The sequence below is a fragment of the Sprattus sprattus genome, assembly GCF_963457725.1.
Source record: "Sprattus sprattus genome assembly, chromosome: 15".
NCBI classification, from domain to species: Eukaryota; Metazoa; Chordata; class Actinopteri; order Clupeiformes; family Clupeidae; genus Sprattus; species Sprattus sprattus.
The window spans coordinates 23,602,385-23,746,563 of NC_137913.1; the positions used below are offsets into that span (position 1 = coordinate 23,602,385).

At 42.9% G+C, this 144,179-nt stretch overlaps 7 protein-coding genes across 12 annotated transcripts; 3 read left to right on the forward strand and 4 right to left on the reverse strand.

Moving 5' to 3' along the window:
* Window positions 1-7,908: 7,908 nt before the first annotated feature.
* elovl7a (ELOVL fatty acid elongase 7a) lies at window positions 7,909-11,480 on the reverse strand (the record flags this gene model as incomplete). The annotated part of the gene is made up of 7 exons (XM_080852648.1): window positions 11,401-11,480; window positions 11,138-11,328; window positions 10,682-10,762; window positions 9,050-9,106; window positions 8,821-8,926; window positions 8,583-8,719; window positions 7,909-8,142 (listed from the first exon to the last, which is right to left on the reverse strand). The coding sequence occupies exons 1-7, from the start codon at window positions 11,462-11,464 to the stop codon at window positions 7,909-7,911; spliced, it is 870 nt and encodes a 289-aa protein (XP_080708774.1). The 5' UTR covers window positions 11,465-11,480.
* A 3,046-nt stretch (window positions 11,481-14,526) lies between these two features.
* On the reverse strand, window positions 14,527-25,042 carry ercc8 (excision repair cross-complementation group 8). The gene is made up of 12 exons (XM_080852039.1): window positions 24,669-25,042; window positions 24,356-24,451; window positions 22,261-22,362; window positions 22,022-22,145; window positions 21,264-21,345; window positions 19,315-19,383; window positions 18,932-18,998; window positions 18,219-18,322; window positions 17,303-17,427; window positions 16,751-16,948; window positions 15,751-15,846; window positions 14,527-15,250 (listed from the first exon to the last, which is right to left on the reverse strand). The coding sequence occupies exons 1-12, from the start codon at window positions 24,743-24,745 to the stop codon at window positions 15,188-15,190; spliced, it is 1,203 nt and encodes a 400-aa protein (XP_080708165.1). The 5' UTR covers window positions 24,746-25,042; the 3' UTR covers window positions 14,527-15,187.
* A 293-nt stretch (window positions 25,043-25,335) lies between these two features.
* rsrc2 (arginine/serine-rich coiled-coil 2) lies at window positions 25,336-31,713 on the forward strand. Its single transcript, XM_080853120.1, has 10 exons — window positions 25,336-25,447; window positions 26,141-26,297; window positions 26,552-26,592; window positions 27,967-28,142; window positions 28,433-28,558; window positions 29,131-29,247; window positions 29,620-29,732; window positions 30,403-30,695; window positions 30,890-30,982; window positions 31,077-31,713. Exons 1-10 carry the CDS (start codon window positions 25,445-25,447, stop codon window positions 31,263-31,265), a joined length of 1,308 nt encoding a protein of 435 aa, XP_080709246.1. The 5' UTR covers window positions 25,336-25,444; the 3' UTR covers window positions 31,266-31,713.
* Window positions 31,714-32,199: 486 nt separating this feature from the next.
* Window positions 32,200-33,802, reverse strand: LOC308376354 (uncharacterized protein; the record flags this gene model as incomplete). The annotated part of the gene is made up of 4 exons (XM_080852649.1): window positions 33,567-33,802; window positions 33,323-33,452; window positions 33,104-33,237; window positions 32,200-33,006 (listed from the first exon to the last, which is right to left on the reverse strand). Exons 1-4 carry the CDS (start codon window positions 33,681-33,683, stop codon window positions 32,200-32,202), a joined length of 1,188 nt encoding a protein of 395 aa, XP_080708775.1. The 5' UTR covers window positions 33,684-33,802.
* A 256-nt stretch (window positions 33,803-34,058) lies between these two features.
* On the forward strand, window positions 34,059-39,280 carry zcchc8 (zinc finger, CCHC domain containing 8; the record flags this gene model as incomplete). Its single annotated transcript, XM_080853055.1, has 14 exons — window positions 34,059-34,230; window positions 34,635-34,677; window positions 34,773-34,847; window positions 34,941-35,040; window positions 35,138-35,215; window positions 35,318-35,421; window positions 35,640-35,705; window positions 35,814-35,874; window positions 36,077-36,207; window positions 36,373-36,515; window positions 36,600-36,715; window positions 36,824-36,910; window positions 36,997-37,111; window positions 37,328-39,280. 14 exons carry the CDS (start codon window positions 34,059-34,061, stop codon window positions 38,317-38,319), a joined length of 2,283 nt encoding a protein of 760 aa, XP_080709181.1. The 3' UTR covers window positions 38,320-39,280.
* Window positions 39,281-42,803: 3,523 nt separating this feature from the next.
* Window positions 42,804-82,397, forward strand: clip1a (CAP-GLY domain containing linker protein 1a). 4 transcript variants are annotated; one of them, XM_080852409.1, is made up of 25 exons: window positions 42,804-42,928; window positions 53,465-53,755; window positions 54,643-55,157; window positions 56,606-56,730; window positions 57,431-57,650; window positions 58,307-58,504; window positions 58,876-58,979; window positions 59,249-59,309; window positions 63,823-64,737; window positions 65,065-65,160; window positions 65,821-65,878; window positions 66,065-66,148; window positions 66,307-66,463; window positions 66,704-66,869; window positions 67,095-67,310; window positions 68,184-70,889; window positions 72,169-72,306; window positions 73,656-73,762; window positions 75,194-75,317; window positions 75,444-75,496; window positions 76,223-76,340; window positions 76,507-76,669; window positions 76,907-76,959; window positions 80,517-80,644; window positions 81,040-82,397. In XM_080852409.1, exons 2-25 carry the CDS (start codon window positions 53,656-53,658, stop codon window positions 81,266-81,268), a joined length of 6,834 nt encoding a protein of 2,277 aa, XP_080708535.1. In that variant the 5' UTR covers window positions 42,804-42,928; window positions 53,465-53,655; the 3' UTR covers window positions 81,269-82,397. The 4 variants fall into 4 exon arrangements, with proteins under 4 accessions (XP_080708535.1, XP_080708537.1, XP_080708538.1 ...); XM_080852411.1 differs by having other exon boundaries at window positions 54,646-55,157; XM_080852410.1 differs by lacking the exon at window positions 42,804-42,928 and adding an exon at window positions 43,303-43,404.
* An 11,415-nt stretch (window positions 82,398-93,812) lies between these two features.
* On the reverse strand, window positions 93,813-118,348 carry LOC308376751 (disabled homolog 2). 3 transcript variants are annotated; one of them, XM_080853209.1, is made up of 14 exons: window positions 118,217-118,348; window positions 108,459-108,708; window positions 103,736-103,884; window positions 103,280-103,378; window positions 102,988-103,119; window positions 102,594-102,677; window positions 101,857-101,880; window positions 101,697-101,741; window positions 99,853-99,915; window positions 97,729-98,424; window positions 97,035-97,179; window positions 96,348-96,872; window positions 95,864-95,949; window positions 93,813-95,138 (listed from the first exon to the last, which is right to left on the reverse strand). In XM_080853209.1, exons 2-14 carry the CDS (start codon window positions 108,547-108,549, stop codon window positions 95,076-95,078), a joined length of 2,202 nt encoding a protein of 733 aa, XP_080709335.1. In that variant the 5' UTR covers window positions 108,550-108,708; window positions 118,217-118,348; the 3' UTR covers window positions 93,813-95,075. The 3 variants fall into 3 exon arrangements, with proteins under 3 accessions (XP_080709335.1, XP_080709336.1, XP_080709334.1); XM_080853210.1 differs by lacking the exon at window positions 93,813-95,138 and adding an exon at window positions 95,419-95,502 and having other exon boundaries at window positions 101,866-101,880; XM_080853208.1 differs by lacking the exon at window positions 93,813-95,138 and adding an exon at window positions 95,419-95,502.
* Between the last annotated feature and the right edge of the window lie 25,831 nt (window positions 118,349-144,179).

The following is a 144,179-nucleotide window of genomic DNA, read 5'->3' on the forward strand; positions in this document are numbered from 1 at the left end:
GTGACAAGTTTACAGAGGAGAGTGATGACAGCAAAGAAAGTCACCTTGCTTCTACTACTCCCCCCCACACACACACCAAAACACACACACACACACACACACACACACACACACACACACACACACACACACACACACACCAAAACACACACACAAACACACACACATACTCACTTTCCCTGTCTATTCACCTTTCCACAGCACATAACCTGTAAGTCACTGACAAACACAGAGAGATGCCCACTCAAAGCTCAAGGGCTAACTGTACCATCCTGTTGTTTCCGAAACATTAACTTTTTCCCAAAAAAGAGCAACGCCTGACATAGCGCTACAACAACACTGAGCAAGCGGTGCTACAGACCAGGACAGACACACAGCAGAGGAAGGAGGACGAAAGGGGAGAAGAAAGGCCAAATAGTAACTTACTCTTCTCCTGGGAGAGGGAGAGCCACAGTGGAGATTCACCCGCGCCAATGGCTGCACTGTCACTTTGGTATTCTCCTCCCCACGTACTGACACACACACACACACACACACACACACATACACACACACGCACAATCCTAATATAAAAACAATGAAGCCCCTAAAAGCAAACAGGAAGGACTGTGGCCTCTGCGTTTCCTGTGCCAGTGAGGCTCACGCTGATGCTCCCTGGCTTAAGGATGGAACTACAGCAGAGTTCCCAGTCTGCCTCAGCCAATCACATCACTGCCTTTCCTTTCCTCCTCCTCCCCTCAAAGTTTCCCAGCCTGTGGTGGCGGCTCCAATGACGGAGGGAGCGCGGTTCTGCAGCAGCAGCAGCAGCAGCAGCAGCAGCAGCAGCAGCAACAGAGGCAGATCACTCATGCTGTTTTAACCTCCCCTGCCTATAGAATGCCTTACTGTCAAAGTTTATGTCATCAACTTACATAGAGAAGAGAGGCAGAGATGTGTGCATCTGCATATGACGTACTAGGTCAGACCAGCGTGATGCACTGTAAAGCAGTATCTCACATCAAATATAATTGTCCCTGAATGCCTTGAGTGGGAGCATATCGCAGCCTAAGAGGCAAATCTGAAAGGCTGGAACAATCGTGGTGGAATGACTTATTTGGTGGGGGCTGGGGGAGCAACGAGGATGGAAGGGACACTTGGATGTGCAGTCGCCCCAGGAGACAGAGCCTGGCCATGTGGACTTCCTGTCACTCACATGGCAGTCATGTGTAATGCTTTGCCTCTGACTCACCGGTGAGCCTTATTTCTGAAATAAACAAATGATATGGAATGCACAGGTGCCTCAAAGCACGAAATGAATCATGACAGATGCAGCGATGTCCATGGAAGAACGTTTAATTTGAGAAGAATTACACTGTGGCCTGTGAGCTTTTATTAGCATTGCAATGCATTGCATTACAACTCAAGCGTGAGTAACATCTGAAAAAGAACAGAGCATAACTATGCCATGGTAACATGAATACTTGCTCTGCAGTCATTTTTTTGGTTTTAAAACATTATGCTTTTCATACTTCTTTCCAGTCTGTAGCCAATAGAAATAGAGATTAAGGGCTTCATTGCAGTGCTACACCAACCGTCATTGGCTACAGACTGGAAAGAAGTATGAAAAGCATAATGTTTTAAAACCAAAAAAATTACTGCAGAGCAAGTATTCATGTTACCATGGCATAGTTATGCTCTGTTCTTTTTCAGATGTTACTCACGCTTGAGTTGTAATGCAATGCATCATTCAGCATTCCATTAAACCACTTCCATCTGATGGATGATTTGTTTGAAGCAGATGTATTTGGACTGAAGTCTGAGAGAGTTGATTGTCCTCCTCATTGGATGACTGCTTTCTTCCTGTCTTTTGCATATACCCTGCCGTGCACCACGTCCTTGGTATGATGTCAAGGACCCTGCGCACATCTGTCTGTGCATACTGCGTAGTCAGCAGTGGTCTTAGTGAATACTGTATGATACATACCTCTCTCACTACATATGGAGCATTAGTTAATCAATCTCAATACATCTTATAATACCTTCACTATTCTACAGCAACTGAGTTATCAATGGTCAGGGACTTGGACCTGTTAACTTTTCCATTTGGGAAAATCTCTTTAAAAGTTATAAGACTAAATACATGACTGAACACTAAGTCAAGGTCAGTAATTGAAAATGATCATTAACAAGAGAAAACCCTTTTACTCTTTTAGTTTAGGTGTTATGTCTGGCCAACTGTGTGATGTCTGGTCTGAACAACTTCTCCTGTGGCTCACGTCCCTTGGAAACCATTATTTAAAATTATAAACAGCTTGGTGTTTGTCTGCAGTGGATCAGGAATGATGGGTTAACCTTTAAAAGTAATACTCTGATAATTTGGGAATTCCAGCTCTGTCACTACTCAGACCTTGCTCTGTGGTGTGGCGAACACGGCTAATATGGTGTCAGCCGGCCTTTCTTGATTGGTTCAGATGCTGCATTTTCCAGAGATTGATGTATTTGTCGTGCTAATCTATTGAGCTCCGTTTAGCTGCCTCAGTTAACTAGGCTCCAGAGCAATGGCTAATTAGATCCCCCAGACATGCAATATATAACTGAGAGGATGCACAGACTTCTTTTTATAACTAACTGCTTTAAACGTCAGATATTCACTTGTAAGGTTATGTGAGGATGATTTAGAAGAAAACCTAATGGAACAGAAAGCACGTCAAGATTAAGATTAAGATGAACTTTATAGTCCCACAGTGTGGGAAATTTGGGTTGGGCTTCATCCTGATCATCCTGCACATCATAGCAGGAATGTAATTTTATACGTGGTTTTTTGATGGCATGCGATTAAACTCCTCCGATGGACTGGTACTGTGGTGTATGTGACACTAGTGTCATTCTAAACTGTTTGAGCAGAACACTGGAAGGGCACACGGCAGAACTTATGAAATACCGGAGTATTATTTATGTACAACACTATAACAACAGTATAGCTATCCAGACAGAGTGTTGCACTAAGAGAGCGCCCTAGCGGCGATTCAGCCCTTACATACCTATTACAACAACCAATAGAGGACCCTGACCCTATTCAGTACTAATCACATTAAACTTCATTAAATGTCATTATCAATCTTCTGTGTGTTTGAAAAACCACAGCTACCTATTAGTATATATATAATACATACTGTATATATCATTTAAAGCAGAGTGATGTGAATCTCAATATATAGTCAGTCAGTATGAACTGACTGAATTTCACTGAACTGAATTTAATTTGAGGGGACAGCATACAAATACAAACATACATGTGTGCGTGCATGCCCGCACGCGCACACACACACACACACACACACACACGCACACACACACACACGCACACACACAATGACTTTATAAAAAGTGTATTGATGCAGCAGGGCAAATAACAGCTTGCCTTGCCATGCAGGCACCTCCAAAGAACCAATTATGTTCTCAAAGAATAGACTGAAAATGCAGTGTTCTTGATACTCATATAACACTTCTCCCTCCCCTTGTCCAATCTGTGTGGGATCTGCTTACGAGTCCAGCATCTCTAACTATGATTCCAAGCCAACATACGAATATCAGTATTAATAAACTACATGGCACCCATTCAACCAACTAGTATTCTATGAAGCCCCTTGACAGTGGGTTAGGGTGAGCATCAAGATGGCGCTTTTTAGTAAGCAGAAGGATAATGAAACGTGAGTTATCCTGATTGAAGACTGGGAGTCTAGCAGTGATCTGGCACGGGTCTCTTTCAGAGACAAAGGCTCTGTTGGTAACTGCAAACAATGAAATGGCAGAAGAAAACCAATTGGACACAGAGAAAGAATCTGGAGTTAAGGGTGTAACCGTCACTAAAAAATATTAAAATACATATAAGCGGATATTAGAATGCAGATGTCATTCTAGCAAGACAGGCACCTGTCAGGAATGCAACAGCAAAGCTAAGCGAAGTGGCACAGTTAGTCAAAGCTGTTAAGATGTCTTAAATGAAAGAGTAAAGGAATGAGCATGAGAGAGATAGAGAGAGAGAGAGAGAGATGAAAGATGGCAGGAAGATGACTGGTCCCTCTCTCATGAACAGATGCTAAATCTTTTGCCACTGAATTTTCACACATTTTGTGCCATGACCTACTTTATATATTATCAAGACCAAATAGCCCACAGAGGCGGAGTGAAACACACTCAGAGGGAAAACACTGCCACAACACATTACTTTAGAAGGAGGGCAAGTTCATCAGGAAATGCCGGTGAATTCACCCAGAAAGAGAGAGAGAGAGAGAAAGCGAGAGAAGGGAAGTGGGGAAATGTATAACAAAAAAGACAGCGGGACATTTTGGAAGGATGTTCCTTAAAGTTGTTACAATGCTTATGTAATATATTCACATATTTAGCCTTACTCAATCTTTGGACATTAACTATATTAAGAAGATCTCCCTTGTCCACTTATGGCTTGGTTGAGATCAACAGTGACCTGAGGCAATGCAAATTAATACTGTGAAATAAATGGATGCCATTTGCTTAATCCATCCAGACAAGACCAATAGTTTCACAGAACTGTATCTGTGTACAGAGTGTGTTTGTATACGTATGTCTTTGTGTTTTCCTAACCAATGCTGATGAATAAATGAGAATGAGTCTTATATTCTGATGTAATGCTGATTTATCAGTGCAGAAAGAATTAATGATTCAGTCAGGTTATATTCTACTATAAACTACTAGACTTAATTTCCTACCCAAATATAAATGAGCTCCATTTTGAATTCAGGTTGTGCAAGCGGTCACACACTTACACAATCTGGTTTCCCCCTCACTAGTAAATGTTGCTTCTAAAAAGGTCACTTCTCACCAAAAATCGGTAATTGGTATTACCAAAATATGGTAAATAAAACGTAAGCCCTGCCACATCCTGTCTGAGGTATCTGATGTGAATTATGCATTTTCTATAAGGCATCTCAAAAAGAGAAAATCCATGGGTTATATCTAAAATAGCTTTAGTGTATGATCACAGATGGCTATAGAAAATGCCAATTCAAGGTAACACCACAGCACTAGTGTTATTGAAGTACCATATCAGTGCCGTAGTGTTCTGACAAGACCTATTAACAGTTTTTTTTCTTTCTCCAACCACAGCTGCTATGCTGCATTGGTCCAGAGGAGGGAGCATGGAAACGTTGTACTCGTACTGACTGATTGAAAATTTGGGTGTGGTTTCACCTCAACCATTTTAAAACAAATGATTGTTTTGAAGAATAGACTGGAAGCTGTGAAACCTGAGAAGGTCGACATTGCATAACCACTTGATCCTCCCCAGCTACATCAACAAACCACCTTTTTCTTACAGCCTCCATTGCCTACATCACAACGATGAATGTTGTTTTCAAAGAGACTCACACATATAACAGTGATTACAGCATTTATTTGGACTTTAAAAATATACATAAAACTTTTGTTTTGACATTCAATTCATTTTATATGGATGTGTGTATATATACAGCCGCGGAAAAAATTAAGAGACCACTTCAAAATTATCAGTTTCTCTGGTTTTACTATTTATTGGTATGTGTTAAAGTAAAATGTACATTTTAGTTTTATTCTATAACCTACTGGCAACATTCCTACCAAATTTCAAATAAAAATATTGTCATTTAGATCATTTATTTGCAGAAAAATGACAATTGGTCAAAATAGCAAAAATGATGCAGTGTCTTCAGATCTCGAATAATGCAAAGAAAACAAGCTCATATTCATTTTTAAACTACACAATACTAATGCTTACACTTAGGAAGAGTTCAGATATCAATATTTGGTGGAATAACCTTGATTTAAAATCACAACTTTCATGTGTCTTGGCATGCTCTCCACCAGTCTTTCACATTGCCGTTGGGTGACTTTATGCTACTCCTGGCGCAAGAATTCAAGCAGCTCGGCTTCTTTTCATGGCTTGTGACTATCCATCTTCCTCTTGATCACATTTCAGAGGTTTTTTATGGGATTCAGGTCTCGAAAATTGGGCTGGCCATGACAGGGTCCTGATCTGGTGGTACTCCATCCACACCTTTACTGGCCTGGCTGTGTGGCATGGAGCATTGCCCTGCTGGAAAAAACACTTCTCAGAGTTGGGGAACATTGTCAGAGCAAAAGGAAGCAAGTTTTTCTTCCGGGACAACGTTGTACTTTGCCTGGCTAAGGTTTGTAAAAGACCATAAGGATTGAAAAAGCGGACTGGATGTTCTTCTAAGTTTGTCTTCTCTGATGAGTCCGATTTCACAGTAGGTGCAAGACTCTCTGGCTTGTAGGCCTCTCCAGGTCTCCGTCTAACCATCAGACGACCATGTGTTGGGCAAAGCTGAAAATTGGACTCATCAGAGAAGACGAACTAGAAGACCCTCCAGTCCGCTTTTTTCAACCCTTATGGTCTTTTACAAACCTCAGCCAGGCAAAGTACAACGTTGTCCCGGAAGAAAAACTTGCTTCCTTTAGCTCTGACAATGTTCCCCAACTCTGAGAAGTGTTTTTTCCAGCAGGGCAATGCTCCATGCCACACAGCCAGGCCAGTAAAGGTGTGGATGGAGTACCACCAGATCAGGACCCTGTCATGGCCAGCCCAATTTCGAGACCTGAATCCCATAAAAAACCTCTGAAATGTGATCAAGAGGAAGATGGATGGTCACAAGCCATGAAAAGAAGCCGAGCTGCTTGAATTCTTGCGCCAGGAGTAGCATAAAGTCACCCAACGGCAATGTGAAAGACTGGTGGAGAGCATGCCAAGACACATGAAAGTTGTGATTTTAAATCAAGGTTATTCCACCAAATATTGATTTCTGAACTCTTCCTAAGTGTAAGCATTAGTATTGTGTAGTTTTAAAATGAATATGAGCTTGTTTTCTTTGCATTATTCGAGATCTGAAGACACTGCATCTTTTTTGCTATTTTGACCAATTGTCATTTTTCTGCAAATAAATAATCTAAATGACAATATTTTTATTTGAAATTTGGTAGGAATGTTGCCAGTAGGTTATAGAATAAAACAAAAATGTACATTTTACTTTAACACATACCAATAAATAGTAAAACCAGAGAAACTGATAATTTTGAAGTGGTCTCTTAATTTTTTCCGCGGCTGTATATATATATATTTATAATGAAAAAGGACCCATCCAGTGAGGTGGAGAAAACTACTCAAAATAAAGAAAACAAAAACCTCACGCTCTCCAATCATTCAACTTGGCATAAGGCACCGAGTAAACATGTCATGGGACTGGACTAAGGACAAGGACATTATGGTCCTTAAGGTCACGACTGGTACAACACTGGAGCCTTGGCTGGACTGGACAGCTGCACTAGCTCCTGTGAAAATAGGCTAAAAATGTTGACCCTCCTTACTCTTGACACATCACCACATCTGTGGAGACACCAGAAACCTTGTCAAATGAAGGTTTTCTTGAATATTGATAGACAAGAAAAGGTCTAGTTAGCCTCACCCCTATGTGACTCAGTTCAGAGAGCAGTGGGGATGATTCTACATTGAGCAAAGAGTGTGTATGAGTCGATCCAAAGACAGAGGAAATTAAATAGCAGTAGAACCGTTAAAACATTAGCTTTTTTTTTAAAGCATCATTCTGTGTCAGTGGGTTTAAGATGCTAAATTGCTTAACTCGCTGCCAGCTAGGATATACAAAAAGAGTTTACAACAAAATATACAAAACATTAAAATATCTTACATATAAAAAATGTGTTGGAGAAGAAAGGGGTGTAGAACGCTACCATCATGGCAGAAGTCCCTTTACAAGATTTACAAGCAGCATTGCATGTACACTTATAAACCTCAGTTCTTCACTTAAATGTGCAGTGCAACCAAAAGCCTTGGGGGATTCAAAAGATTGTCAGTGTGAAGATGCCATGGTGTTCCTGCCTCTACTCGTTTTTGTCATGGTGCACCCCATTTCCATTGCGGTCGGGCCCCTTGGCCCTCAGCACCTTGGGGAGCCTCTTGCCCTTGCTGTAGGCGTGGTACCAGAAGTTGAGGAAGAGTAGCAGAAACATCACACCGTAGGTGCCGATAATGTACACGAAGATGGGGAACTGGTAGGCACAGTCCTTCAGGAAGAAATACTGACCAATGTGGCAGGTGACCATAACGAACTGGATCTGGGAACATGCAAAGGGAATCAAATATGCTGATGGACCAGTTACCATGAACTCCTAGTGATTTACATCCATCCTTTATTGTAGCTTAATCACATATGTAATGTTTTTCTTCGGCTTCAAAGGGTTTAATGGAAAAGCACGGCCAATTGCTGGGGACAGACAATTGAGTAATACTTTTCAAAACACTACACAAGGAACCTATGATGCAATTTGGCCTGCAATAGGAGTCCCCTGTCTAAACAGGCTGCTTGTTTATCTTCCATTGTGTTCGTATCAGTTACCTGAAACTATATCACGTTTTTTCCCTGCTATTATTTTCAATCTGGCCTCTGCATCGAAACAAAGGCCAAACTGAACTGTCAATCTTTTTCTGTTCTATTATATTTTGTTGCATTTGTCTTCCACCAAGACACAAAATATAAAAATGATAATGAACCCACCAGCTGGAGTAAAGTAAGATGCTTCTTCCACCAAAGGAACTTTTGGTATGCTGGCCCAAGGGCTGACAGGCCATAGTAGGTGTACATGATGACATGGACGATGCAGTTTAGAAGGGCGTGGAAGGTTCCAAGTCCGCCTAGAGCAGTCAACAAAACAGGGCAGCATGACATTTGCATGCCATCATTTGAGGTCAAACGGACCCGCGTCCTTTAGGAGGCAAGATATGCAAAACCTTACCTCCAGCAAATTTCACACCAAACCACCAGGTGAAAGGCATAATGGCATGATGATAAATATGGAGGAAGGTGAGCTGGCTGTTCTTTTTACGCAAAATAAAGAAAATCTGTGGAATAAAGATGTAGCGTTAGCCACTTTGTCACTTTGTGCTCTGCAGCAAAAATCACAAAATACAATGGTGACTTTCTGGCAAGAACAAGAGACAAAATAGTACTCCAGATACACATACTGTGTCCAGCAGCTCAAAGAACTTTGAGAAGTAGTACAGCCAGCAGGTTCGCACCATCTGGGAATAAACAGGGGAAAAAATCCATGTTTAGTCAGAGCTTTAACCTGCCAATAAATAGGGTGCCATTTCCAGGCACATTAACTTCAAAGATTACAATCAAATAAAATTCCCCATATCCTCTTCTATATACTATCCACAATGTTACCTTTCACATGCAAACTGCCTCAAAACTTTGCATGCTGGTCTCTATCTCCACGAGAAATCAAGTAAAGAGGAAAAGAACATCCTACATGTGTGCTTCTCAGAATTGCAAGGTCACTAGAGAAGCACAGGTCATGCAGAGGTCACCCCTGCAGCATTTTGTTAAAAGGCTGTATGAATACTGTGCAGAAACCAGATTACATCCTCTTCAGCAGGTCCCGTCTCATTCCTTATACACACACAGAGAGAAATAGAGGGATCATTTCTGAACCCAAAGGTACAGTTGATAGAAATGTACCCTGTAAGATACAAAAATGGTCCTTACGGTGACAATGTGATAGTGTGGTATGTTCATTATGTTTGCAGAAAATAAAGAAAATATACATGCACTAACAGATGGACATTATAAGCTAAGAAAATGTTGATTTGATATAATTCACTAACTTTGTTTTAGAGGATCACCGTCACACTCACACTTTCATTTTCCACCACACAAACTAACCACAACCTAAGAGCTACGGTCTAGACATGGCCTCCAAGTGTACAAACAGGTTTTGTTTAGTAGACTATCAGGGATAGGAGGGTGTGTGTGTAAATAGAACACCCACGGTTCCACTGAAAATGATAATGTCTGCCCATCAGCAGGAAAGGACACTTCTGCCCCTGAGTTCAACATCCAGATCATGACTCATACATGACCTTCCTACCTGGTCCAACCTTGGTCTTTAAAGATGTAAAAAAAAAAATATTAAAAAATGGGTAAAATCTTTTAAAAATGACACAATGTCATTGGCTCCCACACCAAATGGCCATTTGTATTGCAGTTTTTGGTGGAAAGATTAGAAATTGAAACAGCTACAAGCCGTATGTGTGGTGATGACCGTGAAACAGATAAAAGGATGGTCATCATGAGGCCAGGCTGATGAGGGCCTACAAATCCACAAGCAGTGGATGTCAGGTCGCAGCACAAAAAGTACTACTCATTGTCATTGTTTGGATGAATTTAAAGTTGTCCTCCACCCCCAAATTAGATGATGTGAACTTTTACACAGCAATTTTATAAAAAGGACTATGGGAAGTGATGTCACTGGAAAATAAAAAGCAAACAATTTTTTTTTGTTAAAATATGTAAACTAATTGTTAGTTCTTTAAATAAATGTAGGTGAATAATTGTAAATGTTTTTGTCTCATAAAAGTCCAAAATGGCATGTCGCACAAGCTGTACCTGTACCAAGTTGATACCAGGACATAAAAGGTAAATTTTTGTCACTAGGGGTGCAGAAATGTTCTTTTTTGGTACAGTCAAAAGTAAAAACATACCTATGATAAAGGTACAGTGCTCGTACCCTGGTAGGGTACAGCTGGAGCGACAATACACGTGTACCTTTTTAGGTCCATTTCTGTACCTTGATTTCTAGGTGTGTATCTTACCCTTAAAGCCTGTGGAGAATGGGAATAGTCCACCAGGTCACATTGGAAGCTGTAGCCTGTGCCCCATCCGGCCATGACAAACTGCAAAAAAGGTGTGTGTAAACAAATTGTTAAAATAAATAATTGGCTCAAATCAATTGTATCAATGGTTGATTCTGCAGATGCTTAAAACAAAGCTACCCTGGGGTTAAGACTTTTGTAGTGACCACCACGCAAGTTTTCCTCTCCCAACATGCAAATCAGTAGAGATATTTGCATTTGTAAACAACCACTGTATAAACATAAAGCTTAGACTGTGGGCCATTGTAGTGATCATCAGGTCATACACATTTTAGTAGCTTGACAAGTACAGTACACCTGAAAAGGGAAATATGCCCCAAAGAAAACACTTTATAAGCCCAATAACCCATCTTTTCCACAGGCCACTATGAGAGCACAGACGTCTTGTCTGCTTACCTCGAAACACATGTAAAGGGACAGTGCCACGGAGCTGAAGTTGTAGACGATGAGGATGGGCCGCAGGGTAAAGGCCTTACGGTTCTCCATCAGCCTGGGCCCCAGTGACGTGACGAAGACGATATAGGAAATGAGGACGACTGTTTGCGGCAGCGGGGAGTCCATGAGAAACCAGCCATCCACTCTGGAGTCTGAGTAGAGAAAATCCTGTTAGTTCAAAGTCAAGTAAGAAGGATGAGTGATAAGAGGAAAGAGGTACTGACCGCCTTTTTTGAGGAACTCGTCATACAGATGCACTGCTCTAGAAGTGAACTCGTTGAATGCCATTTCGCCCAGGGATGTAAGTCTGGAAAAAAGGAGGTAATGAATGCATGACTTCTAGCAAAAGCTGACTGGACTGACAAATACAAATAGCAGGACACATCTCACAGTCTATGATAAGGCAATAAGCAAATGTGTAATGTGTCTGATTTGGTTTAATTTGCAAAACTAAAGCAAATAAAGATTTCCTTTGGATAACATTTACGCCAAAAACTCTCAAAGAAACACTACCCATTCATACTTCCAGTGCATTCCTTCATTCCACTAAGCCTAAAGGTTATATCACAACAATGCGGCCCATGTAAGAAGTCTTCATTTACGCACATGAAAGACGCCATTGAGATGAGGCAGAGAGCAACATCAGCAATCCTGCCATTCTACATTCTCTCCAGCAAGCTCAGGGAGAAACAAGTGCTCAAGTGTTGAGGAACAATAGCACACAGTGAGTTTATGTTAAGCATGCCGTGGTCACAGCCACACTAATATTCTTGAGAGTGGTAGTGAAAAGAAAGACAACAAAGATTGTAAAAGGACAAGTTCTGTACTGTCATTTTCTTTATGCATCTTACTGTACTGACTTACACTCATGGATTTGAAAGTAGTGAATGTCCAAGTAAGATGATGAAGCTGGTCACCAAAATCCATAGCATTTAGCGTGCCATTTCAAAGCAGCTCACAACAGTTAGAATAGACTGACTGCAAGTCGAGTTAGAATGACGCTCTCATAACTTGGGCCCATTTTCGAATTACTGTTGATTTTAGGGCACAACAGCTAAGACTTCTAATTTAAACACTGATACACTGTAAGGCCATCTTTTCGATAACGGTTGATGAAGATAACTGGTTGACTGTATCTCAGAAAGCTTCAGTAATAATAATAATACTAATAAACTTTATTTGAATAGCACCTTTCATGCAAAACAATGCAGCTCAAAGTGCTTAACAGCAAATAAATTATGTGCACAAAGAAATGACATGCACAGTGATCCACATAAAAATAGACATCAGATAAACCTAAAACATAAAAACTAGGATAGACTGCAAAACATTAGAATTCTAAGTAAGTAAGTAATGGCAAACAGACATAGTTTTTTTTTTTAAATAATAAAAAATAGGTTTTTGGAAGAGCTGAGATTATTTCAAACTTCCCCCAATTATCTAAATATGACTTCAGAGATACTCATTGGACATTAAATCAATTTATGGTTAAGAAAATATTTTAGACAATACACAATTTAAGACAATATTGTAGGCCTACCTATTGCGTATTAAGCTATGTGATTAGATCATAACATATTATTTTATATCTTTGGTTACTAGAAAATAAAACATTTAATTTGCCAAGATTTTTCAACCATCACATAGAAAATGCAGCGCTCAACACAGGCTTGACATGCCAGGGTTACTTATAACAAGTGATACAACTTGTGTGGTAATTACACACACCTGTCTCAAAGGTGCGTCTATCCTGACCACTCCCACGCTCGAGTTCCAACAATACAGAGGGAGAATGAAGTTCAATGAAAAGCTCCCCAATGCAGGAGAGAGACATCGTAACCCAGGGCTAAATGCACAACAAAGCACAACGGGAAAAATAAACATGCAAACAACTATAGGCTAATTATTAAGACCTGCCTTCTGCGGATAGGATAGTGCGCTTAATTGCAAAGAGAATTGCGCAATGCTATGGAACTTCCTTGTTCGGGTCAAGAGGCGCAACAGGTTCAATAGGCATCGTTAAATACAAACCCAAACACGCATTACGCATTTCGTAACAGACATTAATGGAGTGTTTGTAGAAACGTGCATTTTCACTATGGCAAAATATGGAATTCAGTCACATCGCAAGGATTTCACATAGAGCAGTTTAAAACTTTAACTAAAACAGTTTAAACATAAACTATAGGAGTTGAATACATTTCATAATGAGAAACACAGAATATTTTTTAAACAATTAAACATATTAAACAACTGGTCATTGATAAGGCCCTAACGCTACACACCTTCAAATTGGGCTACATAATGAGTCTCCTCAATGCTTCAGCGAAAAAAACCTAACCGTTTGTAAATTAAGTCTTATCCGTTCTATTCAAAGGCTAACACATTCATGACCACACGCAACCAGCTGAACTGAACTTATATTTCAACTGTTCTGACTTGGAACAACAAAGAAAATATCGAACAGCGACTACGTTAACTGTAACTACAACAACATTCCGAGGTTCCTGCTTTCTGTATTTCCAACCACTTAACCTGACTAAAGGCGTAATTCAGTACTGATCACACACCTGTCCGAGCCTCCGGCTCCTGTTGTCTCTCCACGCGCCGAGGTCTGTTTGACGTTGAAAGCAATTTGAAAGGGGTGTGTTCAAGGTTTCTTGTCTAGCATCCCTCTGCGAAGCAAGGCGGAGACTTCCTGATGCATGGCGTTCATCATCAATTACGCTATCATTCCTCATTGGTCAACACTAGGTTGTCCAGACAGGTGTCCTGCACCCCAGACAGATGATGCACCCCTCTCATAAAGTTGCGAGGATATTACAGTTTTTGATTAATAAAAGCAAGTTGACAAAGTAGACTGTATTGAAAACAGAATTGAATGTACAATATTTCGTAGTATTTAGTATTATTTGTGTTTGCAGTCCTCTTTAAGTAGTTAAAGTAAGTTTAGCTAACATGGTAGCATACCTCGAACTTCCGTTTTGATAAAAGCTATTTTACAAATTAGACTAAATCTAGCCTGGGGTACAACAACAACATTCATATGTTTGCACAGTGTAACCTAATACCATTTGGTGGGGGTGCATTCCATGGCGGGGGTGCAGAACGCGGCACTACACCGGGGTGATTGCGGTCATAGTGGAATGGTTTGACAATACAAATCCTAAGGCCCATATCCAAGATCCGTTTAAACATGCATCATAGTCAATTGCATAAAATAAACCGCTTAAAACTGTTAATAATTGCTTGTGGTTTGAGGTATTTGATTGTAGATAAACAAAATGTCATTATTTATGTGTACGCAACAATCAGCAGTAATAGAGTAACATGTTTATTATAGGGGAAAAAAATGACAGTCATGCTTGATCCTGAATCCTGCTCAAGACTGAGTGATGCATGTCCCCGATATGCATTCACAGAAGCTACACAATTTACTGTTAAGAGAAGGAAAATGCATGATCTGATTCACATTGTGATTGACACTGATCATGATCAAATTTTGTTGACACAAAGCCAACATATTCCTCTGTGCAAACAAACTGGCAACTCACTCACAAAATAATGTATGGCATGATATTATTAGTAAACATATATCAGACTTAATGCACTTTTTAAGGTTTACACCACTAATAGCATAGACATATAAAATGCAAAGGAAGGTTTTCTAAAATGGTTTCATCGTAGCTCATTTATCATGATTTACACCAACACCATTTTCTATCTATACATTCATCACATTTCCCAACATGCAGTATAAACCCTGTTCATGACTGACTTTAACATATACCAGCAGTACGGGGATAAAAAAAAAAATGTGTTTAACATCCACAAACAAAGACACTAGTGGTGTTAAAATACACCTTAAAAGTGCTCTGTTTTCCATTATCTGACTGACAGTTATTACATGGTTGCTGTAGAGGAAGCTCGGAAGGTTTTGCAAACAGAAATTCATTCAAAGTCATGGAGTTGCATTGCGCAACTTTCTTCTTCTTCTGTCTTTGGAATCTTTCAGTCCTCATCGCTGCTCCAGGCATCTACAAAAACAGGATTCACTGCAGACTGTTGCTCACCCTGTAATCAAACAATACAATATTTTACCAAGGAAATTAATGAAAGCCAAACATTCTTTACAGATTTTTGCAATAAGATGAGAAAAGTCATAAAAGCTATCTAGGCTTGTTAAGCATACACTGTATCAATCTGAGAAAAGAGGGAGGCAGGCCTGTGCAATTATGTCCAAATTTAATTCTCAGACATATATTTACTGTTTTAAAAAATACATATATTTGCTCCTTATTTAGCTAGCTATAGATCCACACCATAAACTAGTTAAACAGGACAGTTTGGTTAGCTGATCAGAATGTTTCTCAACTCTTTCGTAATGAGTCGGGAGAAAAATATGTGTGGACTGGTGTGAACTGTGACTGCCTGAATGGTGGCACAGGAGCTCTTTGTTAAGTGACACCAGTGTCCGGATGTAAACCCACTCAGACTCTGCTAATAGCCAGGACATGTTCTGTGTCTTTGGAAAAGCACGGCCAGAGAAATGTGCCAAGGCTTTTTCATCCTACCTTGGCAGTGGCAGTCTCTTCATCTTCAATGTCAGGATGCCTCAACACAGGAACCCAGGCTAGGATGTTGCAGTCTTTGCCTCCGCTATACAGTTCCTGCAACCACAAAGGAATGTTGAAGTATACGGACCAATGCAAATTGTTTCCGACACAATCTGTGGGCTAAGTACACATGCAACACAATGCTATCAATTCTTACATAGAAATGAGAAAACGGACGACTGACTGATAGAAAGGGAGGTGACTGGCCCACGTTTCTGTTTTGCAGCCTTGGGTTTTCACTTTATCTGCAATTATGTTACCTACGTGCCCTAGAGAGATCCTTATGATACAGACAGAAGATAAACAGATACAAAACGTATTACCTCATCCATTTAAAACCTAGCATGGTAGACTATATTCATGTTTCGCCTGTTGTCGACTCAAAGCAGAATGCCTCCCTTCGATAATCGACTAAAGGCACTGAGTGCTGTGCCACATCAGAGACCGGAAGATCAAAATAGACAAAACACTGACTGTACATTCCTTTTCTACAGTTTCTTTACAGTTATTGAGGTAAACAGGTGCAGGTGTATCTCTTTACGGATCCTTTACATGTTGTCAGACCCTTATAATGAAATGTATTAGCTTATAAGTGGCAAAAACAAGCGTGCTGGCTTGCCATCATAGAATTCTATTGTATAACCGCTTTTTCGGTTGCCTGTTTTAGCGTTCTAATTTAATGCTGGACCGATCATTAAGTAATAGTAAAGCACTAGTAAAAATGTGGACCCAAAAAGATATAAAAGTAGGGCCCAGGTTTGAAAATCCTGAAGTTTCCCTTTAACTTTAGAATAAAAAGACACAAATCACACAAGATTGACATACCATGTTAGTGTGACACTATTATTACCTTTGCATGATCCAAACTCTGGCAAAGCTTCATGCTCAATACCACTAGCTTTTCAAGTGTGAAGTTTGTTTTGTGCACAGGGCAAACGTTGTTGCCTGGCCAACTTACCTGATAGTCGGGGTGAAACTGGCAGCAGTCTACGTTGTTATAGTGACCCCGCAGCATAGTGACCAGCTCACCCGTGTGCAGTGAGTAGACCGCCACCGAACTGCTGCACGGCACAAATACAAACTCTGGGCTGCAGCCACGCGACACTGTTAGCCTTAGACAAGTGCGGCTGGCGTTGGCCACCTTTCCGTAGTTCACCTGTGGAGGACAAACACAAACAGGACAGCCATGGTCCTGTGACTATGAAGGAAACTCACACAGCTTGATGTCTGAATGACAGGACTTTATCTAGACCATCAACTTTTGTTTCCTTATATCAACATCCTTCTCTTGCCTTGGTCAAGGGGGTAAATAAGAGGATTACTGAGACTTGAAAATGTACCGGAGAGGAGCTATAGTAAAATGGGCTTGGTTACTGTGACCCTCTGCCTCACAGGGTAAAACCCATGGGCATCTGGAGGAAGATCACGGAAAACCCCTTGAGGTTGTATTATCACCTCTATCTTTTTTGTTTCTTTCTTGCATGAACTTTGTCTTTCTCTATCCACCTACCAGGGTGTTCTCTCCTGTGGCGCTGTTCCACAGCCTCATGCGGTCATCAGTCCCTGTGGTGAGCAAGTACAGGCCATCGGCTGTGAAGCACAGGCCGTTCACACGTCCGTTGTGGGCCGTGTTGACTGTAAACACAGAGAGCCAAAGCATCACAGACAGACTTTTTTTTTTCTACGACCACCTAGCCGCACACTACCAGCTATGCGTTTGCTCACCTCCCCCCTTCACTGCCTCTGTTGTCATGGTGACAGGCAGATACCTGAGAGCACAGGTGATCACCTGGGTGCTCAGTAAATATCCACACAGCGTTTGGCGTGCGGTTGTGGGTGAGGGATAAGTGAGTCTGTGATAAGCACTCTGTTCTACCTGCTGTCCTGGTTTAACAACAATTTCAAGAGATACATTCGCTCAAAATTAACATGGCCACAGGCCATTTCCATAGCACATGAAAGTGCAAGTTCACCAATAAAAAGTATGTAAAAAAAAAAAAGAAGAAAGTGCAAGTTCACCCTCAGCTTTAAGGCTAACTCCACCCACTGCATACTTTTGAAAAATACTAAAAACGGGGCAAGGTGCTGAGATGGGGGTTGTGAACTCCTGTGAATAAGGAGTTTCAATCATCAAATAAAAATGAGACTCACACTCACAGGCGGGGGATGGGTGTGGTAGGCTGCCCATTTCATGACGTGGGTATATACCAAATGGCTGTACACATATCAACATCTGCCTTGCAAGTTTCAGGATGATTTATAGTTATAGTTATTTAATGTAATGCAGTCATTTAATTGATTTTATAGCTCAAAATTGTTTAAATAATGCTTTATAACATTTTGATCACTGTCACTCCAGTCACTCAGACTTTAAGCTGTATACAGACACACCATGAGTGGGAAGATCTAGGCATAGGTGGACCTACCTGCTTCTGTGGCGGCTTTGGACTTGTCCCCGTTATGCTGGTCGAGGGTGAAAAGACTCCCAGAGGCCCGGCGCACATCCCACACTCTTACCGTGCTATCAGAACTAAAGGCAAAATTATATAGCATTAACTACCATTCCCATAATTCTCTACTTCTGGACAGAGAGGAGTGGCTCTCTGCAATAAAATACTGCTGACCACAATGAAAAAACTATTAAAGGCAGAGAAGCTTTGAGTAGAAGTGTCAGAAATAACAAGCTGTTGAAATATCTTTTGTTCCAAAATTGTGTTACTTAGTGTATTTAGTATTTTAATGTGGTTAGTTTAGCTTCACAGGTTTTGGGACAGGCACCACAGATCTGCGACAGTCTGCTATGGCAATGTATAAGACTACAGTTTGGATGGTTTTTACTGAAATAACCTCTACAATTAAATGTAAGTTTCTAGATCTCTGATATGATCATAGTTGAGGCACCCTGCTTTGTTGTTATCTTAAATGGGCCTATTTGGACGGCTTTGGCGTCCCACTGGATTAATTAACTGATTTAATTAGCTGGGAGCCAGATGAGCAAATTTCACATTGGGTTACTGCACAAATAAACCCCCTCCCGTGCTCTGCGAACACTTCAACCCGGAGCGAGTAGCAGATGTGTTGTTTGTCTGTGCAGACTTGTCAAGGCATCCTCAGGAGAGAGAGAGACGGCTCTGCTTACCTGGCCGTGGCTAAGATGTGCTCGTATCGCGGGGACCATTTGACTGAGAGAACCTCCCCTCTGTGACCTGCAGTGGGCACAGACACCATGAGTAGTGCTGTAGTGTCAGCCAGAGCGGCCTCTTTCTAAGGCCTGAATAATGATTACATTTATTTTTACCCCACCTCTCTTTCCAACAGGTGGCAGCATTAAACATGAGAACTAGGAATTCCATTATACTCCACATAAATGGAAGATGATTTGGCCAGAATGGCTACAAGCATAAAAAAAATATTCATGATCAGGGAGAGAGTGACCAGCTCCCTCTAAACCTACTTAATGGGATTTGGATGATTTTTTTTAAAGGCTTTACTAGTGACCACAGTCTCTTTGAGATTACTCACCCTGAAGGACATGGATGCATGACCCCGACTTCAAATCACACAGCTGTACTTTAGGTTCTTTGGTACCAACTGAGGACAAAGAGAGTACAAAGGGACTGATTGAGCAGTCTTCATGTACATGTGTGTGTGTGTGGCACACTTGTGTGAGTGTGTTTTTGTGTGTGTGTGTGTATTTCCTAGTCTGTGTGTGTGTGTGTGTGTGTGTGTGTGTGTGTGTGTGTGTGTGTATTTGAGTGCATTCACATCACAGTGGTTTGTTAGTTTGGGAGATAACAAAACGGATCTTCCGTGAACTACAGGAAAGCTATATTTATGTGTCTCTTATTTTTGCCAAACTATAACTGACTTACGCTTAACTCTACAAAACATTTCTTCTATGACCATATAACTACTTCTGTTAATTAAGTGACTATTTGCCCAGGCCTAAGTAAAATAATAAACTTCTATATAACTACAAGCTGGATAAATAATCAAATGGAAGGACGGAAAGCATTGGACCTGAGTGGTGATAGCTGCTCAACTGCTTAGAGTCTTAAATCCCAGGCTCTGCACTGTATAATTTCAGGAGGAGTTTTTAATAATAGTCTGTGTATTGTAACTAAGATTAATGCCAGAGTTCCAAGTGAAGAACAGTATTACTTCATGTAAGTAGAAATGTAACAGTTTTACAAGCAAATAATTGTACAGATGGAGCTGATGTATTGTAATGTACCATCTACCTATTGTATACAATGGCTATATTTACACTTTGTTTAGACTTACGTATCTATTCCTAAATATTTTGGACATTTTGGCTATTTGGAAACATAAACTCTGTGAGTGATACTACTAAATGAAAAAGCTACTAATAAAGGAAATATTAGCCCCCTCAAGAGCAACTGCACTATAGTGGGCTACAAGATATAACAGTAGTTTTTTTAGGAGGGCTACAGTTCCATACTCTCCTCGAAGAACAGAAACAGGGCGGGCACACCTCTAGACTGTAACCGATAAAAAACAGGCCTTAGAACAGTCAGCAGTTGGTCAAATAGTGGTGTTTACCAGCATCTGTTCCATAGAAGTGAATTGAACTTGAGACATCTGAATAACTAGAATGTTTGAATAAACCGTTCAGATGACTTATGACCAAAGTATTTTTGTAAATGCTATCTCATGATCCTAAAGATATCACACAAAGAGCAAGAGAGTACATCCAAGGGTTCTCTCTACATTTCCAGAGACTCAACAGTTTAACAAATCCAAAATAAACAAACAAAAAACAACCACTTTAACTCTACCTGCAACAGCTTTTGCCTAACATGAGGTCAGCCAAAAATATTCAAATTCATCTCTCAACATCTGAAAAGGGTAAAAGCAGATAGATGTTTTGGGTCTGGATCGGGAAACAGACTCGATAACCTGTCCATCCTGCTCTGGAAGTAGTGGGGGCGGGGGCAAATGGCAGAATCGCATCTGTGAGAGAAATTCCAAACGTGATTTGTCTTTGGCACACCTCCTCTTCCTTCAAGCATATCCCACGACACATTTATGACAAAGGTGCCATTTGGTGGGGGGTTTGAACTTTCACCCACTAGCAGCAAAACCAGATGAACTGGTATGAGGAGGATATTAAAGCTATATAGTCAGAGGAGCTCTAGTGTGTTTGTGTCTGTGTAAGCCCTAATGAGCGAAATAGCAGTGGAAAGTGACCACTCAACCCATTAGGCCTTGAAGCAAAACTCTAAGTCCTTAGCCTGTTTACACAGGGTGGATTAAAAATACCTCCAGAACATCTCACACCATGAAAAAAACACATGGGGACAGTGAGCAAAAACAGCAATGGGAAAAATGTTTTTGAATGCCTCAGACAGGGTGTGTCGATAGTAAGCATTCATATTTGGGAACCAGCCCGAGCAGACATGGAGAAATGAAGAAGAAACAAATAAAGAAAGAAACTATGCTGAATGTACCTGCAATGAGCGTGTGCTTCCTGGCTACAGGGGACATGTGGTGGCAGTAGACATTTCCTTCAAAATGGAACACTTCAGCAGGCTAAAATGAGGAGAAAATAAAATAGATTACACTGGACTATAAGGACATAATTGTGAATTATTACAAAGTCCATTACGACAGAAAATAGATTAGAACATGTAAGGGTATAATTGGATTTTTAAATGTAATGAGCCACAAAGCCTGTTTAATCTGAAGCAACTATCATAGAGACAGATTTTGGAAATGCAATGGCTCCTGACAGCAGTACCTTATTAAGTACCTAACAAGAGTATGCATAAAACCAGCTGTCTTTTAAACCTTCAGATTCAGTCACTTTATAAGTGGTTACATAGCTGTGCTGGGACCTGTGACCTTAGCAACCAAAATGAAAATCCAACCACACTGTGTGTAAACAGAGTTAGAAGGAAACTCATTTTATTAACAGTTTTTACATGTTTGTTATGCCACTGGGATTACGGGACAAAACTACTGAGCTATAGATACTGCTATCCTTATCTTACCTTACTCACTCCACTGTGTGTTTATGTCTACACTTGGCGTGAAATACAATATTGACCTATTGCTTGAATGGCGTCCATTGTTAGTTCCTCAACAGAAAATACACATTGGATAGGAAGATTAACAACAGCCAGTCAGAGCTCAGGTGGGCATGTTGAATCTGGAAGAGAAAGTGTTGGAGACATGGAATTGGGAAATGTACGGGAAATGGGCAGACCTTCAACGTCTCTGTGTCCCACACTTTCATGGTCTTGTCAAAAGAGCTGGATATGAACATGCCTGTGTCGTGTGGATACCACTGAACGGTTTCCACACTGAACTTGTGCACATGGCGGCTGGACCTAAAGAAGACAAACACAGTGCTACACTGTCAGACCCTGTATTGACTAGGATTGAGTAAGACAATGCTGCCACCTAGTGAATACTCCAAAAATGTCTTTTGTTTAATGTGCTTACCTTCCAACTGTACACACTGCTTTGCAGGTGAACTGTGGTTTCTTGTTTTTATTCTCAAGGTCATAGACCACTATAACTCCATCTGCACCTCCGGACAACATACTAGGAGACAAACAATTTCAGGACATATTCAAAACCAAAAAATTACTTCATGTAGGGGTGTGCGCAAATATAGCTCTAACAATGAATCGTTTCAAAATTTGTCTAATTCCATATCGATCTGTACAATTTCTGAATTGATCTTTTAGGCTACCATGCATTTATTTATAGCTGCATTTATCTATCACCGCATAGCAGTTTGATACATGACCACCGCAAACCTTTAGAGAAAGAGCACAAATTAAGTGAAATAACAAGATAGTTCTGGTTGCAAGAAAAGTGTGTTACCCTTAATTGTTACGTTTCTGGAAACAATGGACTGAAAAGTTTGTTGCGTATCTTATTCTAGGTAAAAAAATGATTAGGAACTATTGATTGGGATGTGATGGCTGTACACTGATAGGGTGTGAAGTAATACCTATGAGTTACGTTCTGCGGTTTTGTGACCTACCTAGCTAATATGAGGATGGGTGTGACTTCATAACAGATTTATTCTTGTGCCGAATATGAGCATTTTTGAAATGTGCATGTATACATAAGAAACAATATGAGCTTCATTGTATAACTGTACTTGGCATTTATTTACAAAGTTGGGAAAAATATGTGTGTATATATAAAAGGATGGCTTATTTAATAAAGACAAGAATAAGTTAGAAAAACATGCTACATATAGGCTACAATTTCCGACATTTATAACAGGACAGAGGTATGCACTATTACAATAATAAGTCTAAATGTATTCCGAAACAGCACTCATCTGGGTCCAAGCAGTATTTGCAAACTGCCTCAATGACTAAGTCCATAGCAGTTCTGCACTTATCTAAACAACACATGCAGGGTGTCAAATGTTGTGACATTTTGTGAATCTTTACATCACAAGATACTGGCTAGTGAAGTGCCAAATGTTGTCTTTGAATGTTATTCACTGAGTGGCTTTACTTCACAAATGAATCGCAATGAGCTAAGGTAATGTGTCTCCTAGAAGCCAGCTTGCCATTAAAATGTCATACTTTTTGGCAAAACTACTTCAAACTATTGCCCAAAAAGTGTTTTGACGCTGCCCCACTTCAGGGGATGCTAGCACCAAGGTAAACACACAGCTACTCTCTACTCCGTATCAGCCAGGTGGGGCTACAACCATACTAAGTTTCATGCATACTGGCAAAGTCTTAGCAAATGGCTGACCAACAAATAGTGAGATAAAGGTAGGAGAAAAAAAAAAAAAACCTCGACAAACACTATGACCACCTGCCGCAGTGGTCTCAATTATTACCAGACCTCCATATTAGATGTTGCTCTCTCGTTCAACTTGTACCATCAACTTTTTACCCATTTGTGGGTAAAATAATTTGGTACACACCTTGGCCTAGTCTTTCATGGTTTTCACAATTTGTTTCCAGTGACTCTCAATTTGCAAATGTGTGTTCTATTTAGAGTAGGGTGACCAGATGTCCTGTTTTAATTTTTGAAATGAAATTGAATTGAAATTCTAAGTCTTATTCTACTATAAAAAACATTGTTTTGTCCCACATCTCTTTGCTTGAACTTTAAAAATGGGGTTAAAAGCAATAGGATAAGGGTTATGGGAACACATATTTATTCATATTTATTCATGGAAACATAATTTAGCGATGATTGACAAGACAGGTACCACGCAGGTTGTCTGGTCACCTTACTTTAGAGCTTTTTTAAATATCTGTAAATATGCAAAGCTGCCAAGCAATAGGCCTTTAGTATTTCATATCTCATTCTTTTAGATATTGAATTGAATTAAACCAAGTCGTTAGCTTGTGAATCAGAATATAAACAAATAGGGCCTCTGTGCCAATAACCAGCCCGAGCTACACGACATCCCCATACAGAAAAATATATCCCATGTCAACGAGATTTAGGGGTGAAAGGTAGGTACGATGCTGACTGTATTGACAACAAAGACTTAAAGGACATTCTGATTATGAATACATTTTGCATTACACAGTAAAAGTTAAACACTTACTATCTGCCATCAATGACTTCAATGTCTATTGTATTGACCCCATTTCCATGGATTCGATCCACATCCCGATCAGGATTCAGCTCCAGACTAAGAACCCTTCAGAGAAAAGCAACACAACACGCTTCTACATTGGCTTGAGAGGTAAAATTGTAAATTAAATTCTAGTGACAGGCCTACTTCTTATTTGTAGATATGTTCATAATACACAGACTAATTTTAAAACCCGATGTGCAGCCACTGATATTAAAACACTGACCAAGAAACAGTAGAAGAATTGTAAAAGCAACACAGATGCTTTAAAACAAATCATTACCTCCTTGTCGATTCAGCTCGTCTCAGTCGGAGTGGGTCGTCGACTCCAGTCCGTCTTGCCGTTAAGAAACTCAACATATTTTTAAAGTGTTTTTTTTTTTTGTGGAGAATTTATGAAATCCGATGAAGTTTGCTTGGTATTCTTTCATACCCAGTTGAATCAATAGTGAATTGAGTAACCACAGGGTCTTGAAAAATATTACCCTCTATGATAACTAGAATGGCGCTTCCTATGTCTATGAAATCGTCGTGAACTTGGTTTTGCAATGTTCATCATAGTCACTCAACGGGACAAAGTGAGAATCATAAACAACACGTTATTGTTATTTATGAGTACATATAATTATCTCAAATAACACAGGATCGCTACAGGAGTCCATGATGTTTCGGGAAGTTACGTAGCTCCTGTGACCACCCTGAAATGAGCGCAATCCAGAAACCAATTTCACAAAATGTAAAAATAAAAACCTCTTTTTGTGTTTGCAAGCAAGAATATTAAAACTAAAAATATAATCCATGTTGATAAAAATGTAGCGTTGGTTTGCAATGCCATTCTTTTTTACTGTTCGACCTTTTTTTCCGGATAAACCTTACTCTTGTTTTGATACTTTTTTTTTTTTTTACAGCCCATGGATTACGTGGTTGTTGCCGCCGTCTTCAAGATAAGTGAGTTCGCCAAGCGTAGCCTGAAAACGGTCGCAGTTTGCTGTTGTATGATTCCAGGGCAGAGTACTTACAAAAATAGCTCAGTCGCTAAAGCTTTTTCGCAAAGCAAAGATGGTAAGTTGCTTTGAAACAGAATTAACTCTTTGTTCGATGTTTGTATTAGTTTATCTATTTGAAACAAGCAATGTTCATCGTAATTTCAGTTATCCAAGATGGCGCCCCCTGACTGCCTTGCTCAGAAAAGGATTGTCATTCAGTAACTTGTCGTCGTTAACTCTCATTAAATGTTTTGTGATTTGACACGGGCTTGTTTCTGTTAACGTTACATCGATACTTCGTGTGTACATCCCTAGCTGCTACGTCCCTCACATAATCGCGAATCAACCGTTCAGCTAACGTTCTGTTGTTGAGAGGTTGGTAGCTAGCTAATTACTTAGCTCGCTGCCTCATCACAGCTGCGCCTGAATGCCATCCCAGATTGCCAGCGAACTATCCTAGCAGAGCTAACCTAGCCAGTTAGCTCTCATTTACATTCTCCAGACAAATTATGGCGTACCTCGTATTGTTTTCCACCAATTTATAGGTGACGTTGAGAAACTTTTACTTTACGCAGTGAAATTAGGTGGATCAATACCAGGGGGTCCGTTTATTGAGGTTATTCATTTAAATGTAGCTTGTTTGCAGAGTTGACCATCCCCAAACATCGAAAAATCTCATCTCAAAATAATTTCAAATTTGATTGGACTACCGATTGTCAAAACTGATTTATGTTTGTTTGTTTCCTTCCTCACGTAAATTCGTGTGTAGGCGAGTGACGCCGACATGAACGAAATGCTTCCGAGATCATCTTCCCCTGACAGAGATAAAAGGAGACCGAGTGTTGAGACTCTCAGATCACCTAGAAACTCAAAACACCACAACTCAAGATCCAGGTCACGTTCAAGGGAACGGAAACACAAGTCGAGTAAGTTATTATTGTCTTTACTTTGTTATGGACACGGGTTGGTTTGTTCTCTGTTGAAGCTATGTATAGAAATCTAAATTGGGCTTTGTGAGCCTTACAGGGGGACTAGATAATTCCCCTGATATCCCCTAGCAGCTGCTACAGCTAATGTACCGATGGTCTTTGCATCTTACTGACCGCTGTTAGCTATTGGGTTCAGATCTGCCTCAAACTACAATTGCAAAGTGTGGTGATATTTTTTCTTTTACTTTTAGGTGATAAAAAGCACAGAAGAAGCCGGAGTAGGAGCAAAGAGGTAACTAACATTAGTTTATCATGGTCATTTCATGGCTAAACTGAGCAGCTCACATACAGGTAGATAGCCTTTTGCTTATCAGTTGTACTTGTAGAACATGGTAAGTATGAATGGGTCATTAGATAGTCAATCCGTACAATGAATGTTTTTTTTTTAGTTTTTCTTTGGTTTTTTTAACGCCCACTTTCACTTAGTCACATATCGTTTGGACTAGCTATTGGGTGTCTGTAAAATGCCATGACGTGGTGAAGAATGCTTGTGTGGGAGCACTTTTTTTCTTTATTTTTTTGTTAACACTTGTGTTTAGATCACATGATAACATTTCTATAATAAATTACACTCAGCGTGCTAATGCACGAAGAGACACTCTGAACTGAAGACGCTGCTGACAGATAGCAAAATTATATGCCTTCTTCCTGGACAGGTAATTATCAGCCACTCAAACTCATACTTGCCTACATAGACCAAAAAATTAACTTTAACCTTTTTCACATGGTTGTAGCTTCCTGATTCATAAGTATTTTGAGAGTTCACAAAAGGTGGGTGGGTGGTTTAAGTGAGACTGTGGATAGAAACTAATAAGGGCTGTCTCGCATGCCAACAGAATGAACAATACAATAGTTTAACAGAGCAAAACGCAACAAGCGGAAGGAGTCTATTGTTTGGGTAGTTGGGCTTCTTAATACTTTAGAATAAATGAAGAAGGCTCCATTGTATTAGTGAAATAATATCTGACAAAAAGGCATTTGGTAAGTTAATCAGCTTGTTTTAAAGACACAGGTGCAAAACGCGGGAGATTAGTATTTCACTAATGCTAATACTCAATGGGTTTTATGGACAGGTAGCCCTTTCATTGCAATGTAGCACTGGAAATAATATGAAAATTAGCCTGAAAATAAGGCTGTACTAACTCCATGGATGAGAGTGAATATGACTGTTAAGCACATGCCCACCCAAGGCTATGATTTACTTATGGTTTTAAGCTGGAACAGTGTTCCTTAACATTGTAGCAGCTGGCCTGTGCTAGCCAATCGTGGACATGCAGAATCAAATAAACTAGTAAAACTGGTTTTGCTGCACATTTAACCTGCTGTGAAAACCTTCAGTAAATCTAGCTGCTATCTATCAGGTATGGGTATCATTGAGTACATGCTTTGCTTCCCTGTTTTGGTGTGCTCAGGGTCCCAAGTTGTTGAGATCTATTGATTTATTTGTTGTTGATTTGCTTGATGTGATTGTTGTGTGGAAAGGATTTTTAAGAGGTGACCTATAGTTTCTTGTCAACATGACTTGGCAAACGGTGTTTACAATCCACCATACTAACGCTCTTTGTTGCACTATTTTTCTGAAAGAGACCACTTCTTCTTAAAACAGGCTCGGAGGAGGGACTCGGCAAAGGCGTCCAAGTCGCAGAGCCGACTGGAGGAGGCCCAGCAGGATGAGCGAGGCCGAGAGAGGCTGTCAGATGAGAATGGCGAAGAACGCCACCGCCGCAAAGACAAGAAAGCATCCAGAGGCAAAAGCTACTCCAGGTCAAGATCACGGGAGAGGTAAGGCAGAATACCGGCATGTTTGAGCACTTAACTATTATTAGGGAGGCCATCACAAGATACCTTTGTGGACATCAGTGTTTAAGTACAAACAAACAATTTGACAGCATTCACGATGGCAGTGCTTGAGCTTTTGGCCTAATGGATTTAAAGAAGCTGCCAGCAGAGGTCGCATATCCAATATGTTTGGGACTACTTGTGCTCAAGAAGATGTATGATCTGGGACTAAGTACGTTATGCCATTGATTTATTGTAACATAAATAACAGTTATTTTATGTTATGTCTCCAGGCGTCACCGCAGCAGAAGTCGGGACAAAAAGCGCTCTCGCAGTCGAGACCGCAGGTCAAAGAGCCGGGAGAAGAAAAGTTCCAGGTCCAAACATAGACACCGCAGCAGGAGTCGCAGTAAGAGCAGGTGGGCTGGCCATGTGTGATTCTGAATGTCAGTATTTAGCTGGTGGTTGTGGGGCGGTGTTTGCGTCACTGACACTGCTGGGTGTTATTGAAAGAACGTGGTTAAGTGACAAACCTTTCGAAGTTAAGTCAGAGTAAGTGATAAACCTATGGCTTTGTTTTGCTAGGAGAATGAAGCCGCCTTCTATTAGGGGGTTTACTACTTGTTCCGAGTTAACTTAGCAAGGTTTGTCACTAAACCAAGTTCTTGGAATAACCTCCAGGTTTTAGTTGACGGTGTTCATGGTTGCCCAAGTAAACAGAACATCAACTTTAGGTTGTGTGGTACTTAATGGTATTAAAAATCAAACATAATTGAAGTTTTATAGAAATTCATACGAGTATGTAAAGAAAGAAAAAAAACTTTATATTTATATATATGTTATATGCCAAATACACATTTAGTGCTTGCATATTTTTATTTGGCAATCACAACCAACTGACAAGTAGTTTGCGATTTAATACTTTCTCTGCCAAAGTTGCTGGGATGGTCAAATGGAGAGTGACATTAAGTGGTTCTTTCACCCACCCCAGAGAAAAGAAAAAACGGACTGAGAAGAATCGGCGAAAGAGCCGGAGCCGCACTGCGAGTCCCCCTGCCTTCCGTGGCCGAAATACAGCCATGGACGCTCAGGAGGCATTAGCCAGAAGGTCAGAATCACTGCTGAGGCAACACAATTCTCATATAACCCTAGACAGAGTTTATTTTCATAGAACTCTATCTTAAAAATAGAGATGTAAACTTTGGCATGCTTCCTGCCCTCTTCTTTTCTATAACCATATTTTGAGGTAAGCCATGCTTGCCACCTAGAATTTGTAAATGTTTGCTTTAGTTCTTTTTGGTATTTGTAGTGGTGTGTGCATTATATATTAAGTCATCTGCCTGTTGGCAGTACTTTTGAATATGCTGTTTTGTAAGTTATGAAGGGAGGACAACTGTTTGTGTGCCTCTTGTCCTCTGTGGACTGCACTATTTGCCTTAATTCTGCTGGTAACACTCTTAAATTTCTTCTTCGCCTCTAGGTTAGAAAGGGCTAAGAAGCTTCAAGAGCAGAAAGAGAAAGAGTTGATGGAGAACCAGCAGAATCAGCAGCAGGAAGAGACTGTTGCTGGTAAGGAACAGACACCAGTGGAAGGTAATCATCTTTAGTCGAACTCGGGGGCAAAGAGAGCTGGGTTTTTCCTCACTGTCTGTAATTTGGGTCTGCTCTGTTCTTTTTTTGTTTTGTTTTTCCTGCCGAGAGAGATGTCACTGATAATTGCCAGAAGGCCGTGCTGTAAAGACACAAAGTAGTTAGACACAATATAGTGAAATTGTACTGGACTGTCAAGCCAGGTTCTAAGACAATGAAAACCCAGCTCTACGCTACTCTGAATTACCCTTTACTATTCATTCTAGCACTTTTCTTATTGGTCGATAGAGATCAGTAATAAGAGTGTAGTATCATGGTAGCAACTCATACAAACCACAAATTGCTGAATAATGTGTGGGTTTTAATAAATTAATGTATGGTACAATATTTAACTAGCAATTCTAAGTTCATTTCAACATTCCGATTTCCGAAATATAGTTACTTGTAATTACTAGTCACCTACGAGTCTAGTCTAACTTGCTCCTTAGGCTAATGATGTGTCGTGTGTGTGTGTATATAAATACCTATTTCTCTGCATGCATTTATTTCAATCTCATCACCTCCTGGCACAACTTAAGCCAGTCATCATGTGAATGCAATGCTTCGGTGTACTTGTGCATAGTACTTGCCACCCAAAAGCTGCAGCAGTAACGTATTTCCTGTGCATCCTCAGCTGCCACAGCCTCTGCTCCCCTCCTGAGTGATGCTGTGGCTGCAGCAGCATCAGCGGCTGCCGTGGCCGCTGCTTCCAACCCCGTGCTGAATGTGGCCGCATTACTGGCCTCAGGCACACAGGTCACGCCACAGTTTGCCATGGCTGCACAGATGGCGGCTTTGCAAGCTAGGACGTTAGCAGAGACTGGCATCGCTGTGCCCAGCTACTACAACCCCTCGGCAGTCAACCCCATGAAGTTTGCTGAGCAGGAGAAGAAGAGGAAGTTGCTCTGGACGGGAAAGAAAGAAGGGGTAGGGAAAAACCTGCTAAACGGTGTTCCCTATGAAATAAAGTATTAATTGAGAGCCTTAATCATAGTGTTTTGTTTGTTAGTTTAACCCTGAGAATATCCATTGATTTAAGCCTTCAAATAATTAAATGCAAAAAGCCATATTGATGAACCATTAACATGCTTAACATAGGACCTTCTTCTTGTGTCTTGAAGCACTCAAAAAATATGACTGCTGAGCTTTGGGAGAAGCTGAATTTTGGCAACAATGACCAGAATACCAAATTCCGCAAACTCATGGGTATCAAGGTGAGTAGACAAAGCCTGGAATTTCAGTTGTGTTAATGTAAGCATGTGTTCCCTTGGACTTGTGTTTAGTGTTTCTTCTTCCATCTCTACACAGGATGAAGAGGAGGCTGGAGCATCTCGGTCATTAGACGACGATGGCCTGAAGACTCTACAGCATCAGGAAGAGATGTTCCGTAACCTAGACGTTCAGTACGAAATGGCCCGCTCACAGACGCACACCCAGAGAGGCATGGGACTGGGCTTCGGTTCCGCGTTCTCATCTCGGGGGATGGACGCCCTCTGACCTCCTCGATCTTGTGACCTCCACAGCTTGTTGCTCTCCCTTCTGTTTACCAGCTTTGTCACTGATCGATTTGGTGTCTGTTCATTTGAAGCTGGAAGCATGGATGTTAACTTGCATGGATGTTGGTTGCGTCGGATCTGTAATTTATGTAGGAACAAATCCCATATCGTGGAACATTCACATGTAAATACAGCTTTGGAGGCTATGTCTTGATTGTTCTCCAGAATTATGCAGTGGTGCAATAAAACCTTTGGGAGGGATTTAGGCATCTGTTAGAAAATGTGACGGCTTGATAACTGATTTTGTATTCCACTTGTATATATTTCAGATGGTTTGAAGGAAAGGAACATCAAAGTAGATAACGAGAGGCATTCTGTTGTTTGCATTCATTGACTACTCAGATACTACATAAATCATGGGAGCAAATGTTTCCCCTGACGATAATAGTTACTGCTCAATTCAGAGTGCAACACACATGTCCTTAAAATAAAAGGTATTGTATTAATCCAGTTTGTGTTTCAGTAATGGTCAATCAGAGCATGGTTTATAAAAAATACATTTATTGAGTATGAAAATTGGTTCATGTTCAGTCACAGTTGTTCACATTCACAAAGAGGTGCAAGAAAAGTTAGAAAAACAAGAGGCATTTTCACCATGATTCCCCAGGAGCTCCCATAGATGCACTCATTCATATTACCATGTATATGGGTGTATCACACTCATGGGTTTGAGAAAATGGACAACATGGTCCTGTCATAACCAAGGTAATACAATCTTAAATTACATTAAGGGACCATGAGGTGAGGATCTCCAGTGACAAGTATGAGGCAGGGAGATTTAAAGTTGGAATGAACTGGCAGCAGAGTTGTTCCTTCAGCTTCACAAAGCCTTATTCCTATAATCTCAGTAATTGGGTATTCTTTGACTGAAGCCTCTACTTGCAAATAAGGCTAGAGTACAGTACATGGGCCACGCCGGTGATGAGGTTGTGGTTAGCAAACTCCAAGATGAGCAGCAGGATGGGAAACTCGCTGTGCCTCTTCCACTGGGCAGTCTCCTCGCTAAGACCCATCCAGTTCACAAGCAGCGTCCGCATGGCTTCGGGGAACAACTCGGCCGCTAGCTCCTCAGCCGGAGGAAGGTCGCTAATGTGCTCAATGTGCCGCACCTTGAAGCTCTCCACCTGCTGGCTAATGCAGCCGTTGGCAGTGTGGAAGCAACGGCCCAGCCAGCCCGCTACAGCCTGGAGCAACGGGCTGCAGTAGATGGATAGGGAGCTTGGTGTCTGGAGCTGGAGGAGGGACAGTACAGCTTTTGCCAAATTCCCCTCATCCAATACCCCACCAGCAGTGAAGTGCTCTGCCAGTCTCAGAAAGGAAAGGAGGATGTGCTTCTGTTCGTGTCTAATGCTTTGGACTGACTGAAGCTGGCTTTCCAAGATTTTGAGTGTTTGAGAAACCTGACAGGGTTGGCTGGGGATTTCACTGATAGTTGCTTTTACAGGCGAACAGTAGTCATGGTCCTCTGAAGGCGTGTCTTCAGTCAGGTCCTGATGTGCAATTTCAAATGGTTCTGCGACCTGAAGGGAACAAGCACATTGACTTGGTGTGTTCTCAGAGGCCTGTCTACTGTCTGGATCTGTTGACCCCAAGGTGTTCTGGGGCAGTGGACTGTCAAGTCTCCCAGTGAGCTGGTAGGTCATTTTTAATAGGTCATCATTTAGCCGTGATTTCCACAAGTCCTGTAAGATAATAATGTAATAATAATTTCAAACAGAGGTTCAATTACTAAGGTAATAGTATTGAAAATAAATGGATGATGTTTCAGAGGTAGACTACCTGAAACGACTCCAGGATGGACAGTTGCTGCTGTTTGCTGTAAAGTTCAAAGGCCACACGAAAGATGCCCTGAATGCTGTAGAACCACAAACTGTTCATTCCACAAGGAACACGTAAACCATGGAACCGGTACTCTGTAAAGATAGTATTCAATCTCACATACCGCAACACACTTGAGCAAAACTAGTTAACACATACATACAGTAATGATGGACTCACCAGATGAAAAGACAAGCTTTGTTGCCAATCCTTTTTTAGCAAACTTAGCATGGTACCTAGGATGGTTCTCAATGCGAATATCTGTATCAGAATAAAGATCAGCTCCAAGAAACAGGGGAATGAGCCGCTTCTGTAAGAAAACAGCATAATATATATATGTATTATTATTTTATTTAGCTGACATCTCCGACTTAATTCCACAAGCTCAAAATCGCCCAACTATTCAGCTCTACTTTTTTCTTACCTCCCCAGGACCGTTCTTTGTCACTGAAAAAGAATTTCCATCTCCAAGATAAAGATAGCGGATTTTCCGATTACCATTATCCCACAGTGACAAGTTGATCAGAGATGCCTTTGACATATTTAAAAGAAACTATCCAAATAGCTCAGTCGTAGCTAACACGTTGAGTTGAACTTTATCTAACTGACACCATCATAGCTGTTCTGCAATCGCTAATGACACCTTATTATCTATGTCTTATAAACAGTTGGTCGACTACGATGTAAAAACATTAAAACCTCATACGTATTCGTATGATTTTCTGTGAATTAAAAAAAACTGTCTTTAACTCTAAATGTGACTTCCCCACTACCTCCTTTGCTACTACCGAGTACTCCCATAGACATAAATCTATGAGGATTCCCACATCCACCGGAAGACAGATTGTGTCGGCCAATCAGAACATTTGCGTGGCTACGTCTTACCCTCTGAACTCCCCGTTAGCCACAAACCAAGATGGCTGAGGTGGATTTTGGAGACAGCGAGCTGTTTCAGCAACTCGACGAGGAAAGGCCTGTAGCAACCCACATAAGGTTTGAGTCAGGTGATGAAGCTCCAGAAGAAATTCAAGAGCTTCGAGAGAGGTTGGAAGAGTGTGAAGAGACGATAAGCCGCCTAAACGCAGAGAATATCCTTTCATAACAATGGGAAGTACTAGCTACGACTGCGTTTCTGAGCCATGGCCTCTGAGCACTTTACGCAGAAAAATCAAATCTCCCCGCTCAAAAAGTCATTGGTCGGAATGTTGACGCATTTTTCTTTCTGTCACAATGTTGTTGTGGAATTTTTTCACGTGTAACGTCTACAGAATTTATTTTGTGATGTATATTAGTGCCATTTTCAAATGTGTTTGTAGTTTCCGTTTCGACGCTCATAACCATGTTAGCGCTTACACTATCAACAGCGGTGAAGAAAAGTGTCACGAGCAAGTGTCAGTGTTCGACTGTAACGTTATCGGTGGGCAGCCCATAGATTTTTTTTAAATGGCTTGTCATGTTTTGATTCGCAAGATTGCCTTAACAGCCTATTCACATGAAGAACTGAGGAAGAAATTGAAAACCCTGACGCGACCGAGGTAGGGCTACACATTTCAACACTTGGTAATGGTTCAACAAGTCTAATATATGTGCGTACCCCTATATCTAACACATGACCATACTCCACCAACAGTGGTTTAAAAGTGGACAACACAAGAATTGATGGACCACTCCTTCATGTCTTGTATGGAAACAATAATATATCCAAGTAAGTGGTTGTTCATTCCCAACTGCAAATAAATAATTGTCCACCTTAAGAATTAATCAAGGTCCCTTTTCATTTTTTGGGGAATATTTTCAGGGAGTGTCGCCAGGAGATTGAAGACAGCATCTGCAGTCTTATTCAGAAACACCAGCAGCAGAACACTGGCCAGCCAGCCTCCTCTTATGTGCCGCCTCAGGTTAGTAGCAAATGTTTTAGAAATTGTAAATGGTATCAAGATCTGTGTATTGCAATTTTGTGTGGTATATTTTAATTTGTCTCTCTCCTTTTTGTAGACATCAAGTTTTTTTCTGGAGGATGACCAGAGGGAAAAAACCTCAGACACAATCAAAAAAATTAAGGAAGCCTTCAGTGTGAGTTATTTTGTGCGAGCTGAAACGATTGAGTTTTACAAGAATATTTGGATTAATTTACCCTCTGTGATTATGCTGATATGCCTTCTGCTGTCTTTTCAGGTGGTTGGGAGTGTGCTGTATTTCACAAGCTTCTGTCTGGACAAACTTGGCCAGCCTCTACTTAATGAAAACCCTCAGTTGACGGATGGATGGGAGGTTCCAAAGTATCCTCAAGGCAGCACACCTTTCTTTGAGATTGCCATTGTTTTAGGTGTTCTCTGTTTGCTTATTTACTCATGGACTACCTTCAGAGGCTGCAGTGGTGAGATGTTGCAAGTTTCAGGGGTGCTTTCTACAGTTTTTACTGTGTACTTTTCATCCCTTCTGTTGTCTCATACACAAACTACATAAAAGGGGCTTCCTGAATTTGATTTTGCGAAAGATACCCACAGGTCTTCAGCAACGTCATAACACTAGACGGACAGGGAGTTCAAGTTAAGGAAAAAAGGTGAAGCGGAAGAAGAAAATTACTATCCTCTCTCCCATGTCATATTTATTCAAGGTTCCCTTTCTCTCACATGTGCCAAAGTAATGACCAGTGTTGTATTTTCATCAGGCCCAAGCCTTGTTGTTTTAACTGTGGAGAAGAGGACCATCAGCTAAGAGACTGTCCAAAGGTATTGGACGGACTATTAACATGTAATTGCATGGAGATGCATTCAGTGGAATAATGTTACTGCCACCTGGTTATTGGTCTAGGTTAGTGGCTAGATCTTGTCATAACATGCCAGTCATGGCTTCCTCTGCAGACCTAGACTGATGATGACTCAACCTTGTACACAAATGATTACATTCTCACGTGGTTATGTCCTGCTACAGCCCAAGGATAACGCTCGCATTAATGAGAAGAGGAAAGAATTCTCTCAGGGCAACAATAATGTGAGCAGTCAACGTTATCACTTTGAGGAAGTGGAAGAACGCTTTAACAAATACAAAGCGGGTGTAGTCAGGTAAGACTATTAAATCCCAAACTCAATCTTGCAATTGCTATTTAAAAGAAAAAAGAGGAGGATTGGTTACACTTTTGCTCACATAATGTGTCACTGTTTGTATCAGAGCTATTGATAATGGCCCTATTATCTTTACTGTCTTCCATCCCATTATCTCTGAAACAGCCAGGAGCTCTCAGATGCCCTTGGAGTATCGTTAAACAAGGTACCACCTTTCATATATCGTATGAGAGAGTTGGGTTACCCCCCGGGCTGGCTCAAGGAAGCTGAAGATGAGAATTCTGGACTCACGCTCTATGATGGCAATGGTATATTACCCTTTGACACAATGACTTGTGGATATTATATGGTCCTGTTCTTGCTACATTTGCCCCTCTGCATTTTTCTAACAGCGACTGGTGAAGTTCCGGAGGAAGAAAATGGCCACAGCATAAAACTTTCGTATGACCTCTCCAAGCTGGTTGATTTCCCAGGCTTTAATGTGGGCCTGCCACCCCATGTAAAGGATGTAAGGACTTAAGAACTTTTTTCAAAGAACAAAGCACTTAATGGCGGCATTTGAAGTGTTTTCTGGGGCGGGGGAATATCCTGTAATTGTGAATCCTTTATTTTTTAGGAATACAGGGCATATGGCTCCATCCCAATGCAGTATCAGCACCTGAAGCAAAATTTTGCAGCCTATCTGTCCACCAATTATCCAACGGTAAAGACTCTTTCACCATTGACCATTCCAATTTCGTGTTCTTTTTTTTAACATAATGACCATACCAGATGTTTTTGTAATGGCAGTCTGGATCCAGTAATATTAAGAGGCCCCATGAGTCTGAATCAACTCCACGGCAACCAAAGAAACGCCGGTCCAATCCTGACTCCTCCAGGTGTTCAGATATGGACCTTGATTCAGGTAAAGTTTAAGCTTTCTATGTTTTTTTTTTTAATTTTTTTTATTTGTTAATGCAACATTGAAGTGAGTTCTGTAAGTATTTATTACCCCTGAAGGGAGATCTCAAGACTTGTTTTTGAGCATGTGTACACTCAAACAAAGCAAAACTCCAGAAGATATGCCTGGAATAATGTGTAGACCTAAGTGGGTAACGCTCGCTAGTGTGTTTCTCTATAGACCAGGGTTCACCTCGCCCTTCTTGGACTCCTGATGGATTCAAGTTCCAGCCACCGCTGCCTCCCAACTCCCCCTCTTTTGGTAGCCCGCCACCATTGCCCCCTGGCACTCCCCCAGTCACTCCCACACAGCCACCCCTGCCCAAAGGCACTCCACCCACTAATGGCTCGCCTGCGATAGAAAGGGAGGAGTCTGAGGACGGGCTGACTCTTGAGGAGCTGGAGGAACAGCAGCGTCTTCTCTGGGCTGCTCTTGAGAAGGCAGACACAGCCACCAACAGTGACTCTGAAACGGCAGCCACAGGGACCCCTGTACCCAGCTCCCCCAGTGTCTCCACCCCAGCAAGGCCAGATGCTGAGATGGAGGACGAGGAGGGGGAGGTGCTGGAGGCTGTGGAGATTTCCAGCCGGAACGGGGAAGACGTCGCCGCCTCCCCTAACAAAGTTCAGGTCACCGAAGCAGATGAAGAGCCCCGTGCGGAAGTGGTCCCTGTTGTTGATAAAGATGTAGACGATGTTGAAATGGTGGATGACTGTGGTGGTGATGAAGGTGAAGAGGAAGCACCTCAGAGAGCAGAGCAGGCTACCCCTCAGTCACCCACTGATGAAGGGGTAGGTGAAGAGGAAGCACCCCAGAGGGCAGAGCAGGCTACCCCTCAGTCACCCACTGATGAAGGGGTAGGTGAAGAGGAAGCACCCCAGAGGGCAGAGCAGGCTACCCCTCAGTCACCCACTGATGAAGGGGTAGGTGAAGAGGAAGCACCCCAGAGGGCAGAGCAGGCTACCCCTCAGTCACCAACTGATGAAGCCACTGATGAGCCTGAGTTTAAGAAGGTGATGGCTGTGCCACATCGCAGCAATTTTGCTTCTAACATCGTCCCCTTTGAGGACACGCCTGAGTATAAAGATGTCGCAGAAGCTACAGGGACCTATCTGAAGATACGGGACTTGCTTAAATGTTCACCTCGTAATCAGGCTAAGAACAAGAAGTGAACCCCCACTTTGGTGTTGCCCTATCAAGTGAACTCAACTTGAATGTTCATTTTCAGTTGAGCTCAACCTCTCCAAGCTCGAATGATGTGGAAGAAACTTCCCGCTCTTAGCAACTCTAATTCATTTTTGAATTAATTGTGTTTTTTAGTTCACAGGGACCAGCTAGTCAATGTTTGAAGTTCACAACAGGGGCATTGTGATATTTACTTTCACTCTTCACGTTTTGAACCGTCTGTCGTTAATTTTAAGGTGTTTGAGTGTTTCAGAGGTGTCTTCTGACATCCTCCTTTTATTCAACACACAGATCAATTGAATTAGCCTTTCTTTTTTTGGCTAAATGTCAGGTTTTCAGTTTCCTGTAATCTGGCATGTGTTTCAGGTGTTTTACTTGGCCTACATTTTTTGGGGGGGAATATCTTTGCTCCATCAGCACTAAATGTCTAATAGAAGGCATAGGGATGGAAACATTTCTGTTCCTTATTTTAGGTCTTTTAGATTTTATATATTGTCTTTTCATACGTCTGGAGTTAAGTGGTCTCATCTCAGACAGCAGTGACTGTACATAGTAATGCTGAACAGTGGAAGAGGGCCAGAAATGTGTGTTCTGTTTGGGAAATGTATGTAAAATCGTAACCATGTAAGATATTTTTTTAATTGGTTCTTTAGATTATTCCCTTTTACAGGTTTTATGAACTTCCACAAACTGATAATGAACACATAAAAAGCAGCTTTTGTATTTTGTTTCTGCACACCGGGTCACACATCTCCTCCTCCCCTCACACACACACACACACAGTGAATAGAGTTGCTTATATGAAAGAATGAACTTTGGTCTGAGTGTTTAATAGGCAGACTCTTCAGCCAAGTCATAACACTGCTTTGACCAAGATCTCAGGGCAGCACCTATTTGCCCATCACTAATCCACGACTCCTTGGCTCATTATATCAATTTGAAAATAAAACCTGGAAACTACCAATCACTACGGGCGTACAGTTTTAATAATGTATTTGTCTTAAATGAGGGAGGCATTTTTGAAGCCATTATATTGGAGTATTTGGCCTCCACAATGACTTATATGAAAATCTCATTTGGTACTTCATGCTCCTGAGTTAGACATCCTTAAAAACTGTAGAACCAAGTTCTGCAATTGTATCCATCATCAGGCATTATTAAAATGAATTGTCTGAAAGGTTGTCTTGTACTTGTAGGGCTTATTTCATTGTGGCCACTCTCTAAGTGTTATTAGTTAAACTCATTTTTTAAGAGCCTGCCTCAGAGATCAACATGTAATCATAAATGTTGGTATACAAGAAAAAGCTTCATTTGATTTAATATTAAAACTGGGGCCTTGGTTTGCTTATAGGCAGGCATAGGGTAATCCTTTCACTGAATAGTACTTCCTCTGTACTGCCTGATTGATTTGCTGTTCTCCTTCAATATCAAACAGCCAGTGGTGAAAAGAGAGACATCCCCAATGATGTTTTAAAGGTGGTAGATTCCCCAAGCTTCAGCATGGAAACCTCATCCTTTGGAATGAATGTTGTAAGTGTCCACAGATTGCAATGTGGCAGTTATGTTCCGTGACTGGATTGGGTGGGAAAATGCTATTTGAATTCATCATATCAAAATCGTTCATGTGTAGTACCACAGAGCTTTTGGCTGATTCCCAATACAGCTTCATCTCATGAGACAATATTTTACCGCCTCTTGGTCTAAAGACTATCCAGTGGTAAAATCACAAATAATACTTAACTTATCTTTATTTGATTTGTATATTATTCATGTTCTGACTACATTGACTATGTCTAAGCACAGTCTGGATCTATCTGTGATAAGAAATACAGTGATTCTACAGTCAATCCCTGGCATATAGAATCATGGAGATTCGACAGAGACCGTTGGAGTCCACGTGTAGACCTTGACCCGGGTATTGTCCTCACAGTGAACTTCTACACCAGTGGACTACAAAGGTATTTTTCCTGGCATAATCGCTGGGATATTCTTCACTAGATTCATTGCCATTTATACCATTCTTTCCATCCGCAAAACGTTGCTTACATCTGCACAGTTAAAGAAGGTTCTAAAAGAAGTGTGTCAGGTGTCTACATGTTTTTTTATACAAAAAAGATTTACGTTGTCATGGTCCTCACCTAACAACAATCAGACATTGGCCTTCCCTCTAGTAGAAAAGCCACTCTAGCAATCATCTGTTAATATTAACTTTTAAGGGTTATGGTACTTAATTCCATACATTGGTTTGTTTGAGTCCCTTGGATTAAACACTGTTGGTTTTCACACCAATTCTTCTTCCCCAGCTTTTGGTAAGGAGGTTTGGGAGCAGACTGGTCTCAGTCAAACTCTCAAAGTCAATCCACCTCCAAGGCTTGTATGCATCTCAACTGGTCCACATAAAGGATGTAAGTTTGGCCATACTGTTACATTGAAAAAGGTTCAGTCCTGTATAAGGACTATTTGCTTACTTCCAAGATTATTTTCTACCTCAGTGTGCATCCAGCTGCCAGAAGCAGCATTTATATTTCAAATCAACACCTCAAGATTCAAATGCACCAGGATCTCACACTGACAAAACTCGCAACTCAGATATGGACCTTGGCACAGGTATCACAGTTACACTTGAAGTTGGTTTTGAAATGTACCAGTCACAGTGTCTTCACTTAAATATTGTGATGTTGTGTGTAGACGAATGATATCATGCTATTAGTTTATTGGATTCCTTTCTTAGAAGTCATTGGATATTGAGTTGGTAAGATAATTATGAAACAGCAACACCACTGCTGTTGTCATCTTTAGTCTTCAGTGTGTCTCTGCAGACCAAGGGAAACCTTGCCAGTCATGGACACCTGATGATATCCAGTTCCAGCCACCACTCCCTCCAGATTTGCCCACTTCCAGGAGCCCACCACCTCTGCCCCCTGGCACACCCCCAGTCATTCCTGCTACACAGCTTGAGGGCACCTTACCTGGTAATCATTAACCTGAAGATGGGATGGGGGGATCTGAGGATAAATTGACTCTTGAGGAGCATGAACAGCAGCAGCACCTCCTCTGGGCAGCTTTGGAGTGGATTGAGAGTGGGTCGCCTGTGTCCAAACCCCTCAGAGTACCCCCAGCCCAGCAACAGTGGATGATGAGATGGAAGACTTGGAGGACCAGCAGCAATGAATTTGGACTGCTCTGGAGAGTGAGATGCCTAAGCACCATCTCCAAAATAACCGCCAGCCCAGCTACGATGGATTCTGATGCGGATGATCTGGAGCAGCAGTGCTTCATCTGGGCTGCACTGGAGATGTGGCCTAAGATGGAGAAGGCTGTGGAAGTGGAGGAGATCTGCAGTCAAAATGGAATGTAACTGACAAGGTTGTCCAGCAAAGCATCATTTATACCAAGAGACCTGAGAGATTTTGTGTTGACATGTGCACTAATCCCACACTGGCATTGATTATTTCTTATTCAGCACTGCTTATTTTGTGATATCTAGACATGCTGTGCATGCTAATTGGATTTACCTGAAGTAGCCAGTAGGTGTCATACAATCCCTGTTTTGAGACCATGTTCAGCCCTCATCTTTTTTTATATGTAGAAATGAATCTACCAGTACTTAATTCTGTGTATTATACTATAAAATTGGCATTATAATGAATACCATACTAGAACTAAAAGCCATTGCATGATGTTTGCCTGCCTCATCAGCATAAACGGAGTTGTTGGAACACATGTAATAGGAATGAATCTCAGTTAATCACAGTGACCATGTAAGGAGTCAGATAAAGACAGTCTGTGCTTGCAGCACATTCTGGATGAGAGGAGATAGTCCTGAGTGGCCTATAGCCTACTTGCGAATGTAATGAGGTCCATCCCCTACTGTTTATGTAAATACTATCATTTTGATTTGGTTGAGTTACAGAAATGCCTATGTCCAAAAGTCATGTTTGGCACCTTTTTACTCTCCAAACCGTGAGTGGCCATACAGAATATAGCTATTTACTGAGTTTGTCCTTCATATATTGTACAAAGCTTTCGAAATTGTTATCCAAGATGTATACTGATATAGCACGCTGACATCAACATTGCAGGCCTACATATTTGGGATGATGGCGAAAGGGAATACAATTGGCAAATTTGAATGGGAGAGGAGCGAGGTAAGTGTTGCTACAAATACACGTTTCACGTGTTATTTGCCAGCTGCTTTCTGAACGTGTGACATTGTTATGGCCCACACACACCATTTACCATGAGCATCTTGACCATAGGCTTTGCAATCTGCTTCACCTGTAACAAAGCCAGTGGCCACTCTCTAGGCTACAGTTATATAATTCCCACCCTGTTATCAGAGGCCAGAGGCGGGAAGGCTGATAATGCACAACTGCAGATACAGACAAAAAATAGATTATGAAACGTATTGAAAATCTTTGCCGAAAGTAATGGAGAGGATGTGATCAGTGACGTCAGCGCGCAATTCGTAGTGGAACGTGTGAACGCCCGGTTACAGGCTCAATCTGTAGTGGCATAGGAAGAAGTAGGGATCTGCACCGGTATTGTACCCAGTTTTCGCGAGACAACGTGGAGTGTGTACCGTAGGATCTACAGGTATGGGACACAACGTTTACATTCAATTTCCAGCTTTGACAAGCTCAGGATCACACTTGAGTAAATTGACAGTTGGGGCTCCGTGAAGGTGTAGGATAACGTAGACGAGCTATCTAACACTCTGAGTTGGTCTTCACAATTTCCTCTGCCGCAAAAGGTTCACTGCATAGGGCCTTATCCACTGTCCTTATATAGAATCGTTTTACTTTTGTGAATTGGCGCCTTAACCAAGTATACACATAGCGTTGTTTTCCTGTCCTTTGACTTGTTCCCCCAAGGTGACTCGCACCGCCAAACTTGTTTCTCAGTAAGCTAATTAACGTGAACGTTACCGCTAGCTACCCAGCTAGTTTTAGGTTAGGCGGCGAGGTTAGCTCAGACTGCCAGTCCTGACATTGCGGAACCTCGTCACTTCAGACCTGTGGAATTCCCTCTCTTGTTTTCGAAAAGGACTTCAGGGTGATACTCTGATTCTTGTAAGTTACCGTTAGAGATGATGGAAACTGACATTCGCATACTTTCACCTAATGTTACCCAGTGGGGATAAAGACATTTTGAAATCTGATAATCTGATTTGTGCAGATGCAACGTGAACGTTATCGTAACTTGTTTGACATGCGACAAAGCTAGCTTGGAGTGGACTTTACCTAGGCTAGTAAGTCAATGTTACTTTCTTTCAGACACCTGGTAAACGGCTTTTGAGATGATACACCACCGACATAACATCATGTTGCTGCGCTAACGGTAGTCAATGGGTGTGGATTAATTAACGTCGATTTTTATGAATCGTTGTTATACAGATATTCAGATGTTGCGCTGTGATCGTATGTAGACTTTATATATAGTAGTTACTTGCAAGTTTGCATACTATGAATAGGAAACATGGGTAAAAGCGGTCATAACGTCCAAAACACTAAAGGTAACCTAACGTAGTAATTTGAGATGGCGACATAAATGTATTTAGTTAAGCGAACCTAAAAGTTAACAGTAGCTAAGCTATCCTAGCTCATTTTTTTTTTTTACCAAGGCTTACGATAGTATAGAATGACATCCAGATGTGCCACCTCACCAACGGCATTGCGCCATATGTTTAAAACAAATTGTGGATGCTGAATAGCTTCTTGTTTTCCTTTTACGGGAGGCAAAAGTTCCTGTGTGTAAGTAGACTACTTTAACACTTTTTGTTTGGGTTGAAACTGGCTTTGTTGTCATTCCTTGTTTTTACGTTGAAATGAGTAACTTAGGTCGCTAACCAGCTACGGGAAGGTAGCTATCGACCTAGCATAACTGACTTCATGCCAAACAGCTTCAATGGCTTTAGCGTCTTAACCTGCTTTGGACATGAATGTGTTGTTTGCACCTGACCTGTAGGATTGAAATTAGCTTGCATGGCCTTGAAATTTGTCAGTCAATGTATGGACCCTTGACAGAACTAAAGTACCTAGGAAATAACATCCCCAACCTTAAAGTTTGACAATAACAAACATGGTTATTCAAAGGGATTAGAGATAACATTTACTTCGCTCAGTATTAGTTATGTCCTACTTGTCAGCTCAGCTTCTGCAGTGATTAGTTTGGAATGAGAGTAAGAGGAAATGCTGTGAGTCCAAGGTAAGGGCATGCCAAATCCAGAGTGAGTCAACAGAAAATGACATGGAGCAGGATGACATTCATGTGCCAGTATATGACTACAGCATGGTTTACCCTGTCTGGTATTTATGTCCTCCCTTTTTGCGTTTCTCTACGCATGAGAAAGTGAGTGAGTAAGCCAGTCAGCTCGCCAGAGTAAGTCTGAGTAATTAAATATTCCTCACACTTTACTGTGACATATGTGCTTCACTTGGTCTTTCAAACAGATATGTATTGTTACAGTGAGGAACTGTGGATTTCTGGGTTCACATACTGAATTGGGAAGATGCCTACTTCCCCCCCACACACTTTTCTTCCCAGCCTTCTGTGACAGTTTTGACTCAAAGGGCAGAATGCCCTTTTGCCTACCTTTCTTCCCCCCACCAGGAATCAGACACATAATTTCACAGATTTCATATATCATAATAACCCAAGGGTGGTTTCACTGTGTGGGGAGCCAGGTGACTGTGTGTACTTGTGTTTGCAGCAGTCTTCCTTGTTAGAGCTTTGCCAGTTGATAGGTCATGTCTGATGGCACTAACCCATTTGCCTCGCCCCTTCATTTCAAACGTCATAGTATACCTGTCAACACGAACACGCTTACATGTAAACACTTGCTTGTGTCTGTCATGTCTGTCCATTACATCCAGTGAAATTAAACAAATGCATAGAAGCAGTCTTGCACTATCGCACTGTTCGGTATAGGAGTGCGTCCTTATTACATCACGTCACATCCATGTTGTTCTCACGTCACGCTGTTGGCGCAACAGTGCTGGAATGTAGGGCTGGAGTGGAATGTACTGGATGTTGCTGCCGGGCTTTTGTGTGTTGGTCACCATTGAATAATTCAGGGAAGCCTTCTCTGTCTACGCTAAATGAGCTGCTACTACTGAGGAGTGGGTTACTGTGCCATCTTCTCAAGTTACCCAGTGTCATTTGTTGTTCTTTTCAGACTATTTTAGCTGTCAGTGAAGTTGACTAGGGTGCATTCTGTCCCTGAAGAATGGTCCTTTGATTGTTGTGCTCCCACTTCCAGATAGTCTACAGCTGTTTGTCTGATACACGGACACACACTCAGGCTTAATCTCCAAATGAGCTGTTTGGCCCTCTGAACAGTTGTTATATCTCCCCCCATTTCAGCAGAGAAGCATCTGCCTCTGTTCTTGATCAGCTGCTAATTGCGAATAGAGCCAGATTGCAGTGATGATAAAATAGTGGTTTAACTCAAGGCCAACGAGATTAATGTTTGTTAGAATATTATGTGATGTGCCTGTTTTTAAAAGCAGTCTTACACAGAATTACAGTGTAGCCCTGCTTAATAGCCCACATTATCCAGGCCATAAAGCTTGAGGCAGAGAAATATGGTGTGATCTAGAAACAGAATCTCTGTAAAGTACCTCATGCATCATTTTAATATCTGTTCTATAGATCTGCATGCACACTTTGTACTTTTTGACGTGTTACCAATTGTGAGTTAGCATAAAAGATGTTCTGTTTCCAGAACAAATGTCTTTTTGTCAGTGTTTTTAATATGACAGGCTTGAAGAGAAACCCTTTGGTCTATTTTTAACAAGTGACAGTCAGAAAAAGTCAGTACACTGCATCTGTGTCAACAAAATACTAAAAAAAGAAAGTAGATTTGAAAATGATTATTTTGTAACGAGTTTATTGTGGAATTGTGGAGTGTTTTTTTTTTTTAGTCGGCTGCTATTGTGCTGTTAAAGTCTTTGTGTCTTTGCATGTCCCGCTGGGGTAAAGTATGCCATTGTGAGGCAGGGAAGAATGACCTTTTTCTGGTGCTCTTTGACCTGCCATTCTATTAGCAGTCAGCAACTAGCCTGCTAGCTCCCTCGGCTCTGTATTGAAGGCTGCACCAGCTGGCTCTGTTAAATCATTTCCCAGAGGGAAGGCAAGCGCCGGGCTCGTTCCCAGTAACCGTAGGTTCCTGTGGTGTGACTAATAGCACCAGGCCTCAGAGGTGCTTGTTCCCAAAGGCTTTGGCACCACTCCGGCCTCCTCTCGCTCTGCTACTGGGTACAGACACATCTTATTTACAAACCTTGGCCTGCCAGGGTTCTAACCAGCAATTCACACCTTTTGGCTTGTCTGTGAAACACTTCAGCAGAAATATGAAGTTATTTTCTGATGAAGTTACGCTTCAGTATCTGTAAGTTGATGTCGTGCTGGTGCCAAGGTGGAAAAATATGTCATTTTGAGAGTTTCACTCCCAAACGAGTGAAAATTCATAAACACATTACGTAGGAAGTGCTTATCCTTAACTGTCCTCATCGTTGGTGGATCTAATGTCCAACTAACAGAGAAGGAAAGGACGTTTGACAAACAGTAAGTGTCAGCAGATTCAGTGGTAATCTACACACAGCAGTTTTGGCTGTCACTTTTCACCACTTCACCACACTGCTGACGCGAACTGTGCAAGCTCTTTTCCCCCTTCTTTTCTACTTCCCATGTGCTGTTGCCCTAGATTAAGATTCATCTGATAACTGGTCTGAGCCTCAGAAACAGTCCAATGCTGTGTAAGTCTCTGTAGTTGAGACTAGGGTTTTTCTGTTTAAAAAATTGCAAATTGATCCAAGTTTAATTTGCAAAAGAGGTGTTATGTAAGTTTTGCTGACCACTGGTCTCTGTGTGTTTGTGTGTGTGTGTTTGTATGTGTGTGTGTCGGAGCACCAATTTACTGTACGTTAATCAGCTTTTCCCCTGCTGAGTTGTGCTGGGCTGATGTCCCCCTGGTCAATCCTGGAGACCTTTTCACCTTAGCCTTCGCTCCGTATGAGAGGGACTCGCTTGTCCTTGTTTTGAAATGTGGGCTGACTAATGGCACCCGTAGCCCTGAATTTGTCCAAGGCTGCACTGACCTTCACATTCAGTAAGCATTTCTTCTTGCTCAGGATTTGTTTACAGCTGACATATTTGCTAAATCACTTACAACATGTGATGTAATCAGTAACTCTGTCACTACTGACTTTCTCCATAAAACATAGCTTCTGTAGGAGACATAATGAACACTGCTGTAACGTCATTGATTAAAACTAGGCCTAAGCTCAAACACTGAGCCAACTCTTGTTGAACAGCACCTTAAATGACAGGGTATGGAGATTTTTCCCAGGAGCTGCTGTGCTTTGAATCCCTTTGTTATTGCGTGACCTCTGCTGTGATGCACAGGAGCTGGTACTGGCAGATCTTACTCATGTCTGACTGATGATTGAGAGGTTTAGTCCCCTGCTCCTCTTTTAGTGACTCTTGCATCTCAGCAGTTTGTGTGTTTGTGTGTGTGTGTGTGTGTGTGTGTGTGTGTGTGTGTGTGTGTGTGTGTGTGTGTGTGTGTGTGTGTGTGTGTGTGTGTGTGTGTGCGCGGCTAAGCCAGATATTCTGGGGATAAGCATAGGCTAAAAGATGTTGAACATGGAAGGAGGATTTCCCTTTTTAAACCAGAATGTTCTGCTTCCTCTCTGTGCTTGCACAGTGGACAGTGGCTGGCAAACTTCACAAGGAGTAGAAAGGCTTTTCTTCCACTGAGCTGCAAGACCAGCAGGGGAGATACGAGATTCTCAATCATCAGGATACTTCCTCCCCAGAATTCCTCGCAAGTTCAAGTGTCAGTACCTGACCACGTTTGAAGGTACAGCAGATTATGACACCGAATGATGGGGACAGTGAGTGCGAGGAATATTACAGGCTTTCAGTAAGTGTAATGGCAATGACTGTAATGCTAGAATCTGTCTGGCACCAACATTTCCTGTGAGATTTGACCCCCACATGACCTGACTTGGTTTAATACCCTCTGAGACATATTGAATTGATGCTAAGATGAACCTGTGTTGGTCCTTTCTTTCTCTTTTTATGGAGTTGGGAGATGTGGTAGGTCCTTCTTTTCCTTTTTATCAGTCTCAGAGAATTTCTTTGGTCCTCAAGGCAAGTTACTGCCATTTTATTGTCAATATAGCCTACACTACTATCAGCCAAGACCTTAGCAATGTTTTCTTTCTCTCAACATTAACAGACCTCCTAATATGACACTGTTTGGCAGAGGCTGATGATTACACATAGAAGTGAAATGAAGATTAAGGAAGAACTGCCCTGAGCAGGAATATTAGCTGCTCTGAAAGGCCTCAAAGAAAGCCAGGCTGCAAAAGTGATTAATTAGCCTGAAGCAAAATGTGATATGTGGTGGGTGAGAGACTGTTTTGGTGAGGAAGGCAGATGGCTGTCATAGTCAGGGAGAGCCAGGAATTTTCAGCTGACTACAGTCTAAGGTCAGGCAAGTGCAGGTAGACTATTGGTCACCCTGACGGAGAGAGCGTGGAAAAAGAAATGTGTGCGCTGAATGGAAGAGTTCCCCTTCTACAAGATCTGAGATCTGATCCTTAGGCTATGTCCACATTTCAGAGGGGAGTAGAATTGAATAGGTCTCTCAGTCCAGATTCTTGATTTATTTAACTGATTTATGTCAAACAGTAGCAGTTATTCAGTTATGGGGTCAAATTGTGTCTCTCTCCTCTCTGCTGTGCGGCTTTGCGAGTGGTCTGATGTGCTTGGGTCCTTAGTTTGAGGGATATGAGTAGACAGCTGTGGCTACAGAGATTGTGGCAATCTGATACCAGAAATCACCTTGCTCTCAAAGCCTGGAAGTGCTAAGCCTGTAGCAATGCTGCAGAGCACGTCACGAGGTGTCCGGTTCTTTCGGTCCCAACCTCACCTCTCAAGCATGCTAGAAAGCTGAACACGCTCATAGCCAATCAGAAATGAGTTGGTGGTGAGGTACATGAAATTGAGACTCCAACATACTCTGATATTACATGGGCTTCGGCAAACATATCAGAAATATTTCACAAAGAATGTCTGTAAATATAACGTAATAGTCCTTATTTCTAAAACATTTCTCAAATCCAGTTCAGATCAAAGAGACATTAAAATAATGTATTAATAATAATACATAACAAATACATCAGAGAGATACATAATAATACTACTAATAATGAAAAAACACAATGACCGGAATTACAGAGTCGCTAAAATTTCTTTTCCATCCCATGTGAATGTGGCATTCCTGTTGTCATCAGAGAGATCAAAGAGCTGGTGTGTACAGTGGAGGGATCTTGCCTCTGGCTGCAGGAGTTCTTGCGTGTCCCTGTGTGTGTGTGTGGTGTGCTGGAGTGGGATCAGTCATCATCATTGGTACCTATTGTTCTCCGAGGCCTGGTTTGCATGAGCGATCCTCCCTCGTTCTATGGGGCCTTTTCCGTTTGCACTCCGTGAAAAGACACAGCGGAGTGGAATAACACGAGAGGGCTTTATTGGGAAAAGTGGGTCAAAGATCCTGGCCTCTTCAGACATACCCTTCCTACTGCCGTGTGTGTGTGTGTGTTCCATGAGCCCACAAGGGTTTACTTCAGGTGTGGGTTTGTTTGAGTTAGCCCCTCTTCGAAGGTAGCCATGGAATGTGTGGCATGTAGGGGTTGTAGCATTGATCTGCTTCCTTTCCTCTGCCCGATGTGGGCCTCCCTGCTGTGCCAGTGCTTGTTGCCCTGGAGATCACGAGGTCTGTGAGAAATTAAATCAGAAGGGTGCGTGTATCTTCGTCGACGGCATGTCTGATGTATCTTGTTTACAAGGAACTCATGGCTGCTTCTGGCTTCATTGGCGTTGAATTCAGTTACTTCGTGCTCTGCTAGCATGCATGGCCCTGATTCGCCTCTGGCCAAAGCGTCCACAGACAAGACTCGTCACCCACTGGCTAATGTTGTTATTCCTGGAACGGAACTCGGAATGGATTATGTAATAAGCTCACCAATATCGAGTCAAAAAATGCCATGCAGTTTGAAGCAAGAGCATTGCTACTTTTACAACGTGTTTATTTTTGTGAGAAGACCTAGTGGTATTTCTGCAAGTGTTCCGAGTAGTCTCATGACTGCATTGTATTTTCATCTTGGGTTCACTGCAGACTGCTTTGCTTGTGTGCTGCCTGTTATGATTACAAACAATGATTGACCTTACTGTTCCACCTGTTCCTATGATCCTGATTGATAAGGATGTAACTGATCCCCTTCCATTCGCCTCCATGATTAAAGGGTAGATCAGTGTGCGAGCGGTTCTGTGTAAAGCCTGAGCTCACTGTTTGCTCTCTCTGGGACATGAGTGGGGAAGCTATTATTAAACTCGGCAGACTTCATCCCCAGACGGTGGGCACCCGTGCAGGCCTCCTGAAAATAGAGCAGAGGCGTCAGCTCTAGTGGTGCCACGGCAACGCTGCTTATTGTTTGTTTGTTTTTGTGTTTGTTTGTCTGTGTCCTAAACACCCGTGGCAGCCACTGAGGGCCTAGAAGAGAAAGGCCAGGAGCCTCAGTCACTGACAGGCCAACTCTCTCTCTTTTGGCCATGCAGCACCCTTCCTCCTTACTACTCACCCTCCAGGCTCACCCACCCAACACTGTAGTTACTGAATGAGAGAAATGGGGCCAGTGAATGAAAAGATGAAGGCTCCCAGAGCAAGACGCCTGTGATGAACTCAGCCCAGTGGGTCACACTTCATAGGCCACTGGCTCGTGACTCATTCGATCTACTCCTAGATTAGAGGACAGTAGATGATTTGATAGGCAGTCATGTAGATGTGGGGAAGGGTCAAATGTAGGACCGCACTAGACGTCATGCAAGGGGAGAGCAAGGGAACCACACGCTACACTTGGGAAATGCTGGGAAGCCAAGTAATTTGATCCCAGTTGCAAAACAAATATGTCCACTGAAATGGCCACCATATCAGATAAGCACTAGGGGCTCTAAAATAAGGTTGAGACCTGAGTTCTCATGCTAAGGGGATACCGGGGAAACCAGGGCCAAGTCCTCAGTGAACTGCTTCCTGTCACAAAGTGGCTAAATGTCACTTGAGGTGGTTAAAATGTCTAATCTGTCTGCCAACACTCAAGGAGAAATCCAGAGTTCTCATTGGGGCCCCCACTGCCAGAGCACATCATATAAGAGTTTATTGGCTTAAGAAAAGGAGGGTTTTTAACATGCTTATTATCTTTTTTTCCCCCTAGTTCTTCACATGCAATTTTTGCACAGACCTACATACCATGTGTAACCCTCTCCTAAGGCTTAGCGTTCCAAATCCACTGGACTCTCTGTTTTCATCTTCATCAGGCCAGAAATCAGGCTTTGAAGTCACATGAATCTCAGAGGCTGACAGGCCCCCCCTTTAACCTCATAGTCTTTTAGGGTTTTGTGTGACTTCACAAAGCCTGCTGCTTGTGTCAAAATCTATGGCCTTAGCAGTTTTGTGTGTTGCTGCTTATCTAAAAAGATGGTTGCATGCCAAAACTTGTATAGCTGGGGTAGATTGTTTTGAAGTAGGAGATGGGAGAGAGAGAAACTTGCTAGGCGAGTGAAGAGATGGAAATTATAGATCTCTGTTTAAAGTTGCTTAATTGCATGGAAGTATAAAGGTTGACTGGTTAAATTAAAAATTAAAGGCTCAGCAAGCAGACTGGTTTGGCAGCATTTTTTAACCATTCACCCATTGTCACCTGGCATAAGGCATTAAAAAGCATTCTAAAACATTCTAAAACAACTTCCAGAGGGTTCTCTGAAAACCTCTGAAAATGGCAGCCCGTTCACTAAAATCTGTACTTCTCAGCCTCTGTAGCAAATAGAAACATGTTGGAAAACACCTGTTATGGCGTTGCATCGTAAGGCAGGTCAGTCTTTACCCCCGGCTTGCGGGGATACTCACTATGATAGTTCTCCGTTTTCCAGTCATCTTGAAACCTGACACATTTGCAGAAGTCCCCCTCCTCCTCAAACGTGTCTCTCATCCACTGAGCCTTGACTAACGGGTCAGCAGTAACATCATAATCTGGGTTTGAAGTGGATTTTGAAATCTTCTAAATCATTTTTCTCGCCCTCAAAGTAAATTTAGTACTTTGCTCCTCTCACTCAGATGCACCCTGTCTTAATGGGTTAAATTGTCATGCTCTAGTCTAGAAGCTTCCCAATAAAATCGCGTCTGCAAATACCAGGGGATGAGTACTTGCATGTTTTGGGCCCAATTGCCCTTAAAGCCACTTTTGAGAATGTTTGAATTCACACCCATGTTTTGATACAAGAAGCCTCCTTCGTATGACTTGGCGTCTGTTTGCCTTTTTAACTTGAAGTTGTTTTCCTCTGCATGGAGGTTTGTGTTGTTCCAGTCAGTAAATTAAATCAAGGCTGTTTTTTTTTATATGGGATGAGATAAGCCATGACTATTTGTGTCTTGTTGTAGTTTAGCCAGCCAGTGAACAACATCTCTTTATATGTCTGGGTCTTCCATGCTCTCCTGTCTTTTCTTCCTTACATTCATTCACATGCTCCCAGTACATAGGAACAATAGGTGGCACATTTAGCAACAGACACTCTTTGTGTGGTTTGTATGTTGCTATTGTCACTGTTAGCAGTCTATCTAGAACTAGGAGACAGACCCCAAGCAGGCTTGGGTCCATTTACAACCGATCTTATTGTTCTGGGCTCAGCAGTAGCAGGAGAATGGCAGTGGAGAGAAAAACTCACTTAATTCAGACTAAAATCTTTTAAGTCATGGAACATCAGCATCACTCAGCATCACTGCCATATCACAGCTTTTCCCCCCTTATCTGAGAGTGCTGACATCCTAATGTAGCTTGTGGTTTGGTCTGTGGTCAACACGTATCCAGATATGTTTTCTATCAGTTTTGGAAAGGAAGACATCCACAGACGTTTTTTTTTCTCACCCAGACCTCTGCACTGAGCATTTAGAAAGCGCATCACGTCATTGTAACCTTCTGGTTGACTTGCTAGGAAAACACAAATTAAATATGGAAATGTTAAAAATAAGTCTCTCACACTGTCTTTATGTCTTTCTTCTGCTCCTAACAGAATATCGGTTCAAGGAGTACTTTTTTTCTCCCCCCCTTTCCTTCCTTTTTATTTTCCATTTTTTTATTTTTGTTGGTGAACACAGCCTGTGCCTGTGAGAAGCCCTGCAGAAGACCCAGCGGTCGTGGTAGAGTTGAGTCAATGAGTGGTAGACGCTGCCGGAGCGCTACTGAGACACACACAGCACAGCCATGAGCAAGCCCAGCGGCCTCAAGGCCCCAAGCCTCAAGGCCCCCAGCAAGATTGGCAGGCCGCCTGCCGGCGGGACAGCTAAGACCTCCGCCACCACAGGTGAGGGCTGACCACCTATGTTTCCTGTCTCTCATAGCCCACTCAGACTCACATCACACAGAGGGAGTGTGTGTGTGTGTGTGTGTGTGTGTGTCTGTGTGTGTGTCCGTGTGTGTGTGTTTGTGTGTGTGTGGAACAATAATCAGGTCTCTGTCTCATCTGACTGGTCTGTGAAATGAAATGCCACCGCTACAGTATTTGTGTCTCCCTGCAGCTCACTTCTGTAGTGGGTTATATAAACAATAAGTAGATGATCAGCTTCATGATGAGCACAAACTCGTGTTGTGAAACCACCACAAATTAAGTGAAAAGTGATGCCAGACAACATTGCTGTGCTTCAACATGAGGAACGGTCATGCAGAGTTAGTCATAATTAGCCTTATGCAACTTCACAGCAGTCACCGTGGGCGTAATTAGTGGCACAGTTCCGCCAGTAATTAGGAAACGGGGTCAAGAAGGTTAAATAGCTTGTGCATGGCCCTTGAGTGAGAGTATTTGCTACATCCCATCTTCATATTGTGTTTGCCATTTCATATATGAGAGTAATACTGTGTAAATACTCTGCAGCTGCGTTGTGGAAAATCCACTCATTAATGAACAAGTGAGATCTGACAGCTGTGTTCCTAGAAACATGCAGAGGTGTACTCCCCCGAGCACTTGGCAAATACCTCAGTGAACTGTTTTTCCATTTTTCTATTCAAAATATCAGAACATGCTTCTTTTGTATGAGAAAAGAAAAAAATGCACCCATAAAAAAATATATTTCAATAATTAGAGATGGTCTTCATCAGCTATGCAGTTTTTTAAAAACTGCCCTCCATCGCCTGTCATTCTGTAGTGTAAATCAACTTGTCCAGTGAAATCATTTCTTCCTCTCTCTGTCACAGCAGCTGCCAAACCTGCCGCGGCATCGGAGGCGCAGGATGCGGCCGATGGTGGGGAAGTGTTCCAGGTTGGTGACAGCGTGTGGGTGAACGGAAACAAGCCGGGCGTGGTGCGGTTCCTGGGCGAGACGCAGTTTGCACCAGGCCAGTGGGCTGGCATCGTGCTGGACGAGCCCATAGGTAAGAACGACGGCTCGGTGGCAGGCGTGCGCTACTTCCAGTGTGATGCTCAGCGCGGCATCTTCACGCGGCCCTCCAAGCTGTCGAGCACCGAGGGCGAGGCCAACGGTACCCAGACCGCCCCGCCGTCCCGGGCCTCATCACCAACTCCATCACAGACCGGATCCTCCATTGCCACCCCGGTGGCCAAGAAGTCCCCAACAGGAGCCTACGCCGCAGGAGGGTCGATGACGCCCTCCAACCTGACGCGCACCAACAGCGAGTCGGTGTCCAACCTGTCGGACACGGGCTCGGTGAAGAAGGGCGAACGTGAGCTCAAAATGGGAGACCGTGTGTTGGTGAGTCACTCATGCTGTTAATAATGTGTAACCAAGTTGAGCTGAAAACATCATAAACCCTTTTAAAACATCCTCCTCTTAGGCTGTAGAATAAATTGCCACTTATACCAAGAACAACTAGTTTTTCCTGGGCCCCAAAGGTTGATAATCATATTTTAAGATCAAATATAGCAAAAGCATATGCTAATTGCCATTTTATATTGCCTTAGATAAATCCCTGTCAAAATCTAAGTGGTGTATACAGAAGCCCTCTGTCACAGCAGAGTTTTGGTCCTAAATGGCACAGCTGAAAGTCTGTTTAAGAGTGCAGAAGTGAGGGGGTAGTTGTGTTAAACACACGCTGCTTTCAAAACCATGTGTGTGCTCCAGATGTCTGCTGGATCGTGGAAAAAGAACAAGAGGCTTTTGTGAGGTAACTTTGGCAGATATCTGCTCCGTATATTGTTTAAAAGCCCAGTCAACTGCTCCTCTCCCGTCATCTGTAATCCAGTGTTAACGAGAGACGTCTGTTCCCTCCTCATTAAGTTCACACATTGGACTGATGAAGTCATTTATCCCTTGTTGACACCTCAGTCTGCCTTGCATCTTGGGTTTAGGGGATGCAGCTCCTGTTTAGGGCTGGTTAGCTCATCCAGGATGAGGGCTCAGGTGAAATGGGAAGCTGATACAATGGAGATTTCCCAGCTGTGTGTGGCATGCTGCTTGCTCTCTCCCCCTTAATGTGCCCAGCAGGCTGAGAGCAACAAGACACACCCCACTCTACACACACACACACACACACACACACACACCCTCCGGCCCCGTTCTGGGCTGTAAATACAGACTGACCTCACAGTCACAAGATTCATACACTCACACAACCACACACACTATTACACACACACACATACACACACTATTACACACACACACACACACACACACACACACACTCTTACACACACATATACAAAACGAGCGAGAGAGTGTAAGGCCAGCCCTGAGGTAGTTGCGTAAGCAGAAGCCCCTGTCGTATGTACAGGAAGAGTGTTGGTGTGAGGGAAGTTTGGGGATTTCCTGTCCCAGGGGAGACTGGAGTGCTGACACGTTTATGGCCTGCTTTTATTGTTTTATACCCACTGTTACAAAAAAAAAAGAGTTCCAGTCGCAGCTTCCTCTCATTCTAAACAGTTCCCGTTTTAAACTACTGACTGTTGAACAATCACAAATGTCAAGTATTTAATTACGTATGAAATTGAAATGGTGTGTTTATACAAAATAGAGAAAGGGTTTTGCGGAAGTAATGCCAGGTACTTTGTTGTCATTTCCTCTCCCTAGACATTGAACCCGTTGCCATGGCAACTTTCAGCTCTACTTTCATTTTAACATGCAAGTACTTTCTGAAGGAAGCCATAAGGGTTAGATCATCATATCTCTGCATTTATGTCATGTCTGCACTTTGTCCTCAGGTGGGAGGGACCAAAGCAGGGGTGGTGCGCTTCCTGGGCGAGACAGACTTTGCCAAGGGCGAGTGGTGTGGGGTGGAGCTGGACGAGCCCCTGGGGAAGAACGATGGAGCTGTGGCTGGAACCAGGTAAACTATAGGATCCACACGCACCGTCAGCACTCTCACAGGCCAATGGGAGATGATGAGTAACGGATGAGAACAGAACAGAAAACATCCAGGTTGGCAGAACTGTGTTACTTTCATCAATGTTCTTGGATTACTTTTTTCCCCAAGTTGAAGAGCTACAATTTTGCTGTTTGGTAAACTGCATCTGTAAATCTAAGCCATTTTAGTAATTTGCATCGTCACTGATGTTATCTGTTTGTGGAATAGCAAAGCGATGCGTTGCTCAAAGTGACTAAAACCTTCCGCCATGATTTAGATTAGCAAAAGAGCATATTCTAGTCAACAATGCAGATTTCCTTAAAGGGATAGCAGATGACCTACATGACATCCTCTGGCATCCTCTCAATACACAGTTTCACACCAAAATGTTGGTAACCATGGCAACTGTGCCAAAGACCCTCTTGCTACTTTAATAGCTGCAGTGTGTAGCTGCTGGGGAGCTGGATTCACTGTCTTACACCTTTTTCTTTTTTCCTACCTTTGATTATTTTCTCTATGATGAATGCATACAGATACATATATTTGGGTGCGTGTACGTTGGTTGGCTTGATATATGCTCACAAGCTGGGCAAAATAGTGATCTACGTTGGGGAAAAGTCAGAAATCAATTTCGTGAGTAAGTGGTGTGTAGAAGGTGATGGCCGTCCCCTTTTAATTCCAGGTACTTCCAGTGCCAGCCCAGGTACGGGCTGTTTGCGCCTGTGCACAAGGTGACGCGCATCGGTTTCCCGTCCACCACGCCGGCCAAGGCCAAGACCACGGCGGCGCGGAAGGTGGTTACCACGCCCTCTGGCCTGAAGCGGAGTCCCAGCGCCTCCTCCATCAGCTCCATGAGCTCCGTGGCCTCGTCAGTCAGCGGCAAGCCAAGCCGCACCGGCCTGGTGAGCGATGAATCCAGATTCATCCACAATTGATACACACACTCACACACTCACACACTCACACACAAAGATGCTATACAATGGATGCACAGTGCCAAGCATTATGCAACTACATGTAGTCAACCAACCTACACATAGCCACACTCCATGTGGTCCTTAGTACTTTGTACTGATTTCTTGCCTTTCACTAATACTTAGCTTATTGCAGCCTTTTAAATCAGACACAGAAACACTGAGACAAACACACACAAACCATCAGCTTCATGTGACTAATCCCCCCGAACAAGTTTTCTGGGATATACTTGCATACAAGCACACAAAGCTAACTTTTCCTGGTAATCCAAGATCAGACCCCTAGTTAAAATGGTAGCTTTGTTCTATCTCCCCTCCAGCTGTTTGAAGCTTACAATAAGACCCCACTGGTCTGAAATATGTTTCTTATGGATTAACTGTAATGCTTTAACTTTGTGTTAAATAGCACAGTCTGCACTAACATGCAAAGAATAGAAACCATGGTTACTTAAACCCCGCACAGAATAGTTGAATTAAATGTAGGTACATTGGTTGCATTCATTTGATTCATAATTACTAAACATTACTGTTATTGTCCTAGGTTGATTCCTTTTTCTCTTTTGTCCCTTCCCCATCTCCTGTAGCTGACCGAGACGTCGTCGCGGTACTCGCGTAAGATCTCTGGCACGACGGCAGTGCAGGAGGCCCTGAAGGAGAAGCAGCAGCACATTGAGCAACTCATGGCCGAGAGGGACTTGGAGCGTGCCGAGGTCGCCAAGGCTACCAGCCACGTGGGCGAGGTGGAGCAGGAGCTGTCAATGCTCAGGGAAGGTCAGGAGCAGGTGAGGCCCGTTCTGACGACCAGAGACATCAGACACCTCAAACACAGACATGACATGTCTATGTCTAAACAAACACAGTCACAAACCCCGTCATCTTAAACTATTTCATGTTTGACTGTTTGTGATTCACATGTGACTGTTCTCAAATTGTGAACAGTGAACATCTTATAACTGCGTTTTCAGCTGTTTATGTAATTCAGATGTTAGTGTTGTCAAAGTACACCAAACTCACTTGAGATGACATCTGAAAGAATGTGATGCTGATTTGATAAGAACTGTTCCCAGTTGCCTCCTGCTGAGTGAGCTGTTAGAGGCTTTAATGCTTGAGTGTTTCCCATTGCCCCATCACATGTTAAACTGCTCTTCTGCAGTATGTCCTGGAGATGGAGGCCAAGATGGACAATCTGCATACGCTGGTGGTGGCCGCGGACAAAAATAAGGTGGAGCTGCTGAATCAGCTGGAGGAGGAGAAGAGGTAAAAGAGGGGGAGAGCAGAGAGGTTAAGGGGGAAAGTAAGGATTTAGGAAGAGGGGGAAATGGAGGCTCATTGGAGAAGGAAAAGAGTCTCACTGAAGACTACAGATGTACTCTAATATCCAGAATATAATGTCTGCACACTTATGTTTCAATGATCAATTATATTCAAATTATTATCAATTTTATTGAACTCATACAAAGTAACTTATAATTTGATTGATAGTGTATTCTAGGATTGCTGACTGACTGACTTTTGAATAAAAACAGGAGGGTGGAGGACCTGCAGTTTCGTGTGGAAGAGGCTTGCATCACCAAGGGAGACCTGGAGGTAAATTTTAAACAAATGAGACACACATTCATAAAAACATAATCAGATTTGTTTTGCGTACAGCTGGAGGCTCGACACATGTAGACTCACAAGAAGTGAGAAGTGGAATCGGATGTCAATGGCAGTGGAAGGCATTTTGGGTTGTTCGAGTTCGGGTTGAAGCACTTACCTAATTAAAATTCTGAGGTGTAGAACTTGACAGGACGGCCCCCTTTTTGTGCTTACTCTCTACAAACCGACCTTATCTACACTTCAAAGCCAGGAGCACTCTTACTCCGCTGATAGTCACTGCCAAACTCTCGTTTCGCTGATGAGAGAAAAGGGAAGCAGCCTTCAGCACAGAGAATGGGCCTTAAGTAGGTCCTGACCTCGATCCTTTCCCATTCCGTTTTCGTACTGCATTGAGATGAATGTTAATTCATCGAGGGGCGAAGAGAAGCAGTTTATCTTTGAGTGAAGGTCTTAATGCGAGTGCCGCCTCTTTGTCCTTGTCCCTGGCTCACACGCCACACTGCTTACTGTGTGTGTGAGTGAGAGCTGTCCCTGCCACCGCAGCCAACAGCACTGCTGATTTATGCAGGTTTATCTGCAGTGTCTCTGCATTAAGCAGGGGGGGAGGAGGAATTAGGCTATTGACCATCGACCACAGTTAGATCTCTGCCTTATTATACATTCAGGGCAAAATGAGATTCAGAGATCTGTCACCTAATTTGTTGTGTTGAAAGAAAGGTCAAGGCTAAAAGGTCAGCCTCCTTAACCTGGGAAGGCTAAATGAGTGACCTTTGTCAGTTGCTGTTTATCGATCTACAGCCTAAAGGTATATGGACATTCTGTTAAAACTAGCTGGCTGACTGGTGGGTAAATCTGGAATGGTTAAAGCCCCACACGGCTGATATAGGGTTTGTGTCCCTAGGTGTGTTTCCCTTGGTGCTAGCGCCCCCTAAAGTGGGGTATGGTCAAAATACTTTTTGAGTAATAACTTAAACAGTTCACAATGAATACATGCCGTTATAAATAGCCAATCATGATAAAGTGTTGTTGGCTCATTCATAATGGCACATGGGAAAACATTTCCCCAATTAAATAACAAATCTGTGATGATGTCACTACAACAAGCTACATTATGTGTTCCTTTCACATGGTTTGGTCTTTCTTCAAAATTAATTTAGTCTGTAAATTCTTACGTAAGATTTACAACATTCGAATCGCCTCTTACACCTGTTGGAGCTGTCAAATCATTCAACCCTTTGTGACTTGGGGCTGTTTTCAGCTTCTGCCTGGACCCCGATGACCGCTGCTTATGACTATATTTAAACTTATTATTATGATTGAGTGCATACCCCTGTCTTGTTATAAATACACTTGTAGGCCAATAGGTAGCATTTTCTCTACATGTAGTATTTTATTCAAACATATTCTTGCCTTCAACTATTAATCTTACATTTTGTATACATTCATGTTTTCCAAAACTTTGTAAACAAATGTCAAGTACAGTTATACAATGCTCATATTGTTGCTTATAATACATTTTTTGAAAACAAATTTAGCACAAGAATATATGTTGTGAAGTCACACTGATCCTCATATTCCCTAGACAGGTCTCAAAACTGCAGAACACAACTCGCAAATACTGCCTCACCCTATCAGTGTAAAGCCGCCACATCCACAAGCTACAGGTCCTTCAATTTCCAGTCAGAACAAGATCTACAACTTTAAGTCTATTATTGCCAGTGGTCACTTGATTCTTAATTATTCTTCTCGTTCAGATAATTAATGCAGCGGTCATATTACATACGGCTGTGCTGTAAATCTAGTTTTCAGTTGTCTTACTTAACAGAGCAAGCCCATCACTTACAGACTTGATGTATAATGTGTGTTTGTGTGTGTTTGTATGTGCATGCTGTGGCTTTCTTAAACAAACAACAAAAACAATTGAGCCAGGAGCTCAACACTATTTAACTACTGCAATGAACTGAATGACTGATGCTATGCTTATCATGACCTGCTTCATAACCCTTCTGAAAATGGAGACTTGATTGGACCTGTTTCTCGCATTTCTTCTCCTTTTCCCCTGTCTTCCATGTGTCATAGCATGAACATGTCCCCTCCTTTACATCATCACTCATTCTCACTCCCATATATCTCCATCTTGGTTCATTCTCATCACCAGGATAGTAAGTGCTCGTACCCCTTTCGTATTGATCACACCTCAGAGTGTTGAGCTGTGTAGAATGAAAATGTCCTTCCCTGATGTGGCTGTGTACAGCTCCTGCACAGAGGTCTGACCATACTATTTTGATCTGTGTGTAATGGTAAATATGTCATTATAACATTTTATGAGTGCATAAGGAATGTCTTACAACAGTCCCTCTTTACATTGATGGTTTAGGAACCAGGGAGAGAGACCGAGAGAGAGAGAGAGAGAGAGGATATGTTGACAGGGCCAGTGACACAAGACAGATTTTCCTCTGGAGTGTCCTCCTCAGTTTCTCTCTTTCTCTCATGTTGAGGGCAATGTGCAAGGTTTCTATTTTGCGTCACACAAATGCTGTTATTCATTCATTACCTTCACTCACCTCCATACCAGTACTCACCCAGCTCATTTATTTACACAGACAACCACACACCCACTGCCTTCTTTGTGCTCCAGTCTCCTCTCTTCTTGTGACTCTCTGCATGGCCTCTTGGACACAACATAATCATCAGCATTGACAGATTTCTCTCACCCCTCAGCCACACACACCCACCCACCCTACCAAACTCAACTCCATCCCAACAGGTCCCTGGTCCCCAGCATGCATGAGCCAAACTCCAGTCCTTCCCTTCCACTTCCTGGACCTGACCTTCCTCTCCACTCACACTGCATTCCATAACCCTTCACCCCCACCCCCACCCCCACCCCACCTCACACCAACAACAACCCCTCAACCCCCCTCTCCCCCTGTGCATTGGGCTGGCATGTGATGGTGGCACTGGTTTGTGTTCTCTTCCTCTCCCCTTCTTGTTACTAACAGACGCAGACCAGGCTGGAGCATGCCCTTCTTAAGGAGCTAGAGCAGAGTCTGCTCTTTGAAAAGGCCAAAGCTGACAAACTCCAGAGGGAGTTAGAAGACTCTAGGGTAATGAACCTGCGCCCTTGACAGAAAGGGGACAAGAGGCGGGGGATATTTTGGGGGGTAAATAACTGTAGTTGGGGTGGGGTGGGGGGAGCTTTTGGGGGGATGGATCTGGGCTTCGCAGACAACGTTTCCTCTGGGTTGGACCTTAACCACAAAATGGGAGCTCTGGATCTACATTACAAGGATTTGTTTTTTGGGTGGAAGGGCAGGTGCGTCCGCAATGTGGTTCTTCAAGAGGTAATACCTGAAAAAGCTGCCTCCTAAAAGCTTCTGCTTGTACTAAACATGCACTGTAGCTGCTGCATTTCACAAACACTATAGTGACCCAGGCAAGTGTCTAATAACAGCTGCATTATACTCTTAGCCTCATTGGTCTTACTGCTCTGCTTGTTTGTTAGACATGGCGCAGGAATCTATAGATAAACCATCATTACATTTGTATTTGTTCAGAAGTAGCTCTGATTTCAAAGGTTACCACAAAACGTCTATAATTGTGCATTGTCTGCATCTAGACACATGCCTCTCAGCCTCGATCAATGATCAGTTGGAGTCTGAAATGTTATGCTCGCTTGATAAAAGGTCCACAGGCCATTTCAGGGCAGAGTTCTAAACAGTGTGTTTCTGTTCAAACTTCTCAACCAGAGGCAAATCCTAGACCTGTTCTCTATATGCCTTCTCTATACACCTCGCATTCCTACTGGATCTTACCAAACGGTTGCCATCAAGGTGTCAGCCCACCATCTGTTGATTGTTTGTCCGGTGTTGCCCCTTGCTCCTGACGGTGACGTCTGCTTTATCCCAACCACAACCCAGTTCCATCAGTTTTAGGTCTTGGGATAGTTCCTACCTGTGTGTCTGTGTGTGCCCTTTGTAATTCAATAACCAACCATAAGTGTAAGAATCATTTAGCCCTCTACAATTTAAAAACCCACCCCAGTGGTTGGAAAATTATAGTTATATTTCCTGTTAAAACTGTAATATATCAGCATCATAGTATGCTCTCTGGACACAAATTACATTTGAATCAGCTGGTGAGGGTTTAAACTTTTGTTGTCTTTTTTCATAGAATAGGGCCTGTTAGAATTTCACTCTAGCCCTGAAATGTCCCTGTAGGATTTAGATCATGACCCAACCCCATCCCCCATGTAGAAAACAGGTACACATACACACACACCCCCTCACACTGGAACACTTCATCCGTCCTATATATATATATATATATACACACATCTCATTTACAAATACAAAGATTACATTTTTTTTTTGTTCCTTACTTCACTTAATCACTCACACACACACACACACACACACACACACACACACCTTTCAAACCTCTATCGCAAACTGTGTGTGTGTGGGCTGGTGTGAGCCTTTGTGCTGTGACTCCTCCCCAGGTGGCCACCGTGTCTGAGCGGTCACGGATTATGGAACTGGAGAGGGATCTCGCCCTACGGGACAAAGAGGTGGCCGCCCTGCGCCAGCACCTCGAGTCCGCCTCGGGCGAGGGCTCTGGTACCGACCCAGCAGCAGCGGTACTCCTTGAGGAAGTTGCCTCCCTCCGCGCCCAGCTGTCCTCTCAGGGCGCCGGGCACCAAGCAGCGCTGCAGGACCTCCGCGACCGGCTGGAGGCGGCAGAGCGGGCGCACGGCGAGGCCCTGGCCCAGCTGCAGGCATCCTCCAGCCGCCTGAGCAAGGACAACGAGCAACTGCGGGCACGCCTGGCCCAGGCGGAGCAGGAGAACGCTGACGTCATCGAGCTGTGGCGCTCCAAGCTCACCTCCGCCATGGCCTCCCACCAGCAGGCCATGGAGGAGCTGCGGGTCACCTCGGAGAAGGGGGCCGGCGGGGCCCAGGCGGGCGAGCGGGTGGAGCTGCGTGGGGCCTTGGAGAGGCTGAAGGTAGAGCACAAGCTGGCGCTGGAGGAGGCCATCGCCCAGCGAGAGGCGGAGGCCGCGGTGCAGACCCGGCAGGGCGACGAGCTGAAGGCGCAGCTGCTGAGCTTGGCTGAGGAGAAGGAGCGTCTGGAAGACTCGCTGCGCACCAGCGTGGAGCGCGCCGAGGAGCAGCACCTGGTGGAGATGGAGGAGCAGCTGGGCAAGCTGCACGCAGCAGAGCTCAGGGTAAAGGAGCTGGAGGAGGGGGGCGCAGAGTTAGGGCAGCAGGCAGAGGTGAAGGCCAAGGAGGCCCAAGAGCTAGCAGCCAGTCTCGAGTCGCTGCGCTCTCAGCAGACACAAGGTAACGAGGACATGCAGGGCCTCAGAGCCCGACTGGAGGAAGCCGAGGGCAAGGCACGTTCTCATGAGGGCAAGGTGGGTGCTCCCTTTCTTTTTGTTCATGCCCCTCAGCCCTGTCAGTTACATCTGTGTTTTTGCACATTTGAGTTTCCATCTTCGCACTGTTTACCCTGCATTACATGACTGCAAAACTGAGTGTTTTTTTTAATGGTCCTGTTCAAACCACCCTACCCCTTGGTCTATGGATGCTAAAGCACTTTGAAGCAGGAAGTGTTTTTACCCGGTCATATTTTTGTATTTTTATTTTAATTCTCCATTTGTGTGTGTGTGTGTGTGTGCATCTGCCCCTCTCCCTCCTCATGTTCATAATGTGCACCCCAACCCCCCTGGGCGTGACCCTAGATGAGTGAGCTGAGCTCTCAGCTGGAAGGCCGGCAGCAGGAGCTGGCGAGTCTGCAGCAGGAGAAGGGCTCCCTGGAGCAAGAGCTCAGCAGCATGGTGAGTAGCGGGCGGGGTGGTAGGGCAGGGGTAAGGAAGGAAGCTGGAGAGGGCTATAAGGAAGCTGGAGGCGGCTGGCGCTAGAAGGGGTAAAGGCCAGGTTGTCATGAAAATCCCGGAACAGCAGGATCCTGGAATGTGCTTTACTATTCAGTTTTGTGCATTGTTTATTTTTGTTTATTTATTTATTAAAACCATCCCAAAATGTTGTTGTAAGCCTGGGATACCACGCTAAATAGGTTCAGTATAGTTATTAAAATTGGATTTTGTCGGAATATTTCAGTGAGTTTATAGTAAGTTATAACCTAGATGGCCAATTGTGTAAAGAGAGCCTTTAAATGTTGATGTGGCATGTCTATGAGTCCTGCTGATGTACAGGTCAGTTTATATCAGCCTCTGCAAAATACTCTTAATTCCAGTTTGTATTTGATATGACATTGGTAAGGTGTGTACAAAAGAAACATGCCACTAGATGGAACTCTATCCTTTTTCACCAGCTCAACGCAGATAACTAGTGCCTTATTCCAGGCATCAGCTGTAATGAAAGCTTGCCAGGGAATTAATTAACTACAGTTCACGGGCTAAAGACTCATGTGTGTGATACTTCTGTGTTTTGCCTAACATCTTTTTTTCATTCTTTTTTTGGCTTTTTCTTCTCAGAAAAAGAAGCTTGTGGAAACTTGTGGCGAACAGGCTGAATCAGCACAAACTATGCAAGGTAAGTTGCATAGTTATTCAGGGCTGCAGCGCCTCATGAGGTGAAGGACTTTTTGTTTTACAGGGTTCTACTCATATGTGCCAACACCTAGATATAAAAATATTCCTCTCCTATGACCCAAGCTTAATTGCACATCTGGGTGTGGAGCTTTCATTGTTGACTTCTCTCTGTGTTGTTCCTTTGCAGAGTTACAGGATCAACTGAGCAGTAAAGAGGAGCTGTGCACATCTCTCTCCACTGAGTCAGAAGCACTTAAATCCCAAGTTGCTGGTCAGTGCTATATTTCGATCCAAACACAAACCTCTATTGCATTTAGCAGGGCCTTAATGTATGAAAGTGCAGGTCATTAGTTGCAAACTATTTGCATACACAGGATTGCTTAGTGTTTTTAGTGTCGAAGCATATTAAGGGTATTTGTATACATGCAGGGCTGGAGAGGAAGCTGAAGGCTGACGAGGAGAAGCTGGACCAGCTGAACAAGGGCAAGGCAAAACTGGAAAATGACTTCAGTGACATGATAAAATCATCTGGGGACAGTTCTGTCCAGCTGACAAAAATGAATGAGGATCTCAATCAGAAGGAGAGGTAGGTTTGAAGAACCAGACATACAAGCCCGCCTTTATGTTTGACCTCTCAATGCTGTACTACACATATCAGTCCTGTGAATCGCTCTCAATCAATTTTTATACTGAACATAAACTTGTTGAAATAGTGTTTGAAAAATGCATTTTGCCCAGAGTTTCTTGTTACCTTCTAAGTGCAGAAGGTGCAAATGTGCTACACTCAGGAGTACCTAGATTTTAACATTAATTTTGCACCTGTAAGGCGTCTGGAGGAGTTGCAGACCCAGCTGGCGGAGCAGAGGGAGCGTGTGGCCCGGTCTGAGGAGAGCAGGAGACAGGAGCAGAATAGAGCCGAGCAGGAGCTCACAGACACCAAGGAGAAGGTCCAGGGAGAGGTGTCCAGCCTTCAGGAAAAAATCGCTCAGCTGGTGAGATGACCGAACACAGAACACTACCTGGAAGAGATGAGACATAACATTTTACCTGGCTGTTAATTTGGAAATTGTTGTTAAGAAGACATTTGAAAGTGACTTTTGGTTTTAATGGCAGAAGAGTCTGTTTCTTGTGAACCATAAACACCATAATGACACTGAAAAACTTGGAAGGAACTTGTGTACATTAAAGCTCACTCTCTGATGCCTGGTGGTTTTCAGGAGAAGAAAGTGCAGAAAGCTCAATCCAAGGCCCAAGGGGCTAAGGCCTCTGGAGAAGAGGCTCTGTCTAAGGCCTCTGAGCTCCATGCTAAGGAGCTGGAAGAGCTGCGTGCCCAGGTGGAGGTCACAAAGATAGACCTCAGTGACTCCGCCAATAAGAGCAAACAGCTGGAGGAGCAGGTGACGGAGCTGCTAGTCTACAAGGACCAGGCACAGGTAAGTGCCATTTTGTTTTATATACCTGATCAGGTTTAGTGTAGGTTTTAAACAGTTGTTTGTCAATTTGTAGAAGATGAATTAATATGAAGTGGATGATGGGACAGTTAAATAAATATGACGGTAAGGTCTGAAGAAGATAGACATAGACACTCTGCAATGCACTAGGAGACAGATATCAGTCAATACCAGGCTTTTTGAATAATAAGTGGTGTTAATCTTGTGCTCTGATGCGCAAGCAAGGTATTTTTATTGTCATGCTCACATGAAGATGACACAGGATCAGTTTGAATGCAAGTAACCAGAATGTAGTGCTATGCTATTGATTGAATCATCATCATAAACAGTATGATTTATTCAACATTCATGATGATAACATTCTCATATTCATACAAAGCCATAACCTCATTTGTGATGTTTTCTTTGGATCAGTTAATGGCAGGTGGACACCAATTTGATTTTAAAATCAAAGGAATAGACAGCAGTGTCTTTATTTATTTATTTATTTATTCATTTATGTATTTGTTCTTGGGAAAGTCAGTCATGTTTCTCTGAGAGCTATGAAATATTCACACTCATGTCACTGGAGCTCTACAAGCTTAGCTACATCTTCTCCTATTGCTCAGCAGCCCAATTCCAAATTCTTTGTTGGTGTACCTCTATTTGTCTCATTTTCAGTTTTTAAACCTAAAGGTTGATTGCCCTGCCATTCTCTCCTGGCTTTTTTGCTTGCAAAATGCCAACCATTACCAACTGGTGGCGTATTTATTTATTTATTTTTGCTTGAATTCAGTTTTTTAATTCACGTAACCTTTCCCCCTTCCCTCCCCTTCCCTTCTCTACCCCTTGTGTTTTCCACCTCATTTCCTCCAGTCTCTCAATGCTGACTTGACCTCCTCCAATCAGGAGGCTGAACGGCTCTCTGCAGAGCTTGTAAATATCAAGGCTGCGTCTGAGCGCCTAACAACGGAGGGTAATGATTTGCAGGTTCAAAGAGAAGCCGTAAAGAAACAGTTATCCGATTCCCTGGAGAAAGTCTCATCTTTGGAGGCATCTCACAAACAGCTTTCTGTAAAGTATGATGACCTGGAGACACTAAAAGAAAAGCTCCTCATCGAGAACAAAGATCTGCTGTCTAGCAAAACCTCCCTGGACAAGGAAAAGTTGTCAATCACTGCAGAAAAAGACAAGTTTTCGCAACAGCTGCAAGAACTTGGCATCACCTTGGAGAAGCTAAAGGATGAGAACACCAGTTTCAAGGCCTTGGAAGTGAAGCATCTAGCTGAAATTGCAGAACTCCAGAATGTAAAAGCTGAGAAGCAGGAAGTTCTTCAGAAGTACCAGGAGGAGATGAAACAGCAGGATGCCAACAAGAAGCAGCTGTCCAATGATCTTGAGAAGGCCTCTAGTGACCTGGATAAAATCAAAGGGGAGCTTGCCAAAAGCCATGAAGACCTGAAGTCGTTAAAGGAAACTTTAGGGAAAGAACAAAACACATTTGGAAAAGAAAAGAAGGCCCTAGATGCAGAGAATACAGAACTAAAGTCTATGGTTCAGTCCCTTACTTCTGAAAAGGAAGACCTTTGTGTCAATAATGCCCAGTTGCAGGTTGAAAAAGAGAACCTGAATAAAGAGCATAACAAAGTATCCACACAGTTGAATGCTGCTGTGTTGGAGAAAGAGGCCCTTGTTGCTGACAAAGTAGAATTGCAGAATAAGTTAAACACTACAAACAAGGATCTTGAGAAGGCTCTTCGCGACATTACAGAGTTGGAAGCTTCCAAAAGCAGCCAGATTAAAATGCTGGAGGATATCAAGATGAGCAGTGAGGTAACTGACTCTGAGAAACTAAAGTTATTGCAGGAAAAGGAAGACTTACTTTCCACATGTAGAAAGGTGTGCTCTGAGAAGGAGGAGCTTGCAAAAGAAAAGCTGGAGCTTGAAGAGAAGCTACACCAAACTGCAGATGAGGTCAAAACTGCAAATGAGAAGATCCAACAGGAAACCACAGCCTTTGCTCAAGAAAAGGGTACTCTGTGTTTGAAGGTCTCTGAAATGGAGAAGTCTCTGAAGTCCCTTCAAAAGAAGAAAACCAGCTTGGAATCCGCCTTAGGGAAGCAGAAGGCTGAGAAGGAGCATTTAGAAAAGGAGAAAGATGAGTTGGTTGAGAAGCATGAAAGGGAAGCCTCTGAGAAGTCATCTATTACTGCAGAAAAAAATCAACTTTCAGAAGAGTTAAGCAAAACAAAGGATCATGTTGATAGATACTCCAGGGAATGTGCTGACTTGGTGAAGGAAAAGGCCAATCTTGTTGCTGAGTTAGAGGAAACAAAACAAAAGAAACTTGAAGTTGAAGGTCAGAAAACTAATTTATTCCAAGATAAAGTAAACTTAGAAGCACAGTTGCTGAAACTCAGTTCTGAGATCGATTCACTTAGGAAAGCCAAAGAACAGTTAACTGATGAGCTTAGTAAAGTGAATGTTAACAAAGATCACTTGCAAGAAGAACATGACCATCAGAGGGAGGCTCTGTCAAAGGAACGAGATATTCTTCTTTCCCAGAAAGCAGATCTTACTAAGAGTCTAGAGCAGCTTCAGAAGGACAAAGAGAGCCTGAACAAACAAATTCAAGAGCTTTCCTCTGAGAAAAAGTCTCTCTCAGAATCAAAACACCTTCTCGAGGCTCAGCAGCAGACCTTGAACACAGAAAATAATGAACTCTGTACTACCAAGAATAACCTTGACAAAAAGGTTGGGGATCTTGAAAAACAGTTAGCCAGTTTATCTCAAGAGAAAAACACCCTGCATGAGTCAGAATCTAAACTAAAGGTTGAAATATCTTCTTCCCAAGCTGAATTTAAAGCACTAACAAAAGAAAAACAGAATCTAATGAGTCAGTTTGAGCAGCTAAAAATCGCTCATGAAAAGGTGCTTGCTGAGAAGCTGAACTTGCATGATGAAAAGGCTGAATTTGAGGCTAAACTACAGGAATTTAACGATCAAGCCATGTCTGGTGCTCAGACTGTGGATGAAATGTCTGTCAATCTCAAGAAAGCAAAAGAAGAGAAAAATGCTTTGGCTAAAGAGGTGAAAAACCTTAAGGCTCAGCAAAAACAAAGTGATCAGGTGAGATCAGACATGGCAGTGGAGAAAGAACTCCTCTCTGGTAAATTGGAAGACCTTCAAAGAGAAGCCATTGCCCTGTCCAAGGAGAGAGCTGACATACAGTCTTCTCGCAACAACTTGGAAAAGGAAGTCTTGTCCCTGCGCCAGACCCAGGCAACCAGTGAGAAGGAACGCTTGGAGCTCCTGGGTAGATTGGAGGACCTGAAGGTCTCACACGCCCAGCTTGAGGCAGACACCCAGACCCTCCGTGCATCAGTGGCCATGTTAGAACAGAAGCAGCGAGCGTCTTCGGAGGAGGCTGCTTCATCGTCCAAGACCCAGGCCGAGGCGGCATCCTCCCTTGCCAAGGTGCAGGCAGAGAAGGAGATCTTACTCAAGGAAAAAGAGGAGGCCAACCACAAAATTGCTCAGCTTGAAGCACAATGCAAAAACACACTTGCAAAGCAGCTTGAGGTACTTCGCCACTAGCAACCTTCACCCAAATAACCAACACTGCACCTGCTTGGGTCATGTGGCACCTCTTACTGCATGCTTACACTCCACTGCATGCTTACACTCCACTGCATGCTTACACTCCACTGCCTTGGCTTTTTCTCATTTCAACCTCTAATCCTGTTCATTTCTTCCACTGGATTTACAAAAAGCACTAACCTTTCTCTCAGTCTGTCGTAGATAGATGTCATACTGACATTCCTGTGGGCTTAGAATGGGACCTGTTCCACTGTGATCTACTGCCATTGCAGGACTATCACAAAGGGTGACAATTTGATAGTGGAGTTCAAGGCAATTTTTCATTTGGAATCCACTGTGGTATTGAGAATTGAACATACTTACTGGTACAATTGGACAATTGAATCATATTTTGTTTTTTTTAAGCCTTTTAAGACTCCACTCATTAGAATTTAGATTGATTCACTCTAGCACCAGATTAATTGCACTGTACATAACCATTCTCTGACCACAGGACCCAACTTGTTATAGTTGATAGTTAGCAACCCAACTAGCAATGCAGAGGAATCAAGGTGTCAAAAAAGAAATGCAAACAGGCCTGGTTTTCATTAATCAGAATGAACAATGATATGGAAGAAGTAATTGAAGCAATCCCGCAATTGGCTGTAGCATGAAAGTAATATTGCATGACCAAAGCAATATTGCATAGACCGAAACCATAATGCCGACAAACCTGCTTGAACAAGGTCTGAAAATGGTTTTGCAGTGAGGAAACAGATTTATGGTTAATGGTTCAGACCAGGTATTAGAGAGTGGCCCCTATACTATACTAACAGGGCTTAACATCTCATACATACCATTTACTAAATGTATTAATGCTCATCATCCACTCACTCACATTTTTGTAAAGTTTTCTACACATTATCACTCATCAAAACCCATGTAATTAATCTAACGGGGTATATAATGGTTCTGTTAGTGTTAACCCTCCCTCAGATCTTGTGCTTCAGATTTGTATGGCATGATAATTTGGTAAGCATCTACCGGTAATTCGGTGTACGATGTATAAATACAAAATAAGAAAAGCTTTATTTGCCTTAGCCTGGAGCACCTTCAGGCACCTGACCCCAAACCAGGACACATGTCATACCACATGTCATGGCATCGGCAGTGTGACTTGTGTCCTAGGGGCCAGGTTTGAGCCTGTCTGAAATCCTGGTTTTAAAGCATGTGTTCTATAGCATGTGTTCTAAGGTGTCTGTGTTCGGCCCTTGGTGCCTAGGCTGCAGAGAGCGCTGGGCAGACGGCTGAGGCAGTGGAGCGGCTGACCCAGGAAAAGGGCAGTCTGCAGCAGGAGAAAAGCGAGGCCCAGGCCCTAGTAGAGGAGCTCAAGGTTGCCCAGCAGAAGCTGCAGAGTCAGGTGAGTGGGAGCAGAAGGAGCTTGGAGGATGTTTTTCTTCATCCACTGATTTTATAAAGGTAGTCTGTCCTCGTGACAGTTTTAGACAGTTGAAACAAAGCAGATTAGACGCAAAACTAGAACATATTGATATGTGAATAATAATCCTATTTGGGGGAGTGGCAAGATGACAAGTTGCAGTGTGAGACATGACACCAGAAAATATAGAGCGTCATTCCCCATGACTAAAAAGAGCTGGAGCAGGCAGACTCCTCAGCCACTGTGTTCTTATAATAATAATAACACAAGACCAAACAGTGGCAATGTGATAATGGTGATCAAGAGGTTGACAAAGAAAAGGGATGGGAAGGAGATAAGAGTTTAGGGGGAAATTGAGACAGGGGTGGGACAGGGAGACGTTTTACATAATCCAGCAGCATCTCAAACTTAGCTAGTGACTCTAAGCTTGTACTCTTAAAAGAACAAGCCATGGAGCACTCTCTCCTGCGTTGATGTTGGCTCATGTATTATTGATAGATTTATTTGTGTACCAGCTGAGGGACCAAAAGAGAGGGTAGAACAAGGGAACAGTTTGGATCTACAGGGGTAAGAAGTGGAAGGTAGTTTTAGACATGCAGGTGTGGAGCTATAGAAATGTACTAATGCCTCAGGAAAGAGGCTACAGCCTCAACTCCTCCTGTGCTCAGGTACTGTGTCTGTGTTTTTATTTATATGTTGCATATATGTGGCTTTAATCAGTGACGTTCTCTGTCTACAATGAAAGATGTTACCTATACCCAAAATGTTGGACGTTTTGCTGTCGTTCGAAATATAGATCCAGGAGAGAGCTGTGATGCTGCTGTGCTGTTTTTAGATGGTGACTTTGGTGAATAGAGCCGTTGTTGGTGTAGTGTACAGCAGACACAGACACACAGAGGAAACTGCCAGATTAACCAATAGAGAATCATTATGGGGAGTGAGATAGGTTGTTGTGTGTGATGTATGGAAATGAAATCCCTCATCATGCAGTGTAACTTCTTAAGTAAAAAAAGAAAAAAAATTGCCTACAGGGTCTTCATAAATATTTTGGCTTTATTGTCTTTACCTAAGCTGTTAACAGTGCGCAGTGTTTGCCTTAAGGCCAGGTGATATGGCGGTTAACCTATGGATTCATAGATATCTGGTTGTCTACCACTCTTGTGTGTGATCCAGTACCACTCTTGTCTGTGATCCAGTACCACTCTTGTCTCTGATCCAGTACCACTCTTGTCTTTGATCTAGTACCACTCTTGTCTCTGATCCAGTACCACTCTTGTCTCTGATCCAGTACCACTCTTGTCTCTGATCCAGTACCACTCTTGTCTGTTTAGCTGGAGGCAGCGACGAAGCAGAGCTCTTCCCACCAGGAGGAGCTGACCAGGTCAAAAAAGCAGCTGAGCACCGAGAGCAAAAAGATCAGCAGCCTGTCCAAAGAGATGTGAGTATGACGGCACTGAAATAATAATAACACGTGTATAAAAGAGATAGGCACACCCAATACTATTTGTCAGAATTTAAACCTTTGCTGCAAACAATACAAGTCTGATTACAAACCCCCTGTGTCCAGGTTCATCTACCACCTCTAAAACTGTATTTATAATTATTTAGGTTGGGGGATAGATGTCCGATATACATCTCTGTACATTCTGAGACCAAGACTGGTTCATATTGTTTTAGGATGATCTTCTGAAGCTCTTGTAGTGTTATATAACTGATGATTTAGGAACAGATATCAAAATCACATAACAAGCACACTTCCCATGACGAGTAAGGGAAATGAATAAGTAAGGAATGTCGCATTTAGTAGACTTTTCTTGAGTAACTTGGTGTGACTTGCTGTAACAAATAGCAAGTAGTACGCCATCAGCACTGCACTTTAACTCAGAAATTGAATATCAGGAGAACTTTTGGAAAAACTCAACCAGTTGTATATAATGCACAATTGCACTTTAAGACTGTACTGTTTGTGGCCCATTATTTATACATTGCTGCAAATATAAAGTGCAACTCTAATACACTAATATGCAGTTATACCAAAAGCCAGTTGCAGTGGTAATACTGTATTTCTGTGAGCATTATCTGTCTTTGGCACAGCGTGAGTACCACCCTGCCATCGCTAGAGGGCGTGTTCATCAGCACTCATGTCCTCATTTTACTGGCGTAGAGGGCAGGCTAAAGCCTCTCCACTGGCACTGCAGAGTCTCCATGCTGTGCTCCTGCAGTAGTGCTGGTGAAATGACTGATGTAGACATGTCCATCTATTAGCCTCTAACTGACTTGCTATTATAGACTCTGGCGTCATTACTTCCTGCTCCCCAACAGAACTGTATTTTCAACAGAGGCTTTCTGCTTAATTAAAGCACTATTACAAATTGATGAAATCTTGATGTGACCGGTTATAGCCTGCCCCTCTTAGCCTGTCTAACATTTATTTAAAGTGTCACTTTAAATACACTTAAGACCTGCCCGAGTATGCTGAAAAAAGTGGAACGCAAAGGCATTTACAAATTAGCTGCCTGTTTGTTTAAATAACCAAATGCTTTTGGACTGAGGAGTGTGCAAGTATAGGGCTCAGATACAGATATTCAAACATAGTCTTGGTATTTATAATTGATTTTGGATGGAAGTGTCTGCTATTTAGACAAGGTGAGGCATCATTCATTCCGAGTTGTATCGGCATGAGTCACATGAAAGTTAAGTAGTTTGGTGCCAAATGTTCAGCTGAGTTACATTGCGATTCTAGACTAAATCTGTTTCTGAGCAAATGGTCAGTTGGCCAGGTTCGTGTTTCACTTCACTACATTTGGATACCATCATTTGGCTAAGGGTTCGTCCTGGTAATGTTTTGTTTGTTTCCTGTGTCATGTAGTGAAGCGCTGAAGACGTCCGCCTCTGAGCAGGCTGGTCGGCTGGAGGCTCTGGAGAAGGAGAAGGCCTCCCTTTCTGAGGAGCTGGCCAGCAAACAGCAGGACAACAGCAGCCAAGGGAAGAAGGTACCAGAGTGTTCCTCACCTGGCTGCAACAATACTGCACCACACACTGTCCAGATAAACACTCACCTCTAATGCAACAACAGCAACTGCCCCATAAAATGTATTTATTTGTTTTGTCCCCGGCAGCTTGAAGAGCAGTGTGCCACTCTCAGCAAGCAAGTCAAGGAGATGAAGAAGAGGTAAGGAACCGCAGTGATCCAGAGAAGCCTCTTGGCTCTGAAGGCATGTGGACTATGAGTCATTGTCTGTCTTTTGATTGGCAACTTGAAGTATGCTTCCTCTTAGCCAACATGCTGCTTCCCCATGCTATGTTTATGCGTGCGAGGCTGCTTTGTGTCGCAGGGTGGCGTTTGGCCAGTTGTCTCTGCTGCTTGAATCCCTCCTAATGTTTTTCTGTTGCTTGCTTCTTTCTTGTCTTTGGTGCAAAAGCTTTCCTGGTAATGGGTACAGGTATTTATGTCGCTCCTGCTTACCTCATTTCATGCTGAGAGCACTGTGGCTATTGGACGCAGCCAGTTTCATCATTTTTGTAAAAGCCTCCCTAAGGTTTTAGTCATGTCCCATAATCTCTCAGCCCATTTGTCCATTTTCACAACCTCCATGCATATTATGCGCTCTTTTCTTTTTTTTCTTTTTGTGTCTGTGTTTGATGAGTACTTTGATATTTAAGTAAAGATATATAAGTTTGCATACCCCCCCTCTCACTATGTAGATACTTCTTTGACAATCATTTGATTGACACGACATATGAAACCCCAACACCAAGGACTAGACTATGTTCGAAATGTTTGGCACATTTTGGTTCATCCTTTGACTCTATTCATAGACTCCCGACCCTGAGTAAGCGCTCCCATCTCTCTGTCTGTGCGTCTGTCTGACCCCGTTGTTCTCTCTGTTGTGAACAGGGAGGGTGCACAGAAGAAGCAATCCGAGGAGGAGAAGGCCTCGCTCCAACAATCAGTCCAAAAAAGCAGTGCCTTGATCACAGAGCGGGACAAGGAGCTGGTGAAACTGAGAGACGAGGTGAAGCACCACACACTGAATACGAAATAATACGGCTTTTCAGTTTTTTGTCAGTTGTGACATTTGCCTTTGTGTTTACTCATGTGTAGGACATAATCATTTTCTGTCCATGCATATGTGTTTTGTGTCTGTTCGTCCATCCTAATGTCTCCCCCCCTATGAGCAGGTCTCAGAACTGCAAAGGGAGAGTGCGGCAGCAAAGTCGCTGCAGGTGGCTGTCCAGATGCTGGAGGCTGAGAAGTCTCGCCTGCAGGAGCGCATCTCCAGCCTGGAGAGCAGCCGGACAACAGCGCCGGCCAACGCAGCCGTAACCACGGCCACCAGCCCAGGTAAAGACCAACCTCCTTCAGAAGAGCTCTAAAACACTAGCTCTGTCATGTATGGATTTGGAGTTCTTGCAGTCCAGGCGTACATTTTTACTGTGAATTGTAACCTACATAAGCCAGTGTATCGTTAAAAGTAAATATTTATAATTAACAGCAGTACCCACTCACCTATGGCAAGATATTTTTGGTGGGTAAGAATGTTTCCATTAATGTACCTTATGATGTGACTGTTCTCTACAGGAGACTCTGCTATGGACCAGCTCAGAGAGGAGAAGGAAATGTCCGAGAGTCAGGTACACAAAATTCTTCCCAATGTCGCAATAGTGATCGGTCATTAGGTAGAGGTACAGTCCCGCCCACAATTATTGGCACCCCTAGTGAATATGAGCAAACAGGCTATGAGAAAATATGTCTTTGCTGTTTATCCTCTTGGTCTTCCACTCAAAATATTCATAAAAATCTTACCTTTTCGTTGAGGTAAAATAATTGAAAGAAAAAAAAAATTTGACATTAAAAAAATATTATTCTTCAAATCATGTGTGCCACAGTTATTGGCACCCCTTAATTAAATGTTGTGTGCAGCCTCCCTTTACCAAGATAACAGCTCTGAGTCTTCTCCTATAATGCGTGATGAGGTTTGTGAACAAATGGCACGGATTCTGAGACCATTCCTACATACAGTATCTCTCCAGATCCTTCAGATTCTGAGGTCAACGCTTGTAGACTCGGCTTCAGCTCATCCCACAGATTTTCTATGGGGTTTAGGTCAGGGGACTGTGATGGCCATGGCAAAACCTTTATTCTGCGGTTGGTGAACCATTTTTGTGTTGATATGGAGGTAAGCTTCGGATCATTTTCCTGCTAGAAGCTCCAACCACGGCCCATTTTAAGCTAACTGGAGGGGGCTGTTAGGTTTTCATTTAATATCTGCTGGTATTTGATGGAGTCCATGATACCATTTATCCTAACAAGATGTCCAGGGCCTTTGGAAGAAAAACATCAAAGATCCACCACCATACTTCACAGTGGGTATGAGGTGCTTTTCTGTATGGCTATCTTTCTGTCTACTCCAAACCCACCTTTGTTGTTTGTTGCCAAAAAGCTTTATTTTGGTCCCATCTGACCATATAACTCCGTCCCATTGAAAGTCTGACTTACATTTGGCAAACTGTAGGCACTTTAGTTTGTTGTTGATTGACAGCAGAGGCTTTTTTCTGGCAACCCTCCAAAACAACCTGTGGTGATGTGGGTGGCGTCTGATGGTAGTTTTGGGGACTTTCTGACCCCAAGACTCAACTAATGTCTGCAATTCTCCAGCGTTGATCCTTGGAGATTATTTTGCCAGTCGAACCATCCTCCTCACAGTGCGTGGGGTCAATTTACAGACAGATCCTTTTCCAGTCTGATTCCTTACATCTCCTGTCGCTTTAAACTTCTTTATTATTTCCATGATAGTGTATATGGGTATTTTCAACTGTTTAGAGATTTGTTTGTGTCCATTTCTTGATTTGTGCACCTCAACAACTTTTCATGGCACATTTTCACTGTGTTCTTGGGTCTTTCCCATAGTGATGAATGACTAATGGAATTTGGCCTGTGTCACCTCATATTTGTATGCCAGTGGAACAGGAAGTCATGGTTGACCTCTTAAGAGTTCCCAATCAAACAGGTGAACTTAATAATGCAAAACATGACTGGAAATATATTTAATTTAGATTTAAATTATAGATTTTTCTAGGGGTGCCAATAATTGTGGCACACATTTTTTGGGGAAAAATATTTATTTTTTTTCTTTCAAAAATGTTACTTCAATGAAAAGGTAAGATTTTTGTGAATATTTTGAGTGAAAGACCAAGAGGATAAACAGCATAGACATATTTTTTCATAGCCTGTTTGCTCATATTCACTAAGGGTGCCAATAATTGTGGGCGGGACTGTATATGTTACTTAAATGACTTAGAGTTGTACGTGTCTTGTATCCAGTTGTACTTTTTTTTTCTCTGTCTGTTACACATCATAGTAAGTGTAGCTTCATAAAGGATCAATATGGTTCATTATGTGCACTTCCTGAGTACTTGTCAAACATACTTCTGTGACTCTAAAAATTAATCTGCTTTGCTTGACTTGCAATTAATCCTTATGAAGCTACACTTAAATATAAGCCAAGACCCAGACATCTTTGTGCACATATTTCTGTCAAACCATACCATACAAAAGCTAGGCATAGACCCATTCCAGATGCTGCCAATCAGTATGTTTGTTAGAACGTGATGTAGGTTCTCCCAAAGCCCAGTATCATGGGTATAACAGTCAACCTTTGACTGATATCGTGTGGCCTACTGAACTTACCTACGTAATTGACTTAATTGCCCAAAGATGAGACAAAAGTGAAAAAAATAATGTTTGTAGATCACTTCCCCTAAACCTGTGTGACCTGATGTGTTTGTAGACTGCATACACTTAAAATTAGACATTAACGCCTGAAAAGTATTTGAAAGCTTGTAAGTGGATGTGACTTATTTGGCATGTGCATATTACTCAAGTTTTCTGTCAGTTATGCTCAGATCTTACACCGATCGGCCTGACCTGGCACTCAGGTGAATCAGACCACACATATTTAAATGTGGAGGTCCTTAAGCCTTCTTCTTACTCAAAAAGGTGTCAAACTCGTTCTCCAATAAATATCTGAAATGATCACATAAGAGGACAGTCTAATTCACAGTCTTTTCACAGTCAAATCTAAAGGTACTTTATTTTGTAAAGTGTTTTTGACATTGTTGGAATGGATGCAGTGGATTAGGTGGGGGGCTTTCCTAATTTAGTTGAACTGCTCTTTGCTACCCCCTGCTGGTTTAAAGCTGGCCTTGCCCTCTTAGGCCCTCTCAAATTGCCACTTCCCGCATCTGTCTTGTGCATTTTGATCTTGCCAGAGGTGGGCCTTGAATTTGTTTTAACGTCTGTCTTTTTGTCTCCCCCTGTTCTCCCTCTCTCTCTCCTGTCTCTCTCTGTCTCTTACTCTGATGTTGACAATGCTACCTTCTCTCTAAGCAGGCAGCGGTTGGTTACTGTTCTCATCTTCTTCATTCGTTCATGCATGTTTTTGTTCAGTTTTCGTTCTGAGTTCATGTTCACTGGTTCTGGGTCTGTTCTGTGTTATTCCATGTTGTTTGTCCATGTTTGTGGACACCAGTAAAAGAACACAGACTTTTCAATATCCGTTTTCCTGTTTACAACTGGGCTCCTCTGTCATAAGTCTAATATCCTTGTCAGACATTTCTCTGTCCTATTACTGTGCCACATGCTACCCACATGACTGGCTTCCCTATCAAATTGAAAAGTCATTGGGAACTGTGAAAATTAAGTTTGTAGAGTTTGCTGACTAAAAACTCTGTAATTACTGAAGTTAGTCAAACCATCATGTTGTACTTATGCACTGATTCAGTTCTTCTAAGTCATTAGCTTTGCCTCCTGATTGAAGTTCTATTCTAATAAGTGACTCCACTCATTTTTGACCTTTTGAATGTCATACCAAAGAGAAGGCAGAAAGTGATTGTTCTTTTACTGGTTTTGTTCTGTAGAGGAATGTCTCATACCGTACATGTTCTGTACATCATGCTGTTTTGACTTTGGGATACGTAAAGGAATGCAGGTGTTGCTTTCATACAGGAACTGAGGTGGGGCACGTGGGTGATGCCCTTGTTTGTACTAATGGCAGCTGTGAGGCTTTACACTTGTGTAGAATGGAAACTGTCCGAGAACCTGGTGTTGTTTGTCACGTCAATTTTAATCCAAATAGTTTGTGTGTATATATGTGGCCTTGTCCCTTATTTGTGTTTGCGTGTGCGGGCAGATTGAGTTCCTGAACTCGGTGATTGTGGACCTGCAGCGCAAGAACCAGGATCTTAAGTCTCAAATGGAGATCATGGCTGAGGCAGCGCTGAATGGGAACAATGCCAACGAGCTGGACAACTACGACAGGTATGTGCTCATCTCAGCCTGTCCCGTCCTGAATGCTCTTTAATCTCAAACTGATCTCAGACTTTTCACGATGGACACCAAATTCAATTTAATTTTATTTATATAGCGCCAAAGCAATAGAATTGTCTCAAGGCACTTTACAGAGCGCAGTGCCTGGACCTACTTAGAGCACAATGGCGACAGGGGCAAAAGATCAAAAGAAACGTTAAGTAGAACCGCGGCACATATGTGGGGACCCATCTGCTTGAGGTCGGCTGAGGAGAGATAGAAAGGGGGCGATCATGTAAATAACTGCTGTATTTTATACAGTCGCACTATGCCATGTTATGTTGGAAGCAACTGTTTAGTCTTTGTCAGACTCCCCCTCACCCCTGTCTTCCTCCTGCTCTGTGCAGTCGGGCTGAGGGGCCTGTGAAGAAGAAGCTCCCGCCGCGGCTCTTCTGCGACATCTGCGACTGCTTTGACATGCACGACACCGAAGACTGCCCCACACAGGCGCAGATGCCCCCCTCGCCGCCGCACACCACCTACCATGGGACCAGCGAGGATGAGCGCCCCTACTGTGACATTTGCGAGGCGTTCGGCCACTGGACAGAGTCTTGCAACGATGACCAGACCTTCTAGAAGCTTCTTTGCAGACTCTCTAGAGGCTTCTGTTTGCCTGCTGCTCCCTCTATATCTCTCTCTGCACAAAGCAGCCTGCAATACCCACAAAAACATGCCTCTCATCACACCTCGCGCAAGAGTGTTGTGTGTCTATACTCTGTGACTATGAACACTGTGTGTTTGTGTGTGTGTGTCTGTGTGTACATGTACACGTGCACAGTGAATGAATGTGTTGCATAAGTCCACTCTTTCATGCACACAAAGCCCCAAAGCGCTCTTACTGGGAGATCTCTCAAGAATTAAGGCAGTCAACTTAATCTGGTCACCCGTTACACACGTTGCACAGACTGTTCTTACAAGGCAGATGAAGGTGAAGGCAAATGGTATTCTATATCACCACAAAAAAAAAAGCTTTCTTTTGGACTAGTACTTGATATGAAAGAAATAAGAAAAAGAAAATGTACAATTATTTGAATGGGTCTGACTTTTCATTCTTTCTTTGATACTCTTGTGTATGGACTGGCACATGGTGTGCGCTTGCGTGTGCGTGTGCGTGTGCGTGTGCGTGCGCACTCAAGGGTAGAGGTTACCTCAACGGTTGTGGCTGAATATAGTAGAGGGTGGCTTGCTTTAGGGGAGTATGGGGGGGGTCCAGTCTTTATGGGCTTAACAGTATCCTCATACTGAAGGGGGCACAGCGAGGGAGATGCCATTTATATCCTAACGCACTGCACACTTTACCCCCCTCTTTGTGCCCTTGTGTGTAAAGACCCTTTGTTCCCTTTCTGAAATTGCCTTTCTGAGATCAAAGAAATTAACATGATCATTACTATGAGGATAAACTATTTGAGAAAGGACTGCATTTGTGCTGTCCCATTTTATGTAAGCTTTTCTTTGTCCTTTTAAATGTTGTACATCTGTACAAATCTAATAAAATAAAAAACATATGTTTCAATGAAGGTATCTCCTGGATTGTCTGTAAAGATTTTTAAGAAGTTTTGACATGTGACTAATTACCACATTTCTTTAGTGAGGAAAAGAGCTTTTGACACCACAACGTTTTTACTGTTGAATGTGTATGTATGGGAAGAATGCCTGTGTAAGTATTGCAACTTTTTGAAGCATTTTTGGCACAGACATTTGAATCCTTAATAAATGCAGGTGGTGTTTGGTAAATTGTATTTGTATATCTGTGTATAATTATAAAAGATAAAGGACTTTTTGAGGTATCTTTTGTGACTGAGTGTGCTACACTTGAATCGTGTGGATAGCGAATATACATCCACGTGTATAACCCTGGCGCTACATAGCCGGGTGTGGAGGAGTTCGAGCATAGGTACCCACATCTCCACGTTTGTGTTGGGGCATTTATGGCCTGTATTTAGGACAGATGATAAGGAAAATGATTGGGTGAGTGGAGAATAAGATTGAGAAATGACCTGGGCCAGACTCATCCCTCATTGGCACTCTGACCTGGGCCAGACTCATCCCTCATTGGCACTCTGACCTGGACCAGACTCAACCCTCATGGGCACTCTGACCTGGGCCAGACTTCACCTTCATGGGCACTCTGACCTGGGCCAGACTCAACCCTCATGGGCACTCTGACCTGGGCCAGACTCAACCCTCATGGGCACTCTGACCTGGGCCAGACTCAACCCTCATGGGCACTCTGACCTGGGCCAGACTCAATCCTCATTGGCACTCTGACCTGGGCCAGACTCAATCCTCATTGGCACTCTGACCTGGGCCAGACTTCACCTTCATGGGCACTCTGACCTGGGCCAGACTTCACCTTCATGGGCACTCTGACCTGGGCCAGACTCATCCCTCATTGGCACTCTGACCTGGGCCAGACTTCACCTTCATGGGCACTCTGACCTGGGCCAGACTTCACCTTCATGGGGCTCTGACCTGGGTCAGACTTCACCTTCATGGGGCTCTGACCTGGGTCACACTTCACCTTCACGGGGCTCTGACATGGGCCAGACTTCACCCTCATGGGCACTCTGCTTTTTTCAACACGCTGGAAAGCTTCGAAGGTTTATGAAACTTAATTTCGCCATCACAAAGAGGCTCTTGCACCTCCGGAGCTACCCACCAAAATCAAGCATCGCATGTGTGTTATCATACAGAGCACTATGGACCAGGAATATTGTTACGTTGTAAAGGGAACAACCCCAGTCAACGTAATCTGCCTTTATAAAATAACTTCAGACTTCTTCGAGTCTTACCTTGAAGAGTTAAAAAAGAGAATTTACCGAAGGTCTGCCATGCTAAACGTCTAGCTGAAATGACAAACATGTGCTTTCACAGCTTTTTATTATCTATCGAAAGTTGCAAATACAATGTTTAAGTATCGAAATACTATTAGAAAAAATGAACACATGTATCAAGACTTCTCTCGACCTCGAAAAACGTTGTGGTGTCAGAATATCTACAAAAACGTCCTACTACTGCATGTCAACGGTTTTACTTTTACATAGACTAAAGCTATATCTAATTCATTTGGACTTGCCATCTTGTTGTCTTGTCGTGATCTCCTGAATAAAAGACTGCGCTTTTCTCCATTCAAAAAACGAGAGGGAGCGAATTACCGTAAATATTGTAATGTTCTGGTGCCAAGTCTTAAATGTAGACTGAACATATACATATAACATTTACGTTTACATTTAACATTTAGATATACATTTAACATTTACGTTTACATTTATTATTCATATTTTACATTTACATTTAACACTTATATTTAACATTTATATATAACATTAAACATTTACGTTTATATTTAATATTTACGTTTACATTTATCATTTATATATATATATATATATATATATAACATTTACATATAACATTTAACATTAACATTTAGATGAAAGATTTATATTATTAAACAACTTATTAAACAACAATTTCTCTCTAAATGTTTGAAAAAGTGAAATGTGAATATTGTTGTCCTTTTTTACCCCCTATTATAATGCTAAATGTGCCAAAATTGAGCAGGATTTTAGAACGTGCAACATTTTACAAACGGCGCCCCATAGAATAATGGCACGTATGTCAGGCACATATTGTTGCGCATTGGTGGTGATGTGCAGAACTCAAACGCTCGACTCAGAACACAGCAGTAGATTGAAGGATAAACGTTTTACTTAGCAGTTTCGGTACACAGGTAGGCAGTCCAAACATAAAGCAAACATATCCAAATAGGGCACAGGCAGGAGAATAGTCATTGTACAGTCCAAGGTCGGAAACACGAGAAACTTAATAAACAATATTAAGAAATATTAATGAAATATTTACGATCGCTAGGATAACTGGGAAAATACAAGGAACAAAAACACGCAACATGACGAGAACCCAACGGGTAACAAGAATACACAGATATCATGGATAACGGGGAGAGGTGAAAACAATCAAGGCGGGGCAGATAATCAAATGCAGGGCGTGAGGTGTCATACACGAGGAGACAAAGGTAAAAAATAAACACAGGAACACAGAACACGTGACAACACAAGGTAGACAAACTAAGAAACAGGACAGAGCACAGACCTGACCCACATGTTCATACAATAATAATATGCCCCAACTTAAAAAAAAAACTGTTGACCCAGTATCTGATTTTCTAAAATGATATGTAATGAGATATGCCATGGTGGTGACGTTAGCACCCCTATGCACAATATTAGACCACTCATCAGACCATGGGCCTCATTTATAAAACGTTGCGTAGGAACCATCCTACATTTTGTCTAAGACATTTCCTGAAATGAGCGTAAGTGAGATCCACAGTAAACAGACGTACACACAAAAAACACGTGTACGCCAATCCTTCAGTTATAAATCACAAATGGTCGTGAAAATGTGGGCAACTGAATCTCCGCCCTCAAAACGCCCCTATTTAATCTAATCAGCATATTATCAATGCACAAACAGAGCGCATCCTCAATGCACAAACTCTCTGTGACGGTGGCAAGCAAGAAAGAAACATGTAAACAGAAGAATTAAAGTGAGGCTGGCATTGACGTTCTGCTGACGGAACAGCAGATGCGGGCCAAAACATCGTTATAAAGCCTGTCTGGTGGCGTAGCCTAATGGCAAAAGCAAAGTATTTGACATGTAGTAGACACGTCTCTGAAGCACCAGCACCTGCGAGGCACAGGAGTGTGCGAAATATGGATGAGAATACATTGGGAAACCTGTTTTACGCAGGAAATCTTCTTTCACATTTTGCTGGGCAGTGTATGGAAATATAATAAATTGCGGGCATATGGGATAGTATACTGCGAAGAACATCGGGCAAAATTCTGCTTAATGATGACGGGGATTGCTCGACTGGTCCCATCGGAACGGTATCGTTAGCCAGGAATCCAAGAACGGACAATACCTGAACGTGTATGGCCTGGCTGCCTCTGGTGCGCCTCTCTAGACGAGAGGCCATTTGGGCACATCCAGTGGTGTAGTGGTCCCTGGAGAAGTGGGTAAACTCTTTATTTATTTTTAAGCAGCCCATACAGCACATGATAAACGCCCTGTTTTGAGAAGTGGTTAATCCAATGCTGACTGAAAAATAAGTGGGTATCCGTATACCTGCGTATACCCTGGACTACACCACTGTGCACAACGCTCTCGGCAAGCGGTAGCCACCTATCAGACATACATCATCCTGTGTCAAAAAGTCTGCACGATCACAACAAAAACCCTCTCTCTCCTTATTGCGCAGTTGGCAATATCCTCTAACAACGCCAATGCAGCCATATCTCCTAGCTACTGAAAACTAAGCCACTTTTAGTATTTTTATAGGCTATAAGTTTGAGCGAAATGTTTTACAAGTGCGAAATTAAAACGGAATACCTATAAGATGGGAATATCATTCATGTGTAAATTATTCTAATAGTTTATTTGATTTTATTGAGCGAAACATTAATTTGGCCTTTCACCATTAGCCCAAATGGTGACGTTGATGAAACTGCGTGTCGGCCGTCGGTGCTCGGAGAGTCCCGAATTCCTGCAGTACTCCAGTATTGCCGCAAGGAAATGTACTTACACGAACTGAAACCAGACGTAGAGATACGTCCTTTTCTACGTCTAAGACGGTTTTTATAAATCTGTACTTAGACGTGGATTTGATCGCACGCACAGTCTAAGATCAGTTCTGTGCGTAAGTAGCCTACGTTTTATAAATGAGGCCCCATGTCCTGGCTAGTGGCTACACACATTTGTTATTGAGAGAATCCAGTCGATGTTTAGACACTGTTAAAGTTGTTGTAGTACGACACGAATCATTAACTATATTATTAAATAGCAATGCATAAAGTTCATATTTTTTATGTACTTTTGACCGGGTGTTTTGGTCTAAATAATACCCCATCATGTAGGACTGTTTAGCTGCTTTTTATTCAGGCCCAACAAAGACTTAACCGCGGCCTCGGTGAGAGCTAGAGGGCACAACCTCTTTTTCACTCTCGTGATGCTGTGACAGCTCCCAGGTGATCATGTCCACCGACCTCATAATCTTTAGAGGCAAGGACTGAACCTCTTCGCTTCACAGACACGCATCAGGGCACGCAGCAACCTCAGACGGTAAATTCTCTTTTTTAACTCTTCAAGGTTGGACAAGTTTACAAGTTTACAATCACCCACGTTCAACTTTAGCAAGACAGCTTCAACCTCAGCCATACGGTCTGCTAGCCGGTTGAATGCTACTTCATTGTTAAGATTGTCTATCTTCACATTTAGTTCTGTTAACGTCGACTCAATGATATCCAGGCGGTCTGATATCTGTGTAAATGCAGAAAGAACGGCATCTGAGGTCGCAGCAGACCAACCAGCACAATGTTCCACTACCAATGCTGACCTGTAAGCCGATTGTGATTGTCCGACGTCAACTGTTTGCCCCGTGTTTACTGTCGGTGAAGCTAAACCTGAATCGGGTGAGTCAACAACGTCCGTGTCAAATGAGGCCTTGTCCCACAAAGAGATCTCTGTGGCTATCCATTCAGTTAGATAGTCCTGTAGCGGGTCTTGTCTCAACACATTGCTGCCAGTGGAGTCCTCTGCTATCTGGTTGTCTGAAATTAACACAAAACAATGTTAGCATCTCCATTCCACACCGTTTCTTATACACGATTCCATCCATCCATCCATTGATTCAAAATGTTGGGGGACAATGTATTTTCCTTTAAGGATTAGCAAAAGGTTGCTCTTCCCTATACCTCTCAAAGTGGTCATTAAAACTGAAACCATGTCTTTAAACCTATTAGACTGAATGTTTAACTGACTTTTCTACTTTGTCTTGACATTGAGATCCCACTGGAATGAACTCCTGATTACATATTTATTATATAGTTATTACTTCTTTATTACCAGCATGTTTCATGCTATTGATATTCCAATCAGACCAAACTTTTTTGGTCCCAGTGGGACTCAATAGACTGGGATATAAAACGGCATTTGATAGAGAAGGAGGCCACCAGGAGTGACAACGGCAACAACACCAGGCTACATTAATGGGGTTTCGCATTCAGACATATTTTAATTAGAGTGCATGAAATGCCATGTCTTGTTTTTCCTAGGCTTCTTATTACAGTGCATGAAATGCCCTGTATTGTTAATCCTAGACTTCTTAATACAGTGCATAAAATGCCCTGTATTGTTATTTCTAGTTTTCTTATTATTCCAACTTCTTATTATTCTGTTTTATTCTATGTCTCTCAGACAAATTGGATCTGATTGTAACCCTGCAATTCTTGGAGTGGCGTCCAGAAAGTCAGTAAAATGACTATAGATAACTTAATATGATACAAATGCGGTATACGGATCTTTTAATATGTTTTTAGTCTCACCAAAGTACAACTTATCACTCTGAATGCAGTCTATAACAGACAACTAGAAGTGTTCAATGAGAGCGTTTGCCAAACCCACCCCCAACAAACATTGACAATACAAGAATTGAGAAAATATGAGGGGTTAAATACATAGGGAAATTAACCAGGGAAAGAGGTAATTGGATGGAATCAAAGAGGGGCATGTGAAACTAATAAAGACAAAGAACAAGATTAACCGAAACTGGTGGAACCAATGATACAATAAACTAAGAAACCAGGAAGAAACCAAACGGGGCGTGAACAGCAACAAGAAAGAACAAAGGCACATGGCTAACAGGAAACGCAGGAAATAACCAAAGAAGCAGACTAAAGGGCTACGGTAGGATAGTCCATCCTATCATCTTTTCCTAACCATTTTTCCTTGACCTCAATGTAAAATGTCAAGACATTAAGGGAAGATGTGATGTAGAATTTAGGGATCCACCCAAATTCTTACGTATAGTTGTACCAAACCTGTACTGTTAAAGCAAAGGTGAGGAAATCCGTGTTAAGCATGGGGGGCAATGTGGCCTGTGCCACAGACATTTATACAAGCTGGGGGGTTCAGACAGTTCATAAAACATAGTTTAGTTAAAATAAAAATGATGAAAAAAAGAGATGAAAAATATAGTATGAGTATGTGGAAATATTTTTCACAATAAATTGTATGCTAAAAAAAAAATATCAGAATCATGTTTATTGGCCAAGTACATTTCCAAATACGGGGATTTTTTTTCTGGGTTTAGTTGCTCTAAATGTATTTAAACTGATAATTTGATGCATTACCAATGAATATTAGATTAGAAAATACAGCATGTGCCTGATTAACATGACTTCCGATATAAGCCACGACACTTTGGGTTTTCTATTAAAAGACAGATTATTTTGTTGATTTAACAGATACAGATACGGATAACGACGCCAGTATGCACATCTAGTGATAGCATAGTAGCGTACTGTTGGAATTGGCCTGTTTTACAGCCCTTCCCCTACTGGAGGGATGTCTGCTGGTAACATAGTTCCACACGCCTCTGATTGTCAGTTTGTACCTGCTGAAGATACTCAAACGGGTCCTTTTTTTCCATTCTCAAACTTCCCATTTTCTCTGGAGTGAAGAAAAACACAAAACCTTAATGGATCCTTGTAGAATGCCGTCCCAGCTTGTTCTTTCTTCTTGCGTCCTTGTCTGAGGAAGCGCCGCCCTCCTTAGCATAGCCAGTCTACTCTTGATGAAATAGCTAACAGCATCACATGTTTCTCCTTTATGAATGGAAGGATTGTTCCATGTGGCGTAGCCTACTGTACTGCCTGGACTGTTCTACGGGCGATCTTACATTTTGTGCATTGTATGGGCTTTCTCTTCTCAACTGTCTCTGTCATGAGGCACCTAGTTTTTTACCCCAGGGTATATATATGATATGATATAAATGAATAATGTAGAAAAATGCAATGGTTGTAATACAGTGGTGTGGTGGACATGGAGCAAAAACCTACCGATACGTTGTAAACAGGGTCTTAGAAACATACACAAGGACACACACCTGCTGAAAAGCATAGTGACAGAAATGTTAGCAGTAAATGCACTGATTTTCGACAGAGATGCTCCATGGACCACTACTCAAATTGGCTGGAAGTCTGTATGAATAAATAAACTTCAGTTCATTGCATTCGGTCGTCTGCCTCTCATTGAAGTAGCAACTTAAAAATTTGAAGAATTAGTTAGCTACAACAATAAAAATGTAAAGACTATGTCAGTTTTTTTTACATTCTATAAATACTCTGAACGATCATCGATAAAAGCATACTGAGGCCTAAAATATCATATTTGATCAATTGTTAATATGGACTTAAAGGTGCAGTATGAAGGATTTAGGGGGATCTATCAGCAGAAATGGAATATAGTATTCATAATTATGTTTTTACTAATGTATATCACCTGTAACTACAAATCGTTGTGTTTTGTTAGCTTAGAATGAGCCCTTCATACCTACTTAAGAGTGGGTCGTCTTCCATGAAAGTGGCGACTTGAATTTGGCGTCCGTTGGAAGGAGAATTAGATGAAAGAAGAGGAATCTGTGGTACTTGATTCCTCGTTGTCAAAGAAGCGAAAACATGAAGCAAAACCAAGATGAAACAGGCTACAGCATTGTGTGCCTTTTCTAGAGTGATGCCGAAGTTGCCTGTTTTCTGCTGGACAGGTAATTTAGTCTACCAATCTAAATGCAATGTCTTGGTTGATAGCTTTAACAATGACATCATTTTGGAAGTAGCTACTGGCACTTGAACCGGGGTCTACAGGTACCAAACCTGCACCCTGACCACAATGCCAAACATACTGATCCGTAGTGACAGTCACACAGGCATCCCTCACGCATCCTCCAACCGTACTTCTCCCATCCAAGGGTGCCCCACACACTAGAGCTTCACCCTTCCCAGGGTGCCCCACACACTAGTGCTTCACCCTTCCTAGGGTGCACCACACTCTAGTGCTTCACCCATCCCATGGTGCCCCACACACTAGTGCTTTACCCTTTCCAGGGTGCACCACACACTAGTGCTTCACCCATCCCAGGGTGCCCCACATAGCAGTCATGCTCTTTGGCATTGCCGTCAGGGTGCAGGTTTGGTACCATGTAGACCCAGGTTAGACCGATATTTAAACATTATAACCATATAACATAATGTACTGGAGATGCAGTATAGTTCAAATTGAATAGTTCTGAATGATGCACAACTGATATGTATAGTTCATCTAACAGAATATTTAAACTTAACTTATACATTATACATGTTCCAAAATAACACACCCAAGTTGAACTTAAATATATTTCAACAACACTTAAATATAAGTCAGTATACTGTTTTCATACTTTAAATGCACCTCGAAAAAGTATGCAAATGCCTTCAATTGAAGGGTTTACAGTAACCATAGTTTCATTTACATTTAGATACTGGGTGGTATTTCCTGTTTGTGCGAGGGTTCCCAAATTATATTTGACACATATATACATCAAAATACTGATTTTCTCTTCGGTTTCTCAGCAAATGTACAGTGCCCTCCACAAATATTTGCACCCCTAGTGAATATGAGCTAAACAGGCTATAAAAAAATATGTCTTTGCTGTTAATCCACTTGGTTTTTCACTCAAAATATTCACAAAAATCTTACCTTTTCATTGAAGTAAAATTGTTGAAAGAAAAAAAAAAACTGTATAAATATTTTTTCCCCAAAACATGTGTGCCACAATTATTGGCACCCCTACAAAAATCTTTAACTAAAATCTAATTGAAGTATATTTCCAGTAATATTTTACATTTCTAAGTTCACCTGTTTGATAAAGAACTCTTATGAGGTCAACCATGACTTCAAGTTCCACTGGCGTACAAATATGAGGTGACACAGGCCAAATTCCATTAGTCATTTATCACTATGGGAAAGACCCAAATAACACAGTGACGATGTGCGACGAAAAGTTGTTGAGCTGCACAAATCAAGAAATGGACACAAGAAAATCTCTAAACAGTTGAAAATACCCATTTCAACTATCATGGAAATAATTAAGAAGTTTAAAGCGACAGGAGATGTTAAGAATCAGCCTGGAAGAGGACGTGTCTATACATTAACCCCACGCACCGTGAGGGGGATGGTTCTACTGGCAAAATAATCTCCAAGGATCACAGCTGGAGAATTGTAGAGGTTAGTTGAGTCTTGGGGTCAGAAAGTCTCCAAAACTACCATCAGACGCCACCTACATCACCACAAGTTGTTTTGGAGGGTTTCCAGAAAAAAGCCCTTTGCTGTCAATCAACAACAAACTAAAGCGCCTACAGTTTGCCAAATGTAAGTCAGACTTTCAATGGGACCGAGTTATATGGTCAGATGAGACCAAAATAAAGCTTTTTGGCAACAAACATCAAAGATGGGTTTGGCTTAGACAGAAAGATAGCCATATAGAAAAGCACCCCATACCCAATGTGAAGTATGGTGGCGGATCTTTGATGTTGTGGGGATGTTTTTCTTCCAAAGGCCCTGGACATCTTGTTAGGATACATGGTATCATGGACTCCATCAAATAATTATTTAATTAATAATATTAAACGAAAACCTAACAGCCCCCTCCAGTAAGCCTTAAAATGGGCCGTGGTTGGACATTCCAGCAGGACAATGATCCTAGGCACACCTCAAAATCAACACAAAAGTGGTTCACCGACCACAGAATAAAGGTTTTGCCATGGCCATCACAGTCCCCTGACCTACACCCCATAGAATATCTGTGGGATGAGCTGTAGCCAAGTCTACAAACGTTGACCTCAGATTCTGAAGGATCTGAAGAGATACAGCATGTAGGAATGGTCTCAGATCCCGTGCCATGTGTTCACTAACCTCATCACGCATTATAGGAGAAGACTTAGAGCTATTATCTTGGCAAATGGAGGCTGCACAAAACATTACATTAAGGGGTGCCAATAATTGTGGCACACATGTTTTGGGGGAAAATATTTATTTAATGTCAATGTTTTTTTTTCTTTTAATAATTTTACTTCAATGAAAAGGTAAGATTTTTGTGAATATTTTGTGTGAAAAACCGAGAGGATTAACAGCAGACATATTTCTTTATAGCCTGTTTAGCTCATATTCACTAGGGGTGCCATTATTTGTGGAGGGCACTGTATTTACCAAAGTTGACTTGAATCATTCTTCTAGTTAATCTGCAACTACCATCCAACCCTAGACTTTAGACGAGTTTGGATAAAATGTAGTCCCTAAACAGTGAACTCTGAAACATGGCGTTAGCAGCTAACAGTTAGCTGTCTGTGTCTGAATTCAATGCCTGTTGATGTGTTACACTACGTTTCCATCCATAACTGCTCAACAGGAAACAAGCACTACAATGATTTAACATTAAAAGGTTTGGTCTTCGATTTGAATCTTTTTTTGTTACATTCAGAGAATTGCTCCTAACTGTCTGTTAAGTGTGTGCGGTCCAAAAAAACAAGAAATGCATCGCCATACTGAAAGTAGGGGTGTCATTTGTTTGGCTGTTGAGCTCAAATTTCATCAACCTTTTAGCAGAATCGTTGGCTGTACATTTAAGTTTAAATATCTGCTGACATATCAGTTCCTATTAGTAGTAGTTGTGCTAACAGTAACTACAATTCTACTAGATACAATGCTGTATGCTAATCAGTTTTTTGGTTTTGTTTGATCCCGTCTTTCTATTTTTTGTTTTGTTTGTTTGTCTTCACCCTATGTAAAGCGTCTTGGTGTATCTAGTAAAAGCGATATATAAAAATAAATAAGTATTATTATTATCATTTATAATATTATCAATAGTGTTAGTGCTGACCCATTTTGATGCAGTGCAAAACACTAGTTGCTACAGTGATGTCTCCTGATACGTACAATGCTAGTAGTTACAATACTGTCCAGCAGATGTCACTGTTGAAGTAAAACATATGTCTACAAAATCTTGGTAATCAGTTCCATACTACTAAAAATGCTCATCTTATGTAAACTAAAGCCATGGTAGGGAATACAAATTATTTTTCACCAAAGCCATAGAGTACTCCACTGTTGAAGGCAAAGCGAATAATACATTTAATGAAATCCATTACAGATCAAAAAGGTCAAATTCATAGTCCATTCAACTAACTACAATTCCAGTTTATTGCAAGGACTATAGGACTTGATTCTCTTCAGTTACACAGCATCCAAAATAAATGGTAGTGCACAACAGAGTAAATATATATTTATATATATATATTTATATATATATAATATATACACACACACACACACACACACACACATACACACCGACAGACACACAAGCATAAAAACATCTTCACTTACAAAATTAACTGTGAGAGATACTACTTCATTTGTCAGTCAAGGCATTCATTTTCTATTTTTCTTTTTTTCGTATGCAACACCACGGTGACCACTGCTCCCTCTCGCTCTTACACACCTCTTTACAATGGAAAATATGCAACATGGTAGCACAAGAGAGAGATACATGTCCAGCCTGCCTCTGCTCTCAATGAACCAATCTCTTTGAGACCAACAGATTTATCTCTACAGAATATATATATATATATGGAATACAGCGAGTGGGATCACTTAAGACTTAAGATTCCCACTCTGTGACACCACTGATTGATGTGATGTCAAATAAGTGAATGTGACAAATGAGTGTGGTCAAATAAGACTGTGAATGATGCGGAGGTGCTGAGGCAAGAGAGGCTCACAAGGCTGATGTAGACGGCCCTTGCTCACGCCAATCGCCATCTCCATAGGAGTGATAACACCAGGCCCTTCCACTCTTTGAAACCATGAGCACCTGGGTAAACATAGGTATGCGCCTTGTGTTGTGTTGTCATGGTGTTCCTCACGCAGACACGCACAGACACAGACTTGCGATGTTACTCAAGAAATTTCAGGAATCACTCAAAGGCTTAAGCTAGAGATACACATCATTGATAGAAGACTTGCTGAGAAAAACAAGTACAAATAATACTGCATTTCAAAAGTTATTTTAGAAAACAAAAACAAACAAACAAATACATTGAATACTGGAACATGATTTTACACAAGTTTTTTTTTTTTTTTTCTGCTCTCGTGAACAAAGATTTTCCCATCTCCATCTTGGGTTTGTGCTTCATTCTATGGCTAGTGGCAGTTGAATTCCATACCCGAAAAGTTCCTTTGATAGCGATCACGGTCTCAGGTCCTGCGCTTCTTTTTTTGTTTGTAGTTGTCCAGTCTCAAGTCAGGAATTTAAAGCAGTTTACCGGAGCTCTTTTGGCTGCACTCTCCCCAGGCACTGTGCAAGTCCCCCAGCTCTTTGTGAATGCATGCTGAAGCCACTGGAGCCACACAGGGTGGGGGCGTGGGGGATGTGTTGGGTGCAGGGAAGGAGAAGGCTGATGGGGTGGGGGGGGGGGGGTGGTGGACATCAAAAACCTGCCTTGAGGCAGGGGTGCATGTCATGGGTGAACACTGGACCTCCAGAGGGCACCTACAGGAACCATAGACATAAAAATAGCAGCACTGTCAACACTTCTGTAGCGAGCCATGGAGGCTTTCTGCATTTGTGTGTAAGGAAGACTTGGACCATGCTAAAGACAAACATATTCCATTAGATGTATTAGCAGCAGTAGCAGCAGCAGCAGATGAGCAAGAGATGCATGTTATTGTATTGATGCAGTGTGCCGATGTTCATGTATGCTATATCTACACATGCTAGGCTTAAGGACAGTTCCCTGACTATACTTACAGTACTTGGACTCAGTTGACCTGAGTGCAGGTGCTGGTCATGCAAAGGGGTTTCCGAATGGGTCTCTAAAAGGGTCTGGCCCTCCAGACTTGATGGCAGTTGCACTCTAACAATATCAGAGGGGAAGATATTACTCACTAAGTGATGGGGGAACCCAGTGAGCCATAGCATGGCATTCGACATTCCTCTGTGGACTGGTAAACTTGCCGAGTCGCACTGTTTCGATTTTTATCTGCCTTGGATTAATTCCCTTCTCTAAATATTTACTATATATTTACAAACCAAACTACATGAATTAAGATTTCTTTGATTTTTCAGCAGTTGTGATGTCTCAACACTGAACCATAATGTTATAAAACTTAGACACATAAAAATGTACATATGACGACAAGAGAGAGAGAGAGAGAGATAGAGAGAGAGAGAAAGAGAGAGAGAGAGAGAGAGAGATAACACGGTTCTGCACTCACAGTCATGGGTGCAGATGATCCAAAGACACCAGCTCCAAAGGGATTGTCAAAAGGGGCCTGACCCATAGTCTGGGGTTTTACTGGTTCTGTTAAAGAAAGAAGGAATCAAATGAAAGATTCTGTCACATCAGATTCAAAAATGTGTTCTTGTGAAACAAACACGTTCAAGGTGTATTTGAATTGACCTAAAACTTCTGGAATTTCAGTCAGTTTAGCAGAGGATTAAAATAAAGAATTTGTATTTAATTTAGTAAACGTCCAGAAAAAAATGGTGCTACTTCATAATGTACATAATGAATGAACCTTTACATTTACCACAATTAAAGTGATTACATTGAAGTTAACAATTTAATTTAGGAATGAATTCATTGATTACAAGAAAGGTTTGTGCTCCCTCATCAATGTTACAGTCACGGTGTGGTGAGGGCACCTGATACCGGCCCATTCTGCAGCATAAGTATTGATCTTAAAAGCTGCCCCTTACCCTTCCTAGCAGGAACCGCTGGAGGCTTGGCCATCTGGAAGTCCTTGAACATGTCCTTCACGGCCACATCTCTGATGTTCTTGTCCCCGAGAGGGTCCAGGTCCAGGAAGGCGTCGCTCTCCACCTTGGGTGCTGCCCGCGGGGGCACCTCTGGGGGTGGGGGGCTGGAGGCGGGCTGCCCCCCACCCAGTCCCCCTAGACCCAAGGAAGGCATGGGGAACACGCCACAGGCCTGGAAAGGGTTCACCACTGGGGCAGGCTGGGCCCAAGTCCCATTGGAGACAGGGGGGTTAGGCTGAACCCAGGTTGGAGGGCTGCTTGCGGGGGGGTAGGCCAAGCCAAAGGCTGTCGGGGCGCCCCCCCAGGTGGGTGCAAGTGCAGTGGGGAAGGCGGCAGGCTGGGAGAAAGGGCTGCTGGACAGCTGGGAGACAGTGGAGATGGCAGGAGGGAAGATGGAGGATAGAGGCTGGCTCCAGGGAGCTGAGCTAGGGGCTGGAGCTGTGGGAGGACCCAGAGTCAACCCTCCTGTGAAGGAGAAAACAAGACAAACAAAAAGTCAAAGTTTTGCCACAGTCATATAAACATTACGAGATCAACCTATTGGCCTTGCCCTGGTTTCAATGAAGTGACAACTCTTATGACTTTTGTAATTACAGTGGGGTCCTTATGGTGTCTTATGGGCCTTACCGAGAGCAGCCATAGTATCCGAGGTGCTCACTGGACTTTTGCTGAAGAGATTAGCAGGGATCATTTCTGGCTGAGGCGGAGATGGTGTCTCTGTGTGACTGGGCGATGTAAATGGGTCGGTACCAGATTTGTCATTTGTAGGAGACTGCCCATGAAACAAACAAACAAACAAACAAACAAACAAACAAAAACAAATATATGAAGATTGAAGGATGAATATAAACTAGCAGAGTTGTCACAGCTAGCATATTCTTAACATTTTAAAAAGAAGAATTTAATTACATTATTTCCCTGATACAGTGAGAGAGAGAGAGAGCTAGGGCAGTGAAGCAGTCGAGCAGAGCTCCTGTCAAACCAAGCCTTACCTTTAGGAGATAAATCACTGAAGCAGTAAAGTGAAAGACAAAATGCATTAGCAAAGCATGACAGAGCACAGTGATTTCAAAAAGAAGAATGTTTGGGGACACTGACCAAAGATGAAGGCCAACTTCACTTCAGCAGACTTCAATAATGCAATCATCTTACATACATTCTCAACATATTTAGAGAAGCTCTTTCGAAGCAACCAAGAGAACAGTCATCCAGCACAAACTACGCTTACAGACTGCTGCTGTATATACATAACACACATGGCTCTGAACTGCAGAGACTCAGGTACGCTCACGGTTCCTTTCTCTCTCTCTCACTCTCTCACCTTCACACTCCTCCTCCCCCGCCCACCCTTGGCATTCAATGGAGGAGGGCTGATGATGACCGAGTCCTTGGCCTGGGCGGTGAAGGCGGTGGCGGCGGGCTCGGCATTGACTCCGTTCTGCATGGGCTGACCTCCGACGGCCGCCTCCAGGAAGGGGTTAGGGATGGCCTTCCCGTGGTGGCCGTTCTGCTCATGCACCGGAACGGGGATGGGGACCGGGGCGCTTGCCGTGGGGTTCCAGGCACCAGCCTCCGTCCCCGCCCTGGCGTCCAGTGGCCATTGCCCGTTGCTCAGGGCCTGGACGGCCGTCCGGTTGGAGATCTGGTCGAACTGCTGGGCCAGGTAGTCCGAGTCGCCGTTCTTACCGCCGGTGCCGTTGAAAAAGGCAACTGATGAGGGGCTCTCGTGGCTGGAGGGGCGCAGGGCGGTGGAGGAGGAGGACGACGACGAAGAGGAGGAGGAGGATGAGGAGACGGCGCGCTCGCCGTTCTTGGAGAAGGGGTCGTCGCTGAAGGGGTCCGGGCTGGGGGTGGGGAAAAAGCTGAGCTGAGAGGAGAAGGGGTTCTCAGGCGAGAGGCTGGGCTGGGGCCTGAGGACAGAGGAAGAGGAGGAGGCGGTGAAGGGGTTGCCCTTCACGCAGTTCTGGTTGCTGTCGATCTCAGTGGACAGATCCATCAGCAGGATGTCCTGGGGCTCCTGCAGTGGGTAACAGTGAGAGACAGATGGAAGAGAACGAGAGAGAAAAGAAAGGGATGAATGAAGAGGGAAGTTAAAGAATGAGAGCGTGCATGGGGAGTGAAGGAGAAAAGAAAGTACAACAGAAATAAGACAGAGAGGAAAAAGACAGTTAAATGGTGAAAAGAAGGAAGCAGCGAGAAAGGAAAAACAACAAAGAGAGGAAGGAAGGGAATCAAGGATGAGGAAAAAGTGAAAGAAAAATTAGTTGGATTCTCTCCCTCCCCCTATTGACTAACTATGATGCCAAGTAATGGTATGTTCCATGCAATGACATCACAAAGCCCCTGTGAATATTATGTCTTTAGCATGACACATGTAGTTTGCTAATGAGTGATGGGTCCACAGCAGTCCAAATACAGTATGCAGTCATGGCTTTGATTTGAACAGATGATTTGCCCACAGTACACGCACTGATGGATGATTGCACTTGTTTGTTAGTTAGTTTACCTGGACGTTATTGCTCAGCAGGGGAAAGGTAGAATAACATTATTTCAAAACCATTTCAACACGACAAAATTAGACATCTATCCATTTACAAACAATGCTGTACATTGTGGTTTTGATGAAGAACTTGGCTCACTGGATATGGACAAAAACAAAATCAGCACAATACAAATATTGACAATGATTACATTATTCATTTTAACTTCATCCTTTTGCGATATTGCGAAATCTGGCATGAGTGCAGGCAAAAACCTCTAGAAGGTAATTCCAGCATAAGGCAACAGAACCTGTTTTGAAATGCAATTTTTTTCAGTGAGTGGAAAGCAGGATATTCTGACTACACAGTGCCTCTGCAATACCTCTTAAGAATCAGTCCTTATTAGACTAGAAAGTTTCAGCTGAGGGGAGGGATTCTCACTTGTCTCCACCAGCCTCAGCTGAATGTTGCCTCACAGAAACAACACAGACGGTTTTTGTTTGTTGGCATACGCCCAACTCTGTTACTCCCTTAGACCTCATTTCCTTGAGCCGGGCCTGAACTGGATGGCTTTGGCTCGGGCGCAGACACAACAAATGCCCAGACACACACACACACACACACACGTTAACAGACTTTCCTTCGCTGACGTCAAACCCCCCCCCCGCCATACGTACAACCGTCTCTCTGGTTCCATCAACAGCATGTTAGCTGCAGTGGTTGGTTTAGCGTGACCCTGGTTAGCGGAAGCATTAATAATCACACTGCCACGCAGATCTCAAGAATGTTATGGGTCAGATAAGGACACTTAAACAGCAGTAGTGTTTCGTCACGCTGACCTGAGCTGAGACCAGTTGTGAAACCTACATTAATCTGGATCAGACTAGCATAAACAGACTGCAGAGAGTTCTGTTTGAGTATGTCTTCAGACTCTGTGTGCGCTTCTACTTTGTTGTAGGACTCACCGACGGAGAATGCAAATCTGGTGGGGTCGACATGTCTCCAAACAAGTCCAGTTGTTCCATGCCCTGAGAGACAGACATAGAGAGAGAGAGAGAGAGAGAGAGAGAGAGAGAGAGAGAGAGAGAGAGATAAAGAGAGAGAGAAGGATGACAAACCTTTAAAGTATAATGATTTTTTTAAGCTCTACAGACCCCCAAAACCCCAAAAGAATAATGGGATGGGATGTGTTTCACATGAGTTTTGTGATCACATATTCTGTATTCTCCCTGTTTTCAATCTGACACCGGAAGAGAGAGAGAAGAAAGAGAAGAGAGAAGAGAGAGCTCTATGCTGGTGTCCAGCAGTAGGATAGAGTCCGCAGGGGGCTTGGCTGTAGTGCTCTGGAGCGGTGACATGGCCGGTGTCTGCAGACGGTATGCGGCTCGTCTCGCGCACTTCCTGTCTGCTAACCCAATTCCTTAACTCTCAGGGTGGGGGTGGGGTGGAGTTGCGGACACAGCATGGGCCAAAATCACTGTGGGTCAAGACCAACGGGGCCCCAAATCTACCCCATGGACATGGTCCTCCTGCACACACCCATGTTGTGATATAAAAACTGTGTGTGTAGGCAGTTAAATGTGTGTGTAGGCAGTTAAACTAGGTCACACAATTTCTAAAAACACTCAAAGAGCAAAACACCACACGTAATCTGTAAAACTATTAGATCATTCTCAGCCCTTTCAATTAGATAAAACCCTTTTTGCAAGACAGAGCAGATGTGTAGCTGTGGCAATACCCAACTGGGAGGCCGAGTATGCTCACATACTTAATGCATCGTGTACAAAAAAACATACTACATACAACTTACATACTACACAATATTGTATATGATTTTTTTTTCCTTTACTGAACACTTTGAAATACTGTTTTGGAAATGAAGTCTAAAAAGTCCTTCGCCAACATGAACTTTATTTAATGATACAAATTTGTATTTCCTGTATCATGTACATTTTGTACTGTACTTGTATATTTATACATTCAGTCTTTTGTAACCATTTTCATAAGAGCGTTTTAGATTTATGACACTAGTATCTATTTAGTGATCCAAAAAGTCTAACCAAATACATAGCTGTGCTTGCCTTTTGATGCAATTGAAAATTGATTATTCATTTTTGAGTGCAGTGTTTAATTTTGAGATATTGGGGGGGAGGGGGGGGGGGTGGGGTTCTGCATTTTGTGTACACAATTATCTGAATTGTGTGTAGAGTTTTGAAAAAAAGAAAGTTTCAGAAAACGTGTTTAAGCAGTTGTAAAAAACTGTAACGCTAAGCATTTGGCAAATAACCTCAAATGCAAAACTCACCACCCAACACCAGAGGGCACTATAGGGCACAACACAACCAGTGCTCAAGATCCCTCCACAGCTGAACCCAAAGGGCATCGACACATTGAAACTGTGTTGGTGAGGGGATACGTGGGAACACAGTGTTTGCAGTGCCACCTGATTTGTAGGTGGCGTCACAAATGTTGAATCACTGACACTGTGAGAGATTTGGAAGTTGGCAGTTGGAAGTTTGGAACATTCTGTCCATCCACCTGCATTGTGTAACATGACGTGACCGGAGACAGAGGCCAATAAAGACTGATCTCCCACACTAGACTTTCACAGAACTGAATCTTAAATGGTGTGGAGCAGAGACTGTTGATACACAGTTGCACAAACGGTAGAGAGAAACTGTATGTTCATCATACATTACTAATGTTTCTTTTTCTGGTTTGTTGAAGTTGTCAATTATACACACAGCATAGCGCTTCTAGACGTTATGATGTTCTCTCATACATGCAGTGTGAGCTGTGAGACACCTACCTTCAATTTGTCACCTTGGTTGCCATTAGTTGATTCAGTGCCATTCTGAGAAAGATACAAGGTAGTATATCTATTTAGTCAACCACTTCACACATTTTATGTCTACAGACTAATGATGTATTTATTTTTTGAACTGACTGAGCACAGGATTTATACAAACCTCCACTACCTTATTTGTTTCATCCTGTAAATGAAAGAAAACTAAATATTAAAACATGAAATGTTTTGATTATGGAGGCCGAGATCCTGAGTGAGCCGTTTCACCTGGATCACTGAAAAAACAAACACACACTACGTCTCGGTTTCATGGAAAGTGGTGTGACGCTAGTAGAGCTATACTCGGAATTAAGGTGTGTATGTTTGTGTGTGTGTTTGACATAATGGCACATTAACAGACACTGGAGCCCAGCTGAGTCTGCTCACCTCTGGTGACAGTGTTTATAAGTTCTAATTATAGTGCATTACAAGCCCAGCAAATAACCACCCTGGAGAGGGATCTCATCCAGGGCCTAGTGAGGGGGGAGGGGGGCGCTCAAAATGATAATTAACTAAACCTGATGAGAGCTGTTGCCTCCGACACACCCATTAATCAGGTGCACATGAAACATAGCACTTTGATTCAGCCCAGACACAGGCACAAATACAGTCTTTCACACAGATTTACAGACACACACAAACACACACACACACACACACACACACATCTCAACAAAGCAATATCATTTTTCTTCTCAAATACTGAAACAAAATGGGGTTTTGTTGAAGTTTAGTGATGTGTAGCTGGGAGTTGCTCTTGTACACAGCGCATACACACACACACACACACACACACATTCCCCACAGCTCTCTGCAGGAGGCCTCTCTCACTGTGGCTGTGCTTTCACTGAGATACCTCACCTTCTTTGAGCCTTCCGCTTCCTTTTTCTTCATATTGAAAATTAACTGGAAGAGGTCCTTCAAGTCAATAACGAGAGGTTCCGCCTGGAGGAAGCACAGCAACCATCAGGGCACTTGTCAGGGAGTGGCACAGAGAGCATTCACTGACATGGCAATTCAGTCAATTAAGAAGGGAACACGGACAGAGAGACTTAAAACCTCATAAATAGGCAACATTTACAGTCGAGCCGGCAAACTAATGAAACCAAATGAAAAACGAGCAGGTGAAGCAACATGTCCAGTTCTTGCATGATTTTTACTCATGTCTCCTTTTTGGACAGGAAATGACAAGAGTGCGAGTTGCCTAGCGTTCTTGAAAAATCAAACACTCCAACAGCAGCAGCAGCATCCTAACCTGCTGAGCCGTTTTGAGGGCGAAGAACTGATGCTGGCCTTCGGCGCCGCACACGTAGCCAAAGGCCCGGTTGTCGGTCACGTCCCTTGCGATGAAGGAGATCTTGTTGACCGCGTGCTCTAGCACAGCCGCCTGAGGAGGAGACACACACACACACACACACACACACACACACACACACACCACACACACACGAACATACACTCAGCATTACGCCATTGGACAAGTGACACTCTCGGCCCTATATAAAAAAGTGATGCTGCAGAAAGAGGAAGGCGGTGAGCTTCCTTACCCCGGTCTTCTCATCAGTGATGGTGATGCCCGACAGAGAGATGTTGACCCACACTCGTTGCTTGTGTTTGCCCTGGGAGCGAGCCGCCGCTGCCTTACCCTGTCCACAGGAGACGAGCACACAGACAAAAATCACTCTACGCTTCACACATACACGTGCGATAGCATTGAAAGGGACCGGGACAATAATTATTTAATCTGTCTGTGAAAAATGCTCTTTTCTCCGAGGATATTAATTCCCCTAACAGAGTACCAGGCCAGTACGTGGGATTCTAGACCTTTTAGTGTGTTGTTTGTGACACAAAACTTCATGGAAAACAGAGAACAGGGCAGCAGACAGAAACATTGAAAGTAGGCATGTAATGGACATACAATCTACCTTTTCACTTTCCACACCATAAGTCCTCCTTCACAAAACAGGTACTCACAGAAGTCTCAGTCATACCCTTTGACCTACCTTCAGTTTCATCATGGAGTCCTGACTCATTTTGTCCCCCCTGGCTTCGGGTACATCGTCCACTCCAATCAGCTTGGCCTTGTACCGCACGCCGTCTCCTTTGAACCTGGCGAGCAGGTACTCATCCGTCTTCTCTGGGCTGGCTACACCTGGAGAAACAGAGCCATGAGAGAGAAGGAGCGGGGGAACAAGAAAGAAAGGTGAAAAAAAGAGGGAAGAAGTGAGAGAGTGAAAGAGAGAGAGAGAGATGAAGAACACAAACACTAGGTTTCTGAAAAGAACACTTCACTTGGCAGTTGTCAGTCTTCCTCCAACCACGCAACATTAAACATCCCACACACATAACACACATTGCCAGGACAACTCTTTCCACATCCCAGTTACTTCTAATTTGCCAAACTACCTATGACTCATAAAGGCAGCCAGCCCAATGTACTGCTACATGTTTTATGAATTCACCATTTCAAACACTGTCGGAAAGAAGTCCAACATGGATGACAGACTGTCCATTATGGTGGATAAACAGGAAATATGTGGAATATGACGAGTGAAATCCACTGGGTGAAACAGGAAAGCTGGATTTAAACCCATTCTTTTGACATTTTGACGCTGAATGCATTCTTCTTACGGCTAAGCTTTAGTCCAGACCGGCTCTTGGAAAAGCTGTTCTGTTAGTTGAGTATTCAGGGTGGCCATGAAGGTGTAAATTCCGAGGCTGACCGTTAAACTTAATGTTCCGCACCACAGCCTCTCCTGTTCGTTTCTATAGCAACAACCGAGATGAGTATTGGATGCTGGATTTTTTCAGAGGATAAAAAAGCAACCTGACTGTGTCCAAAGCACAAGTCCATTACCATCTCTGTTCTTGCCGTTTTTGTGTTGATGTGCATACCTACCATGGCACGCACACAGACAAATAAACATAGCACTTGTAACACTCCCAGAAATCATGAACAGAACTCCCTCTGAGGGGAAGCTCGTAAACACAGCCAGGGATGTTGGAGAAGAGCAGTACAGGCTTGAGTCTCAGAAAATATTTAAATAAAAAAAAGAGGCCAACTCTTGCCATGGAGCAGGCAGGGGTGGCTTTACCTCCCTTCATCTCCATGGGTATTAGCCCCCCCACCCAACTCCAAGCACATGGTGTTTAGTTCAGGGAGAAATTACCCAATGACTGAAAATGTCACGGAGTTACACCATCCGGCAGTTTGGGTTGTGGGGGGGGGGGGGGGGGGGGGGGAGTGGTCTCTTAGTGACGCACAAGAGAAAATGAACCCACTCCACCCCCATGCGAATAAACAGTCATGAACGTTAAGGCCCCAGATTGAAGTAGCTGGGAGTCAAGCCATTGCCCTTCTTCAACTCTCCGGCTCTTAATCTATTCCAAAACTTCTATTTCCAAATATAACCCTTTTTCTTTGCCTTCTCTATCTCTTCCTCGATCACTCCGTATTTATTCTCTCTACGTATACATTTTCACTCCCCCGTGTCTGTCTCTTTCTTGCTTTCCCTTCTTGCTCCTCGTCTCCTTCACTGTCTCCCTCACCCACCCTCCGACACTGGCCCCTTCACTCGCTCTCTGTCTGTCTCTCCTATTCTGGCGCTCACTCTTCTATGTCATTCTACACTCGGCACCAGGAGGCTGGCAGCAGCCATGCTCAGCTGACCGTGTGGCAAGGCTTCCTGCACGGACACAGGCCCAGTGATCCCCTGGGCCTGGGCTGGATGGAGGAGGAGGAGGAAGAGAAGGGTGGTGGTGAGGGGCTGGCAGAAGCTCAGGGCTACAGGCCTGCTCTGGCTGAGGGACACCATTTACATTCCCAGCATGCACAAGTCCGAACAGACCCCCCCCCCCCCCCCCCGCCCCCCACACTCCCTTTGAGCACCAGCAGACAACTGCAACCTCGCTGACACTTCAAAACACATCACCACAACCCTCCACCCTCCTTTCCACGTTACCTCCCCAACTCTCCCCACAACAACCAACCAAACAAACAAACCAACCAGCACAGGCGCCTCACACAATTATGACTTGTGGACACCCTTAGCGGAGACCAAATTAACTGACTTTGTTAGGAAGTGTTAATGTCTCTGACTGCTGGAACAGAGGACAGTGTGTAGTGTGTGTTTTCTGCCCTGGAATGTGGGAGAGGTGGTGTGTGACTTTCGGGCAGAACTCGGCCGCCTGCAAAAATATTGGACTTGTTTTTAACTAATTGGACCATCAGAGGACAATTTGTGCGTGTGGACTATTAAAATAGAGTTGGCCTCTGCGGGAACGGGATCATAAACCAATCAGTGCCAAGCTTTGACTGCATGACCTCACCCAGCATGTCCTTAACAGCTTGACCCCTGACCTCTCAACTACTTTAGGAGGGCCTTATTCTGGGGCCATCTCAGCACTCTGGGAAACGTATGATATGAGGTGTGCCGTGACACTGAGCACTGACATTTAAAAGAGCCAATCAGGTGCAAATGTCCCTCCAGCGATAAAAGTTAGAGATACTAATTCTTATCCACGGAGTAACCGGAGACGTCCTTCGAGATTAACTTTAGATTAGCTAGAGACGTTAGTGCCAATAAAACATATAGACAGAGTGGACTGTTACCCCATGCACCCCATACAGCGAGCCCTTTTTTTCCCTCTTTTCTCTTTCTTTAAGGTTCAGTGGTTGCCTTGATGTATTGTGCACGGCATGTCCGGTGAGAATGCAATGCCTCTGTTAGTGCTATGCCGGCTACAAGACTATAACAACATATTCTCACACAGGCTTTTTCCCCCCACAGCTTGGTGCTTTGCAGACGGCCAACCCCAGATGCACTTTGTCAGCAGAGACTCAGTTGGGCTCAGAGAATGCATGAGAGCCAGCACCTTTTGTTTTTCCTTGCCAGCAAGAGGCGGGAATGATAAACAGGGTGTCTTGGGCCCAGCTGGGAAGACACTGCGGAAACAGCATAAGAGCCGTAATGGAATCCCAGCGCTGAGGCAGCGCGCTGGTACGGAGAGAGCCGCAGCAAGACAAACAATACCACTGTGCGCTGGGCTCAGCTTAACATAATAAATCCAGAGAAGTATTGGGTCAAGGAGGCCCCCTGAATCCTGGATACGGCCCGTTTCCCTGCCTGTTCGGGGGGGAAAGTGTGACCTACTTTCGGGCAGACGTCAAATGGCGTAGCGAGAAGTTGAAAGAAAAAAACCTACAAAAAAAGTCTGCATGACCCGAGCTCATACATCAAGATCTCCAACCTCCCCCATTCTCCTAACTCCACCTCACCCAACCCAAGCCCCAAAAACATACCCAAGCTCTGTCTCACATCAGCCACTTACTGGAATATTTCAATAGCAGGAACAGGCCACAGTTGCGTCTCGAAAAGAGAAAGAAAAACATTCTCTACTAGCCGTGTTCATTTTTGTTTCTCCAGCGGAGCTTAATTTGAATTCTTTACAGGACTCTGGAGTGCCTCAGAGGCAGTTACTCAGTTCTGACAAAAAAAAAAAAAAAAATGAATTCTTGACTTTCCCCAGGTAGACCCTCTGTAGTTTTAACTGCCATACTATATTTTTCTCCCCTCTCCAAATTACCCTCTGATTAAAGCTCTCACAGCCTTGGTAAACTGGAGGCCGCCTTTAGACTACAACAAAGTTTGGCTTTGCCAAAATGGACGTAGAGCAGCAGCGTATGCACGCACACACACAGTTAAAGTCACTCATCTCTGCTCTTTTCGCACACTTTTCAACTGGCTGACTGGTGCATCTGTTAAACACACAAGCACTTTGATATGCACCCTCCCAAGGGGAATGTACGTACAAGGGCAAATGAAGAAGTGTCATAGACCTAGTTGCACACATTTTACAGCCTCCTCTAATGCCCAACAACAGTATCCCAATCATATTAATATTTACCGTAACTGCTAAGTGATCTTTTGAACCCAGGCAAAGGATGTTAGAAATAGATATGATCAATAAACCAAATCACCCACCCTAAACATGGATGAGGTAAGGATTCCCTCATGGAGAATAAAAAACAAAAGTAAAACAAATTAATTAAATAAATAAGTTAATTTCTATGCAGAGCACTAAAACAATGCGGTCTTTCATGTGAAGGACTGCAGTGGATAAGGGGAAGAATCTGGAATAATATACTGACGGTGGAAATCTGAATTCAATTATCCTCAGCGGAAACATCTAGTACGGCTCCAATGTGTTCTTTTTTTTTCTTTTTTGTGGCCTGGCGGTGCTTCCCGGCATAGCTGGGGACGTGGACTCTGGGCCCGTCTCCCAGTGCGGCCGGGATCTCCTCGCTCTGCTCACCTCCACCCAGCCCCTCCACGTTTACCTCCCCACTAATGACACACTGACTCGACTCCACGCTCAAGCTCTCCTGACAATAACTACAGATGCGCTGAAATTCCTTACCGCACTGAAATAAGTGTCAGTGTCAAACAGCCCAAACGCTCCCTGTTACCTCTGCACTGAGCTGAGGGACAGTGCCATGAACACGCACGCACGCACACACACACACACACACGCACACACGCACAAACACGCGCACACACGTGCACACACACACACGCGCACACACACACGCGCAAGTATACAGTATACACATGTACGAGAACTCTCCCATATTAGGTGACTACAGACACAATCATGTAACCACACAAACATGTAGCCACACACAGATCATTCTCTGCTACAAACACAACAGTTGCACACACACACCCTTCTTCTTCTCCTTCTTGGAGGGCGTCTTGATGGGCGGCTGCTGCTCCGTTGGGGACGGGCCGCTGCTGCTCTCCACGTCAGCGGACATGACGACCAGGGGCCAGCCTCACGCAACACAGGATGAGGAGGACTGGGAGGGAGGAGGAGGAGGAGGAGGAGGAGGAAGAGAGATGGAGCACCAGGGAATCTCTGCTCACTGATGGCCTTCCACAGCCACACTCAGCACTGATACATAGCCCAACGGCACCTGCAGTAAAGAGAGAGAGAGAGGCCACAGAGCAAGGTGACGATGGAAAGTGGTAGGAGGACAGAATGAAGAAGAGAGATAGAGAGATGCGAGGGAAGTGTGGTGACACCCAGAGAGAGAGAGAGAGAGAGTCCATGAATAGAGAAAGTGTAGGTGGAAGTAGGCAGAAAGAAAAAAGTAATATGAATGAAAAGAATGCAAAAATGGATGATGGGTGTTTGAGAAAAATGTAATGGATGAAATAAGCAATAGAAGAATGGGAGAAAAATAAACAAATTGACAATGAAAATCAATAAAGAAACTGCAACAAAACAGTAGATTCAGTTTAGGAATGTAGACATTCATTTAAGGGCCATGATAGGATTGATGTACATTATTGGAAAAAGATACACCCACTCTGTTCCATGTCATTTGCCACTACTTCATCATCATCAGTAAATAATACATAGCCATCATCACCTAAGGTCAAATGTCCCCTCATACTTAAAGCTAAGAAAGCACCCAGCCTTTCACAGGCATTTGCATGTTGACCCTGTTTAAGGCCCTATCTCTGATTTCCAGTGATTACGCTTCTAGCTGGTTAAATGTCAAGGCTCTCGCTGAGAAGTCAGAGGAGAATATCTCTTCTGTTATCTGTTATGTCAGCCATGTTGTTGAGACTACAAAAGCCTTTACCGACATCTGTCTACATGAAGATAAGGCTTTTGATGTACATATGTACAAATGACACGTTAAATAAATAAATAACATCTCTCCCAGAACTGAAATCCTTCAAAACAAGAGCATGGGCGTATTACTCTCATATATCACTGCCATTTCTTCTGTGCTGGGACTTCCATATTCCCCAACCCACTCCATGTTACATCAGGACGGGGCAAATGAGTCAACAGCGCTAACAGGAATCAAACGGGGCACTGCTAAAAACAGAAGCTGTATAAACATCCTGCCCAGGCTTCAAGTTAGTGGACTGCATTGTGAAGGGCTACACAAAACATGTTCAATGCAGACGTGTAGACATGTTTTGAAACATCCATCTGGCCTGGACAAGCCTAGTGGACTTTGGCCTGGATTTGGGGTGTGTGTGGTAAGCGTGGCTCACATCTGAAGTGTCTAAACCAATATTTTTCGCCCTGTAAAGCAGCTGTGCCGATAACAGCTATGGGAAGACGTGCTTGTGCTTGTGATGTGGGCAGGCTTTTGAAGTGAACTCTGCTTTGTTTATTCATGATTTGAAGTGGACCCTGCTTCGTTGACTGATGATTTAAAGGGAACCCCGCTTCGTTTACTGATGATTTGAAGTGAACCCCACTTTGTTTACTGATGTAGGTACAGTCCAGTACCAAATTTAAACATGCTGTCCTCAAGCATGTGTTCTGCCCCCGTGAGACCAGTAGAGCCTGCAAAGCCAGCACCGTGATCTGTTTTTCCCCCTTTGTTTGTTTTCAATCTGGGGAAGTGAAGCAACTTGGAGCATGTCCCAAAGACAAATATTTGGGATGTTTGCTCCACAGTACACATGCCAAAACTTTTCCAAGAGCTGGAATTTGTCAGCCTTGAACTACCCCCTCATTTAATTAACAACATTTCCTCCCTAGAGGTCAAAATAAACAGTAACTCAAAGCAAACTAGGTGCATCCCCACACTCTATGGACATTACTAGGAAACGGTGTTACCAGTAAATATTAGGCAAAGCGGTCTTGGACACAGCTGTGGGGTGTGTGTGTGTGTGTGTGTGTGTGTGTGTGTGTGTGTGTGTGTGTGTGTGTATGTATGTATGTATGTATGTATGTGCGTGCGTGTAGGGGGCTCATTTACGTTAAGAGAAGTCTTATTCTACAAAAAGCTACTTTAGGAAGCAGCCAGATCTTTGCCCTTTAAATCCTTTTCTAAACCTCAAAGCACACATGATATTTACAAACACCCACAAAAGGGAGCTTATGGGTTGTGTGGCATCCAAAAGCGAAAGCGATCTGATAGCAAAGATTTCCCTATAACAAGCTTATTTTCTGACTTTAAACTTGCCTCCAGGGACCATCATTTGCCTGAACGTGTGTGGAGTCATTGAGCTCTGATGCATCTTTCACTGAAAGGTCTGACTGAGTTCTAAGAGATCAGCTGAAAGTTCTGCTCCCACCAGCTGGTCACCTGACATAAACACTTCCTCTCTCACCCCCTCTAATCAGCTCGCACTCCTGCACTTGTGACCCCGGGGTCACCCTGTGACCTTCACCCCACTCTGGGTGCACGTGTGCCTATGTGTGTCTATTATTAACACCCCCATGAGCCCCCCCCCCCCCCGCAGAATCGCAACAGCTGCCCGTCTCCGTGGTAACAGCTGTGCATGGCGGTCAGCACGGAGATGAAAGTCCGTCCACCCGCCCCCGTACACGAAATAAGCACTCACGCGCTAACCCCCTTGGAGTCATGTGACCCTGCCAAAAAAAGATCACAAACTACTATTTTTGAGGCACACAAAATGAGCAAGGGAAGACAAAAGAGAAGGAGAAAAGACAGACTGGAGGAGCTGGGGAGAGCCAGAGTAGGAGGGAGAGAGAGGGAGGACGTGAAGAGCGAGGCAGGGGCGATGTGCAAAATATTTATGCTCAGGGTGAGTTATTCTCCTGCTGCTCCACATTCTGACTGGAAGTCCTGGGGGAAATCAATCTGTCTGACATGGCTGATCCGCCAAAGCTGCCCCGGTGACAGAGGAGGGGGAGAAACTTACGCATTCTGGTCAAACTCACCAACAGGGGAATGGCACATCTATTTATCGTCTGAACTGTGCTTGGTACCAGTTTGTGACAGGAATGCACACAAACACACAAACACACAACCACACAACCACACAACCACACACACGTCGGCTGTCAAATGTCAGGGTGTGCACATACTTACCTACCTACTTTACCCACAGCTTCATCGTTCAACTGCTGACAGCTGACATGGAACACTACTCGGCAAAGCAAAGGTTGGGTTGGGTATATACCTTCTTGTACCTATGGGTTGGGACCCCAATAAGTCATTTATGCTGCTATCTTGGGGGATTGCTACCTTTAGCAGGTCTTAGGACAACACTACCAGAGCCTGTCAGAGAAAATTGATCCATTTATCTCTTTCAAGGACATACTCTGAATATTGAAATAGGTTCTTAAAAGAAAGACTTGAAGATATGAGTGATTTATTTCTATAGAGTGGTGACATATACATTAAAGTCCACATTACCCAGTGACCTTTCCATAAGGTATCACAGCACTGCTTCCAGCCAAACCTCAACATGATGAAATGTCAGTCTGACGGGAAATCTTAGCTTCATAAACAACACCTCGGAATTGGAGTGTGCAGGGGCAATACGGGGGCAGTGTGGGCACCTTAACCACACATGCCAGCCCTCTCAGGTGTATTTGTGAGCTTTCAACTCTAAAAAAAAGGTAGGAGAGGGGGGAAAGAAAACAGACTCAAGAATGTCTGGAGTAAATCAGAGCAAAACACATTCCAGGTACCCAAACCAGCATCACACACATCGTAAATCCATGACGGAGACGAGACTCGCCGTAAGCAGGGGATAAATAGGCCAAGTTAGATTTAGTTCATGCCCGTTTCCTGTATCAGCAGCCCCCCACCCTTTCAACATTCCTGGCATATACAGGACGTGGCGAGAATGGACAAGACGACAAATCTTGGACTTACAGTAAGCACAACCCCTTCATTCAGGGCTGGTTGCACAAATCGGCAGATTGTAATACAGTACATGCTGTTCCTGGGTCAGCCGGTAAATCTTTCCATGGGCCTTACAGGCTTGACTGCAGAAACACAAGCTGTAACTGTGTTGCAGGTCCTACCATCTATAATGCATGCAAGGGAAATGACTCTCATCAGAGAGTCTGGACTGGAGGGCAGCAAGGTGCTCCAACTGTGGAGTTAGAATCAGCTGAGCCGAGTTTAGCTCATTGTTTGTTACTTTTGTGGTGGTCATGTTTGGTATTCCTCCTAGCCATAACAAATATAGCACTGTGGAAAAAATGTGTGTGTGTGTGTGTGTGTATCAGAACACTGAATGTCTTACAATGGGGCTTTCCTGTGCGGTGGCAAATGCACGGAAACGTCAAGTTACCAACCAACTCACCAGACACACACGGAGTGTGTAGAATGTGACAGGTTTATCACCTCTTCGTTACGATCTGTACATGAACCACAGAGTGGCCCCTGTTGCTTTAAGACTTGCCGGGCTCTTTCTGAGAACTCCTGAAAACTTCCCAGCCAAAATGCAGCGCACACGCACACGCACAGAAAAACATAAATATTTGCACACCGCCCCTGCCCTGACAGGACCTCTTGCACTTTCTGTCTCTCTCCCTCCTTCCCTCCCTCGGTAACCTAGAACTAGAGTGCAATGTAAGCAGAAGTTCGAAGGAAGGGTCCCTGAGTGCGTCTCCTCTCGGAGTGTCTGTTGGGGAGAACAATAGGAGTCAAGAGGTTTTTTTTCCTGTGCTGAAGTTCCTCCTGGCTCCACTGCTGTCCCCCAATGTTGACCGGGCCGTGGGGCGCAAGTAAATAACGCAAACAAAAGCAAACAAACTCCCCTGGTGGGAAATCTAGGGCCCTGAGCACCAGTGAAACACAGAGAGAGTGAGAGAGTGAGAGTGAGAGAGAAAGAGTGTGAGATAGAGACAGATAGACAGATAGATAAAGAAAACTGGGAGGACTGTGTGTTTGAGAAGGGGTGAGAGAAGGATGGAAAAGCAAGAGAGAAGTGTGTGTGTGTGTGTGTCGGTGTGTGTGCGTGTGCATGTGTGTCTGTTGTCAGCCTCTGTGCGTAGGAGGGAGTAGGCTATTCACAAAAGGGTTTAGGCAGGCCCCAACAAAGGATGCGAGAGGATCACTCACACATTCTCCTCCTAGCTCCTCTGTGTCTGTGTGTCTGTGTGTGTGTGTGTGTGTGTGTGTGTGTGGCGAGAGAGGGGGTCTCCAAAGGTCTTATTACACTGCAGCCTTCCACAGAGCCAGCTCTCTTGCAGCAGGCCAGAGGAAATGAGCGCTGGGGTTTGCCTGCCGCCTGAAGATGAAGAGCCGTTGTGTGACAGCCAGCTGACATGATAATGGACACTTCCTAATGCTTTAATCCAGGATCACAGTGCTTGTCCGCTCATGCGAGAGGCGAGACAGAAGTGGCGGTGGCAGCAGCAGCAGCGGGGGGGTGGGGGGGTGTTGCCATGGCACCCAGGTGGCGCGGAGAGAGACAGACAGGTGATGAGAGTTCTGTGTGCTGTTTGCCCGAGCTTGTGTCTGTGCTGCAGCCACCTTCTCGCTTTACATGGCAAACACACAATCCATCATCCGGAAACTCTCGTCAAACAGCCAGACAACTCCGTACACACCCACACACACCCCCACACCCACACCCACACCCACACCCACACACAAAAGAGAGAGAGACAGCCCTAGAGAATGTTTCCTATCCTTGACAACAGAAAAATGGCTGTATGCATAGACAACACGTAAATTGCTCAAGGAAGCGCATGGTTATGATGGCGGGAATAAGGACAAGCCCGTTCTCTCGCTCTCCCATCCAACCATGCACCCACGTCATGACTACAACGGGGGGAAACTACTTTCCCTACACAATGGCGCATTGATGTGATAAGGCTGAAATAATTAGCGGGTAGAAATTAGCTGCTAGGCCTGAATATTTCCAAGGCTCAAAATGCAGGCACAAAGCAACTTGGAACTCAGACAATCAAAGGGAGAGACAAAAATGGGGGGAGCGTAATGTGTACAGTGGTTGTGTCTGTGTGTGTGGCTGACTGTTTGTGAAAGCCGATAGGTTGATGAGCCTGATTCGAGACAGAGCATGGTGCAATAAAAGGCCCTCTAAAATGTGTGCCACATGTAGTTCTTTTTTTTTTTTAAACCAACGAGTCTTAAACACACATACCAACCATTTGCTTGAAATAATTATAGCACATTGTTCTTACCCACCACATTAAGGTTGACACTATCCAAGACGACAGGAAACCATGAGGCGTTCAAGGTCTGTCCAATTAGAGGGGCAACACCACCATTTTACACTTTACCACACCATGTGTGGTCTAAGAGGTGTTTCGCTCGTAGTCCTACACAAACCTTCACAGTAAAATGTCTGCCGTACAACTATTAACAAGCCTCTTGCACGTACTTCATTGGGTTTGTCAATGCAGTGCCCTCCAGGTTCTTCGGTTAAGCCTGTAAAATCCTCTGAATGCTCTGGCATGCATGGTTTGACCCAGCATTAGCCCCCTCTTTACAACCTTCACCCCTAAAAGAGCTGTCATGCCGTCCACTGTTGGTAATTCATAACAGGCCCCTACACAAATCCTCTGGCAAATGTATTGACTAGCCACTCCTCATATATTAGATTGTGGCCCTTTCTTAACAATCAATTCTGAGATCGGAGATATAAGAAATCCAAGATCAGGAAAAGCCAGCAAATGCTCAAAAATATGAGGTGCAAATCTCTTCAGCTGCTTCCTGATGGTGGAAACATCTTCACCATGACCTTTTCTTAAATGGGGGGGCAATAACATGGGCCAGTAACACACTAAACCTGATGAGGGTGAAGGACTCCAGGATGACTGCGAGGGTGGATGAATTTCACCACTTCCCGTCAGCATGCTGGCAGGGTAACAGTGGGTTCAACCCAGATGTTTACTGTGCTCAGATCAGTTTTAAGGAGTCAGGTAACCACAGCGGGAGCACTTCAAACACAGGGGGAGGTCGCTGCATTCATCACATTCCATCCCAGCAAATGAAGTGAGCCTGGGCCTTTTAAAAGCCCATTCTTGCTTTTATTTTTCTTTCCTCTGTAGAGTGGAGGGGTCAGGGGGCAACGTCCTTTATGGCCCTGAAGTAGGGAAACAAATGGATGCACATCTGGCTTCAACTCGTCCCCCCCCCCTTATCCAACCCACTCTCAGGCACACACACACAAAATATGATATATATTGTTTATTATATAAATATGTATATAAATATATATATTGCTGTCACCCAGGCCTGTGCGTAAAGACAAAGTGGGACACAAACATGCAGTTCACCTCAGCATGTGGTCACTGCAGTGAAACTCCATTCAGCAGTACTCACAGCTGCGAATGACTTCCAATGCTGACCTATATACAGTTTGCTTCCCCCCTTGACAGAAAACACATCCCCGCGCTCAGAAGAGGAGCATCTGCCAAGGGGAACCCGTGCCGCTGAGGCAGAGCAGGCATGCCATGCTATTGTTGCCGCTATCGTCGGCCCAACCGTCAGCGTCAGCCTCCTGATCTTAATGAACATCTAAACACGCACCCATGGATGGCTTGAGACCAAAGGTGGCTTAAGCAATGACCAGGCAGAGGAACACAGAGAAAGAATGAGAGGGAGAGAATGAAAGAGAGTGAAAAAGAGACAGAAAGGAAGAGACAGAGGGAAAGAGAGAGGGACTGAAATGAAAAGAACAAGTGAGGGAGAGACACAGAGACAGAGAGGGAGAGAGAGAAAAGAGGGAAATGGGTTTGAGTGCCAACATCTGCTTCCAATAAAATTGCACACGTTGTACCAGGAGGGGGGAAAAAAAGTGTCTTTTACTCACAGTCAGACTCGCCCGAAACATTTCAAGATGAAAAATTCCCTTCAAAACATTGTTAAAGGCAGTTAAGAGGGCAGAGCAGCCATACTTTGTTTAGCTACAGGTATTAGGGCAGGAATGCGTCCACCTTGTCTGGAACAGCCATGTATGTCTGGCAGGATTTGTGGGGCACATAAATGCCAGAAAGACCATTTTTCAACCCTCCTCGTAATGTTCTGTTTTATGACTAGGGAGCACCGAATGTCAACTAACTTGGGAAGATGAAAGTGTCCCTTCAGTCTTATCTGGTCCACTCAGAGCGGAGGGGAAGACGCATACGTTTGCAGTGGCATTTCCTCATTTAAAAATGCCAGGGCGGGCGGGCGGGTGGGGGCGGGGGGCACAGAAAAGGAAAAAAGAGGGGGGAGGGATGTAGGCAACTGTTGCCAGCAAACCACAAAGCTAAGGTTTTCCCCTCTTTCTTTCTGTCTGGTCTCACTCTCTGTCTCTTTTTTTCCCCCTTCTTGCATTCTCCCACATACAGTGGTACAAATATAGCCTCGCTCATTCTGGCGTTATTCGCTTTTCATTTTATAGACTGCCATCAAGGTCTCCTGTGGTGCTCTACATTCCCCTGGACTGAGCTCATACCTGTGTTTGTGGGACCTGCGAAAGCATACATCCTCTTCCAACTAACCCAGCCCAGAACAACCCTTCCCCTCCTCATCACTGTGCATAAATGTCACCTATTGTGTTTGCAGAGTTTTTAGTAAGTCCCCTCGCCCAATGTGCCCATCAGACAGCTCTCTGCAGGTAACTTAAAGCACCTCCAGCATAACCTGGGATTCTTTGAGGATGGGAGTATTCCTCTTCAGTCACATTGGTTTCTCAATGTCCTATAAAACATCTAAAGGCTTCAGCACTTCAAACTAGAAAGCCGGAGGGTTGGGAAAGGAGGTTCTTTGGTCCTCTTTAGAGAAAAACAGCTCTGCCTGGTCCTATAAGGTCTTTGAGTATTAAACAGGTGAATGGATATTCATGCAAAAGGTGGTAGGCATGAATGCAGGTACTTAAATTAATACAAAGCACTTGGGAATGTAGGTCAAAGAGGAGCTTGACTACAGTAGGCCTATAGTGGACTCCTCAGCCAAGTCAGTCAAGCAGGGGTCTGGCTCATAAAAGGTTCAGGTTAAAATTGAAGTGAATTGAATGTCCAATCATGTATCAATTTGCACGTGCAGTCAGTGTGTGACATAGCAAATCACTGAAGCCTTATACATTAACACTACACTGATTTTGGTAGGAGAATCATATCTGCCAACATCAAACATTTTCGACAACTCTGTCTGAACAGACATTAACCTGAGCAGCACAGTCGTTGTCAGTATTTTCCCGGAGTCAAAAAGTGAAATGTCAGACGTCATGCTGTTAGAAATGAAAGGACATGCCAAAATGCGCATCCGAGATGCGCTGTGGTCACCTAGCCGTAATTAGCATATTAAAAACCACACGACACGTCAAGCGAAAAAATACCACTACAAGACATTTTATTTACAACGAACAACGTGAACTAAATAGCCAACAAACACAATGACGATATAATTCCGTTCTCTCTGTAACCCGGAGCCAGGCCGTAAAACATATAATTTGAATCACGGATGGAGAATTAATGAGCTAACAAGTGATAATGAAGGGTTGTGAAGACGTCCACGTATAAACCTTGAAATGTGGGGTTCAGCGGCTTAAACGGGGGACACACTACATGGTGCGTTAATGATGTATCAGTATACTTCATTCGTTTTTGTCGCATGTAAACACATTAGGCTACATACAATTAACCTACCTGGAAGATTGACTTACAAAAATCATGACAGACAAGGAAAACTGTTAAAAATAAAACAAGTAAAGGAGAAAAGCTACACTTACCGATATCAAGCTAAGCAGTTGGATGTAGACTTGGCATACTCCAAAAATGCTCTCTCCGGTCCGGCAGAGCGGCTGACAACCTACTGTCGACGCGTTTCCCTGTATTATGGATCAAGTCGAGCAACCGGCCTAAGATATGGTTCTAATAAGATGTTGGCTGCTAAGAACTGCCCAGGAATGCGCCGTGATGTTACTGCAGTCTAAATCTCGGTAACTCCCCCACACACTGCTGTTATAGCTGAAAATTTAACCCCATGTGCACCAGACTGTAAAAGTCACTGGGAAACCGAGGTTGTGTGCTCACGACACCACCACCAGTCAGAGAAGGAACATTCCATGACGCAAAGGTAGTGCCTTAGACTACAAACTGTTATGAAGACAACGACACATCTTTGAATAAAAAAAAGTTGTTCTCACAATAACATCACACATCAGTTAGTAACTGCTGTACATCTACTGGAACAGATTAAGCCTCCATACATTTGTTAAGAGAACTCCTATATTTTGTAGGCTACATTATATCAGTCAGTGCTACTATTTTGACTCTGCTGTTTAGGCTAACTTTACTAACACAGCCTTTCCTGAAGGTGGATCTGAGTGTTCAAAGGATATACAAAAGCCATTGGATTATTGCACAATTCTATAACAGTGTCACTTTTTAGGTTGACTGTTGTTAGTACTGTTTCAAATTCCTGGAAGATACATATTGCTTACATTCACTCACTGGAAATGACTCATCAGCATTTGGGACTAGGAGAAGGAGGGGTGGAAAAAAAACACCCTCCGTGCCACACATTCCAGTTTTGTGCTCTATCTCTTTAAAACAGCATGGAATACAGCTTTAGACACATATGCTACCGATTACTGAGGACATAGCTGAACGACCCTGTCCCTTTGTTATAATTCTTACATATGGTGGAGGACCTGCTACCACAACTGTAAGACTGTGGACTGTTTTTATTTGTGGCCAGACAAGACATACATACCTTCGTCTGGGCCTCTTTGATATATCTATATAAAAACAAACTGTAAAAGGTTGCTTTTTTCTTTTTTCTTTGATCTCTACTGTCCTTGTAATTGACAGATTTAGCTGTATACGTTACACACAATTTTATAAATAGTTACACCTGGGATGATATTTGAGCAAAAAAGGAGTTCTCAGAGAAGAGACAACCCCGAGTGGGACATGGTTTGTCTTTTGACTGACTGGACTAAAGCATGCCCTACACCTCAATGCATAAGGACACCTATTTTGGGAGTTTTTATGTCAGGGACATCAGCATGTACACATCCATATATTTATTTGTGTCTGGCAGTATTCTGGAAGCCTTGTACATAACACACCAGTCACAATATGGGACAGATTATGGAGTCTGGGACTTCTCCTCCCCATAATGATAATTTGTTATTGCAACACACAGGATTCAGTTGCTAGCACATGTGCTCATGACTCATTTCAAAACGTGTTTGGTTTTCAATCTATTGCTCTGTAAAAGTCATATATATATATTTATATATATTCATTACATACATACATTGATTGGAATGTTAATGTTATGCTTTATGCTAAGTACTTGACCCACATTAACATTCTGAGAGAGAGAGAAGAGAGAGAGAGATACTTGTCAAGCTTGTCGGTGACATAACGTTCATTGGCATTTTTGCATACACTGCAAGGTGAAGAGGATGTGCGAGGTTGCTGAGCCTTTCTGGGAATGGAACCGTGATGGGGAAACAACCCTGTTCCTTCCTCTCTCCTCAGTCTGTTTCCCTGCTCTCTGCTGACGCTGCTGGCTGAAGAGGATGAGCAGCTTTTCTCATGTGCAAATCACTGAGTCACTGTTCAAATTTGTCTGTGTGCGCATGTGACCAGGGCATGGAACTTCAGTAACTTTTAAGATAGGCTTGCATTAGGGATTTCAGATGATGAACTTGCCTCATATGCAGGTGCTTACACACACAAACGCACACAGACATTCAACCTTTTGTACTAGATGTACAGAGAGAGAGAGAGAGCGTAAGACGGACAGACACACAGAGATCCAAGATGTATGAAGTGTGTAGATTTATTATAATATTTAATATAAGGGAAGACACAGGGCCTGTTGTCACTCAAACAAACTCAAAATCAGCTTAAAGCCGTGGCTAATCAGGTGCTCAGATAACTGGTTCTTATCCCAACAACATACGCTTGTGTAGCACTAATCCATTCATCTCCCATTAGCTCATTAGCCAGGAGAGTCTCAGCGGCAGATGTCTGTTTGGAAGGCCGCTCGCTGAGGATTGCAAAAGGTCGTCTGGATAAGAGGTGTGCCAGAGAGCGAGGTGGCTCAGCGCTAGTGGATTAATGCTCTGAAAGCTCAGGCCATCCTTATCACTGGCCCAGATGACATTGGCTCTGAGACTTGGATTGCAGTTCCTATTTGCTCTGATGGGGTGAGAAAGAGAGAGAGAGAGAATGAGGGAGAGAAAGAGAGAGAGAGAGAGACTCAGATATAGGAAAGTAGGAGATAGATAGAGAAAGAGGGAGAGAGAGGAAAGAGGAAGAGAGAAAGACAAAGAGAGAGAGAAAGAGAAAGAGCATGTTATCTCTTCGCCGGCAGCTCAATATTTTGGACAGGCCCAGACTTACTGTCTCTCCAAAGAGTGGAATGGCTGAGGCCTCACGAGGAATGGCAAACAGCATAACTACACCCTCCCATCCAACTAACAATCACTGCAGCCAAAGACTGTGTTTTATTCGAGATATGGCGAGCAGTGCCGGCTATTACTAGACATTACTAAATAAAATGCTTTGCATATAATTACTCTTGAGGCAACAGCATTAGACCCCCCCCTTTATTAATCCTCTTTCTTATTGTAAGTAGAGTAGCTATTTGAACCAGATGAAGGTGAAATACTTGCCTATGCCAGCAGGAAATACAAATAACATAAGAATTTTACCTACTCTCCCTGATGAAGTTTGCTCTTGTACAATTTATCGTTCAACAATGATTTAATAACAAGGCTGAAACACTGTGGAATCAAAACCTAATGGGGCCTACCAAAGCCATGTCAGGCTACAAAATAGAAATATTGCCCCTTTTCGTATAGCCCTACTTGAACAAGAATGTAAAGTTCATAGGGGAGAGTGGGGTGAGTTGTGCCAGTTTTTACTTAAAGTGACTTTTAAGCGAGGCCATGACAGTAATGCTTCCAACTAAAATATGTACATATATTTCAGGATGTGGTGCATCCTTGGGAACAATCACTTTGGATCTGAAATATAGTATTTAAGAAATCTAGCTTTCTGAAAGAAAGTGGTCTCGTGGCACAACTTGCCCCCTTGCAAGAGAATACATTGGGGTAAATTGTGCCATTGATTATTGAAGTAAAACAGTATATTTGCATCTCAGAAACTGTGATGCTATATAAAAGCTAGACAAATTCAATGCAAAATTACTCATTTAAGGTTTATTTAAAGTTATTTTACAACATTAAAAGGCCGATTTTCTACAAGCCTATTTCGCCACATGAGCACATCAAAGGTCAATTTTTTTAAGCAAGCCCTAGGGCTTCCTGAACACATCAGAACAAAGTTGAGTTGAGTCAGTCTATTTAAAGGTAATCTACAGGAACACAAAATGAAATTCAAATGAAATTGAAAGCAATTCTCTATACAGATCATTGGCACAACTTAACCCAGGCCCTTTGGCACAACTTAACCCAGGCCCTTTGGCACAAATCACCCCAATCCCACCTTTTTGGAAAAAATGCAACATCCAGCTGTTTTGAGCTTAAATCATGCTAGCTATATAAACTCATAGTGTAGCTTACCAAAGCACTAAAACATGTGTGAAATGTTTTCAAACTTGTTTATAACTGTTTAGACACAACAATCAAAAATCTGTGATCATAGAAATTTTACTTTGGAAGGAAAAAAACTGTTTTTTGAACTTAAATATGCTTATCTCTCATGCAAAGAGGCTCTCTTCTTTACAGGATGAGTTAAATGGCTGACTCTTCAAAAATGTGTGGTCACTTGACCATTTCTATGGTTCCCTAGAAATAAGGGGTGGCACAACTTCCCCGCTGGCACAAATCACCCCACTCTCCCCTACACAGTTTATTAGGCTATCATTTCCCAAAAGGAGTCTAACAACATTTCAATGTGACTTACTATCATTTAACTGCATCCATCCCAACAGCACCCATCCATTTTAATAGTAACTCTACTATGTAATTATATCCAAAGCAGGCCAACTAACATGCTTAATTTCACCACCATGTTGTCAAACAGCAAATTAAATTATTGTGTTAATTCTTTTGGTCAAATAGAAACATGATAACTGTTTTAGGATATGGAAGAATAGCCTCTGCCTTTTGGAATAGTTCTAAGCGAAAGACTGAGAGGAAGTGAGGACAGAAAGATCCGGGGATGAGAGGAAAGTATTTCCCAAAAAGGGGGACCTTTCTCACCAAGCGCCTCATATTCCTGGGGTTCTCTCAGGGCCTCCTTTCTTCTGCATCTCCCCAAGGTCAAAGGCCAGATGATGTCACCCCTTTTTATTTCTGTGGATCAGAAGCCTCTTTAAGGGGAATGTTCTTGACATAATGACCACATTCATAGCGAGTCTTCTGCTGGCACATTTATGCGGTGCAGTCCATTATAGTCGTCCACACTCACCAACACTGTTCTGTCTTTGTTGCAAGGCGATGTTTGATGATATGGATAAGGTCACTAACTAATACAGAAACCTCAGTTATTCTCTTTCGTTATCACAATCAGTAAACAGGAGAAATCCAATCGTGGCTCAAGACAAGATAAGATAAGAGTGTGTGGGCACGTTATGTTTGTGTTTAGGCAAAGTTTTTCACTGTTTGCTGTGTGCATGTGGGTGAAAGTCATTATTAGACTACATTGAATCTGACTGAAAGATATTGTTTGAAAGACTTAGATTTTGTAAGGCTGAAGAGGCTGATTTTTATTTCTCTTACGTGATCATATATTTGCTTCCAAAATAAATATCACAATCACAATCAAATAGTGACTCAAACGTCCAGCTGCCTCTGAAACTGTGCATGAAACATACTGATGACAGGATTCCAGGAAGGTGGGATTGATGGAAACTGTCTTTTTTGTTTTCTTCCCAGCAATCATGATTGGGTAACATCCCTCTGCCTCCACCCCTCCCAGCCCCCCCACTCACATCCCTGCTCTTCCACAACTCATGAGGGGGAAATTGGTGAGCAATTTCTGTCTGAGAGCACACAGAATTCTGTCAGCAAACAATCTGCATTCATGCTTCGGAGACAGGTCATGCTATCTCTATAGTGTTCCAGTTGTTTCAGCATACAGGCAACATTTGAATGTTCGATGTGATTCATCAATCACAGCAAAAAAAAATACTGTTCAGATAGGGCGGCAGACAGAAGTATAAATAATAGAGAAGCAGATACCGTTCCTCTGTAGTAGTTCTTTTGAACTAGGGCGTTTCAGACAGAAGCATGTAAGTTCCTCATCAGCTTTCAACAGAAATTACAGCCGGAAATTAAAGAGGAATGAGGAAGATATGTGTCTGTGCCTTGCTCTGTGTGTGTGAGTGTGCTTACGTGTTAGAGAGAGACCTCATCTTATTCCAACTAGAATTATGCTGGTATTATATTCCTCTCTGGCTCATTCCAACCCTCAACCTCCCTCTCCCTCTGCATCTCTATCCCGCCTCCCCCTGTTCTGCTGACGGAAGTTTGAGGTCATGACCCTGTGTGTGGTGTGGCAAGAGTTCTCCATCAGAAATGGGGAGTAGGAGGGTGGCATACCACCATCATCTCAGCTCTTTCACTTCCCCTTAAAAAAGGTCTCATCTCATTTGCGCTGCTACAACACACCTTACTGTGCTCTTGAATACACCCAGCCAAATATGTGCACCCCCCAGCCCCCTTTCCACACACACACAAAAAGTTCATCCTGCATGAGTCCATAACTGTGAAGTAATCACTGGTTTCACTTCCACTCGCAGTCCCCTGGACAAGACCGACCACCACACCAGACACACAGATTTCTTCATTCACTGTGGTGCTCTTAAAACAGAATGTATTGTATTGAGAGTATACATTATCGTCTCAGTGTTTCACAGCGCCAAAACACAGGAGCCCTTGCTCTTTTCAAAAGGTCCATAAACAGGCTTCCTCTGGCAGCAAATCTATTAGTCTCTTTGGAGACTGGGCTGTTTGAAGCCCACCACACCAATGAATCAAAACTGCTTTTTGTTGCACTGGAGGCGCCGACTTCCAACAGTTCACACCGTAGAGTGTTGAAAGTGTTTGTTACATGCATTCCTCTGTATCTCTTTCTCTCTGTTAAGGCCTGTGTTTGTGTGAGTGTGTTTCTGTGGACATTTATCTTGTTCATTTCATGTCCTTATTAGTGTGTGAAAGTGTGTGAGTGTTTGTGGGTGTGTGTTTGTGTTTGTGTGTTTCAGTACAGCCTGAGTGAGTGTAGCCATCCTCAGGTGTGACATCAGTGTGCTGGTCTGCGTGTGGAGACGCCGCCACAGAGGCTCCTCTGTCTGGGCCCGGGATGCTGCTCCGCCTCAGCCTCTAAGCCCGGGAGTTGGCCTCCTAAGGTGTGGTCTCTGTTTAGTTAACCCGCAGACCAGTCTGAGGACAAGGAGTCTACAGAATAGCCATAAATGCTTTTGCATTTCTGTACTTACAGTGCATATACAGTGCACACACACACACACACACACACACACACACACACACACACACACACACACACACATATATATACAGTACATTTGCTCACACTTCAAATTACTCAAAAGTCGCTAATCCAGAACTTTGTTGACAGAGCACACACTGCAGGTCAGACACTTAGGGGTCCTTTGTGAGTCTGACACAGTGGCATTCAGGGAGGAGTGGCCACAGGAAGTGTGCATTTGTCCGTTGCTTCCACCTTGACAGCCGCCTCAGTGGTGGGCCCTGCCTAACAAGTGTGCAGCACAATGCTGGTCCTCTTGGACCAACAAAACACTCACTTTTCCACCTCACTGTTCTCATTCACCTTCCAAGCCCCCAATGATGCGTGAGAGAGGCCAGAGCAACACAAATGTCTTGGATGAAGACAACACAAAGACCTCTCAGAATGTCAGCATCCGGTCTGGTAACATGTGTGTGTGTGTGTGTGTGTGTGTTTGAATGTGAATGTGTGTGTGTGTGTGTGTGTGTGTGTGTGTGTGTGTGTGTTTGTGTGTGTGAGTGTGTCTGCCCGCGCGTGCGTGTGTGTGTTTGTGTGTGTGTGTGTGTGTGTGTGTGTGTGTGTGTGTGTGTGTGTGTGTGTGTGTGTGTGTGTGTGTGTGTCCCTCTCTGTTTTTGCTGTTCCTTTTCTCTCCCCTCCCGTCTTTTTCACACTGGCTGGTGGGGTGGCGTATTAGGGGTATTAGGTAGGAGAGCCTGGCCTATTGCCCAGGATATAACAGTGGTGGCCTTGTTGACTGCTAAATGAGGTGTGTAGCCGTTCAGTCCTTTTTTCCCTTCAATCCTTCAAAACATCTCCGTGCTGCTGAGCTGAAAAAAAGGTGCTCCAGCACTCCACATATGGAAGCTGTTACTGTGTTTGGTGAAACAAAAACAGCTGAGGCCTAGGCAAGCATAATAACGGGGTGAAGGCTGCTGCCCATGTACTGTTATGAAAAAGGCTGCTAGAAAGGTAATGAACCCCTGGAACTAGACTGGAGAAAGAGAAAAATGAGAGTTGTGAGATTAATAACAGTATATAGTCCTAACATCGGGCTTTGTGTCGAGCACCCCCAGCAGAAACAGCCCTATACACATCCACTCACAGACATACACAAGAATGTTCTCCCTCACTGAAGCACACACACACACACACACTCATTCATTGGACCACACATGAAACCACACTGCGCAAACACATTTATTTCCACATCTGACAAGCTTATGAACGTGCAACATCGTTGGGACTGAAATATTACATTTTCAGACATGTTTCTTGTCATTTACGTCAGCTTGACACAGCAAAGCGCCTCGCTCTCCTCTGAGGTGTAAAAATGCACTCTCCCCTGAAGAAAATCCCTCCCTAAACCATTCAAAAGCTGCCAGCATTGTTTTTATCTGAGGGAGCCGGTGTGAAATTATACAATGCACTGACAATAAGCTATTTCTGACTTGCCAAACCCCACATTATGGTGGCAGTAAAAGCTTTCAGGCAGGAAACGTTGTGCACTACCTGCTTATTTCAGATTGCTGAGGTACTTACAAAGGATTACAATCAAAGTCTATTGTGGTTGAAAATAATAGCATTGATTCATATTTTTCTAGAGGGTATGCAACTCTTTTTGGATTATGGGTTTGTAACCATTGTCTCTGAGGCTACTTCATCCAAAATGTTTCCAGGTAATAGCTGTATTTATAGTGTATACATTCACTTATTTTTGTATTCATAGGACAGGGCCATGCACAAAAAAATGGATAAAGAAAAGCTTCCTACAGTTATTGATTGGGCATTTATAATAATATGTAGAGATGCATTTGTAAAGATGTGAACAGAGAAATGGTTAGGATTAATTGGTATTGATTTTTTTCATGGACAAAATGATGATTATTTTCTGGTGCTGGTAAAGCTGACTATTTCTCTGTCTGCCGTCAAGAGACTCTTTTGAGACATTTGGTTTCATTCATGACTCTCTCTCTCCAGCTCTTTTTCTTCCTTAGTGTTGGCATGAAAACCTTGGACTGCAGAATGGAAGGAGGATTATTCCCCTGCTTGAATCGCAAGCACATGAGTCACACATAAAAAGATCTGACTTCAACCTGAAAACGTCCCCCCACCACCACCATCCCCCAACACCCCACAGATCTGCAGCACAGAGGAAAAAAGCCCTTTCCCTTCCATTCTTACTTACCACCACACACAGTCATCACCATTCCACATTTCTTCACACCACCACCACCACCACCACCTCAAGAGTCGTCTTGACTTTACTCTCAGGAATTCAGGCCTGTTACAGCCACACATTAAACCCTGAGTCTTTCTCCAACACTTCAACCGTGAACAGAGCAGAGAACTGAAAGAACCGTCTCCACAATCGTGGAGAGAGTTTCCCGCTCTGTACTTCCTCAGCCTGTTTCTCTTCAGTGTAAGAGAAGTGGGGGCTGAAAAAAAAAAAAAAAAAAACATCAGCACACGCTGCAGCCCAAGGAAGCATTCCTCTCATCAGATCTGTGTCTGTGCAATAGTTTAGCTTCCAGCTATGTGTCAGAGGATGGTATTATGTGAAGTGCTGGCAGGGCGAGCACAGATTTGCGCGATAGAAAAGTGTTGTTATTTTCTGTCCTGTTTACAGGCGTTTTGTGAGAGTAAAATAAGACTTATGGGAAGGCCCAGGGGTCCTTCCCGTTGCGTCAAGCAAACAAAATTCCAGTTGTCAAAGTCATTTTCTCCTTTTACTGAGCTGAATCACAAGGCATTGATATCTGATATGTTTATGTACATGCTAATGCCTGCGGTCAGGGTAAGTACACACGTGTGCATGTGTGTATGTGGGTGTGGGTCCATGTGTGTGTGTGTGTGTGTGTGTGTGTGTGCGGCGTGCATGCGTGTAAGTGTGTGTGTGTGCATGTGTGTATGTCTTCGAGTACATGGTGTATTTCCATGTGGGAACATGCCAGTACTCTCTCAGCTTGTGACCAATAACATACAGCCAGAACAATCCATGGATCGGTCCCTTGCAGTGATTCGTCATACTTGGCCCACGCGGAGCGTTCTAACACTCTGCTTCCCCATAGCATAACAGCCAAACACAACCAGAGCTGAATAATAAAACTCTCGCTGCTCGCAAAAAAAGACCTGCCCTGAACCACCATCCGGCAGTATGGGGGAGGCGTGATGGCTCACAGCTGTGTCCTTAGGATGCCTTGTGCGCCCAGCGTCATTTCCTGACTTTTTTCTCGTCGCATCACCCTGGCTGCACACTAGAAAACTTCACTGTCACACTTACCACGAAATGGACGCCACACTTTCACGCACAGGGTTGTGTAGTTCCAGCAAATAGCTGGTCAGACAGATTAGTCAGCTATTAATCCTTCTCTCATGTCGCTGTGGTTCCAAACTGATTATTTTCTTTTCCTTTTCAGTGAGGCACAACCTAAATGCCCCATGTACTTGTTTTAAAAGTGTTCAACATTGGCCATGTCTGATACACCGCAAACATTCTGCATTAAAGCATATTTTTGAGCTTAAAGTTACTCTCTTAGAGAACCCAATATGTATTACATATGGTAAGTTCATAAAAAGGTCTACACGTTTTTCTTTAAATCTTTTTTGAAAATGTTCCCATATATAAGATGACACTAGACCACTGAACTTCCTGTCGTTTTGGTCACATGAGTGCTGCCTGGTCAGCAGGTCCCCCCTTTCCTGTACCTCAGTCAGAGAGGATTCCAGGAAAAGGAAGACCACCGCCACCCCCCCCCCCCCCCCCCCCCCCCGCCCCGCTATCCCCAACACAACCACTGTCAGCACAACTACATTCACTCCTTTCATGTGGGTAGAAGATAGGAAGGAGGGAGATGAGATCTAGAATAGAAAAGACAGAGAAAGGGAAAGTAAGGGACAGGAAGAAGGAAAGAAAACGTGCCGAGGTAAGGAGATGAGGGGAGAGACAGAATAAGACACAAAACCAGAGAGAGAGAGAGATAGAGAAAGCCGGAGAGGGAGACACTGAATAGAAAGTGAGAATGGGAATGATGGGGAATAGAGGGAAAAAAAGAAAGGAAGAGTGTTTGTGTACAGCTGCTGATTCAGCACATGTTGACAGTGTGGGTGGTCCTCATGCAGCCAGATTTTCACCCAGACCATCCCCAACTTCTCATGGTTTGCGGCATGCTGCCCTCTTGGACCATTTCATACATGCCTGAACAGAGGCCGTCTGATCATGTGACCCACTTGGACTTACACAGGTGGTTGAATACAGAGTATTGGTTGAATACAATACCATACTATACTATACTATACTATACTATACTATACTATACTATACTATACTACACTACACTACATTATACTATAGACAGTGGGTCGAGCATTGATTTGCTCAAAGCAAACAACAACAACAACAAATCTCCTTTTAAAAGAACTCAGTCCCTCAAGAAATGCGATCAAATTGTCAGTGTCAGAACAAAGCAACTCTGAGAGCTGTCTGTTATGAACCAGAGCCATGAAACCGCTGCCACCTAGTGGAAGTAACTGCACTTTTCGCTTTTCAAATGGCAAATGTCCAAAAGTTACTTTGCAACAATATTGGTATAAAAAAAGAGCTCACAATATCATTATGTAAAGTGTACTATTTTGTTGAACGGTAAAGGCATTGTACAAAAAGGCATTCTGTTTAAAGACTTTAAACACCACATTGGCTTTACACAATTATCATCTGAAAATATCCACTGACAGCAGTCTATAGACAAATGTGCGATTTGCTCTCTCTCTCTTTCTCATCAATTGTTTTCTCTCTTCTCTATCCCATTTGTGGAGAACTCTCAACCAAGTATGAACCTCAACATCAGGTGGTTGAATAAAGATAATTTGATATCAGCATTATAATAATTAAGACCTTTGTCAGGTTTTTAATGGCACACACAACACCCTGGAACACACACGTGCATATATGGAGGTGACACAGGACACACACACACACACACACACACACACGCACACACACTCCTGAGGTCGCGGTGGATTTATTTTCTGCATTTTCCCATCCTGGACCGTCCTTCCTCAAGGAAGCGCCTGCGGACCAGGTGAAGTGAACTGTCCATCTTTGGTCAGGGATGGACATGTCTTCTGTTATTTTGCATTTTTTTCTGTTGGGGTTCTTAGTGGAGGAAACCCCTTGTGAACATGGGGAGAACATGCAAACTCCACACAGAAAGGCCACTGAAGGTTTGGAGAGGAGTTGCTCCCCAGAGCCAACAGCGCCCCATGCGGGAATCAAACCCATGACCTTCTTGCTGTGAGGCGGCAGTGCAAGCACCTGAGCCAGCGTGCCGCTAATATAGGTGTAGTGTCCCTTTGATTTTATTTCCACAGAGACTACACACATGATGTTGAGATCAGCCTGCTGCAGTTCCACTTGCTTTGTACACCACTTAGGATGGAAACAAAAAAAAACATTTACTTACTACACAAATTGTTGTTAGGTGCATGGGGTCCTGTTCTGTAAGTACATCTTTAAAAGATGAAACAACAAATTAAAATCAGCACAAAGCTGACACTTATTATATTACATTTAATTGACAATTCAATCCGTGTACACAAGTACAAGATTTTGCATTCGTAAAAGATTTAGCCTGGCCATAGCAATTTAAATCCTATCCAATCATACAACTGAAAACAATGTGCTTGATTGATTTGACTTAATATGAAGAAATTATTAATGCTTTCAGTCGTTCTCCTTGTGTGTGAGTGTATGCTTTTGTGTGTGTGTGTGTGTGTTTGTGTGTGTGTGTGTGTGTGTGTGTGTGTGTGTGTGTGTGTGTGTGTGTGTGTGTGTGTGTGTGTGTGTGTGTGTGTGTGTAGAGAGCCTTTTATGGAAGGCACAAAAGGCAGCACGGAGACAAGGCTCTGTAGTTGTGAATGTATTTGTCCTCCACCAAGAGCATAATACACCGTTTGAAAAATATAAACAAAAAGACTGATATAAATGAAATAAAAAAGATATTTACAAACTGTATATATGCAGTCAACAGTACTATGTCGTACCTTTTAACAGGTAACTAAACGCACCCTAATTGGCGCGTACCATCACAGGCTCACATCTCAGGGGTGATGTCATGTGGCAGAAGAAATACACATTTAACAACATTAAAATGTAGAAATAATAATTTGGACTCAGTCCTTCACAATAATGATGATGATAGTGATAGGTCACATTCACAACTGTAAACCTTGTAACTTAATTAAGTGATTTTGAGGGCCAAACCACGTTCCTCGCGCACCTGTCCGAATCATAAATGTGTCCCAGGACAGGAGCGCACTTCTTAAGAACACAAGGAAAATGTAATGGCGGCAAGGCAATCATCCAACATGGTCCCTTGAACAAACATGGTATGTACACTGTGTCATTCTTACACACATGTTATATGTTATAACATATCTTTTTGTTAAAGGAAACGTAACAATAAGTTTGGGCAATAAAACTGAGATTTTGAACAGCGGTGATATAATGAGTGTGTAGTGAAATGTTTGGTGTGGTGTCAGTGATAGGTGTGCACCCCTATGCTTTCACACACGCCAGCCAAGTACAATAAGGACGGTAGAAGTCTCTGTTGACAGTTAAAAGTATAATTAAAAAGACCGTTGTGCCATTAGCACGCGCTTAGGGAACGCGGCATCACAGTGTGCATGTGTATAAAAAGTAAGCTGTTGGGCACAGAAATGGTAAACTTCAGCGGTGCACGTCTTCGTGGACATTCCTCGTGTAAAACTCAAGGCACTTCATTTAAGTGTCTTTAAAAAGTCAAACTGGATTTTGATAAATCAGTTAGAAGTCTTTTCTTCATTGTGGGTCTTTGTTACAGGTTGGTGAAAATTAACGAAGATGTATAAATAATAGAGAAAAACATAAAACATTTAAAGCCAGTGACAAAATGGTGGGCCTTTAGTTCTTAACTCTCCAGTGGACCCCCTAAAACCGATGAGAAAAATGCCAGTGGTCTGCCAGCTCTGCCTGCAGCGGGCCTCCAGTGGTCCTCCAGTGGGCCTCCAGTGGTCCTCCAGTGGTCCACTGGCCTTTTGCCGTCTGTTTTTTTTTTTCTTTCTTTCTGTCTTTGTCATTATTTGTGGGCTGAGAACAGTCTATATTGTTTCTGACGCCTTAGTGTTCTGACATAACAGGAAGCTCATCACAGTTAGATTCAAATCCTGATGGAAGTGGCTCACTTGTACAACAGTTTGTTTTGTCAGCTTATCCAAAATAAAGGGGAAAACAACTGAAACCGCTAGAGAGTGTGCAGGTCAGAATTGGCTCTGACTGTTTGACACCAGATCCACATAGAGAGCAGCAGTTCAACACACAAACAAAACAGTAGTGCCCTGCAGCTGTGCCACCTGCGATTCTTCACCTTTTGAATCACCTCTTTTGCATGCCAAAGCACTGACTGTATCATGCACTGATGTCTTGTGATTTTTATGATGTGGACAAAAGCAATAAAGAATTAATTAAAAAACAGGTAATTGTATGGATGAGTCTGCTAATTAGAGAACCACTTGCTATCTAAATAAACTGTAACGTGAAAGATAAAAGGAGAGGCACAAAGCTAGGGTCTCGAAGCTTCTTTACTCCTCTTGAAGCAATGTAATGGATTAAGAATCATGACAGACTTTGTCTCTGTCTCTTTTTCCTTAAATGCAAATAGCAGTCCCTCCAGGATCTTGTGAAGGTTGGTTGGGGTTGTTGTAGCCAAAAGTGACTGAATTTGCTGTAGGACAAGGAATTAAAATGTAGGTGATTTTTTTCCAATTTCCTGTGGAAATATTGCAGTATTAAGAGAAAACTGCAACTTGGGATTGCGATTGCGGGAAATCCTTGAATTAGTGTGAATTCGCGAAATTTGAAAAAGTCCCTTGGTGCTTTTATTGTCTCTTTATAGTTTAATATATACATAACCCTGACCACCTTGTAGGCCTCCGACAGAAACAGCCAAACCGGGCTTTCCTTACATAACTCCTTAACATTGTTGTTACTTAACATTATCCTAATAGAGATAACCAAAATACTGTGTATTAAAAAAACAGATTCAAAACTTCTAAAATACTGTCTGTCTGTGCAGTGCTTAACATTATAGTCACTGTAACAGGAGAGTGTTTCTGGAGTGTTGTTGTCCAAACACCATGGTAACTAGAGAGTCTTCAAAATGATGGTCTCTCTTCCAATGGTAGCCAGACATCAATGCTTTTAGGAAATGCAACCTATATTCGAATATTATTGCACCACCTGCTGGGACACTTTTAAAAAACATCTTGTCTAATGTACATCAGTCCATGTGCATGCAGATCCATGAGGTGTCTATGCGCAGCCACTTCTAACTGTGTGCTGAGCACCTGCTGGAACAGCTTTGTAAGCTGTGACAGTGCTGATTACAGGCTGAAAATACAAGTTTACTGTACCAACATAAATATATAAACAGAATTTCGTTTTCAAACATTATTTGTAGACAAGAGATCTCGAGTGAAACGAATTTCTTCAGAATCACAAAGCCATAGTCTTGTCTTGAAAACTCTCTTTTTTTCTCTTTTTACATTTACTTATCTGTGAAGAATGACTAAAACCTCAACTTTATAAGTGTGTAGCATTAAAATCCAAAGACATCAGTGTGTTTATCCACGTTTGAGTTTTGGGACAAAGGGGTGAGATTACTGTTTTTGGATTACGTAATTATCCATTTTATCCTCTTAGTCAATTATGCTGAAACACTGACTGCTTAGTGAACACTTAGGAAGGCAGTGTATTAATCAAAACTACAGGTGCATTAAACAGAACTGCCTTGCCAGAAAGACCGGTTGAATGAACAACTGAAGTCTTTTCTTGTCTTTCTTTTTACATACCACAAGACCTGTTGCTGCATGTGTCTGTTATCATCCATCCCTCAATCCATACAATCTGCCAGGTTTACAAGGAGGTGGTGTGATATAGAGATTTCAGCCTTCAATGTCTGAAATCTGGCTTTTACATAGTGTACTGAATAACTGTTAAATGTATCCAGTCTATGAATGATGATTCCTTGGCTGTCTTGAAAAATACGATGGAAAAGGACAGATAACGACACACACGCCTATCTCGAAAACAAATGGTGCTTTCACACCACGTCATAAATCTGGGCAGCTCTAGGCTTTTTTTTTTTTTACAAACAAAAGTTGTTTTGTTTTTCTTTGCCTGGTAAACATTACTGTTCTTTGCGATTGTATCGTTCAGTTGACCTGATTTATCAGAGTTGAGCCGTACATTTCTTCATTTTTAACGTCTCGACTGATCAGTGGGGGGCGCTAGTGACCTCCTTGGCTCTCCAAAGTACTGTAGGCCTATGTGGATATTCCTTCACTAGTGTCACTGCATGCAGTTTGCCTTGCACATTGTATTCGTCTTTTCAAGAGGGCTAAGAATGAGGAAGTTGAACAATGTTTTTAAACAGCTGCCGACAAGACTTGCGTTGCAGTCCCACATTTAATGTTTTTTTTTTTTATCTTTATTGATGACTAGTCAATCTAATTAGCCAATTTACTGCCAGTGACAGATTACTTTAAATTAAGAGGATGTACCAGGGCATATCGAAAATGACCCAAGACTTACTTGCTTTACGCCGCTTTAGCCTACATCCCTGAAGTCATTTCAGCTTTCAGTCCACTCTTTAAAGAAAATATATATCTTGTCCCCTGTGTTTTACGAAGCAGTTTCTCACACTTAAGAGTTGTTCTAGCATTTGAAAGTCGTTTATTTCACTTTTCCTTGAGATCCTTAGAAGGGCGCTTCGCAGTGGCTTTTCTCCAAACCTTTACTTTTAGGAGAAAAAGGGCTACATTTCTCCTGGAAGGACAGCATTAACCTCCAATAACATGAGCTCAAACAGTCGGACCTTCCAATTACAGAAAAGCAAGGAGGAGCCTTCTCGGAATAGTCCCTCAAAATGACGTCATGCGCGAACAGCTGGTCCTTTGCAATAACTGAAAATGTGGGCAAGCATAGTGATATAAAATTGCATCCGTGCTCTCCGGAGGTAAACATTTCATTTTATCACGATGTGGCGGCTGGAAGGCTCGCTGTCGCGGATGGGCCGCCTGCCGCTCCTGTTGCTTGTGTACACCTATATGTGCTCTCTCGGAGGTGAGTCATTTAAACTGAGAGGTTAGAATGAAATACCCATCGAGTCTTGATGCAGTGGAGCTGTTCTTTGTGGTGGTGCTGAAATACTTTGGACGACTCCAGTAGACGGGATACACGGATAGCGGACATCGCTCCCATACCATTCTGGTCCTGTCTCCGTAATCGCTACACAGCATATGCTGTAAAAGGCTGATTGTCTTCTTTTGACAACCACGTATCGTTTTAGCACGGTCTTTTTGCTATTTGGTTGAAGAATGCTGAATGATAAGCTACGCTAACTGCTTTCTCTGTGTATGAATTAGGCTGCTGGTTATTTATCTTGATCGTTAGTTGATAATGACCGACTTTAACAGTTGACAATAAACAGCACATTATGCTCAGTGGTAAGAAAGCGTGATTAGTTTACGCAAAAGTAGGCCTACAATATTGCTGTAAAGTAAAACTGGGGTTTTGGAACATGATTCCCATAGCCGTTAAAAATGTGTTTTATAGTGTATAAGTTGTGAAATGCATTAGATGGAAATGCTTACAAGCTTTACACATAAAACTGTCATTCTGTCATTCTTTGCATACATTTATGTTTTTGTTGGAACGTGTCGGTCGACAAATAACAACCTGGGTATATGTGAACCTTCTCACTTGTAAGTTTCTGTCTTAGTAATCTATCATAGACGTGCCTGTGGTGTGACATTAAACTTCGTCGAGTTGCACAATAACACGTTCTCCGTTATTTACTCTTCACTATAGTGAGTTGTTAATTCTTTAAAAACATAAGGAAAATTACACTGTCCATATTTTGTTCTATCAGTGGAAGTGGGAGTCTGTACATTTAGCATTCCTGTCTCAGGCAAAAGCACACTTCAAGCACCATCCTCGCTGGCATGACAGGTGACCGATGCTGACTGATGGATAGCGCATGTAGCGCGCTGTAGATCCTCATTGTGTCAAGCACGCCTGTCATTTGGCTTACACGATGCGATCGTGAGATACTATCACGTTTTGACCAAGAAGGAAAACAAAGGCAATTCATCTAACAAAACTCAAAAATTGACCGAAAGCATCAATAAAAGGCTTAGAAACGCTGAGTATGGTTACACAAGCCTGGATCTTGACCTCGTTTATAGTGGGTCGTTCTTAGTCAAAGATCAATGCAATGATATTTTGTATTGATTGTAGTATATGTTATGAGGTTTGCAGTGATTCGTTTTTTTTTAATTTAGGCCGTGAAGCATTATTATGTCTTTCACTTAAACGCTGTACTAAAATAAGCACTCCTTTCTATCTCACTCAGTATTTTACTGTATGACTGTTCCTCTGGTTGTGTTGCTTGAGTTTATTCGTGGCGAATTCGACATCAGTAAAAAAGAGAATGCAGTGTGAAATAGAGGAGCTATTTTGGCAGGACAGGTCTTTAGAGTTCTTTATCTTCATATTTGAATAATCTTCGTCAGATCTAAGTGGAGCTGTTGGTGATGAGGGTCATATGTAGCATGATGGTGAATGAATGATAATCAAGGCTGCAGTGCTTCTCTTCAGTGTTGCCCTGGAATGTGAAGAACTGTGTGTGTGTGTGTGCCCTCCCAATGCAAACACCACTACTATAATAAATGCAATCTTACCTGAGAAGTGACAGGTGAGGGAAAACACAGACACACAGTCACACGTCACCCGGTCACAGCCAATCACCCATTATTGATCAGTGTATTGATGAGGGCCAATGCGTGAAGATCCTCCGAGTGCAGAGCTAGATAGATGAGCTCTGGGGCTCCAGAGGAAGTGTTATAGCAGCATGCAGCTGACCACAGTTCAATGATGTGATCAAAACAACCAGAAGCTGCTATCTTTGTCTCGCATCTTTTCACCGTCTCTTTTATTCACTCTTTCTTCTTGTCTCAGTGAGGACATGATGGAAGGGACATATCTCTGCCAGGGTTATAGGTGTTATCAGACCTGTCTGCTTTTGGCCTTCATTCATCAGTTGTGCTGAGATAATCTGGAAGGGTTGTTGATTGTGCTTATACTGTAACTACAGTGGTTTTGCATTGTAAGCGCACAAGAAATGTAATAGCTATACAAATCAATGCAAGGAGGATGTAGATATACTTGTTTTAACACTTTCTCTGCTGAGCTAATCTGACTTCAGGTCAGAAATCAGCGTGATGCTCTCCTTAGATTTGCATTTGAAAGAATAGTTTTTTGCACAAAGCGCTCAGTGCTTGTATAAATCCATTTAGCCATGAAATGAAATCATCCTCGAAGAGATGCTTGACACTACCTTGTGGCACATCCTGTGTGTAAGGCAGTTAATTTTTCGAAAAGATGTAAAAGATGGCAATGTAGTTCCTTTTACATGAGGAGAAAAACACCCTCCTCAAAACTCTCAAACAAGTAAAGTCCTTCATTCCTTAAGCTGGTCTAAATGCGCATCCTTGACTATTTCCAGTAGAAAGGCAGACAAATGCATGGGTTCTTCAGGAAAAACTATTGTATTGAGTTGAGTGCAAGAAAGTGCTTGGTATACCAAGGATGGATTAAAATGGCAGACAACTGTTCCTATTGTCATTGTGTCAAAGGTAAAATGTGAATAAAGGTCTTTATGTTGAATGGCCTTGGTTTGCCTACACTCACATATTGATGTTCACCTAGAGACATCAGTCATGAAAAATACCTATAACCTGAACTATTCCTCCTGTTTCTGCAAAATAACTAACCTGTCTTGAACCATGTCATGCTTAATACACTCCAAAATATTGTCTAAAGCCAGCAGTGCTAGAAAAAATGGATCCGTGGAAACATTGATACTAATTTGTCTGAGAAAGGCCTCGTCACAGAACTCCCCCTCCCTCATATGTTCCCATCAAGCTGTTCATCAATACAGCAAGTGCAGGGCCAAGGAAGACCATGTGAGATGCCCAGAAGTTACGCATAGGTTTTCCTGTACTATACAGTGAGTGGTCAAAGCCACTGGACTGATCTACTTGTCTTTGCTTTACTGCTGTGGTAACGGTGATCTCTTGATATCTGGTGCACAATGGTGTGGGAATATGGCGTTAAAGAGAATCTCACCATCCCCAAATGTGCTATATTCTCCTGTGACAGCTCACGTTGATCCAGTCACATACAGAGGTGTGGCAGAAAGCCCTCAGCACAGTGGTAACCTCATCTCTGCAAAGCAATGAGATTTTGATCTAAATCACCAGAGTGTGAGATGAGAGTTTGGGAAAGTGCAGCAGCTCACTTTACACACCGATATGAACATTAACTCAAAGGTGATGAATGAGCTTTGTCAAATCACCCCGTGAAAGACTCCAGAGGAAGAGAGATGTGAGAAGCTAAGGTGTGTATCCTGAGAGGGACGAGAGGTACTGTGACGGTGAACAATAATGAACCTCATGCTCACAACAGGCTTCAGATTGAGCTCTTTGATCTTTAAATGACTTGGCTGAAAGAATTACCAAATCTTTCTTTGACTTAAAGTCTCTGTGTTTACCACTCAGCTTCTTTTCTGATGGACCATATGAATGCTTGAGTCACAGTCTCTGAGCAGATAGAAATGGTATGCAGATCCACAGTAGTACTTAATAGAAGAAGTTCTGGCATAACCTCAGGCAGTTCTAGAAGAATAGTACTGAGAGGCAATTTTCATGGTATTTTTTCATATCATCTACAAAGACAGTTTGAGTAGAGGTAGTCAAAATGGTGCTCACTCAGTAGTGAGGCACAGCTAGGTACAGTAGGTGAAAGCTGTGTTTTTGTTTGGTATCCTGCACTCTTTGGTGAGATTGCTTGCCTCTCCTGTTCTGAGTGTCCCTGGGTAAAACCACCGCTTCTAATTTTTAAAATGTATTTCTAAATGCAAATCCGAAATCAATTAAAAAGAAGGGAGATGAACGGCGCCACAACAATCCCGCCAGCAGATTTAAGGGCTTCATTACTTTGCACAACCTTGATCTCTGCTCCATCCAATGAATGCTTGTCGCAGGCCCCCCTGATTGATACAACGCCATCTCATAATTCAATATGCAGCTCACCATGTTGCTAATCTTGTATTCGCTAGGAGCTAATGGAAGCCTGCCTCTGTGGGATCACAGCTCCATTCCTCCAATCATCCATTTTCATGGAATGTATCCATGTTTACCTCAGACACAGTCACTGACTGGATCTGGTTTGTAATCAGAATATGGGCCTCTAGAGGTGTTCCAAATTTAGTAAACCAGGTTATTGTAAAACATGCTTCTGTTTCATTTAGAATACAGACAACTGATCAAGTAGCACTGTAAACCAACTAATCCAGAAGCACTCGTTTACACTACTGAAGCCACTTACTTTATGCTCAGTTAAAATGCGATGTATTCACATTATTTTATAAAAATAACTAATTAGTGTCATAAATGATATTTCTGTCAAAATGTATTATCTTCTACAGTCACTGATACTGCCCTAATGCCAGAAGGTCACTGTTAGACAACAGAAACACAGTCACTAAAAAAGAAAAAAAAAAACACTTTTTGGCCTTTTAGTTTGACAGTTGGTTCTTCATGTCTTTTCTTGCTCAGCTCCTTCCTGCTTTCCTCAATTGCCTTTGACCTTTAATTATCCAACGTTGGCTTCTTGTCAGATTTTATACGTTTATAAATTATACAGATATTTATTTAGTATAATTTTTAAAGGATTTATTTTAATATTTCCTTGCCCACAAACACACCCCCAAATATTTTCTTGGTTTTATGAAGGCATTTCTAGCTTTTTTGTCTGTCATGAGGTGTTTACTTTTTAAAATAAATGGGAAAATAATGAAGATAGGTAAGACTGATCTGATCTGTAAGCTAAACACACTGACTAACTACACCAGTGGACGCTCTGGATTGTAGGCTTTCTGTTCGTGTCCACTTCATAAATAAAAACTAACTCCCGTAATGCCCTCCCCAGTTGAATGTACTGTCAACAGCACCGTGTCTAGCAGGGCCCAGAGAAAGTGATGCTGGGTCCCGCACAGGGTCTGTAGAATGCCAAAGTGTTCTCACAGCGATCCGGACATTGATGGAGCATGGGACAGTGGACTCATAAGACCCTTATTAATCAAGATGTATGAGTCATTACTCAAGTGCTCCTGCGAGCATGATTCAAAGTTTAGGGTTGCAGCTGCAGAGAAAGATCTGTTTGTTTATTTAGTTACTTGTTTGTTTATATTATTTATTTTGGGGGTTTTAAAGGGAAGATTGTTTTTCAGCTAACTGTTTTTTTTGCTGTGCTTTCAAATATTTTTTCCATACTGTGGAGAAGAGCTTTAAATGATTCATCTGCTCATATATAACCATATACTCTCATTTTATGTGGTATCATGCTGAGTCAGATTTCTAAACTCTGGACAAATTATGTATAGTGTAGAAAACATCAAATGGCAGGCCTCATAAAAGATGGGAAAAGGTGTGGAATATTAAGAAAGGGTGATAAAGCCTATGCCATAAAATATCTGCAGTGTAGTATAGGAATGTGAATATCAGATAATCACAGTTTAGGGTGTTATTTTCCCCTCACAGATTCATTGCAGATCTGTGAAGAGATTGTGGCTCTGTGTTGACTCTTTTTCATCTCACACACAATTACATGCCGATTGCTCTGGTTGGTTGAGAAGGAAATGTGGTGCTCATAATATTCAAAATTTTAGAATAAAATATTTTTTGGAAAGGCACAGTTCCACCCAAGACATGTTTAGAATATTATAGACACGTCGTCTTGTTGCACAGGTTGCAAACCCGAGGCCTGAAGCCACACAAATAAACTGATCTGAGATATGGTCTGGCATTGCAAGGCTCAATGGAAACCGTGTCCATTTACCATATCCCTTTAATTAGAGAAATTGTTATTAGTATCATAGCTCAAAGCACAGTAGTACATTATCTTGATTAGACTCATAGCCAATAGGCCTGGATGGTATTAGTGTGAAGTCTGACTTTGTAAAAGGGCAGAAACTGTGGTTTGCATAAAACATCTGTAAACCACTGGTAAGACAATATGACAAACCCCACTGAAATGAATCCCCAGTTTCGTGAATTCATTGAGAGTTGACCATGTGGTCGTGAGCTGGAGATAATGTAAAAATCTATGGCTGCGGCTCACTCTCTGATGCATGCAGTACGCGTGACATTCTAACTGATGTGCGGACTGATTTTATACTCTAAGTGGAGAGGCAGAACCTCTCTATATTAAGGACCTGCTGCAAACACCCCCCGAGGTGAGAGAAGAACTGTAAAACCTAAATGATTTCCATGGTGTAGCTGAGATTAAAAAGCACACCTTAAATAACGAGAATGACAACGAGAAAGACAGCTAATTGATTCGTCCGTAGCTGTGTTTGGTGTTAACGTGTTTGTCAATTTGACAGGATTACAGCTGAGCTTTATTATGGCGTGAGGCGCTGTTCAAATAATCGGTTGTCATCATCTGACCCCTCCTCAAAGGAGCAGACAGGTTTTTTTGAAAGTGTGAGATAAAACAGGAAATATGGCGTCATGGGATGTTTGACAGGATGCTAAATCAGCCCGGTGCAGCTGCCGTAACAGCACCTCGAGGTGGTGGTGGGTGGGAGGGGAGGGGATTCAGGTCGATGTACTCACTCCATTTATTTATTAATTTATTTATTCAGTTTTGCTGCATGTGCGTTTGCGGCATTGATCAACGTGATTTACCAGCAGCAGCATGTATGTGCTTTCTGAATGAATGCAATAGAGCTGGTTGCTTTGTGATGTTGGTGTTCGTATGTGTGTGGGTGCTTGTGTATGGGGGGAAGATGCAATATGTTTGCAGTATGTGACAGCCTGCTTGACTTTAGGTGGCTGAGCATGTGGTGTGGGGCACTGGAGGGACTGGCACACAGACCCCTCTCTCTCGCATTTAGGAGTAAGGTGTCCCTCCTTTGCTGGCGCCCCTACGGTTTGGTCTTGGCACAGAGGCTGTGGGCAGGTGGGGCAGAGAGGTGGACTGAGTTTCAGCTGATGGAACTGACCCTGCTGCATCCGCTCGGTCACCAGCAGACCAGCTGGTGCTGGGAGGGGGGTAGAGAGCTCTCAGGACCAGGGTGTGTGTGTGTGTGTGTGTGTGTGTGTGTGTGTGTGTGTATGGGCATGTTTCTCTGTGTCTTTCTGTCTGTGTGATTGCATATACTGTATGTTTGTGTGAGTATGTGTGACTGTGTGAGTGTTTCTCTGTGTGTGTTGAATGCATGAGTGTGTCTGTGTGTGTTTGTGTGTGCACACACGGCTCGTGCACACTGCCGGTAGAGAGCTGTGGAAAGTCACAGAATTGGCACCATAGCGGATAGCACTGAATGGCATAAAGAAGATAGAAGACAAGATAGTCACCTCTGTAGACACGTTTTACAGCTAATTGTATTCACTCCCTTTTGTTTTCTTCTCCCTGTGCCTTATGCAGATGCTCTCTTCCTATCAGTTGAGTCTGATAAGACATTAAAATGGTTCGCAGTGGTGGGACGCACAGCCGCTTGGCTCTAATTTGGCTCACTGAATTTGTCAGTGATATTTAGTGAGGAGAAAGCCATTAACACAGGATTAGTTGCAGTCAGAGTAACAGAATTCCCCTAACTGCAGGTGCGGCAATGAAAACAAAAAAGATTGAGTTTGTGCGCTCCATTAGCAGAATTGAATGTGTTACGACTTGGCTTGTGGGCCGCAATACAAAACGTAGACAGACAACAGAGAATTACAAAAAAGGATTTTTATTATAACAATTAATAAATAATCAAAGAGGCAGGAATACATGTGGGGATGAGCACCCACACAAAACAATACAAAGGGAAAGCATGGTGAGCGCTCCAGTCTTCAAAGGCTTTCCAGGCTCGGGGCTGCATTAAACACTGAACTCACAAGGTCACAGCAGGCCACGAACAAAACCCACTGCTGCACTTGGAAGGTTACCCCCACCCGGAGTTACCTTCAAAACACACGAAAAGACGAAATTACAAAGCAACACCACAAACAAGCGGTCTGAATGAAGGATAACCACAGCCATCCAGCTGGAGTCCTCAATACAGTTTCACAGTCTACATAATTTCATTGTGGGCCGCAACAGGAAATGGTGACAGACAATAGAGCATCACAAAAAAGGCCAGTTTTTAATTACAATAAATAAATAAGTAATCTATTAAGCAGGGATAAATGTGGGGATTAGTGCCCACACAAACCAAAATCCAACTCACAATACAAAGGGAGAGCATGGTGAGTGCTCCTGAGAGTGTAGCAAGCCTTGGCACGCAAGTTGTTTGGCATAAAACTACACTTTCTCAGGTGTGGACAATCAAGGGATTACGCCCACGAACCACCCAAAGGCTGTTGCACTGCCACTGCAAGGTCAGTGGAGGTGCAGAGGGCCATAGGAAAAGATCCAGCTGCTTGCAGGCGCTAAATAGAACTTCCAGGATAAAACGCTTTGTGTATGGGCAGAGAAAAAGACTGCTAGACTGAGGGCAAGCAAGAGAGGAGACTGCTAGTGAAGAGAGAGATAGTGTGTGATAGAGAAAGGGAGGGAAAGAAGAAAAAGAGTGGTAGAGAAGAAGAGGGTGAGAGTGATAGAGAGAATGAGAGACAGAGCAAAGGGTGGCACTCTGAGAGTCTGACAGCTGCTTTGCCTTCGGCCATGCAGAACCGTGAGCCGCGCAGAAGAGTCCTGGAACGACGACTCGGCCTGACAGACGAAAGCACAGGCACAGGGACAGGGGCAGTCTGGGAGAGGCAGACAAAGAGAAAGATGGGGGTAGAGAGAGAGTTTGAAAGAGAAGGAGAGAGAGAAAACGACACACACAGGAGAGAAGGGGTATGTAGTTAAAGAAGAAAGTAAGAGGGAGTGAGGCAAAGATTCACACGGTGCGTCAAATGAAATGAAAAGGGAAAAAAACCCAATCTAAATTAGAAAAAGGTTGTCTCCAGTAGCCCCCATAGTCCAGTGATGGGCCTGGTTCAATATTGCTCTAATTATCACCGCAGCACTGAACCTGCTGAACCCCATCGACAAACAGCCCACGTACCCCCCAACTCTTAACTCTTAGTAAGACCGTATCGCATATATAC

Coding starts and splice junctions, on each gene's coding strand:
- ercc8 (XM_080852039.1), bottom strand. CDS start 24,745: ATGTTGAGTTTCTTAACGGCAAGACGGACTGGAGTCGACGACCCACTC. Junction 21,346..22,021: donor GGGACACAGAGACGTTGAAG/GTCTGCCCATTT, acceptor TCCTCATTTTAG/CCTGCTGAAGTGTTCCATTT. Junction 18,999..19,314: donor ATGCATCCATGTCCTTCAGG/GTGAGTAATCTC, acceptor TGCCCACTGCAG/GTCACAGAGGGGAGGTTCTC.
- rsrc2 (XM_080853120.1), top strand. Junction 26,593..27,966: donor GCCGGAGTAGGAGCAAAGAG/GTAACTAACATT, acceptor TTCTTAAAACAG/GCTCGGAGGAGGGACTCGGC. Junction 30,696..30,889: donor GGACGGGAAAGAAAGAAGGG/GTAGGGAAAAAC, acceptor TGTGTCTTGAAG/CACTCAAAAAATATGACTGC.
- clip1a (XM_080852409.1), top strand. CDS start 53,656: ATGAGCAAGCCCAGCGGCCTCAAGGCCCCAAGCCTCAAGGCCCCCAGC. Junction 65,161..65,820: donor AGCAAGAGCTCAGCAGCATG/GTGAGTAGCGGG, acceptor TTTTCTTCTCAG/AAAAAGAAGCTTGTGGAAAC. Junction 76,960..80,516: donor AGGAAATGTCCGAGAGTCAG/GTACACAAAATT, acceptor GTGTGCGGGCAG/ATTGAGTTCCTGAACTCGGT.
- LOC308376751 (XM_080853208.1), bottom strand. CDS start 108,549: ATGTCCGCTGACGTGGAGAGCAGCAGCGGCCCGTCCCCAACGGAGCAG. Junction 103,120..103,279: donor TCACTGATGAGAAGACCGGG/GTAAGGAAGCTC, acceptor TCTCCTCCTCAG/GCGGCTGTGCTAGAGCACGC. Junction 95,503..95,863: donor GATCATCTGCACCCATGACT/GTGAGTGCAGAA, acceptor TGATATTGTTAG/AGTGCAACTGCCATCAAGTC.